At 41.4% G+C, this 121896-nt stretch overlaps 10 protein-coding genes and 1 pseudogene across 13 annotated transcripts; 7 read left to right on the forward strand and 4 right to left on the reverse strand.

Annotated features, from left to right (window-relative positions):
• Window positions 1–14572: 14572 nt before the first annotated feature.
• ttll7 (tubulin tyrosine ligase-like family, member 7) lies at window positions 14573–60562 on the reverse strand. The gene is given in 22 exon segments (XM_035523320.1): window positions 14573–16225; window positions 20384–20560; window positions 21842–22002; window positions 24613–24693; window positions 25937–26071; window positions 26826–27157; window positions 28561–28759; window positions 29700–29786; window positions 31803–31938; window positions 33360–33433; window positions 34166–34313; window positions 35571–35610; window positions 35613–35664; window positions 44053–44211; window positions 45811–45975; window positions 46309–46525; window positions 49243–49401; window positions 49575–49642; window positions 51608–51729; window positions 52929–53060; window positions 53255–53583; window positions 60395–60562. Coding segments are annotated over 21 exon segments (3057 nt in total). The 5' UTR covers window positions 53550–53583; window positions 60395–60562; the 3' UTR covers window positions 14573–16107.
• A 1399-nt stretch (window positions 60563–61961) lies between these two features.
• prkacba (protein kinase, cAMP-dependent, catalytic, beta a) lies at window positions 61962–72137 on the forward strand. 3 transcript variants are annotated; one of them, XM_027017388.2, is made up of 11 exons: window positions 61962–62457; window positions 66204–66212; window positions 67223–67284; window positions 67414–67542; window positions 68925–69023; window positions 69185–69267; window positions 69423–69549; window positions 69676–69771; window positions 69853–69975; window positions 70185–70349; window positions 70503–72137. In XM_027017388.2, the coding sequence occupies exons 1-11, from the start codon at window positions 62412–62414 to the stop codon at window positions 70626–70628; spliced, it is 1065 nt and encodes a 354-aa protein (XP_026873189.2). In that variant the 5' UTR covers window positions 61962–62411; the 3' UTR covers window positions 70629–72137. The 3 variants fall into 3 exon arrangements, with proteins under 3 accessions (XP_026873189.2, XP_026873190.2, XP_026873188.2); XM_027017389.2 differs by lacking the exon at window positions 66204–66212; XM_027017387.2 differs by lacking the exons at window positions 61962–62457; window positions 66204–66212 and adding an exon at window positions 64475–65158.
• A 493-nt stretch (window positions 72138–72630) lies between these two features.
• samd13 (sterile alpha motif domain containing 13) lies at window positions 72631–77381 on the forward strand. The gene is made up of 5 exons (XM_027017337.2): window positions 72631–72715; window positions 73576–73708; window positions 74494–74536; window positions 75113–75224; window positions 75473–77381. The coding sequence occupies exons 3-5, from the start codon at window positions 74499–74501 to the stop codon at window positions 75614–75616; spliced, it is 294 nt and encodes a 97-aa protein (XP_026873138.1). The 5' UTR covers window positions 72631–72715; window positions 73576–73708; window positions 74494–74498; the 3' UTR covers window positions 75617–77381.
• uox (urate oxidase) lies at window positions 76184–79674 on the reverse strand. Its single transcript, XM_027017338.2, has 8 exons — window positions 79605–79674; window positions 79262–79474; window positions 78710–78826; window positions 78535–78613; window positions 78211–78397; window positions 78001–78124; window positions 77813–77896; window positions 76184–77489 (listed from the first exon to the last, which is right to left on the reverse strand). The coding sequence occupies exons 1-8, from the start codon at window positions 79620–79622 to the stop codon at window positions 77415–77417; spliced, it is 897 nt and encodes a 298-aa protein (XP_026873139.1). The 5' UTR covers window positions 79623–79674; the 3' UTR covers window positions 76184–77414.
• A 759-nt stretch (window positions 79675–80433) lies between these two features.
• dnase2b (deoxyribonuclease II beta) lies at window positions 80434–83578 on the forward strand. Of its 2 annotated transcripts, none has more exons than XM_027017408.2 (6): window positions 80434–80667; window positions 80782–80950; window positions 81170–81248; window positions 81651–81812; window positions 82039–82236; window positions 82617–83578. In XM_027017408.2, the coding sequence occupies exons 1-6, from the start codon at window positions 80558–80560 to the stop codon at window positions 82949–82951; spliced, it is 1053 nt and encodes a 350-aa protein (XP_026873209.1). In that variant the 5' UTR covers window positions 80434–80557; the 3' UTR covers window positions 82952–83578. The 2 variants fall into 2 exon arrangements, with proteins under 2 accessions (XP_026873209.1, XP_026873210.1); XM_027017409.2 differs by having other exon boundaries at window positions 82090–82236.
• Window positions 83579–83957: 379 nt separating this feature from the next.
• Window positions 83958–88256, forward strand: rpf1 (ribosome production factor 1 homolog). Its single transcript, XM_027017410.2, has 9 exons — window positions 83958–84263; window positions 84630–84686; window positions 84845–84925; window positions 85012–85107; window positions 86367–86520; window positions 86641–86723; window positions 87254–87435; window positions 87702–87828; window positions 87959–88256. Exons 1-9 carry the CDS (start codon window positions 84036–84038, stop codon window positions 87998–88000), a joined length of 1050 nt encoding a protein of 349 aa, XP_026873211.2. The 5' UTR covers window positions 83958–84035; the 3' UTR covers window positions 88001–88256.
• Window positions 88257–88698: 442 nt separating this feature from the next.
• On the forward strand, window positions 88699–92198 carry spata1 (spermatogenesis associated 1). The gene is made up of 11 exons (XM_035523079.1): window positions 88699–88737; window positions 88832–88950; window positions 89125–89242; window positions 89575–89628; window positions 89770–90076; window positions 90350–90490; window positions 90813–91016; window positions 91101–91226; window positions 91321–91499; window positions 91631–91729; window positions 91834–92198. The coding sequence occupies exons 1-11, from the start codon at window positions 88699–88701 to the stop codon at window positions 91969–91971; spliced, it is 1524 nt and encodes a 507-aa protein (XP_035378972.1). The 3' UTR covers window positions 91972–92198.
• A 100-nt stretch (window positions 92199–92298) lies between these two features.
• On the reverse strand, window positions 92299–95384 carry ctbs (chitobiase, di-N-acetyl-). Its single transcript, XM_027017343.2, has 7 exons — window positions 95172–95384; window positions 94694–94832; window positions 94382–94590; window positions 94110–94281; window positions 93890–93987; window positions 92799–92960; window positions 92299–92703 (listed from the first exon to the last, which is right to left on the reverse strand). Exons 1-7 carry the CDS (start codon window positions 95289–95291, stop codon window positions 92488–92490), a joined length of 1116 nt encoding a protein of 371 aa, XP_026873144.2. The 5' UTR covers window positions 95292–95384; the 3' UTR covers window positions 92299–92487.
• On the forward strand, window positions 95345–97845 carry LOC113581918 (vitellogenin-like). Its single transcript, XM_035523080.1, has 8 exons — window positions 95345–95397; window positions 96141–96258; window positions 96352–96452; window positions 96549–96684; window positions 96854–96989; window positions 97077–97179; window positions 97276–97370; window positions 97643–97845. Exons 1-8 carry the CDS (start codon window positions 95345–95347, stop codon window positions 97843–97845), a joined length of 945 nt encoding a protein of 314 aa, XP_035378973.1.
• Window positions 97846–100310: 2465 nt separating this feature from the next.
• On the forward strand, window positions 100311–107164 carry LOC113586104 (vitellogenin-like). The gene is made up of 27 exons (XM_035523227.1): window positions 100311–100350; window positions 100467–100487; window positions 100591–100742; window positions 100859–101110; window positions 101199–101360; window positions 101464–101612; window positions 101706–101856; window positions 101992–102149; window positions 102227–102392; window positions 102485–102610; window positions 102840–103058; window positions 103140–103357; window positions 103448–103545; window positions 103654–103778; window positions 103872–103972; window positions 104069–104204; window positions 104326–104512; window positions 104600–104696; window positions 104786–104971; window positions 105101–105357; window positions 105446–105756; window positions 105985–106029; window positions 106140–106193; window positions 106304–106507; window positions 106605–106756; window positions 106852–106990; window positions 107075–107164. Exons 1-27 carry the CDS (start codon window positions 100311–100313, stop codon window positions 107147–107149), a joined length of 3981 nt encoding a protein of 1326 aa, XP_035379120.1. The 3' UTR covers window positions 107150–107164.
• A 4382-nt stretch (window positions 107165–111546) lies between these two features.
• On the reverse strand, window positions 111547–120384 carry LOC118240816 (annotated as a pseudogene).
• Window positions 120385–121896: the final 1512 nt, after the last annotated feature.

Raw genomic sequence — 121896 nt, forward strand, 5'->3', positions numbered from 1 at the left:
TTTCAATGACGGATCCATGTGTGTCCACAAAAAAAAAGGCTTGTAGCCATTTCCGTTTATTTTATGCAGTTGCTCATAGTTTCCAAATTCATGTCATAACTGAGGAGAATGTGAATTAATTTGATTATGCCAGAACAAAAATATATAATCACCATTAAGATAGATTAAGGCTTGAAAAATAGCATCCAGTCAGGGTAATTCAGGAAAGCCTTCAGTGTAGGGTGTCAGTGGATGCTGTTTTCTCTAGAGGAAGCAGCATTATCAACAGTGAAAAGCTCTGTCAGCGTGTGTGTGTGTGAGTGTGTGTGTGTGTGTGTGTGTGTGTGTGTGTGTGTGTGTGTGTGTGTGTGTGTGTGTGTTTGAAATAAATGAATGTGTGTCTCAGCACTTTACGTTACATTCTTGATATAAAGACTGACCGACTAAACAGTAAAGCAGCTTAGATTGTGACTAAAAGTCAGATCATTACATTGCTAAGACTATTGTACCCAAAACAGTTAATTAAGCCTTTCAGCAATTAAAGTAAAATAAGTCTATACTGTGTTTAAATGATGTCTAGTGACTAATATGAAATTATATTTGTATTATATTAACTATATTAACACATTTTTAAAAACTTCCAGTAAATCTTTCAGGATCATTACACTTGGCCAGATTCCATTCAATTAAAAGTTTTTAAGTGGGCCATGACAGCAGCATTAAGGAGTCTAGACTGTAGTGGGACAGTTGACTGTCTATGGAATAAACACAGGATCAATTAATAATGCTATTTTCAGAGATCACCTGGCACATTCCAAATGTGCCATATAGCTGAACATGGTGCAAATTCTTCAGTCTCCAAACACATCCGCTGCACTTGTGTGCTTGCTTTTATAAGCAGCCCACAAGCTGTTTTCATGTGCAGGCGTGCTGGAGCCTCGGCGTGCAGCGGCATGTGAAAGCCACGAACGGCGTGGCCGGAGAGGCAAGAAGAGTTTGAGCAGACAAACCCGTGCTCGCCAGCATGAACAAACACCAGCGCCTTCTCATGCAAGTAGGCTGCATACAAACAGCTGATTTTCTCCGGCACGCGTTCAGGCTCTCCTGAGCGCTAACAGCACTACACAAGGCGTCCCTGCCCGGACGCTGTCTTGGCAGTCTTAATTTAAAGCAAGAGTAGAGGACTGTGGTGCGTTTTATGACATGAGGTAGATGATATTCAAAGCAGCAGCCGTGTTAACACCGTGCGCATAGGCTGTTGGCTGCACTTTTGGAATGTGCTCAGCCAAATGCTTAGTGTTCTCTGTACCACCGCCACTTTGTCTTTGGTTGCGACATGAAAAAAATAAGCATGTGGATTTGATCTGTAAATGAAATCTACATTCCACACAAACACATCTCGTAAGAAAATTAAAAGTCCCCCCCCACCAAAAAAAAGAAACAAAAGTTTTCGTATTTAATTTCTATAATAGAAAAGGAATTAGAAGGAACTCCGATAGAATGAATACTTTTTTCTTTCCTTCTCTATCAATGTCTGTCTCTCTTTCTCCATTCTTATTTTGTCTTCACTGGAGTGATTAACATTCAGGCCACAGGGTGTGTGTGATTTTCACATCTGCATGAGCTCAAATTGTGCGTTTCGCCTTGCCAAAGACACTCAGCGCTGAAACCCATCCGATGGCCATACGTAGTACTGTGAACATGAAAAATATTTGTAAAAAATACTGCTTGTGCAGAATCATTTGCTGACTTTTAAAATGCTTGATGGTTAACATGTCTCCCTTTTTTGGTGCCAGAAATGGTTAGACTATGTTCAGAAAAAGCTAGTTGTATGAGCTATGGCATCCCTGTCATGCTAAACCACATTAAATGGTGTAATTACAGTCATGCAATAAGCTGCGCTGTGCGTATGGATCTGTCTGATCAAGGCTTTGACTGAGTGTAATTCACATTTTGTGCTTGCACATAAAGCATAAAGGAAAATGTTAATGCATGCTTACCCCATTCAGTGCAAGTGTGCGTGCAAGTTTGTATGTGTGCATGTGTGTATCAGTTTGCATGCATGCGCGTATATGAAAGAGAGTAAAAGGGGAGAAAGAGAGAGAGAGAGAGAGAGCAGGAGTGGGAGATGAAGAGGGCTCCCTAAGTGCTCCGGCTTTTGGAGGACATGAAGTGCCGAGGCAGCAGGGAGAGGGAAGATCGGGAGGAAGGGAGTGAGAGAAAGAACGAGCAGGACGGGGAGGGGATAAAATATATACATTATTAACTATGGCTTCATCACATGTTCCCAGTTTCTTAGGGACTTATTATTCTGGGCTGCTTTAATGAATAACAAGAGGCAGATGAGTGGGTGATTTATGGAGCGAGAGCAGAGACCACCACCATCTGGTCCGCCCCAGTACTACATCATAGCGCACACCCAGCCCTCTGCCCAAAAATACACCCCAGCCCTCTGCTCGGGGATAAAAAAGCCAGTCCGAGCTGGCGGGTTGGGGCGTTGGCCGGTGCTGGGGCCCATGGTCTTGGCTTGCACCGCGTGTCTCGATCGCCCGTCCTTTCCACTGACGGTATGTGTCAATTGTGCGGCTTGGTCCCCCGAACTCCCTTCGGAGCGGCTGCCTCAGAAAGAGCCGGGCGGGTACGGGCGAAGAGCAGCGTTAGCACTTCCGAGGCCCACGTACCTCCCAGTGCTCCTCCTGCTCTTCTCGCCCTGTCTTTCTGTTTGCTGATAGGGACTGCCCTAGTTTTTTCTTTCTTTTTTTTTTAACATGATTGGAATGGGTTTCTCATTCAAATTCGGTGGCACTGTGTTAAATCTCTCTTCTTTCTCTCTATTTTTTCCACCATTCTTTTTTTGGGGAGTGGTGGTGGTGGTGGTGGGAGGGGGTGTTGAGGCGGGGGGGGGGCGAGTTTTCCGAAAACCGGCTGTCCGCCTTGACCCGTCACATCTGCACATTCCATTCTAGGCAAAGTCAGTCATTTCTTTGAGTGAATGCTGCAGTAGCATCGCTGTCCGCGTCTTTCACGGCCAGCCAGGACCCATCGTCTTTGAGTGGAGTCGATGCAATATCGGAGGTTGTCAAGTCCATTTGCAGAGCTGAATGAGTTGTGCTTGCGCTCTCTGTTCCCTGTCTTTCATTTTGTGGAGGAGACCAATAGGTAGTGAATGGGGAGCCAAAGGGGAGGCTTGCAACACAATGCTGGTTTTAGCCATTCTCTGCTATTCTCTTTATCACACTCAATAAGGTCCTGCAATGTCTTGCTCGGGCTGTCCGTGGCGAATAAATACGGGATTTCTCACTGTTAAGGGCCAGGCCTGTAGAAAAGCCTAATGCTGAATTAATTGAACTGATAATGCTGCTCCAACGAATGAAGACCGATGTTTGCTCCTGTAACGAGTTTGTGGGCAGTCGTAAATTGCTGCGCTGTTCGGCCACAATGCGAAGATTAATTTGAGAATTTGTTCCACCATCAATATTTTTCAATAGCTGTCCCAGGAAGTGAGGCCTACAAAATGGCTACACTCATGCCTAAGGCAGTTTATGCTTATTAATGTGTATGCGATGCATTCCAAAAATTTGGACATTTTCTAACACCTGCCTAGCAGCAAAATATGTTTTTCCTTTGCTTTCAAGGAATTGGGGGAACAGGATGAGATTTTCACACAAAGAACACACTGTAAGATTCTCATTAATATTTTTTTGGAAACACTAGCTCCCTATTGATGTTTTCTGTCATTTTGGGTCAGCTCGTGCTTTGTAACACAAAACCCATTTGCAGTTGTTTTTCAGGCTCTTTGATATTTCCCAAGGATCCTGCCAACTGCTCGCCAAATGTCTCGTGCGCCGTTGCATGTCCAGTCTCTGGATGACAGCTTAACTATTTCTTCAGCTCCGTAGGGTCTCGGGGGAACGCAAACGACCGTGTAAGCCGCGAGATTCGGGGGCGAACAAGCCGAACAAAAAAAAAAGTTAGCTAGCGAGCCTGGCGAATGTTTATCAACACTGTCTTAGGTCATGCCTCGCGATAATCTCGTACGAAGAAGTCCTGGCGTTTCGCATCTGATTGAGAGGGCAAGGTGGTACTTGCGGGAAAAGCAGCTGTTTCGCTCTTTTGTTAAAAGGAAGCCGCCGAAAGGGGGGGGGGGGGGGGGGGGGTTAGGGGGCAGCTCACACCTGTAACATGTCATTTAGAGTCTGTCATCACAAATCAGACTCATTAATCATGTTTAGAAAACCATTAATCTCACTCCTGAGTGCGAGAGCAACTGCTGGAAGAGCCTCGAGAAAGCGTGCCGTCTCTTTGAGAAGGCAGTATGGCTTTACAGGCGAATTCTGTTTTTAATTACAGCCCTTAATGATTTTCATTGTTTAAGTCAGTATTTCTGAATTATTATTATTATCATTATTATTAACAACAGCCCAATAATAATAATTTTATTATTGTTATTACTCCACAGCACTTAGAGTGGTTATTATTACATTAAAAGTTAAGTGAATATAAAATTGAACATTTAAGCACTCTTCTTAAAGGTCACATTACGGCTACACACATTAAAATAACTAGTGTTAAATTAACACCTAAAGACCGTCATAACTGCACAGTGTACCATGGAGAGCAGTTTAACACTGTAGGTGTTATATTAACCCAAGCTGTTATAAAGCTGCAAGCAAAGTGAGGACCTCACTGTTGCTTGGAGGAATTTCTGTATTTTGTCACATGCCATCATGGTTTCACCCCCTTTTTTTCCAGAGCATTAATCCTAGATAAAATCTCTTCCCCAAAGGATTATTATTTAGTGGGCTTGACCCTAGTGATCTACAACAAATGGTTATCAGCATTTCAGACCTGCTCAGAATGACAAAGTCAAAGTATGTCACTCTCCCATTGCAGATGCTGGTGGCTAAATGCACTGCAATGAAATGGGTCAGACGCATTTAAGTCTGTGTTTGTATACTTGACTATCTGACTCTGTGATCTTCAGCTGGCTTTATTACCCCTGGCAACTAATGAAGTTAGTTATTCCAGTCCTTTACTTTATCGTCTCTTCCCTTCGCGAATGAGGAGGCTGGCTAAAAGGGCCAAGTAATATTGCTCAGGCTGGGTAAATATTTGCCTTCATAATTCAAACCTTATCTCTACATGACTCCCGTAACAGAGTAATCACTGCTCTGCGGTTCATGAGGGAAACAGAAGGGTCCTGTCTTTGTAGTAATAAAACCATGTTTTTGGTGGTTCTCTAAAGTCACTGTTTGTCCTGCAGTATCGAATGAACAATGAAATCCCCCTAAAAGCCAGCCATTTAAGTGTTGTAAACATTTTCTGTTTTCTAAAAAACACTACAACAAATGGTACATCTCAACCCTTTGGTGGCCTTATTTAACTTCTAAGTTCAAGTCCTGAGTTCAAATTACCACCTTGTGAACCAGAGCTCCTTAAGCTCTTGAAGATGTTGGTGGCCTGCTGTTGAGGGAACTTAAACGGAATAACAAATATCCCGGTATGGATCCCTCCACACATCGGACCATGGTGACCCTTCTCAGGACCCTCGGAGGCAAGCAGGAAGTCGGCGCGAGGGGAGCTGGCCCTCAGCACTCAGGTGACCAGGAAACGCCTGGCCAGTGTTTGTGACCATCTGTCCACCACGGTGGGGCTGAGGAACAGCAGAGCAGCCGCACCACATAATGAGCACTGTGTTCAGCTCATTTGGTTTGAGCTTTTTTGGCAGCCGAGGCCCCCAATTCCTCTGGAAAAGCTGTCAAATGGGATATATCAATCAAAAAAGGGGAGAAATGCGGCGAGCAAGCCATTACAAGCCGTCCTTGTTGCTACAGCCTTGGTAAATGTTACGCTGAACAGCATGTTTGCTTTCAAGTGTCAGCAAAGGACAATTCTGGGGGACTGTTTCTTTCTTTTCTTTTTTTTTTTTTTTTAACAATAATTACTTAGCAACGTCAAAAGCGAGGAATGGTTTGCGCTCATGATCCCAACACAATGCTTTTTTAATGTTGTAAGTAAAAGATTAGAAAACAGTCGTGGAATGATGCTAACAGGAAAAATGTCAGCTGCTTTTGTCCTTGAAGAGCGTAGCAAGGTGTACGATGAATTACCTAATGAGCTGACCTTGCCTTCCAGAGACATTTGAAGGTGTTTTTTTTTGTCACCTGAAAGTGGATTGGTATGGGAGGATTTCATGGGCTAGTTAAAGAATATTATAATGACAAGTATTTGCTTGCACTGAACATAAACATCAGCTATAACCGTCTGTGCTTAAGAAGAGGCTGCAGTCAACAGAAATCTTGCTGTCCTCAACATCACGTCAGTTTAAACCACTCGATAAGCCTAGTGAAAATAATCCATGCACAGACAAGCCAGCCCTTGGGGGTTAATGAGAAATGCAGGCGTGGGTGGGTCGGAGAGGAGGCAGGGCTAGCCGCACAGCTAGGAAGTTCTCCTCGCCTCTCCCAAGCCAAGACCCGAGATGCTGCCCTCGTTCTCCTATCCCTGTGTGCTCTTGGCCTCACTGCATCTCCCTGTGTCTGCTGTGTGAGGTGTAGCAGTCCGTGACCTGTCCGCGTCCTCAGCGCTCTCACTGCGGGACACCTCAGGGGTGGACGCAGCTGACCGCATCTCCAAACACCCTGTCTGCGCGAAGGGGAGGGGCTTTGTTTTACCGGACTCACAGGAGGCCGAGCACAAGTCAACTAAGGTCAAGGGAATATGAGTCAGTTCTGTATAGAGCCCCACGTAGCAGAACATCTGGACGAAGAAAAAATTACATCAAGGCATTTGTTTACATTTAAACAGAATATGTAGGCTATACGTACCATTTGACACAATTCTTCAGTGAAATAATATTTTGTAAACACATTCTGTGAAATATTTAATATTAACAGTGCAAAAGAATTCACTTTGGGCTTAGATTACAGATGATATCACTGCTCCTTCTGCCCCCAGGAGAGTATTAAGTCTGATGGCCTTTTGAGACGGGGATGGCAGATGTGGGCAGCTGTGCTCTTGAAATGGTATCTGCAAAAGGGGGGGAAAGGGTCTTCCTGGTGTTGTAATCAGGATTTTAAAATCCCCTGTCCTTGCCTTAATCAGACACTGGGCTATTTTTATCAACCCCAGGGGCTCTTGGGCCGTTTCTCTTTGATTGCAAAGGAAGGTGTGCTTACCTCTCAAACTAGCTGATATTCTCCCTAACCTGCTCTGTAAGCTGAACTAACCTTTGCTTTGCAAAACTGCTCTTCCTGATGGCACATTACAGATGTAATAATTATTATATGTGTAGTTCATTGATTTTCTGAATTGTACAACGTACAGTATGCACGTTCTGTACCTGGAGTTTGAACTCATCCTCCTGAACTGCTTTGTCCTGTAAAGCAAAGAAACAAAACATGGAAAAACATTTGTATAAATCCTAAACTCCTGCCAAAAAGCTTTCGATCGTTTTGGGTTATTTTGAAAGTGCTCGTTTTACCACGTCTCTCCGGTGTCAGCTTAATTGATATGGCAGACTCCGTGACTGTAGAGATGGAGACAGAGGGCCATAAAAGATGGCTGTCTGGGTGCTTAGATGCAGACAGACTTTCTTTCATGTGAGCAGGCAAGAGGCCACCTGACTGTCTCAGTGTGTCGCGGTCCAGCCTCATTCTTCCACAGAGACTAGTGAATGCTTGACCGTCTGTTCGTCTCCCAAGCCCTTACACACACACACACACACACACACACACACACACACACACACACACACACACACTCTTTCTCCCTCTCTCTCTCTATCTATCTATCCATCTATTCCAACCCCCCCCCCCCCCACCCACACATACAGTGTCATATTACTATCTTTGTGGGGTATTTCCACTGGCTGAATGTATTGCAGTAGCTAAAATAACAATGTGCCTAAACCTAAACCTAAAGGCTAATGGCTAATTCAGTTTCTCATAGCCAAGACGATGTTTCCTGTCTGGGTGGGGGGTGGCTGGCATTTGTCCTCATGGGTACTAGACAGATGTCGCCACACTGTCAAAATTTCCCTACTTATCTATGATCATGGGGATATTTGGTCCAGTCAATACATATGCTCTTTTTCTGTCTGTCTCACACACACACACAAACACACAGGAACTCTTATCTCTGAATTCTTTTTTCCTGCTTAAGCATAACACTCCTCAGGGACTATGCCTCAACACTAGAGTCTGAACCAGAATTAGGTATATGTGTCCTCTGCTGGGATTTACTCTGAGGAAGGATGAGATCAATTAAACATCAGCAGATGCATTTAAAAATGATTTTCTAAACTCATACAAATGCTCCACCATTACAGTTGTCCACTGAGAAGTAGATTTGCATGAGAGATGAGTGATCCATTGTTTATGTCATAGTATGACTTTATGAAGTGCACGGCCTGTCATGACAACTGATGTGCATAGATTAAATCATTCTTATTCTTTGTAGTAGTGGTTTTTCTTTTTTGCAGTCTCTGTTTTTCGGAGTCATTTTCACCATGGTCTCTCCAATGACTCTTCACTAAGGGCAGGAACGCATCTGAGAGATAACAGCAACATCATAGAAATGAGAAAAGATAGCTTATGGGAAAAAGGATTTTAAAAAGATAGCTTTCATTGATAAACTGCCATACACGATCTGAAAAAAAAGGACATTTTCTTTATTACATCAGACAAAAAGCATCCCCGAGACCATCGTAAATGTGCTATGTTGATAGTTAAATCACTGTGTATTCAGAAAAAATGATTTATTCTCTGAACATATCTAATTTATATGTCAGATGTCAGAATTAAGTAGCATACTCTGTTCAGTATCTCTGATTAGCTTAACATATATGTCTGAAAACAATAGATACATGACATGCTGTCCAAAGATGCAAAACCAAAAGTCAGAAGGCTCCCTCTGAGAGACCTACACAATATAACCAAAAATAGTATAAAAGTCATAAAGCTGCACAATGCCATGGGATCGCATATCTCTTATTGCTAATGACAGTGTGGCGAGAAATATGGGCTCTGAGACTGCTAAGTGAACGTTAGCAAAAGTTGCGGGGGAAAGAGTAATGTCCCCCTGTGGAAACATGAAAACATGTTTAGATGTTCTCTCTGGCAGGCTTCAAGCTTCTCAGCATAATTCCATCACCATCAAGCAATTCTGCAGAGCTCTGAATACAGCCACAGTCTTACAGAACCACCGCAATTGTCAAGGGACGTGGTTTCCCTGTTTTATGTCTGGGTCCATTTTTGAACACGGAGGGGCAAAATGAAAATTAGCCTGCATGGCCTATCAAACAATCAGGCAGTGGCCCAGTTAAGGCAATTGTAACAGCCAAGTTATTTTACTGAAAGTGAATTGCTTTGAATGTTTGAACATTCAAGAAAAGAGTATGCAGAAGTAAATAAATTTTTTAAAAGTTTCTGAATTAACATTATTTGCATCTATTCCTTGTGTCTGACTGAAACCATGAATTGTATTAATATTAAAAAAAAAAATCCTAAGGCACATTCCTGTGTAATATTTTAGTGCAGCTTTTGCCAACTGTGTGGCTCAAATAAAGTTAAGCAGAGAACAGATTGTGAGGGCATGTGGAGTGAGTCGGTTTGCATCTGCCTCAGGTACTTCTGCCCAAAATCATTGCTTTTCAATCCTGTTGCCTCTGACTCATCAAATGGTAAAAGATAACAGACAGCTATATTTATCAAACTGATTTCATGCTATATTACTGCACTATCCTTGTCATCAGAAAATTCTGGATCGTTTGACCCTACCACAACAGTAATAATTCCCTCTTTGGGGGAGAATGTGTGTCTGTGTGTGTGTCTGCCAAACAACATTGCATTAGTAGAGCTAAGAGGCAGCAGTGATCAGAACTGTTTGAACCCACATAAGCACTTATATTCTAAAAACAGGGTGGGCTTGAATGTTGAACTAAATATATAACCCAAAACCTAAAAACATATAGTTGGTTATAAGGTTTTTATGATTAAATGGTTTGGATGAACAGCAAAAATGTGTTTTTTATGTATTACGATGTACATACGTTAGGTAATAGCAGAATACTGAAAAAAGTCAAAACATCCTTTGTTGTGACTCTGCTGGTAAAAGGACCTTAGTTTTCCTGTGGAATGAAGTTAGTCACACCTGTAAAACTAATTCATATTACCAGACTCTCAAATCTCAGGTTGGCAGTGTTGGCCCAGAGCCCAAAAAAGGTTCACACCTTCTGCTTCTGGAATACTCTGAGCACAACTTAACCTATATTTCTGACTTCCAGTAGCGGCTGGCCAGAGTAACTGATTGGCGGGCAAACAAAAGACAAGCATGGCAATGACCGCTATTAAAGTTTCCCCCTAGATTAATGGACAGAATAAATATCATATTACAGGTTGCCTATCGATTACAGACTGTCCATTGGTTACACATTGTCAATTGATTATAAACCGCCTGTTCTGAGCTGGTATGATCTCCCTTCCTTGTTTGGGGACCATCAAAGATAATCTATCCCACTTACTGTATTTTGCTGAAATCGCAAAAGAAAATCACGATCACGCAAGCCCATTGTAAGGTAATCTTTTTTAGGGGTTGAAAAACGGACATATTTTATTAGCTAACTGTACAAGAAGATGTGGACATTCTCTGTGAGAGCAGACACAGCTTGGAGATGATTCAAGGCTACTGGCTCAAAGTTAATTTGGCTTAGTACACATCTGACCTTCCAGCAGAGTGAACATGTCAAACAAGAAAGAAAGTAGCTGTGAAGGAGTGAGGTGCAGCCACAGAGCAAAGGTGTAAACAGTGGCTATATACTGTTTATTTATGATTCAACATGACCTTACATTGCCCTTCTTACAATTCCATTCAGTGCCTTTGGAGATCCAAAGAGCAGGCTGACAGCACCTGTCGAGTGCCGTTAGTTGTACAAAACAATACTAGGCGTAGTGCTGTGAATCACCAGTCAGCTCATGGAAACGCTTGTACACGGCTTGGACTAATGCTTGGAAAAGCTAGTGAGAAACGCCAGGACTTGATTTCCATTAATCAAACCAGTGCAATACCAGTGTCTTATATGTAAAAAGAAATGTCTTTGAAAACTTATTTCTCCATAGTTCTCGTCGAACAGCCTGACAGGAAACTTTCTAGAGCAAGTGCTGCTCTGCGTTAAACGTTAATTAGAATCATAATAACTATCAAAATAATTAAACCTCAATTAATTACACACAAGAGCAGACAGCTACACGAGTGGGCTAAGCTAATTAGCCGGTTTCATAGCACACATGTTCCAGTCCTTAAAAGAGGAAATGTGAGACAGTCAGGCAGGGCTTTTATTTAAATACACATCATTTATCTTCTTTTAAGTCATAAATATTGCAATCAGGTAAATGGAAAGAACTGTTAACACCACAGCTAAAGGACACTGCTATGTTGATTTTTAACAGGCCAACAACATCCAGTGGGTTTGGCAGGATTGTTTTGCCTCTTTAATAATTGAATACTCCAGCTCACAATCTGTCCCTGGTCTCTGGAGGTCATCTGATCAGTGTGAGTTGGAGGGAGTCCTCACAATGTGGCTATATGTGAGCTTTAGATCAATAGTCAACTTGCAGGTGAGTCAGATGGATGTATACAGATAGATAGAAAACAGTTCTGAAACTCTTGCAATATCTTGACAGCTCAGGGATGGGGAGGGGTGGAGCCTGGATGTGGACTAGTTTGTCGATGTATCAATCCATTTCCATTTAGAGAAGCATCCCTCCAGTGACGGTGAAGCTAAAGGTATCCATGTGAAATGAGACACAAAAAAAACCCACCTAGCACTTCTAATTAAGCAGGTTCAGTGACGGTAAGCATTGAGTACACTGGCATGTCAGAGAGAGAGAGAGAGAGAGAGAGAGAGAGAGAGAGAGAGAGAGAGAGAGAGAGAGAGAGAGAGAGAGAGAGAGAGAGAGAGAGAGAGAGAGAGAGAGAGAGAGAGAGAGAGAGAGAGAGAGAGAGAGAGGAGAGATGGAGTATGTCTGGTGTCTGGGCGAGAAGACAGCTGTTGGGTAGTCCCAGAGCTCAGCAGTAGTCTAATGGGTAGAGCAGTGCTGTCTCATGTCTCTGGGCCTGGCTGGAGGGGATGTATTGATAATCTCCACGAGGATGTCTCAATCCCCACAAGAGCTCCCAGACCAGTCCCACAGGAGCCAAGGGGCTTTCTACTCTGGTGCTGTCGTGCAGCTGAGAGGGAGAAGGGCCTTCCCACCCTTTGATGGGCCTGCACTGTGGCGAGAGAAGGCAAGAGTGATATAGCTCTGCGGGTCAAAGCACTGGCTTCGTCAGAAGTGCTAATTTGGCCCCAAGAAGGAGCTCGTGAATATGTGATTCTTCCTGTTACAGGGCAGGCAGGCGATCTCAGTCTTTAAACTATGGCTTTTATTGAAAGCGTTGTGCATGATGGTAGCTATTCCATGAGCCATTTCATCTTGCGGCACCCAGAGCAGGGTCTTTAGATATCAGTGGCAAAGTAGTTTGGGCTCGGCGCATGAGTGACCCCGCTGCCCGAACAAAGACTTGTGGGTTCGTCACCAGCTAAACCCAGTGCAGGGCCATCCAATTGCGATCATGAATGTTACAGTGCTGGGAAAACCTGCCACGTGTGCATTTATAATACCTTCATAGATCTTATCCAGACAGAACCTGTAGAGGACTGGATTCAGATAAATGACATTAAAAGTCATTGCTTCTTATACCCCGAGAATGCAAGCTTTCTGTGCCGAGCACCTTTGTCTTTCAGAGTAGGTAAACAAAGTTAGGGGTGCAGGGTGTTACAATTTTTTCTTGATTTTGCTTAGCGTAAGAGTGATGAGGACAGCATGAAAGAATAGAAGTCAGATTGAGCCAAGGTCTTTAAGTATTACAAAAGTGAACAGAGCACATAACATTTAGTAAAAAAAAATTTTTTTGGGACGGTACATTAAAGTAGCACACTGTTGGAAAAGCAGAGGCTGGTTAAACCATTAACACCCAGAGCAATGTGAGCTCTGAAGTAAAGCTGCCTTTTCTTTTTTTCCACATTTGAAGTCAATTTGATCAGAAAATACAAACTACAGACATGTTGTTTGCATGTTTTATGATCCTCACATCTATTTTGTTCTAACCAGATTCATCACATCCTGTCACACATCTGACAAGAATCTGGTAGATTATGTGAAAGGTCATGACAGACATATGTAGTAGCTCAAATCTCTCACAGTATCAGACCAGTATTGTTTGGCAAGTTGTTTATCAAATTTGATTGATTTTTTTTTCTTCTGAACAAGTCTTCTTCAAAGGAAATAGCAGAAAAGACTTAGAAAGAAACAATGTAACTTCTTACGATTTTTTACTATACAACCTAATATCTTCATAAACGTGATAACCTAGCCACAACCACACTTAACACCTGCACAAGCGCAAATCTGAGAAACATTTATTTATTTATTTTAGTGCTAAACCTCATTTTTATTAGTTATAAGGAAGTTGGTCAACCGGAGGACAGCGTTAACTGCTCATGTAGGCTACCTGCCAGTTGCAGAGGAAAGATGTTAAAAGCAGCTGCCTCCGATAATGACATGTGAAACATATTATTTTCTAACAGAAGCACACCATGCACTTACACACATACATAGTATATCATCTTTCATGGCAATAATGCAAAGTCACTGAACACACTGCATAGAGAGGCTTGGGAATATGTCTGCAAAAAACAACTAAGCATGACTTTTGAAAGGCCTTTGTGAGTTTGCATTAAATAAGGAATAAACTAAGGAGCCTTGTTCAAATTAGGGCACTGATGGCTTTATTTTGACAGTCATGATTAAAGCTCCTTGATTTATTTCCTTTCGAAACGGAGGATTAAGACAAATAGGTTCTTTGATAGCCACCAGCCCTTCGGCTTCTTACAGAGTGAGTCAAAACGTTATCACCGGGAGGCAGAATCTGATGCCCATGGCGCCTGTGCTGACCGAAACTGGGTCAGCTGCAGGCACCTCTGTGGATGCCCCTCAGTGACCGCACTCTAGCACAGGTGAAAGCAAGCCGGTGCAGACTAGCTGACCATGCCGCGCGACAAAGATTTAATGCGCTGGAGCAAGGGTTAGGCCTCAAGTTTGTGTCTTGGCCAGCCTGCAAAAGGTGCTACCGTCGGGGAGGAATTTCAAGGTCGTGCTCTGCACCTCTGCTCATGATAGCCAGCAGGACAAAAGGGAGAGAGAAAGAGGAGAGGGGAGTCAGAGAGAAGGAGAGCTGGCTGGCAGCCTGAAATGGAAGGAGCAAGTGTAAATAAGGATAGGATCACCTCTATTCCCCTGGCCTCAGGTTGGGACAAGACACGACAAGGTTACCGAGGTTACGCTTGCGAGCGTCGCATGAGACAGGGTAGAAGGACACGGAGTGTCACTTGTGTGCGGGGTGAGGGGCGTGCGCGCGTGCCTGCACGCCAGCTGCAGTCTCTAGACTCCTCACGTTAAAGCAACCTTCAGGAAGCAGGAAGGCCCAAGAGCGCAGGCCCAAAGTCGCGTGACTCGGTTCAGTGGCCAGAAAATAGACAGACGCAGCTCAGTGATCAGTACAGATCAATACAGACTCACCAGTCATTTATTGCTATTAAACTTAAAAATCATTACCCAGGATGAAAATCCAGGCCAAAAAATAAAAGAAAGGAAAAAAGAAGAAATAGGAAACAAATTGGCATTGTCAGATGACACTACGGGGTTGGGAGGAAAAAAATCCTAGCATAGAATTATCGCCATATTCATTAGAAAAGAACTGCTGCATGACAGAGAACACTGTTTCTGAGCCAAAAACCACCCGGAAGATTAGCATTTACAAGGACACATTCTATCTGGACATAAACTATCAGGAGCTTCCTCAAATTACAGTTCTAACATTACCTACCTACTGTCATACAGAGCATTCAAATTAATAAGCAACCTCATTTAAAGAGCCATTAACACATTGTGCTTAGTGTTGGCACACCACAGTCTGCACTGGCACTTGCTTACAGGCTGTAGAAACACAGGGTAGAACTTCTAAAACACTAATGTGGCAGTTCAGTTTTTCTAATCAGACACAAAGCAAAGCTCTGCAGTTAGTACTTTTAGGACTTATTTCCATGCCCTTGAGAGTCTTTAATGCATAAAAACTAACACAAATAATACTAACACAAGTCATAATGTGTTTTAAAATGTTAAATTAGTAGTGTGTGTAAACTTAAACACATTTAAATAAAATAAATAGTATAAATAAATTCAAGTATTTCTGCAGTCATTTCCTCTTTGTCGGCAGACAGTGCACAAGGTTAAAGGACTATCTAGGCATGCACAAACAAATGCTGTTGACTGCTGACTTTCTGCAGGGATGCATATCAAACACAACATTCACTGTGGTTGGGTTTGGCTCATTATTATGGCTAAAAAGCCAACTTGCAGAACAACAAGGGATGCTGAAATGTCTCTTCAGAGTGACCAGGAAACAAGGCTTGCATGGAACTGGAGGCCTTTCAGGAAGAGCACTATAATAAAACGTTTTCACCTCCTCCTGCTTCTTCAGCGTGTCCGCTTCCTGGACAACACTGCACAAAGCTAAAATAAAGTGAAACAAAGATGAAAGGATGCATAATGCAAAACCTAATAAAATTAATTTTAGGCCAAAAAGGCATGAAACATTTGCAAATATCATAAGCAGTGTAAAATGAAAAACTAGCATTTTAAATTGTCTCTCTAAGAAAGGGCAAACACACTAATCCCATTCCATCTACATTTCACTGATGCATTCACTGTTATTGATTAAATTAATCTGCAGTCCCGGACATAAATCCATAACGCTGGCTCATATTTTACAGTATCAATAAGAGAAATAACTGTAGAGCAAACAGCCATTTTACAGCATATCCAAAGGGTACAAACTGAGCTTGGGGGAGATTCATCGTCTGCATCTGATGCACCAACAAGTCCCAAGCTAACAGGAAGGGACGGTAAATCCGTTTTCATATGTCCCTTGAGGAGGAGAGGATGGGGGCGTGGCGGGGGAGGGTCGAGGGCGGCGGTATCTGGTCCCTTTCTGTGTCTCCCCACGTGCAGCGAAGGGGGCTGGCGGCGATCAGAAGTGGCCCATGCGGGTGGCGAAGAGGCTGCGCGAGCGTGTGGAGGCGACGCCACGGCCAAAGCCTGAGGAAGGCCACTTGATGACGAACTGGGAGGTCACTGGCAGCAGATACCTGCACATACGGGGATGGGAAGAGGGAACAGTGGAGTTGGACAGGAGACGTGGAGGCCAGGATCAAAGCCACAAAGGTCGCCTAAGGAGATCAGGCCATATTAACCCGGCCTTGCAATCTGACACACAAAACAAAGCCACTCTCCACTGCTCCCACCCCACCACCTCACCCTGGCCGTGTACTGTCCAGCATTAGTTAAGACACCCTCCCCACCCCATCAAGCTCATTCCATACCCTCTGCTCCCACCTGATCCCTTCTTGTAAATGTTGTCTGTTCTTAACGATGAGTGACGCTTCACATTTTAACGCGGGCAGCTAAACACAGGTTTGACAGATGGCTGAAGGAAGCTGTTTATCGTAGACACTGCTTAAATCTAGCTGATAGGAGCAGGATGTCCGAGAATGGATATGGGCTAAGATAATTAAGGCTTGGAATAAGACAAGGAGGTTAACCATTTGAGACGCGAAATGACCCACATAAGATAACTGTAGAGTATCCTGTCCACAACATAGTTCAATAATGAGCACATTTACACAGTTCATTAATTATCTGCAGGTAACGGTTAACACAATACCTTACCCTAAACAAATGACCCATTCTTAGTAGCGCTCCTCAACCATATATATGTGTGTGTGTGTGTGTGTGTGTGTGTGTGTGTATATATATATATATATATATATATATATACACACACACACACACACACACACACACACACACACACACACACACACACACACACACACATATATCTGTCCTTTTAAACTAAGCAACTGTAAAATAACCCTTGGATTTGTAGGCGTAACATGCAGCTTGTGACAGTCTTCCCTGTACAATATCCCCAGGACAAATTAGCCATGCTGCTTCTTCTAAGTATACTAAAAAAGATCTGCTCTAAGGGCTGCTGCTGCCATGGCGCCATACCCAGGAGACTTGTGAAAAGTCAAATTAACTTCATTTAGTTCTAGAAGAATGTCCTTGAAACTGCTCAAGTGTACCGGTAGTGCTTGTCAAGCAGATTTTAGAATGTAGATTAACTACCCACTGTACCGTCCACCCATTCAACAGCGTACTGTAATGAAAGGATTTTTTTGTTTTATGTTACATGCTCTCATAGACCTAAAATGCTAGAGAACAGAGTAAATGGCCACACATGAACTACATTCAACTCTGAACATTTGCACGTAAGCATAATTTTAGGTTGTCTTTAAGCTTATCCGTTCCTGATCTTTCATCGTGTTCCTTTGATTAAAGCTTTGGGAATCGGCTTCCATTTCTTGGTAGTTTTACTGGCAAGTCTTAGACAGAGTCATGCTTAGGGATCAGTGCTGGAGGGGTTTCACCTCATCACCATATTCCTTGCTGTATTCTGTTGAGCTTGGTCAACAAAAGCAAATGACATAGGAATATGAAATTCAAATATGATCATATATGGACAAGGGAAGCTATCCTTCTAAATAATTCACTGAGGAAGTTATGTCCATACGAGGGAGCCTGTAGAGGGACTCCATCACTCAGAGTCCAATCAGGCTGCAGGCAATGTTTAATTGGACCTCTGTAACGCTTCCACCAGGTCTTTAGCTTTTGATCATTCAGAAGTTCTTAGAAAAACCTGCCAGCGCAAACCCTCCCGAGAGCCAGCAGCTGTCTAACTGTGGTTCCTTTCGAGAATGTGTGGGCCTTACTAATTATACACAATCACTTGGAGATCTGCACACATCTCCAGTCAGTTTGAATGTTCAAAGCATACGTTCAATAACCCAAATGCCATGCTGCGCTGTAAAACATCTTGTGAAAATTGGACTCGCCCCTCCTTGATTCAGCAGAGCTGCTCCTGCACAAAGAGGCAAAAGGTTCCGTCATCCATATAAAAAGTTTATTTCATCGCCCTGAAAGTTTATGTCATCACTTCGTGGGGTTAATGTTCTCAGACCATAAAAAAAAGACATAATCTAAAGCTTTAAGAGCATCCTTTAGTTTCAGTTAGTCATGAAATAAAGGAGTGAGGAGACTTTTTCATCTCCTCTGTGACTTTAGCTGGCTGAGATCAGGTTTTACAGGCTGGGTGCTTTACGAAAGGCTCTTGACATGGCAGAGAAAGGTGCTCGAGAGAGTGTCACTGGTACCCTGATGGCTCTCGACCCCGTGCCTCTCCACTGGCCGAGAGTGGCGGGTGGAGGTGGATGGAGAGGACAGGCAGCGTATGGGTGCAGGTAGGGGGGCCAGACACATGCCAGAGAGGAGGATGAGTCGCTGTCGGGGTGGGGGTGGGGGGGTGGGGATGTGGGGGGGGGGGTCACCAGCAATATGGTGCCTCACTCCTACTCAGACATCATTTTCCTAACGAGCCAAAGCATACGCTGGCTGCCTGAAAAGTCTAATCTGTCATCCCCCTGCTCCGTTCTGCCACCGAGCCAGCAATGAGGCATGTCCCGGGAAAGATATGGAAGTGAGTGTCATGCACCATGCCGTGAAACTGTTGCGATTCACCGTGACGAATGAGTGGGTGCTTGTTGCCGTGGTAAGCGGAAGGGGGGATGGAGAATGACTGGCTGGCGTCCTTGGAAACTGCATTCTTGCAGCCGGAGACCTCCCCAGGACCGCATGTTCGGAGATGGCGAGCGAAAGGAGCAAGCAGGTGCACGAGGGCGGGTGGCTGCAGTCTGGACAGACTGGAGACATGGATCACTAGATTCATCCAGAATCGAGAGGAGAGAGACCTGCTTCAAGGAGCGAGAGGGTAGAAGAAGAGGGGGTCGAGCCACGAGACGAGACTGGTCCGGCAGCCAAGGGAGAGCTTCGCCAGGGTCCGCAAGTCAAGACAGAGAGACAGGGTCACAGTTTAATGGAGGAGGAGAGATCTACTACCTTCGGGACCTGCCCACACAAAGCTTTAACAAACCAGTTAGGTGTTTATAAAAGGGTGTGCAATTGCCGCATCAGGGACAGGGCTGAACAATACATCGTTTGTGAGTGGTTATCACAGTGTTTGCTTTTTCAATACCAATATAGCAGAATGCTACAATATACAGACAAATGTTGGTAAAAATCTGTGACCAATCAGAGGTGTTTCAGATACTGTGAATGTTTTGATGAATTACTGCATTCAGATGATCCAGTAAATTTAAATAACTGTGCTCAAATTAATGCAGCCAATCTATGATCATGTCACACCAAGGATTCACCACTGTGTTTTAATATATCACATGGCATCTCACATTTGCAATATGTAGCAATATATTTGCAGCACAGTTTTGCTGTTCACATGTGGTGTCTAACCCAAAAGTGGAAATATATGGGGTCTCAGGCCAGATCCTGAACCTGACATACTAAGATGAGATATGATTACAAATACAAATATAATCTCAAAAGTCAAGTTTTTAAAATATTCAAAACATTTGTGTGGTATTTGAAAGTGTGGATAATACTGATAATTGTCACTTACTTTCTGTACACTGAATGGCTACTAAATTCTGTATAGTATGGGCAGGCCCCCTCTGTGTAGACCTGAGAACAGTGTACCAAAAGTACTGGCTGGAATGCCCCAGAGTGCTTAAGAAATAAAAGTATTTAAAAATACCTATTTCATGTAAACACTCAAAATACATTAAGTAATCCAGATTGTATCTAGATTACACCACAACTCTGCATCAGCCACAGGGCTTTTAGACAGATGTTGCTGAAATCCCATGCAAGTGCTTCATTCAGCTAGAAAGAAACAAATGAAATGGTGCTAAATTGTCTCCGTTGCATGATGGCCTACAAATTCCTGCTACAATGAAACAACAATGTGCCATGTCTATGCTGCAAGCAAAGTCCTGTGCTCATACATGGGGACATAATCTTCTGTATGTTCTGCAGCTATGAATCATGGGAAGCAGGCTCTGCACAAGATCCCAGTATCATTTTGCTCTGGCTCACCTCTTTTATAATTGAATTAAGGTGGGCCTCGGGGGGCATACTAACCTACGCAATAATCTGAGGGTCATTCTATCCTGTTGGCGGCCTCCCCCGCCCCTTTGAAAAGTCAAATACGGCCCTAGCTGGTGACCTCCCACTGAACTAAGGGGAATTACCTACATAGGGGACGCCCGTAGGTTCGAAGAGATAGAGCAGAGGACTGTGTGGGGGCAGACAGGGGTGCACAGGAGGCTTACCTGGTGTCATCCCAGTCGGGGCTGAGGCCAGCCAGCGAGCCGCGCGAGTCGGCCACGTACTTATATACGACGAGCAGGCAGTCACGGCACAGCTGCACCAGACGCTGGCAGCACTGCAGCTCGTGAGCCGTCACCACCTCGCCGCTCTTGCAGAAGATGTTCTCCCAGGACGACCTGCTGAGGACGCACACACGCACACGCACGCACACACACACAGAATAAGACCTCTGCAGAAAAATAAAAAGAAAAGAAAGAAAGAAAGAAAGAAAGAAAGAAAGAAAGAAAGAAAGAAAGAAAGAACTAAAAAAGATGTTTCCGGAACAGGAGTCCAGCTGGCTCCCTGGGTGTCCTATCTTGCCGGGCACCCTGGAGGCCGGGTGTCAAAAAATTCAAAGGGGCCTGGTCCTGAACACGGGCTGCCTGAATGGGAAAACACTGAGTGAAAATAAAGTCGTTTCTTTTCAAAGTCTCTGGACGACAGCAGAGATTGCGTTTGATTGTGGAGATGAAGGCGTATAATGGCCGAGGATCTGAGCGTACATTACAGGCGAGGAGGCCTTCACAATGCCCCCCTGCTGGGCTCTCCTCCGAGCGCGAGCTGCCCACGAATCTCCTTCACATGCCGGGCCCTGATTAAATGGCAGCAGCATGGGGCGCTTAGCGCCATCGCTAATCCCCCTGGGCCGCGTACACTCTCATCAAGTTGAAAGAAACCTGGGCTGTAACACTTCACTGTGTCTGTCAATTATGCGTATGCGTGTGTGGCAAAAAACCCCTGCAGACGCCCTGCACGGCTGCCTAGACAAGGAATGAATAGAGGGACGGAGGTGGTCGCAGCTTCATCAGCTGCGATAAGAGGTGTTTTCGGCAGGTACTTCTGGGAGATGTAGTAATTACAAACGTGTGGGATTTTGTGTATGCCTCGTTGATGTAAAAGGTCACCAAAGGATTGTATAAACTACCGCATTAACCACCAGACAAGCTGAACAGCAATACACAATAAAACAACAGAAATGCTTAACATTCGCCAGTAAACTTTCAGGGATATTCTACCTCGATACCTTGGGATTTGTTAACTAGCCTTTTCTTTTTTTTGAGTTCTTTACAATGGAATGTGTGCATGTACCTCTTTTCCAACCACACTGTCCTGTTCTGCTTGCTAGCTGTCTCCCTTCATCTCCCCTCTCCTTAGATACCTCTGAGCGAGCTGTGCTAAAACATATACCGTACAATGTCGCATCTTTGTAAGGTACCAGTTCCTCCCAGAGTGCTGCCTGGTATGGAAGTTCCTTTACTCAGTGTGCTGCCTCATATGGAGGGCTCCTTATGCAGAGCCTGGCACATATGGAGGGCCCCTTACGCAGAGCCTGGCTCATATGGAGAGCACCTTACCGAAGGTGCTGCCTTATATGGAGGTCCCTTTACTCAGTGAGCTTCCTTGTGTGGAAGGCCCCTTACCCAGAGCTACAGAAACAGTTCCACAGGCCTTGGCCATGACTCCACAGCAGGCGGTTGAAGACGCGGGCAAAAAGGCGGGACAATCGCAGGCTGTCGACGTCGGCCTCTCGCCAGATCCTCTGAAGCGCCGAGCGAACGTTGGTGCGGACAATGTCTAGGACCTGACGAGATGAGAGCAGAGATTAAACAGGCCCCTCACATCCACAGCAGGCATATACATTAGTGACTGAAGCTCAAAACTTTTTCTCTTTTGGTAGTCACTGTCATGAAGTCTCACAGCATGCAGGGCTTAAACGTGCACCTAATGAAGCTAACCAGACACTTGGTAATAGGCAGAGAGAAAGACGATAGAAGGGCAGTAATTGTCGTGAACGTCAGTCTCGGGCGGAATCAAGCCATAGGTTCCCCGCAGGTTGAAGGACCCTCTCCAGCTTGTGAGCTCTTGGCTGATTGGGGATTTTCTGCCATGTGACGCTCAAGGATGTACCAGTTTTAACGCCCCTATGTGGGATGGCACAGAACTCTCCTCAAAATAATCCCTCAAGCCTCAGATGATGATCATGATGTGGTATATTACAATCCCTGAAGTAAGATCAGCTTCATTAAGCCACTCTGATCCCACAGTATATATTTCACTGAGCATTTAGTGTGCTGTTGCCAAGTTTTAGCTAAGGTACAGCTGGCAGCACTGTTCCACTGTTGCTAACTCATTCCAACTGTTATATTTAGTACCAGCTTGCTAAAACAACCTTCTTTGCAAATGGCAATTATGTTTTTGGCTTTCTCAATCTTGTGCCCTGTTGTATTTGTGGGCTTGGTGTGATAATCAGAACCCAAAAAGCTCAAAAGAATGGCTTTTTTTTTCACGTGCAGTATTTTAATGTGGCACAACCAAACATGTGAAACGCATTTTGAGCTTTCCACAAGTTCTACCACAAACCATGTCGGCAACAACTCACGATTAAAGCTGCGTTTTCAAGCTGTCTGCACAATGAGAGAGAAACCAGGCACATAACGGAGGATCACTGGACCTTAGTCACAAATCCCAGATTACCAACCTCTTTGAGGGCCTACTGAATGACACAGTTAGGCAGGATGAGAACTGCCTAGACTTGGATTAATTAACCAGCTCGTTTCACTTTGCAATGTGCCGAACAACTCAAATAGATGCTAACAGTGCAGTTCTCCTGCTGTGCTTTCACTTGCGTAACACCAAGGAAATTCCCATTTATCTAAGAACTGCTACTTCATTATATGCTGCTGGGTGTTATGGCAAAGGAAATGAAGTTGTTTCACTTTTGGACACGACAGGAGAATAGTGCACGTCCTGCCCATCTGGCAGCCAATTGTGAGAAGCCAGGACGGTGCTGCAATGATCCGACAGCGAAAAGGGTGAGGGCAGCTGTTACTTAGCAACACAGAGGTGCAGGATTCTTACACCAATAATGCACTCCAGTCCTGATGAAAACATAAAGAGAACTCTGGGTAAGCTCCCTGCTCCTGTATTTAAAACATTTTGCACAGTCTGTTTGAAGTTGTTATTAATTTTGTATAAAGCATGAAAACAAAAATGAATAAGTCATCTTCTTTAGGATTTGTCATACCTCCTTAAACCTCAGGAGACAGCTGTGTCACATTTATAAGTGACAGAAATAATATACTGATCATAGTAATCCAAATTAACATCACAATCAAGCAATGTAGTCTAAAAGAATGAATACTAAACAGTAACAAACAACAAGGCACCAAATATTAGTCACCAAAATGCAACCTTTGCAAAAGTTATTTAAGCATTAACACATATTTAACATAAGGTGTTTTATGCAATCAGGGCTGTGAGAAGAAATAAAGCAAATATATTTTGTCACAGCAAAATAACAGCTGTGTTAAAACAATAGAAATCATTTTAAAATGGTTCCAAATCCCAAGTGTTAAGTGTGTACAATTTCCCCTGCCCGCAAAATACTGCCATTATCTTACACAAATCCACACTTATTGGCTTATGTGCACAATTCAAATAGCCTTAAAAACACTCTCAACTCTGACATTTTTCAGTTGTGATGTAAGACTGCTGATATGACAGCTCTAAATCAATTTTCCAAATTTCTACCTCATTATAAACTAGAACTACAAAATAGTGCCCATATGCGACTAAATTTCAAGTTTTGTTTTGTTTTTTTTTACAAAGAGTTTGGAAATGGGGGGCATTCATATTCCAGAATGCTGAATGGAGAGAAAAGGGTACAGTCACATGACTCTACTGTAGCCTGCTCTGGGAATGATGATACTTTCCTCTTATCCTCTCTGTGTAAGTTCCTCTGTCAATCTCTGACTCCATTTCTAGATGAATTCAGTCTACTTTATGTACCTTAAAACTGACCCTGTGTCTTAATTAGTATTGACTATTCTATATCTGTTCGTTAATTAGTATTGACTATTCTAAATCAGTCGGTACCTATCTAAAGCAGAAGCCACCACATTTTTAGACTTAGATTACATGACCAATGTTCCCCTACTCAACTTACAAGTACTGCATGAAAATTATCTGATAAAAATGAACAGTTGTTTGAAAAGAATCGGCCTAGATAAAAAATAAAAAAAAACAGAGAAACATCAGCATCAAGAACAGCACCCCAAAAACTCTATCCTTAAATTAGTATAGTCTTAGTATAGTTTGAAATGTTAATAATTAATTAACTTAAATGATTCTTGCTCTGAAGTAAAACTATTGCTACAGTGAACCCTATGTAAGAGCTCGAACGATACCTCACCTTTCTTTGTTTTGTGGCATCTAACTTCACAAGCCAGTAAGAAGCCACTTTTGGTTTGTGGTATTTCCAGTTGTTCAAAATCTGTAGGAGAGAAAAGGACCATTATGCTCTTTTTGTGCTGAATGACTAAATGATTGAACTCTTTTTTTTCCTATTAGCTATATTTTAGTACCTGTTTTTTTCCCTCAAGTTTCTGAGCAGAAACCTGCAGAATTCCTTCTCTTTTTTACATGATCTCAACTGCCCTTTACTTCAGTACTTGCCTATGAAATAAAATCAATGTGTCTGTGCCACACATCATAAACAAAGACGAACGCCGATGCCGGCAGACTGTTAAAAGCCTTAACAAACAGCATGTACAAAAAAAGCTGTAATATGCCCCCTCCTCCAAAACTCCTCAAAAGCATCTAGCATTCCTTAATAAACCGTACAATAGCACCGCTGGCTTCTCCTCCCTCTTTCAAACTGAAGGGAAAAGTTCCCAGGCTTCAACGATACCTCTATTCATTTATAACTAGTTCGATTTATATGTTGCTCAAGATTACTATCAATGAAAAGTTCTGAGCAGGCAGTCTTTCTCCCAGCATTTGATCTCCCATTGGCACATTTTGTACCTGCATTACTGAACTAATATTCCCTTTACACTCTCTCCAAATGAATCTCGGACTCGCTTCCTGCATAGTAGAAACGAACCATGGACAAAGAAGGATGGCGGCAAAGCACTCAGGCATTGATATGGTTGCAATCATTAAATTCATCTTCTCAGATAAATCATTAATAATTCATTTAGCACTACAGCTGTTCCATACAAATCAGGAGGCCATAAACTATGCTGATGCACACAGATATCTAAATTAGTGCACTGCTTGAGTTTGCTCCACTTAGAACAGATTTCTGTAAATGGAACTCATGGACTTTCTGTCCATAATGACTGGGAACCTTTTTGATTTATGTTTACATCTGAAAAGTTTTTTTTAACCTCTCTTCATGCATGATGCACTCTAATTACAAAACTTGATTTCCTTTGTTAGGCTCCACCCTTTTGAACTGCAAGCACACGAGCATGATATTGGAAAGGCTCTCAAACAGGTGCTGCTGGCCAGCTGCGTTTCCGTGGTGACAGCTAATGGCTCTCATTATGTATACAGGTGGACGGCTAATGACGGCATGTCCGACGAGAGGCGGTGTTAGCGGAACAGGCACCGGTGCCCACAAATGAGCTAAGGGAGTGAGGGAAGCAGGCAGAGAGCCAGCCAGAGGCGACTGGTGGTGGGGAGTAGTGGGGAGGGAAGAGGGTGGGGTGTGGGGCGTCACCGTAACTTACCTCGTCCAGGACGGCCTCTGCCTCCTCATCGCTCTTACCGGGGAAGCGGATGCGCATCTCCCCCAGCGCCACCAGCGTCTGCCGCATTAGCTCCTCCTCCTGCTCCTTAGTCCTTGTGTTCAGCAGGGACTCTCCCTGTAGCACGCAGGCGCACACACACACAAACACACACACACACACAAGGGGCAGCAGCTCAGTGAAGATGAATCGGCGTGTGCCACCTTTCTCCCCCCTCCATCATCAGCTTCGGCCCGTTCCCCGCGCTGGCCCGCAGGCCGGGCCGGCTGCAGAGTTGTGGGAGGTGAGGGCAGGGCTTTCTTCTGCAGCAGCCCAGACCTCGGCGCAGGTGAGTGGAGCTCCGGAGCAGCTCTGACTGCAGGATGGCGTAACCCCACTGCGCGCAGAGGGCTTAAACAGAGGAGCGCTAAGAGGGTTCTAGTCAGATTTACATAAAGAGGAGAGAGTGGTCCTGGATGAATGCGAGAGTGAGAGAACGAGTTAAAAAAGCTGGGAAAGAGTTGGTGCCATGGGACACGCCGAGAGCTGTGTATTTATGCGCATCTGTATGTGTGTGCCACTTGCTATGCTGCCTAGGCAGTCAGCTACTTTGTGTGCGTGGGTGTGGCTGAGTGTGTCCGCATGCACTTGCGCAAATGCTCTTGTGTGTATTTGTGTGTGTGCGCGCGCGCGCTTATGAGTTCTAGGTGTGTGTTTGTGCCCTTGCGTTTGTGTGTTATTGCTCATGTATATGAGTACTGGATGTATGTGTAAGAGTATGGATGTGTGTGCATAGTGTGTGTGTGTCTGTTTGTGTGTGTGAGTATGACATTTGGGTGTGTGCACATTGTGTGTGTGTGTGTGTGTGTGTGTGTGTGTGTGTTTTACTTGCCATGTTGGAGTGGATGGTGCCCAGGCTGCTGCTGTGAGGCACTCTGTGGGCGGAGCCACTGCGGCTGAGCGAGTGTGAGCGCAGGGACGAGCGGGGCCGAAGTGGCGCCGGTGCCATGCCCGATTTACGGGCCTCACCTGGGGACATGGCCCCGCCCCCCTGCGGTGAACTCTTCGCTGCCGGCCCCCGGTTCTCATTGGAGGGGGGCTGGGTGGTCAGGGAGGAGATGGAGCGCGGGCAGGACACGGAGCGGCGGATGAGGCCCGACAGAGCCAGCGAGGATGGTGAGCTTGCTTTCGTCGGCGTCGAGCAAGGCTTCCAGTGCACGCGACCTGCGAGGGGAAGAGGAGGGCAGAGGATAGCAACGACCCCGCAGAAAGACGTGAAGCCGCACTTAAAGCATTTGAGCTAAATAACCGAGCTCGGAAAGGGGTGGACGCGGACATCAAAAACCAAGTGCTGTATGGAAAATCCTCTTCTCTGACGACCAACAAAGCATCGGCTGAAGCTTAATTAATCACTGAAGCATGTGGTCTTCCTGGCCAGGCCTGCCGCCGGCCCTGCACCTCAGGATTAGCCCGGCGGCAGCTCTTGCCCACACGCATGACCCCGCACTCTGGAGCGCTGAACGACCTCCAGCTTGTCTGCCAGCCAGCTTCGCTGTTCCACCCGCAAGTCTTGGGGGACGGAAGTTGCCAAGTTGTGCGCATTATAGGGGCTTAGCTAAGGCCACCCCCAGATGGGCGTTGGGCGGACGAGGGAGGGGTCAAAGTCACTCCAGCTCGGCTCACACTGCCGACTCATTCACCCCTCAAACATTGGCCAAATCACTGCTTTGTCCTTCATTCTGAAGCTAATGGAAAAACTGGAGGGTCGAGCACTTGTTCAAGCAAAAAGAATCTATACGCAATCCGCTCCGACTGTTGTGACACTTTAATACGTTCTGACACATGGTGTGATAGCAAGACCTGGTGAAAGAGCGAGAAAAAGAGCGAGAGACAGAGACAGAAAGGGAGAGATGCTAAAGCTATACTTTATGTTTCTTTTGGACCCCCGAGAATGCAGAAGTTTTAAACCTTTCTGCCTGAAAAAAAGCTAATTTCAGGGGTTTGTTTGCCCAGTTTTCAAGGTAAGCCAAAAGCCCTTCCCCGAAGATCTCCCCTAACCGTACTTCAACCAAGCTGAGACCCCAGTGTCCTTATAGACTAGTGGACTGAAACACATCAAAAAAGCTCATTAAAGCTACTGTGTATGGGAGCCGAGAGAGCTCTCAAGCTATCACCCGCTACTGCTAGCCAGTCAAATTAAGAGCCACTGCACGGCGCCATCAGATGTTGTGACCCTAATTAAAAAAGATGGATTTTGCCTGTTTCATGTATTAATTAGGTAAACAAATGCATTACACTAGATTTACATCTGTAATTTAGGTGTAGCTGCCCAGCTGACGCCACCAAATTGCACAATTGCACCTACAGTCGGTCTGGCTGGCAAAGGGCCTGATGTGTGTGTGTGTGTCTGCGGCAATGGCAGAAGTTTGTTTAAGTAATTAAGGACCTCTCGTGGTCATCTGGAAAGCATCAAGGGAAAGATGGCCAGTGGAGGGCTGTGCTCTAAACAGAGAAGGTAGGAATGGCCCTGCCCTAAGCAGCCTCCACTGAGCGGGTGAGGGGGTGGGGGAATCCTCTCAGAAACATCCGCTCCACAGAGCCGGCGAGGGAAGCTCAGGAAGACCTACTGGAGCGCTCTGAGGGCTTCCGCTTGCTCTCCTCTGTCTGGAGGGAGGCCACGTTCCCACGGAGCTCGCTGGCACTGCCCTCCTCCTCCTCCCCGGCATCCGAGCCCGACGAGCTGCTGCCGTCGCAGCTGCCCGAGGTGTCGCCGTAGTCGCGGTGCCTCCTGGGCGCCGGGCCGCTCTCGGGCATGGAGGACAGGGCCTGCAGACAGACAGGCAGACAGACAGGCAGACAGACAGGCAGACAGATAGGCAGAGACGTCCGAGGGGGGGGAAAGGTGAGATGGTGTTAGACCGTGTCAGCAACCAGGCTGATACAGCCTTCAACCTGATTCCAATTAGCGTTTGTCATCGGCGGTAGCAAGGGTGACAGGGGTGACAGGGGTGGGGGGTGGGGGGTGGATATTGTGACACAACCCTTGGTGTGTGCATTGCTGACAAGCACAGTGTTGACTCTGTATGATTAATGTCACAACAGGGACATGTTAATTCAGCTTAAGCAGCTCTGCCCGGATGCCACCTTTCACTGCCATGCAGAGGAAAGTGGAAATGTATCCTTTCCTTCCAAAAGAATGGCAGGGGAAACAGGGAACTGAGCTGAACGGCTGGCCCATGTTTGGGAAAGGGCCTACTGTTAGCATTAATAAAGCCTTCGGTTATTCAGCAGGTAATTTGGCTTGCCCTTTCTCTCACAAAATTAGGACTTAGAAAGCAATCACAAACATAGGTTTAAACAAATCAATTAGAGAGAGAGAGCGAGGCGAGACAAAGGCGGGCCCCCTCGCCTTACTGCTCTGCTCTTCGTGGCATCTCGGAGAGGTGCTGCTTAAGACCCAGTCCCGCAGTATTTAAATTGCTTCATTTCTGCCCTGTCTGATTTTTCCAGATGGCCCATAATGCACCCCTGGGATCCTGTCTATCCATCAGAGTGCTCTGCGCCATGTGCCGAGAGGTCGACAAGGGGGGAAAAGAAAAAAACACTCGGTGTAGCCGAAAGTGGCAGGCGCAAATTAATTTCAACTGAAGCCAGTCGTGTAAGAAAGAATGGATGGTCTTGCGGGCTTGGTGTGGTTGAGAAGGCAGCCTTCCCCCGGCCTGTAAGGCATCAAGGGGCCGCGGAGGATGCCGGGATCCCGGCTTACCTTCGTCCCTCTCTGCCTCGACGTCTTTCCCATCAGCTTCTCGTCGTCCAGCTCACACTGCTCCAGCAGATCCAAGATGTCCTCTTCCTGAGAATGGACAACACAGACAGTAAGTCATATTCTGACTGTGCAATCATGTTCGCTTTGTTTTCTTTTCTCCGACTTCCTCCTCAAGCCAGAACAACACAGAAACAAGCAGCCAAGGGATTCGCCCATCGCATGTGCGCGCATTATTGTTTTTTTTTTAAATCTGTGGCTAAGAAAGAGAAAGAGCAGACAAAGGGAGAGCTGTAAGAGGATTACATCAGCGAGGCGGACGCGCACAAGCGCGGTGCCCGAGGTGAGGGAGGCATGTGCGCAGTCACTTTGGCCGCGCTATCTTGTGAAGCTTACGCAACACTGGCAGCCAGGCTCCTAACTCGCTCCTAACGGGCCCCGCCGGCAGGGAGCGTGCCGAGGAAGTCGCGCCCGTAAACACGCCACCAGCTAGGCGAGGTCAAAAGCCAGGAACGACAGTAGAAATGATGTTCAAAACACTCGCAAGGCTGTGCGAGGAGCTGAAGTGAACTGGGGAGTGCGTGGCTCCTAATGAGCGGATGCACAGGCCCAGGGGTGGGTGGTGATGAACAGGAGGTGCCCGGGTAAAGCTGCTGCCGATGGGAGCCGATTAGGATGACTGGAATCAGTACGGAGTCTCCGGAGGTGGACAGCCCCCAACTTTAACGGGTCCTTAACCCTGCTCTGTCAATACAAGGCAGGGGGTCAGCGTGACATATGCTGGTTATTGACCGTCACTCTGAAAGGAACTTAACATCCCATGCGATGAAATATCACGACTAACTGCAGGCCAGCTGTGAGGGATCGTGCTTAATTTGAAGCGTGTGCGCTTAAGTTGAGTTGTCTCGATAAACTAATTAATGAAGCCAATAACAAGAAAAAGCTCTCCTATTTTAGCTCTTTGTTTCTATCTCATAATAGGCTGACTGAATACAGCCCCGATTCTGCTTCTTTAGTGTCTTAGCAGACAGTAAAAGCTCTCTGGTGAAGACTTTTGTCTCCGGCCGTCTCAGCAACCCCATCATGATTAATGCTGCTCGCTGTTCCACAAGCAACACTTTCACAGCATTAACACCCAATAAGCTCTCCATTGATCTGTTCTTCGAGCTCAAACGGATAGAAGTGTATTAAATTCCATTTTTTTTTGTATGCTCCCTGCCTCCGAGCATTGTTCCTAAAATTCAGATTAAAAGGAGCTGCTCAGGCGTCCGGCCAGGAAGAAAATGTGTTGCCGCGAGCCGCCGCGCGGGAGCTAGTGCTAGTGGTTATTTTTCACCGTGTCGAATGACGCTGGGATCTCGTGGCTTAGGCAGCCAGGCCTAGGCAGTCTTTTCATAGCCGCCGCTCTGTCGAAAGCCAAAGCCGGGCTGATGCGGTGACGGCCCGCGGCAACGGCACATGGCAACAGCGTGCGGCTGGTGTTCCTGAAACGTGCCCGTTCAGACCCGAACTGCGCACGGCTTCGCCCGCTGCGGAACGATGACGCATCCCCAACAGGAAGCCCTGCAGCAGAAGTAATCCTGGACTGCTTGGACTACTACCCTGACCGCTGAATCAGATTCTGTCAAACCGTGGCCCATGGACTTCTTAAAGGAGCCCTCTGACAATGCGTCGCATTTACATACATGGGCTGACATATTCAGCCTTGAAAATCCGCTTCAAACATCCAGAGGCTTTTGAGTGGAGGCCGGGCACAATGATGAACTCGAGGCGAATGAAGAATGACAGCGGAGGCCGGGGAAGGGGGGGGGTGGGTGGCAAAAATGAAGGCACGCTCCAGAAACAAAAGGAGGGATGTGCAGGATTTATGATGCCTTTAAAACATTAGGTTTTGTAACGATGCTAATATTAGTGCGTGGCAGAAATGCCTTTCCTCGAGCGCTGAAGAGAGACTCTGAACAGATAAACAGAGAGCAGGGAGGAAGAAAGAGAGAGAACTAGACCGAGACAAAACAAGAGCTAGAGAGAGAAGTAAGAGAGACAGAATGAGAAAGAGCTTCAGGTTTGTTGCTTAGCATGAAAGCCAGCGGAGACTCAGGTACGTGCCTTCATTCGTTTCAGAGGATTATTCATTTCCTTTTGAAGTGAGGCTGCTCGCCCAGCCAGGAACGTCTGAAAGGCGACCGAGAGAAGGCCCTCGTACTTCTCCAGCAGGAGCTTGTCATCTGGGGGGTAAATACGTCTGTAAGGGAGAAAGAGAGAAAGGGAGAGAAAGAGAGAGCAAGAAGAAACACATGAAGGTGAGAAAGACGGCGCAAGTGTGAATATTTATCTACATGGCTGCCTGGCACATCTGCTTTTCGGATCCCCTAAACAAATTTCGATCCCAAATTTTTACGCCAGCCCCGGTATTAAAGTAATGCGCTTTTGTTGATATGTCTATTAGCGTGCGATGCAGCCCGACTAACACACTTGCACAGATGTTGGAGGCATTTTGATGTTGAAGACTAAACCAGCAGATTTAATGTTTATGTTTGGATGAGGGTGACTAGCCGAGTGTAAACCTTAAACTTTATCTACGTAATGTATCTTTAAATGACTTCTGCCCAGACTTGTAACGAAAACAATGGTGGGACATTAATCTAAATAAACAAAAAGTGGTGGCAGGACCTGATATGTTTACACATTTTTGCCTGGTTCCAAACCTGTTCATAGGCTGTGTTGATGGCTCCACTATTAGGTATGTATTGCTGTCATCTGAACACGCTCTTTAGTTAGGAGCTCAACCAGCCAAGGAATAATCAAGGGCTCAAGTAATGTAAATGTTAAGATCCGGGAATAAATCCCTGAAATCCATTAAGAGCTACATATGTGCATTATGGCCATACTTGTGTGGCAGTAAAAACCTATTACCAGCGTGTGCCTTTGACACTTCACGCCTTGTCTTGCACATATGCCATATGTTTACATCTCGTCCCGACCCACATATTTCCCGCACTTCTTTTTTTCATGCCTCAGCAGCTTTTTTGACATGTTTTTATTAGGACAGAGCAATTACATCAGCTGGAAAATGACCTATTTAAGAAGCATCTTCCTTTGCCCAATCTCTCCTCTGAGCCTTTTAAGTGGAGGCATTATTCCGCAATGATTCGTCACAATTAGTCATTGGGTGGCGCACTGCCGGGCTACACCAAATGTCTTTGAGTCCCCCCGCCCCGTAAATGAGATGCCCTGGTCAGATCCCAGCGCGGAGGTTCCCAGTGCCGAGGCATCGTTGGGGCTTCGTTAGGCAGCGGTGAGCGCGTAGGAGGACGAAGGTGGGGCGGGTGGCCCGGGAAAAAGCCAGGCCACACCTCCCTCACGCTACGCTGCGCGAGAGAGCGCACGCTAGTAGACGGTGAGGTGAAGGATGCGGGGCACGACCGCAGAAGTGCAGCATACGCTCGCCTGCCGGGTAAGCGCTTAAAACTCTGCACCGCTCCTCCCTGGCCCGGCCAGCGAGCGTAGACCGACAGGCCCTGACCGCTGTCTTTCCTCAGTTTTACATGCAGCCCCTGCACCTGGCGTCTTCCCTCCACAGCCGCTTCCCTCCCGGGAGTGCCCTGCTCCGCACCTGACCCTGTAAACGTCCCCCGGGGGGAGACACGCCGAGCCCCTTCATACCTGTAGTTCCCCAGGTGCCGCTTTTCATGCTCCTCCCTGGAGATCTGCTTTCGAACCTCGGCCAGCCTCTCCTTCTGAAACACAGAATTATGGCGAGGTAAGGGGGTGGGCAGGAAATAGCTTCTTCTGCTTGTGCCCCTGCGCGCGGCATGCCTGGTGTCGAGGCCCACTACCACTAACAGCGAGAGCGAACAACTCGCTACCCCATTAGAGGCACCTTAATGAAGTCGGAGAGTTGGAGAGCGGACAAAGAGCTGCATGCAAAAAATGGCCTCTCCCTTACACTTGTTAATATGGGCAGCCAATTCATAATTCATATGGATTTAACTCCCACTTTCCCATTTTAATACATCAAAAACTGTAATTGTGAAAAGGTCACCTGGTCAATTTGCAGTGCAGCAGCAGGGTGCCTCCAATTATAGCCACTGATCTCTGCTAAACACTAGAACACGCTCGCTCACTCAACCCCCGATCCCACGCTCTCGCCCGCTTATGTGCTTCTCGCCCTGCCCTTTGAAAATACCACCTACCTATAGCAATTTTCTATTCATTCATCACTTGATACAATAAAGCTTGACCAAAAGACCAATCAAGAGACGTGCCGGAGCGCCTTCTAGCCGACCAGCCACTTAAAAGTTTGAAATGCGTCGCCCCCGCAATTTCCGAACATGAATAATTAAATATCGCGCTGTCGCCCTCAGGTGCCAAGCAAGCAATACACATATGCTTGGGAGGAACTTAAGGGGAGAAAGTTTCTAGGGGGTGGGAGGGCATTGGGGGGAGGGTGAAGGAGAACAGACACACACCAGCTCCTCTTTCCTCCGCTCCAGCGTGAGGCGCTGTTTCTCCCACTCGGAGGAGCCGGCTGAGAGCTTCTTTACAGAGCCGTGGCCGTAGAGGCGGCGTTGTGCCTCCGCCTTCTGCTGAGCCAGGTTCCGCCGCTTGTCGCTCGCTCTGTCGAAGGGGGAAAAAACAACGAAAACTGTGTCAAGAAAGTTAATAAGGCAGGCCGGCAACGTTTCACGGTGTTTCACAGCAGGGTCATCATATGGCTTTGCTGGCAAGCACCCTGCAGGATCCCCCCCCCAGGCCTTTAAATCCACTGCTGTGCAGAGGCCACCTAGGGTCACTGGGCGTCCTGAATTCCAGGGGACTGGTCTAATTTTTCCCCCGCCGCACGGCCTTTATACTTTCGAGTTCCCTTTATATCCGTGACACTGAAAGAACGAGCCTGTCTGGCTGCCGTATTACGGCTTTGAGGACGCTCTAGCTTCACGCGACGGGGGGAAACAGAAACCGATAGGTCGCTCAGTCGCCGAGGGTGTGCTGCATGTTCAACGGTGCCTGGAGACCTGGGGGCCCGAGCGGAAGAACGGGAAAGGCTGGGAGGAACTAGACGTGACAGCAGATGTTTCCGGGCAGACCAGGAGGCCGTGCACTGCGGTGAGCTCCCCTGCTCCTCTGTCCCGGTGTAGTGGGACTGCTGTTCCACTGGGCTATATTTAGCCAGGAAAGGGACTCGAGCAGAGAGAGGGGAGTCCGAGCGTGGAGGTCAGGGCTGAGATAATCAATCAGCCCCAGCTGTGTGTACCGCCTGGGGACCGTGGGCCACGCACGCTACAAATCCACACGTATGCAGTGAGCATGCAGGCATCCTTACTGTATGTAATACGCAATGAATTAATGTATATAATGAAACCTGAAGGCATGTTCGCAGCTACAAGCATGCAAAAACATACACTCCACACATCACACACACACAGGCGCACACACACACACACACAGACACACAATGCACACGAGTGAGCCGAAGAACACAAAAGCACACATGAAAGTGCACCCACGTGGTGGGCTCTGCACAAAAACCAGCACCAAATGTCAAACTCTGCGGGAGTGAGCGGGTCTCAATGCAGGGAGCATTACTGCCCCTGCCCATAATAAACAAGCATAAACAAGTGCCTTCGTCTGAGCATGTCCAGACTATTCTCTCTTGCACGATACCACCTGAAATAACGAGGGAGCTCCCGCACATCAAAGAGCTGCGAGTTTTTGGCGTCGAAACCCCGTGGATCGATGAAGCCTACAACATTCAGAAGCTTTGAAGATGGAGAGGTTGAGCCTGCACTTTTTGCTGAACTTCCTCTTGCTTCTTGGCTAATGGCACTGTGGAGAGGCAAGGTTCAGTGCAACTGTGAAGAGATAAAGGCCTACCTGATGTTCAACAGTTTCAGGGCATTGAGCAACACCCCTTTTTCACGTCGTAATCGATCTTCTGATCGGTGCCGAAACTTGGTGCTCGATTAATCTGAAAGAGAAGTGAGGTGTGTTTTTAAAAAATTATTTTATTCTCCTCACTTTCCAAATTAACACCCAGAGTGGCTTCTGAAGAACAAGATTTTCTTAGTTTAACATAAAGGTGGAAGCTACACTTGAAGGGAAAGGGGAGTCAGCGTGACCTTTGACCTTGTATACACACACATCCTGTCAGGTTGCAGGCATCTGTCACTTGATCAGCGCTAGCATCCCATCATTCAACGCACATCGTCTGCACTCCTCCCCACCCCCTGTCACTTACACCCGTTTCTTTGTGCTCAGCTAAAGCGCTTTCGCCAGCTTGCAGTCAGCATCCTCCTTCATGCCCCGCTGTCTGAGTGTTGCTTAGAACTAGGCTAAGTGTCATCTCCGCTGCACACTTATACTGGAAAAGGATCCAGTATATCTGGAGAGCGTATCATGCTTTGCCCTAATGAGGGGAACCGGTGAAGTCCATAACCTCCCCCACAACCCCCTCTGCTCCACCCACCCTAACCTCCAAAATCTCATAATAATGGCCCCCTTTCTTCTTAGAAGGTAAACAGTTGTCAGGGCACTGAATTCAAGTATCAAGTGTTATTTGTAACATGCCAAAATCAATTCTGTGCCCTGTCTCTCCAGATGGCCCAAGTGCTGCTCGGTGTAACAAAAGGACCGAAGGAACACACTGATTGAATTGCTGGCCACGGAAGAGGGAAAAAAACAGAAGGAGAAGCGAGGTCGGATAACAGTAGACGTGCCACCTCTAGAAGAACCGCGCCTCTCGGCAAAGGAGCTAAGACGCCTCCATCTGATGCATTCTTCTAGAACCTTCTTTTGCAACAAGGCGCCGACCTAGTTTTCATCCGCCAGCTGTATTTTCTTGTTGGCCTGACTGTGTCAGTACAGTAAAACCATTCAGCCTCAAGTCTCCTCATTCAATTCACAGCAACCTGAAAGGAATCCTGAGAGCACAAATTGTTTTTTATTTTTGCTTCCATCCTCCTCTGCTTAGATAAAGAGGTTTAGGGCACTTAGCAACCTGGGTCGAGTGGTTAAGAACACTCGGGGAGCCATGCCACCATGTGGGCCCCGCGTGCCATACAGATGCTGAATGCGTGGGGTGGAGGTGGGGTGGGGGGAGTGTTTTTATTGGGGTGGGGTGGGGGGGTTGATGCACAGCTGGAAAAAAAGAGCAGTCCAACTGCACCCCCAGTTCTGGCCGTGCGCATGCAGACGAAGCCTCAGCGGACCCTGAGTGAATCTAGCCCTCGCTGGATGCTAATCCGTCTCACAAAGGTGCTTAGTGGTGTGTGCCCAGCTTAGAAGCGAGCTGGAAGATAATATTTACATCACAACTGAGTGCCGGGGGCAAGCAACGGCGGGTGAAATCAATGAATTTACTGTACCAGCCGTAACCCTAGCAGCGGACGCTCTCGTTCGCTCGCTCACTCTCTCTCTCTCTCTCCGGGTGCGTTGTGCTATGCAGTGTTACCCCTCGGCGAGATGTGGCCCCCGCAGATGGACCACCTAACAAAGCAACAAAGGAGGCTCATCAGGTTCGGCGACCCGGGAGTTCCGCAGATTTAGCATGTCAGGCATTTAATGGCTCCTTTCTTAACCTCCGTTTCCCGCTCTTCGCTCGGGATATGCCAACCGGGCGGGTTAGGCAGCGGTGGGAGAGGAGGAGCCATCGGCGTGGCTCGGGCCGCACTGCGGACGGCACTGCAGGTGCTCAGAGCGCTCGGCTGAACTCACTCTGCTTCACAGGCCTCAGCGGGTGAGGGCGTCGGGGGCACGGGGCGGGCCGGGCTAGGCCGGGCCAGGCGCAGCCAGAGGGGGCCACGCAGGTCTGGGGTTAATGAACTCCTGGAGCCAGGAAAACTGCAATACACTCGTCCTCAAGCTAGGGCCTTGGACAGGAACTCCATAAAAATGTCTCTTTTAATAAACAATGTGTGTGTGACAGAAATCAGGAGGCGAAAATGTTTCAGCGTAGTAAAATGTTTTCCCCACTGCTGTATTTCTAAGACGTCCAATTAACGGTGTGGTTAAGGAGGGAGCTGTGTTGACTCATTCCACCTCCCCACCTGAGTATCTCTGGCGTTGATGCAAAAATAACCTGTCTGTGTTCCCAGAGCTAGTGGGGAGAGAGGAAGCCTCAATGATTCAATTTTTCTGCTCGATTAGTCCCACATGTATCAGCAATTTGGTTTGAGTTTACTTTGATGTACTAGTAGGTTAACGATCTTGATTATTGCCCTTCAAGCTAAAAGCACAGTGCCAGAGCTGAATTTTACAAGGTGATTTGAATATTCAAAGGAGTCGAGGAGCCAAATCTAAACATAATTTTTGCGTGTTCTGAACGCAGAGGCAACAAATTTAGGCGGGAAAAACGAAGGTCATGAGAGAACTGACTGAAATTTTTGTCATAAAAAAAAAATAAATCAGACTGGCATTTAAAAACTACAGTACAATAAATCTTTCAGTAACATAAGCTGGCTGTATCATGGCCACAGCAGAGTAAACAAACACCGCATTCTCAGATTCTTAGGGACCCAGGCACTCGGGGGTCCTGAAATGCCGGCCGCCAAACGCTTCGGCTACTCGCAATGCAAATCAGCGAGCGGAGAGAGGGCCGCTCCAGCCGGGTGCCCCGTGGAAGCCGTGCGGCTCTGCTTTCACCGCGTTATCAATCACTTTTTTGTTCCTTTGTCGCTTTTCGAGGGGGCTAATTCCAGCGCTGAAACTCTATAGCTGCCGCCGTGCCCGTTAAGGGTCAGAGAGCTAGCCAGGTCTGTAGCTCTTGAGGTCAAGCTGGCTCAGAAGGTTTCTACACACTCACACACACGTCCAGAGTCAAGGCCAAGCACACACACGCACACACAAACACAGCCTCCTGGGATGCTCATAGGTCTCCACTATATGATAAATGGCCAAATGACTGTTGTGGTTCCTCCACTGTATCACCCACCCTTAAGATGTCTATTTTCTAGGGAGCTACAGTAAAAAATGTAATTTAGTTTTTGTGCGGGCACAGATAAAGACAGACAGATGAATGGATCACTGTAATCATTTTTTAATACATTTTCCAATAGCCCCACATGGGAAAGCTAAATACTGCCATCTAGAGTTACCCAACCCATCAAAATAGAGCAGAGTGAGTTGTATAGATTAATCACAACCAGAGAAATCAAATAGAGGCGCTTAAACGTGCGAAGGGGAACTAAAACGTGCAGGAAAGTAAATTGGATAATATGGCGCACACTGCATTATTCATGATTACACAGTGATAAATTCCAAGTTTAAAAAAAAAAAGTTTTGGGAAAAAAAAAGCCAATTTGAAAATTCTGTTTCATGTATGAATTCTCAGTGCTCAAAAGGCATGTATAACCAAATTCATGGAACCTTCAAAAAAAGTATGAAAATTATAGTGGGAGGGACATGGTCTACAAAATTTTTCTTATGGTACTTCGACATTGGTGCCACCTTCTCATGATCTTGTAAATAACAAAAGGTTTTTACATACATGTTCCAAATAAATGCCACTTTATATGTGATAAAATGAAGTTGTTTAAAAACCAAGCAAACTAACAGCAAAATTAAGAAAGGCTCTTTTGTGTACGAGCTAATGAGCTTTGTATTTGTGAGCCACATGAAGAGCCGATGGGGCTCTGTCTGCGATTGCCCTCTTAATTCAGATCGCTTACACTCACTCGTCCTGCACTGGAAGAAAGAGGTGAGCTCTGGCTTGCGTCGCCTGTGAAGGAAATGACGACCGAACTCATCTTGAAGCAATCGAGGTTGGAACGGTGGGCGGGTAAAGGGAGGAGAAGAAGAGAGGGAGAGAGGGTGAGGAGAAGAGAGATAGAGAGGTACTCCAGTCACTGGGTAGTCAACACCCCAACAAATGTTTCCTTCTCACGGCTGTTTCAGCGGTTGCCAATCAACCCCCCCCCCCATCATATACGCACACCACCACCCCACACACATATACACTTACTCAACTGCCCATCTCTCAAAAGGTGGTGATTAGGCCACAACTCCTAGTAAGCAACCCCTAATGACAGCGTCTCTTCTGCTGGGCACCACACTGGCAGCACATGGCGCCCTACGCGTACTTGGCGGGAACACAGCCTCTGCCGGTGGCAGCCCGACATAGGCAGGGGCCGGCCGCCCCGCTGCCTGGTTCTTTGTTCTCCCTCAGAAGTCGCACGTTGGCCAGGGGGCGGGAGGGCCGTGCACTGGCCTCTATCAGGGCTGCATTTCTGAGTGTGTTCCTGCAGACAGGGCTGGGCGGAGACGCGGCACAGCAACACTCTCCTGTTGCTCTCCGAGATCAGCTCTCCCAGCAGCCCTGCACTACAGCTCTAATTACTCCACTGGCTGAAGAAAGACTGCTTTCTTATGTTTTGTTTTGTTTTGGTTTTTTTTTCATTCAAGCAGCTGGATTTGTGTATGTTCCCCTACGTGTGTGTGTGTGTGTGTGTGTGTGTGTGTGTGTGTGTGTGTCTGTGTGTGTGTGTGTGTAGAATCCACAAACAAGAAGTAAGCCAGGTTTTAATGAGGCCGAACCCAGTGAGAGGTCTGATGCCCCTGTGTAGCGAGCCTGTGAGAGCCACCAAGCGAAATTCATAACCATAATAAATACCTTCCCGGTCAGAGTCCATGTTCACGGACCCAGGGCCACTCACTCAGTGGGCTGCTAGTCGGAGCACACGCTTTATCTAGGTCCCGCCCCTCCTCTTTCTCGCAGTCTATCTCTTCCTGTCTCTGTATCTCCGTGTGTGCCCTGAATATCTCCCTCTCCTCTTGCCCTTGCATTTCTCGTCATGCCAGCTTAACGGCTCTAGTGTGACCAGCTTCGGCAAAAGCTGGAAAGAATGCAGGAAGAAACAGAGAGGGAGCAATAGAGGAAGAAAGAGAGAGAGAGAGAGAGAGAGAGAGGAAGAGAGTGAGGGAGAGGGTGAGAGAGGAAGAGAGAGAGGGAGAGAGAGAGAGGAAGAGAGTGAGGGAGAGGGTGAGAGAGGAAGAGAGAGAGAGAGAGAGAGAGGAAGAGAGTGAGGGAGAGGGTGAGAGAGGAAGAGAGAGAGAGAGAGAGAGAGGAAGAGAGTGAGGGAGAGGGTGAGAGAGGAAGAGAGAGAGGGAGAGGGTGAGAGAGGAAGAGAGACGGAGAGGGTGAGAGAGGTAGAGAGCAGGAGTGAGAGTGGGAGAGAGAAAGCGTGAGAGGGAGAGGGGGAGAGACTGAAAAGTAAGAAAGAGAGAGAGAGAGAGAGAGAGAGAGAGAGTGAGAGGGCCCAGGGTGCAATGATATCAGTGTTGCACCACAGCATTTGACTAATGGGTGTTTGTGTCCCTCCGGACTCCTCCTGACCTATGGAGGGGGCCATCCTTCCTAGCAACCTGGACCACGGAATCAGCAGCTCTGATATTAGCATACCAACAGCGCACAGCCACAAAGCGCCAAACAACGGCGGCTGACCGCATCGAGCGCAGATCGGTGGCGATGTGTGGGCAAACGAGTGAAAGTGAGGTGGCTCGAGTTACGGCGGTCTGTGTGCCCCCCCGCCCGTGTAAATGGCCCAAATGTTTTGAATGTCAAAGGGAGGTAGCAAGCAGTGTTGAAAACCTGGGGAATTAAGATAAGGATCGCAACAAAAACCGCCTTTCGCTCAGCACGCCACAATGGTGTCTGTCTGACGAGCCCAAGCCTTGGAGTGCGCACTGCTGTTCTGCTCTCCCTAGACATGTGAAGAAGAAAGGAGCACTGAGAATGATTTTAGCAGGTGTGTGCTTGAACATGCTGGTGCAAATATTACAGCATATTTTAAATAGCACTCACTAGCCTGATTTAGTTTTTTTCCCTTTTTTGCCTCAGTTCATTTGATGTTTTGTAGTAGTTAATTGTGTGGCAGAGTACACTATACAGCCACCAGATAATGTTGTGTCTGATGTGTGTGTGTGTGTGTGTGTGTGTTTGTGTGGGGGTTTTTTTTGCCTTAGAACAGTAGCATTTACTATGGAGAAGTGCAGCTGATTATATTGTCAAAATATAAATAAATAAACAAACAGAAAAAGAATTACAATATAATTACAGAATGTGAGGTGCAAAACAGCCTTCTTTAAATTACACCAGTGAAAGAAGGAGAAAGAAAATTAAACAAGATATCATCTACCTTTCACGCACGTGTACATCTGAAATTGATTTGGGGCAAAGTTTTATTCCCTTGTTAGGATGAGGGACGCTGAGCGTTGCTCCATAGATTGAGGCTGGGCAGAAAAGGCTTGGCTAACAGCATTAGACGCTGAGGTCTGCGGCTCATCACAGAGACAGGCTAACCTACGTTGACACAAATATGGCAACCCAAAACTCTAGAATGTAAGTCATTTAGGCTTTATGTTTTTAGAGACAATTGCAATGTTAAAATTTCATAAAAATAGCTGTAGAAATAAATGTTAAAATAGCATGTAGAAATATATATATTTTTTAGAATAAATTATTTACTTTTAATGTTTAACTAATGCTTCTTTATACATTATTTTGGATAATTTTCTTTTTGCCAAGATTCTGTCTACATGTTAATGATATTTTACCTCAATAATTCTAATCATTATTATTATTTATATTATTATTGTTTGAATTCTTGAATTCCAGCTACTTCTCAAGTCAGGTCAAAAAATTAAAGTTATTTATTTATTTATTTTGAGTATTCATTTCATTTCATTTATTTATGTATTTGTATATTTATTCATTTATTTATTTACTTGTATTTGTGTATGCATATATAAATATATGCATGTATGTATAAAAAACTAAACAAATAAAACCTAGAAATAAATGTGAAAGTTTCAATGGCTAAAGATTCTGCTTTAAATTATCTAAATACACATATAAATGTAAATATAAAATTAAGTTTAAATATAAAAATACTGAACATAAAAAAATGTCGTTTTCTCAAAGTTGCATTCAGTCTATGCTGTCTCTACTGAAACTAAGTTTGGAAATGTCTCTTGACTAATCACTCGAAATCGGAAATAAATGTTCGTTGCCGTAAATGTAGCGTGAAAGAGAAACAGCTTTTTTTCCCCCTCTGTGCGGAACTTGCAGGGATGTTAATTGATGGGAGTTTGTGGTGAGCTGCTAGTAGCACCGAGGGATCATTAGCGCTGAAGTGTAACAACTGCATCTACCACTGTTTGCATTCTTTCCCAATTCACTGAGGCTCTAGGACATGCACAGAGGCGGCCCAGGAGTCGCCAGAGATCACCGCTGTCATTCAGCAGTGCGCACGTCTGAACCCAGGTACTGCCGTGACGACTGCGCCTCAAGGAAACAAAAAAACCTGACGGGAAAAGTCCCTATCCATTTAAACTTTCAAGCGTTTTGAAAGAAAAAGATTTACTCTGAGGGTTTACGCAACAGCAAAAACAAATAATTATCTCAGGCTTTTCACATCCTAGAGTCAACTAGCAGGGGGGGTGTGTCAGTGATGGTGGAAGGAGTGAAAAAGCCAAGCACTTTGGGTTAAAGGATTTAGGTCATGCTTTAACTGGCTGACATCACAGTGGGAGAGACTGAAAACCTGACATGGAACATTCTGGAACAAGTACGCCATAATTTATACCCAGGACCCCCACCCCCCCCAGCCATCCACACAAAAAGAAAGTGTTTCAGTAACAGTGGGCCCCAGCCATCACTGAACCTGAAGCCCTGACCCACATTATCCTGTCAGTCTCTGAGAACGTGAGCGAGTGAGAAGCAGACTGGATCTTAGTGTAACTGAAATCAGCCACATGTTTACATGATCAGTCAAACCCGAGAACGATGTGGTATCCACTTGACTATCGCAACTGCCATACAAGTAATGAGGTTTTTCCAACATGAAAGACACCAGACGGCTTTTTTATCGCTCCCTTCAAATCATCGATGTCCACATACCTGACACACATGCTACACCCTTATTGCCTAAATCTCCACAATTCCAAGAATTACACACTCTCAACGGGTGGCCCACAAAGGCGTTTCCTATTAAGCCACTACTACCAGTAAAAGCCCAGGAGAACAGTAGCTGGCCAAGTCAAACATTAATGTTTTGTAAGTGTGCACTTTAAGGCCAGAGCAAATGTCAGCTCGGAGTCGGTTCCCTGTTCTCTCTATTCAGTTTGACAATAGCTATAAAATTACTGTTATTTTAGTAACTCCAATATGACCACAAACAAAGGTCAGAACCAAAAAAGAGATCCCTTTTCAAGAATATTGACTTTCTTTAATAAATGAGTAATAAAATCTATTTTTTCCAGATTTAGTCAGGTAACTCTCCTGGGAGCTGAAATCACCGCAGTAGAGCAAAGAGGAATGAAGAGGAGGAGGAGGATGAGGAGGGTGTGGGCACAGCCATACCTCCAGCAGCCATGGCTTCAGCTTGCGGTCCAGGATGATGTCAAAGCCCAGGACCTCGAAGCAGACGCTGTCGCTCCCTGGTGGCTGTCCCGGGCGGCACATGCGGTAGGCATGCAGGACGTGAGGCTCAGCCACGATCAGCGTCTTCACCACCAGCTCCTGCCGCGAGCACAAACAACCACAATCTCCAATTCAGCGCCAGCAGCTGACCTTCCAATGCGACTCGCCACCGAAATTTGCTCAGCCATCCACCATGGCCCGACCCAGCATCTCTGGAAGGGTAAGTCCTCCATGTCCTGCACATAGAGCACTTTCAGTGCAGGGCCGGGGGGCGGGGGAGGCTCAGCTACGGGGCCACTGATTAATAGAGCGGCATTAGCTCCCGTGTTGCCTAATGGGACGTGGTCTGCTTAATGTGTCAGGAAGGCGAGGCGGAGGGGCGAGGCAGGGGCCAGAGAGCTGGCCCCGGGGCGCCGGACGCTCTTATCACAGCCCAGGCAGGCTGGGGCGCCGCTGGAGGCCACAGAGCGGTGATCCTAACAGCTTAGCGTGCTCCACACTGGCAGGTACTGAGAGGCAGTCCAGGACGCAAGCCATGTACATAGAGTAGTTATTTGAGAGCCTGTGTGTGTGTGTGTGTGTGTGTGTCTGCGCTTGTCCCCCATGGAAATAAATGGGTGCGTTTATACAGGCCGGGGTCAAGCTTCAGATTAACAAGTCTTTAACAGTGAGGAATGCAGCCTGACCTGCTTTAACATTTCATCTTGAGCAGAACATATAAGCAGCAGTTTATCACATCCTCAGCCTCAAGCAGGATGAAAGCAGGCAGAGCGAGCATGAGCCACGGGGGAAATGATGTAACGAGTCTGATGTTTACAGACGGGAGGAGAAGTAAATAAACTGAGATCACCGAGCTCAGCCACCGTCAGGCCGGCCAGCAACCGGACCAAAACATTGTAGAGGAGGAAGGGAAGAGAGGAGAGGGGAGGGGTAGAGGTGACGACACGAAACGGGATCCTTCCGAGCAGGAGACGGGATGGAAGATGGGGAGGGGCAGGGGTCGGAGCGGAAAGCAGCCGTGGGGTGGGGGTTGGGGGACTGGGGGGGTCGTCGGGTGAGTGAAAGGGGATGTCGCCGTGGCGACTGTGGTGGAAAGCAGGCAAGCGCCGCCCGTTCTCTGTAATGGAGAGGAGTGTCAGAGAGGTGGAGGACGGTGAAATGACAGAGACAGGCCGAGGCCTCCTCTTAACGCGAAGAATGGCGCGCGGAGACGTTATGGCGAGGAAGGCGAACGTCTGCTGAGGGATGAGCTGGTAAAATGCACGAGCGCGGGACAAAAATAGAGACGGTGACAGATGGGGGGAGCAGGGGGTTTGGGAAGAATGACAGCTCAAACTGTAGCCTGAACTGAAAACACAGACCAGGAAAGTTGCCTTCTGGTAAAGAGAAGTAAAGCATAGCTAAGGCATCAGGCTAAAGGTGTCAAGAACACATGGGCACTTTATTTGACACAGTGAAACACAGATGGACACGTCTTGGTAATAGATTAGTTAGATACCCATAATGCATAAATGTATTCTAAGACATAGGCAGCACAGCCAAAACTGACTAAGCATGTGAAACATATGCATGGATAGCTAGACAATTTGAAACATTCAAATGCACTGTAAGCCACCCTTTTCTGTGAACTATTATATATGTTACATGGTGAAGAAATTCCCTCTCGTATTTCAGTTTGTTTAAATGCAGGAGACTTACAGAAACATCTCCCCAGAATTTGGCGACGTCGTAGTCATTACTACGTAGGAACTCGGTGAACCAGCTTATGGATCGCTTGCTGCCTTTGTCCACTGTCTCATCCCGCTCGAAGTTCTCATTGTGTTTGTTCACGGAGTAATTGGTCAGGTGCATGTACAGCTGATTCTAACAGAATGATGAGAAAGAGCGCCATCTTAAGCAGAAGCCATCTACATCAATCACAAATCCAAACCATTAACCATCTGCGATGTATAATAAAAACAAAGTGATTCTGTATATTAACAGCGAACGAGGCTTCAACACTTTAATTGCATGTCTGTAATCACACTTAATAACACTCTGGTAATTTAGCCAGATGATCGCTGTCAGAGGCTTTTTTTGATCATCCGCGAATCTTTACAAAACCAGCGTGTAAATCAGTCTGAGACACGTAACAGGCTTGCAGTAGCTATGATGATGGGAGTACAGGCTGCTTGATTTCCTCTCAGTGTTCCTCACCAGGTTGGCCTCGCTGGGGGTGTGGTACTTCTCCGTGCCCATCCGCACCAAGCCGTCGTTGTAGAGGAAGACCCTCAGGGGATCACAGGAGGTGACGAGGATGTAAATCCGCAGGTCGAACTTGTAGCCCTCCATGAGGAAGGGCTTGTCCAAATACTCCTGCACGATGAAGTGGTCTTGCGCTGGGAGCTTCTCGCAATTCCGAATCAACGATATTCTGGGGTGAGGGGGATTCAAAAGGGTAACCAACAAGAAAAGTGCTACATACATATTTAAGAAGCTGTTACAGTGTTGGTATTGAATATGAATGTCTGGGCTACAACAGAAAGCCTGGGGTTTATTAAGTTGACGGCCTCTGTTGCTGGTCTACAGACCATGACTAGGCCCAGGTTAATAAGACCAGACGTTTTGGTCCATTTCAATCCCTGCAAGCATTTATTTGCTTTGGGGTGCTTGTCGCCGGCACTCAGACGTTATGGTACACAGACGACGGTGTCATTCGCCAATGGACGAGTACATGGAGAGGTGAACTGGTGGGTGTTTGCAAACAGAGAGCCTTAGAAAAACCTCTCCAGACAGTAAAATATACTGCCATCAGCCAAAGTTAGCTTAATTGGTTATGTGCTTTTCCTACTCTGGTTTACATGAGCCTGAAATGTTTAGCGAGGCTATAACTTTCGGGTTCGCAGGCACTGTGGCACTCACCAGACGGGAAGAAAGCATTGTGAGTTACAGTTCATTTGTTCTGGGACCTATTAGAGCCAGCCACGTCACCCCTGCTGTGCTGCGCCTTCGACTGATACATCAAAAGTGGTCATGCTCGTCTTTTGTTAACGTAATTAAAAGCAAATGCCTTAAATTAGACAATATGGAAGCGATTAATAAACTAATTGAAGTAAACACAATACCACAGTTCTCTTTGTGCAGGGAAAGAAATGTTAGACCCAATTCTGCCTGCTCTGAGAAAACAAAATCTGTATATTAGTGCCCATTAAACTGGCCAAATCAGGGGAAAAAAAGAATCACATGGTTTCCATTATATATAGAGTACCGAGTATTGTTTTATACCAAGAAAATTTTGTTTTCAGCGTTTTCTCACATGCCCTGAGAAAAAAAATACTTATTACATTTAAAAATAAATTCAAAATGAATAAATATAGCAAATATAGCAATAACATTCAAAGAACCAGTAGAAATTATGCTTTGCTAAAATGCTGCACATCATGTTCAAAAGTTGAAATAAATAAATGATTACATTTTGAAAGACCCTTGTATTGTATTGTTTTAAGACTGTAAATAGCCACCTAAAACGTTTGCCATCGGTGTTAGTTTTCATTTGGGCAAACTGATTAGTTTGATGCCTCTCAATGACGCATTCTACGACATACGTAGCACAACCATAACAGTGCTGATTTGAAAGCGTTGATATATAAACAACAATAGCTCAACAGTCAGTGCCAGAAACCCTGAGCAGCACCTCCATGCTACTGACCGCTTATCCCGACCACAATGACGCATTGCTCTTGACTGTATATTTGGCATTCTGCAGCCTGTCTCCACTCCCCTGAGCTGCACTACATCCGGACGGGGCTGGAGTTGTTTGCGGCTGTGGCAGCGAATCATATGACATGATTGATGAGCTCTGATGGCGGGTAATCAAAACCCACTTTGGCCGACTGGTTAATTTGGCACCAGTGGGGATCTCTCCTTCAAGCCTCCGACTCTCGCTCTCTTTCTCTCCCTCTCTTTCTCTCAACATGCCTAAGCTCAGACACAAACAATAAGTTCATTTAGTTTCCCGACTGGAAAATAAATTACAGAGGAAGATATAACTTCATTTCCCACGTCATGCTGCGCGTTTTCAAATTTAATCTCCCGCCTCTGAATGGACGAATTAAACTCATCTTCTTTCACTTTCATAATGTGTGCCGATAATTCAACATTTGATGACTTTTAGTTTTAATAAATACAGGCTTACTGTAGTATAAGACCATAAGTAATGCTCATATACCTGAAGGACAAAAAATAAAAATTTTTTTAAAAAGACGTCTGCTCATCCTTTGCTACATAATGCATGTCACTACCCCATCTGTTGGTGTCCAGGAGAAATACAAGTCAAAATCAGAAACAATAACTCGAAAGGCTTTGCACGTGTTAAATGTGAATATCTTTAATCACAGTAATAATTATCTAATAAAGTAATTAAAATGAATGCGTGAAAAGAACGCTACCTACTCTAAAACTGGACATGAACAAGGCATCACTTCTCTCCTGTATGAGCTGGGCTGACAGCAAGGTGGGCTCACCTCCAAATACTCGTTAAAGAAGCCCAAATGGGAGATAATGAGGCAAAAGCTTTCTTAAAATGTTATCGTTAGCTATTATTTAGGCAAATAATGGCACTTTTAATCTATTCTGACTTTAAAATGCTGAAATCTGAACAATTATGTGAATAAGGTGAAACAGGCAACACCTTTCCTGTTTGCACTTTTGTTGATGTAATGGCTGTGTGACAGTAAGGTCCAAGTCCAAACATAAGTCTAAGAGCCCTCTGTGCAAAATAAGTAACGCAGAGAGAGTGAGAGAAAGACAGGGACAGACAGAAGTAGTGGGGCCAGACAGAGAGCACAAACTCCATTTGTAAGCTATTTATAGTCACCCCAGGACTCACGGATACTGGAGCAGGTGACTCCGTAATCACTAGCTGGGACCTTCAGTGTGGGCTGGGCTGCCGGCTAGCACGCCCTTGCAGTCAATTTATGGAAGATGGAGCAAAATTAAAACGAGCCTCGGCATACAAACGACTCTCGCCTCTCTTTTAAACACCTCTATTTAGCCAAAGCTCACATGCTCTTTCCATCGCAGCTTATGTCAGAGCCCGGAGGTGAACGTGGGGGTGGGGGTGTGGAGGGGCCGCGGGCCCTGGGGACCTACCCGTGACCCATGGCTCCGTTGGCGGGCTTCACAATGAATGTCTTCTGTTTGCGCTTGCGCCTCAGCTCCTTGGCGTAGTTCTGGAATTGAGTGTACTCGGCAGGGAAGATCCAGGTTTTGGGGATGAAGCTGTATTCATGAGGTTGGTTTTTAATCATCCTGTCCGGGGAAGAAAGAAGAAAAAGAACAGGGAAAAGAGTACGTCCCTCCACAGCTTTGCCTAGAAGAGTGCCTGGAGACCAGCGTCTGATGATGAATAAGCTGCTAATGTGTATTGTGATATTCATGCACAAGGTATAGTTGCGCTCATGTTTAAGCGAAGAGCATCTTACTTTGCCATGTTCCTTGCCAGACAGTCTTTTCGACAGATCTCCCCCATTCCGGGGAAATGGTTAATTCTCTGAGGGAAGAAAGACATGAGGGAAAATAATAATAGTTAGAGGGCATTTCAAAATTCACCTCTGAGCAGAAAAAAATGAACACATTAAAGCCAAAAACCTGAAGTGAGACTACTATGTTCTGACATTTATGCCCAATTACAGACTCCAAACAAAAGGAGACTGAGAAACCTTTCTTAACCCTTATTTAGTTTACCACATTATTTTTAATTTAAAACACACAAAAAAGACGATCAATCTCAACTCCAAGGACCAAAGTAATTGGTTCTGCATCAGAGCCCTTGCAATTGTAGGTAGTGACAGATGAATGAATTGCTTGAATGCAGCAAGGGCCAGAAGAGAAGGTATTAAAAAAAAGTGGGTTTTTCTGTATTCTTTCAGCAAATGAGGCTGAACAGGGCTGTTAATTAGGCCTGTATGAACTACAGCTTGACAGCAAACTTTCAGAGCAAATCACAGGAAAGCAACGGAGGGCGGGAAAGCCGAGAACGTGCAGTTGAGGGAGTGTGAAAGGAATCTGATTTTCCGGATGAGACAGCCGTAACGAAGACGGGCCAGTCTGGAAACGCTCGGCAGAAAGAGCTCGGAGCGCAGCACAGCACGGGGGGTGGGTGGGAGGGGGGACGTTACAAGCGTGAAAATCAAGCCCACCTGTTTGGAGTATTTTCCTTTCCCACTCTGTAATCTCATGATATGTGAAGCTGAAAAGAGAAGTGGCTCACCGAGGGGACAGCTGCTGGCTGAAGCAGATGGATTGTGCTGCCTTACAGTGACCACACCAGAGCTGAAGTGACATGGAAGTATTAACGCAAAAGCTGCTGAAAGCTCAGCCATCCCAGTTCCTGTCTCGTACCTTCACAAACAGGTCCTGGACTAATCACAAAGCAGCACTTCAAGCCACTCCAATTGTGAATATTTAGGCCACATACTAACAGGGCAGAGGAGAGTCGCGAAAGATATTGCCAGTGAGTATGTATATAAGTTTTGTACATTTTCTTTACAGCTACACCGTCAGACAGCAGTCAACCCAATCTGGATTACTGCTCCTCGTCATGACACTGCAGCCAGATTGTTTCCTATGTGTATTCCTTGCCAGGCCTGTGCCATAGAGAAAGGGGCTGGGAAATGTTAACATGCAAGCTATTCATATCATAAATCACTGGGACAGTAATACTTTTTTGTAGCTTTGGAGCATGCTTGATGTACAGTTACCCCATTTTAAGACATCAAAGGCTGACCTTTTTTTCATGAAATATGTCTGATATGGTTTTTGTTAACCGGGGGAGGGAGACAATGATTTTCTCATATACTTGGCATTGTTATTTGTTAGATCTAGCCGCCTCAACCTATCGGTCGTACTGAAATTAGGTTCTTTTGCCCACACAGAGCACACACAGTGAAAGACAAAGCCTTTCAGGGGCTGTGCTTGCTTTCTCATACCCCCCGTAGCATCCATCGAATTTCAGACGTGAACAGAAGGAGGTGATTCACTGCGGCCCGCTATTGACCCATCCGCAGCTGTACCCCGTCTTACACATGCTGCGTGGTTAAGAGTGACTGACAGCTGGGCAGGCCGGGCTGACGGGTCTGCTGCTGCAGGAGGGCTGGCAGAGTCGTAGAGCCTCCCCCCACCCCGCTGCCCCCCAAGCCCACTCTCCCCTCTTCTCCTCTCTCCGCCAAATGTGGACACATGCATGGGGTTCACACAGAGTAGTCAAGGAGCTGCAGGAAACTCAAGCCATGAATCATCTAGCCCTCATGGAGTCATGCTCACACATACAGACAGACACACACACACACAAACAGATGCACACACAGATACTCTGCTTTTGTTTTAATCTCAAGTAACAGTACACTTTAGAAGCCTATGTGCTACAGGTGATTGTATCATGACCTTCAAGGTATCACTGACTTCCTTTCCCTGGCCCTGATTCGCTGGAGCCAGCATTTCCAGCCAGCTGCTCTACCTGGTAGTTCCTGAGCTCAGCGATTTTCTCATGCTGCACAGCAGAGTCGCTCCAGATGAGGTTGGCTGTCTCGTCCTCGTCTCTGGTTTTATGGAAAGCCAACTCCCCAATCACTATACGAACTACACACAAAAAAAGCAAAGAAAAAAAGCTATATATACATTACCATACATTATATTAGCCATGCTTCTAGTGGGAATTGCATATTTCTGGCTGCCTTTAGAGTAAAGCTTACTCAAAGATTTCCATATGTAAAGGCTAAAAACTTCTCCAGTCATTCTATCATGAAGTCGGATGACCTTCTATTATATGGGTAAGGACTGTGACTGTTCAGGTCTGCTGGAGCATTAGATCTTATGGATGAATTGTTTCAAAACCATATTTACTACCAGTTCACCAGATGGCAAGTACCCTACAGAAATGTCTTTTTTCAAGGAGACAAATGAGTGGCTTATAATGCATTCAAATCCCAATGGTAGCTGTAAGTCTAAGATAGGTGGCGTCTGAATTTGGGACTATAATCCAATGGACTATTCATTACTAAGCCCACTAATAAAGCTTTATATCCCCTTATGAAACAGGGTTTAAGTTACTCCTCCAGCCTCAAAAACCTTACAGATGCAATGTATAATATTATGTAGCCATATTTTTGCTTGAAAAAAACCCTTACTTTAGCCTCAATTTTTCATGGCACTTCAAGTGGTATTTCAAACCAATGACTGTCTCAATTATCACAAGGAAGTTAGCGTTTTAAAACTTGTTTTGGTTGTAATATGATATCTTCCTCTGCAATATAAACCTCATTCAGTTGAAAAACCTCATTGTGTCATTGCCACTTAGACTAGAGCACTTTTAAAGTCAATTAGTGCTACGTCAAGGGACATGACAGGGCCAAGGAGAGTAGATCTTTGTTTGTTTCTGTGCCCGGTGTTGTTTGAACAGCCTAAGCCAAAGCAAGTCCTGTGATAAGAGCACTAACATGACATTGCTAATAACTTCCAACACTCCCACCGAAAGCATTGCGTCTGCTAAATTTTCCAGTAACATAATTACGCTCAGTTGTGACTACACAAAATCACTGTATGCCTGCAAAAATCAACAATAAATACCATTTTTCTGATTTTTAGCAAAAGAGAAAGATATACACTAGAAACGGGTTTCTACTAAACAAAATGATGGTAAACTATAAAATAAAAATCCTTATTATGATAATTTAACATTCTCTTTCATTAGTGGTAGCACTGCTATTTTCTCAAACTTAACACACTGGAAAACTGTAATGTTGTGAGATTGGTCTGCTTTTCTTTTTCTTTTTTTTTACCTATCTCATATTTTGTTCCTGCCACATTGGCAGTGATTATGCCTTTCTTCTTCTTAGTGCGGACCTTCCTCTTCACTCCATTCTGATTGGACAGTGCTGGCCGCACGTTCACGGGGGTCGTCCCTTGATCCTCTGTGGGAAATCCGGTCAGTGTTAAGGTTGGGTTGTAAAACAAGCCTGAGGAGAGGTGACTTCACAAACCACATGCCTGTTACTACAATTGCTAGCATTACCTGCAGCTAACGTGCGTGCAGGTAAAGCTCCTGCGTGGCTGGCTGGTGAGCGGCACGGCTCTACTCGGGTCAGGAGGATGGAGCCACACTCACCTCCATCGTCGGCGAGCGACGGCATGTCACGGGCGGACAGGTCAAAGGCCGCAGAGCTCTCCTCCGCCAGGCCTCTCGGGCACTCCAGCACAGCTTGGCACGGATCTACTTTGTCTCCCCTGTCTGCACGGAGGTGCGCCCCAAGGGCCACAGGCTGAAGAGGCCCCGAGCCTCCGGCCTCGTTGGGACTCTCTCTCTCACTCTCCGCCGGGTGCTGGGGAAGGGAAGGGATGGGGGAGAAGGACAGGAAAGGGGGCCGGGCTTTTTCCTCCCAGGCAGCGTAACCACAGTACATTTATAAGGACGGGACAGATGGACGGAGAAGGTGTCTGTCGAGAAAAAATAATGGGGGGGGGGGGGGGGGTGCATCAGAAAGAAAGTGTCACTTATGTTAGAGAAGCGTAGGAAAATTGCAGTGAAAGGGGGTGAGCGCAAGGGCCACAGTCGTGTTTGATGTGCTGCTTCAAGCCGTTCTGAGACATATCAGTCAAGATGGACATGCGTGGTTTCGCCCCGGCCGATCAGCCTTAGACGCTGATGGGCGTTGGTTGGAGCCCAGCACTTGAGTGAAGATTCAGTGGCTGGTAAGTGCAGATGACAACTTTCTGTCTTCTGTCTGTCAGATGAAACATTAATGCAGCTGTCTAATGAAGAGCTTTGGTTTTGCTTTTTTTTAAGCTCCAAGGCTCACTTGTAAAGACTGCAGTCTGTGATAAATCATGAGGTCCTTGAAAGCATATTGTGGGTTTGTTTGTCTTAGTGTCTTTTATCCTACCTTCTGGACCTGATTTAAAATTTAATTTGAAGTATGAGTGTTCCAGACCTTTTCTTTCTGAAACCAAGTACTGGTTGTGTAAAATGGATTGATCAACCCTGACCTCTAGTGGTTCATTTTTTAAATGCTTTTCACCATGTACCCACATACACAAAAGAACCCTACACTACCTATACAACACAAGACTATGTCAATAAAAAATGAAGGCATGTGACTGAAATCCCCCCAAAAATCCACTAAAGAGTTTATTTAAAGCTGTTTTCAAAGTGTGCTTAAGTTGAACAATCCATTCAGTTCACCTTGTACACTTTAACCCTTCTGCTACCTCTCCCTTTCGTTAATACAACAAAGGAGGTCACGCACTCTTACTCTTTTCTTCAGAGCAAATGCAGGACCAGGTTGAGAATCGTGGGCTATAATTACACGGTGAATGCTCCTCACTGAACAGGAAGAAACCAAAGCGGAGGCTGCAGAAGGACCGGCGGGCTGCTGGCTGGGGCTGGCCGTCCCCGAGGTGGCGCGCTGATGAACAGGCCTAACACGCTGCCATCAACAGCCTAATCCATTCACTCTGCCATCCCATTAAATCCATGCATCCATGCTATCTCTTTAGTGCTCCCTTCCCCCATCTCCACCCACCCCCCACTCTCACTCTGCCAATTCAGCAAAAAAAAAAAAAAGCTTTCAAATGTGGCTATGCCATTTCCCCAGAGGACCAGAGGCCGCCTGACAGATATTCAATACTGTACTCTATAATGATCCAGCCATGCTCAATCGATTATCAAGAAATATGTGGTGTGGCATGTCCCCCACATATCCGCACAGTGTCAGTTTAAATAGGGCCACATGAAGAGAGACCTGCTACTCGGCTGGTCATATGTTCATCGTGTTCTTCCTTCTTTTACATTCCTCTGAATTGACTTCGGCACTTCTGCTATCATTTTTGCAGCAATGTTATCGAAAGGCGATAACTGAGCAGGATAAGACACACAAAACCTCAATACAGCTTAGCCTGAGACACCAGTTCTGTTTTCAAAGAACTATTCAAGGTAACATGATGAAGTATATTTAATAGGCCAAATCATTTTTTAAAACATCTTTATATATGGAGTCATTATTTTTTCACTTTTTCACTTCTGCACTCTTTTGCTATTGAATGCAAATGCTGTCGCGTGTTTGCACTCAGTGCAGATTTAGCATTTCAAAGCCTGGCTGAGTCAGCTATAAGTGAGCAAGTAAGTAACCTTTGATCCACATCAAAAGAACTAATCACTTAAAGATCAACAAATATTTGCAGATATGTGTGAAATATGTCTCTTTCAAATGCAAGTGGACCAGAGAAGTACTTTAAGTGCACTCGTGTGAACTGTACTACAAATTCAGTGGCTTTCTGCACACTGGTGAAGTTAATGTTCACAGGCACATCTGGACCGCAGGCAACGTTTTTATTGTGATTTATCTCTTCACTTTTTCTCTTTAATGCTGCACCTGATTTATCCATGTAGCTACGCTTTTATCCTTGTCTACATAAAACATCTTGAATGACCTATGTGCATGTGCATCAAACAAATAAACGTGCCTTGTCTAATCTCGCTTTCTGTTTAAAGTGGGCATCCAACCTGATTTTACAAAACATGAACGCACATGAAACCATATAAAAATGTTGATCACCTTTTTAACCTAGCGCACAGAAAAACATCTGTAAGCTGAAGCTACCAAATGTTGTCACAAAGTCACAGATTTACAGGACTGTAATGATAATTATTTTAGAGATTTTTTTCTCATACTGGAAGCCACTTAATAACCTTTACCATAAGAGAAATAACAGTTCCAAATAGTAAAAAATAGGATCCTAGTCAATCATGTTGTTACCTTAATTGTCAATCAGTAAAAAATAAAACCTCCCACAAAGACTCCTGATTGGGGTCGCGTCTATTGCAAAAAAGAAAGACGTCATACTTGGATACAGCTGTAGAAACTGCTGCAAATTACATTCACAGTATAGCTCTACCGCTGGAGTTTCACCAAGCTCCTGAACTGAGAGATGTTTTCTATTTTGCCAGGTTGTGGATCAGTATAAATGCAACATATAGAATCCAGTGAGTGATACACAAAGAACCCAGTGTAGGAGGAAGCCCTAGCGCACAGGCACTGACTCACTTAGGCAGTACCACATGAGATCAGGCCTCACAGCAGAGACAAAGCTTCACTGTCAGTGAGCTCATAACGTCACTCAGCATAGTAACCAAGATGACAAAAAAATATTCTCTGGTTGGGGGGGGTCATGATTGGAGTGGTGATTTAGAAACAGCTTTCAAAAAACACAGCTTTAATCTGTTTCACCTGTGAAAGGTTTTCTTACTTAAAAGTGGTAATATTGTATTATATGATAATTAGCTGTAGTGTTTATAAATTGTTAATAAGCAAAAGTATTTTTAAATAAGTTCATATTTAAAACTGGAATGACACAGTTGCTCTATGTGTTTCCATGTATCTCAGTATTGCACAAAGAAAACACAGGAACACAAATTAAAGACACATGCCTTAATCAATTTCACAGTCCTTTCACCAGTCTTAGTCACTGAAGAGGTTCACCCTCTGTTCAGCCACACCTCTCTCCACAACCTCTCCCAAAGACGTGCCCTTAGCACTTAGCTGAGTGCTTAGTGCTTCATTTTAAGTTGCTCATTACAGAGCCCAGGAGATTCAGAGCTTATTTCCCCTGTAGAGCAGTTATTTTAGCAATAGCTATCAGAATATGAAAACAGCTTAGCTATATGTTCCGAAAATAAAATGCTTACAGTAGCTTTAACCATATAATACTGGCAGAGGGTTAAGGTGGGAAATCGTGGAATATACCAGATTAAGCAAAGACCACATACTATTAGATTTAAGAATTCAGCAACTTGAACTCTTATTGTATCATTTGGCCTGCACAATTAACATTACCATTACACAATATCACACTGTGGTTTCTGCAATCCATAGTCACAATGCCACCATTAGAATGAGCTTTGTTAGTGAAATAGTCAATGCACAATATTTCAACCTTTCTAGTCAAAACAGCATATTTCACATCAAGTAAGTGTTCTAGTTCGATTTACTATGTGCCATGTGTGCTCTGACAGATTTCAAAAGTCTCTGTTGAATTCTCTGTCTCTGTTGAATTCACTTGACTAAATCACAACTTGGAACAATACAAATGATTACTGAGCAAGAGTGTAACACACAGGTGTGCCCAGTTTAAGGTCTCCCTTTATTAGAAAACATTTAAAGGTGACAGTGAATCATTTAATATAAACTTTTGAACCAAAACATACTATTTCTGGAAAAATTACTAATATTTGGTTTTGTGATCATAACCCACAACCAACAATTATGTAAGTGGTATCTAATTATTAATCTAAATTAACTAAAAATAAAAATAAAATAAAACTGTGCCTTGTTCAGGCAAGATGAAAGATTTTGCAATATCATCATATCAAAACTTAAAATAGGCTAGCATATGTTATTATAACATAAAAGATTACTTACCTATTATCTTTCAGGTTATTGCAATCTGACATACTATAGACTTGATGAATAAGCCGCAGCACGTGATAGCGAACACTGCATTTAAAGCACAGGGTTTTGTGGTTCCTGCGTGTCCACAAAACCTCTTTGTCACCACCTAAGCCCTGATATGAAGTGGTACCAACTGTAATTGTAGTTAGACTAAATGTACTTCAGTCTAGCCTATACTTACCTAGCAAATCTATATTTACAGCATTTAGCTGACACATTAATCCAAAGCAATTTTACAATTATGACTGAGTATAAATTGAGCAATTGAGGGGCCCAACAGCAGCAATGTTGGCAATGGTTGAACCAGCAACCTTCCAGCAACAAGTCAAGTACCTTAACCACTGAGCTACCACTGCAATAAACAATATGTGCTAGTTTGTTAAACAACATAAACAATACCCTACAATAAGTACTAATTTAGTCAGTCAATATGGGAGCAGGGTTAGTTGTCCTTTAAATATTCTGCAATGGATTTAGCTACACACACACACACACACACACACACACACACACACACACACACACACACACACACACACACACACACACCACACAACATACATATATATATATATATATATATATATATATACACACATACAGTGAGAGAGAGAAAGAGAGAGAGAGAGAGAGAGAGAGAGAGAGAGATTAAAATTGTATATAAAGCCTATATATACTGCATGACTAGGTAACTAGGTGTGTGTGTGTGTGTGTGTGTGTGTGTGTGTGTATGTATATATATATATATATATATATATATATATATATATATATATAGAGAGAGAGAGAGAGAGAGATGAGAGAGAGAGAGAGATGAGAGAGAGAGAGAGAGCAAGATTCAGATTTGGACTGAAAAATAACAATGTTGGCTCACTGGCTAAATGGTTTATACCATTTAGCCAGTGAGCCAACAATGTTATTTTTCAGTCCAAAAGCAGGTTTCTAACTTAATGTTTAAAGAAATATCTAGCCATTCCTATTTTAACTACTTAATCTAAAAGCTTTTTTAAGCTTTTAAGCTGTCATAAACTATCTCTGCTTTAAGTGGAATAAGATATTTCTGCATTATTGGTTTATGAAATCTGGTTTATGGCTTTTGGCTTATTGGCTTATGAAAATTGCCATTCCACCTCAGTAGTCAAATTGAATGTGCATACTTTACATATTTCACCAAAAATCTCTAGTATTGTTTCAAAAAAGAAATTGAATAAATCAGTGAGACCACTCTGGTTTCTTAGCAACGAGCCACAGCAGAGTCCTGCTGTCAAAAAAAGTATCCGTTTCAGTACATTATTTAGTGAGTATGGTGTTAAGTGATAGTTTTACAAATTCATTCATTCATCGTCTAAACCCACTTAATGGTTTGGAGCCTGACAGCACAGGGTGCAGGGTAAAATACAAGTAACAGTGAAGGACCTGTTACATTTTCTTTCTCTTTCAAATCCAACCATTAAGTGCGACAGTTGACAACTTTCATGTTTAAATTACTAATTATCACCCCCCCCCCCCCCAAAAAAAAGAAGGGAATTTGACTCTGCTGTTTACAAATCTTTTTAATCTGCAAACGAAATAAATTTCCAAAAAGACTCATGACGTAAATGATTCAAACCCCTCCCTCACTTGGTTGCCCTAAATTCCTTAAATCATTGTTAAGAGAAGATTAAATTATTAGAGTATTACTACATGTAAATAACGTTTCATGTATCTTATAGCGCATATCTTAGGTCTCACCAGCTCGTGCCACGGGCCGCCACGTTAAAATGAATCACTATTTATTTTAATTTTATAACATAAGTCCGCACTCATACAAATCCGCTTCGTGCCTTTATTAAGCAGTCATATTAACTGTATCACGTCGGGATAATTCACCTTTTAGATTTTAGATTATTAAAATCTGAAAGAGGAAAATTGAGGGTGGGGGTTATATTCTCTTTCAGATTTTACCCAACACTTTAGCGTATCGTACGTGGCCTGTGGTGGACACTCAGAATGGTAATCTTTCTTTCTCAGAGATCAGCCCCACTACCACCAACCGGCCTAACGTGTTTCCTCACGCAGCTCCCGATGGCCAGTCCGTCACTGCAGTAGTCGTGAAGGGCCTCAGTAATAAACCAGGCCGCAAGCGTACGGGCCACGGACCACACCGTAAACGGCTTCCTCTGTAGCCGCTATATAACACTGGCGTAATTCAATACGGGCATTCATAATATAATCAAGTCCAAGAAGTTGGAGACCAGGTTTAGCCAGGCCTATTTAATAACAATGCGATGTGTGTAGCTTGTGTCATATGCACTCTGTAACGATTAGTTCACCGACACCATCCTACATCACGTAACGCTAAACCTGTCCCAGATTCAGACCTCGGGTCTGCAAAGTAGACATAATATAGACATACACGTATATGCAATACAATATATATGCAAGTTTATCTTTTTTTGGGGGGAGGGGGGACGATGTCATTTAGCTAAAGACGCTGCCTGTGTTTGCTAGCCAGCTCCTGGGTTACTATTCTCGTCCAGCGTCTTGTCTCACCAGAGATACCAAGTCTCCACCGCTCTGATTTATTACTCGATCCATCCCACAATGCAGTGTGAGAGGCCGGTAGCCGATTCATGCGAAACACTACAGGTTAACCTGCATCTTTTTGTTATGTTTACACAGCAAAGTTTATACATACAGTGTGCAAGTGCTATTATCCAGTTATTAATGCGTGTCCAGTGATGTCAGCTAGTTCAAGTTAGCTTGCTAGCTAGCAAGTGCAGGAATGAAAATCAAATTGATAACGTCGGGGGGGATGTTACCTGAACACTTGCTCCAGTCACTCTGCGGTGTTCTTTGTATTTCTTTTTTTTTCTGTGACTCAGTAAAAATACCTTTTTGTTCAGAATTGGGTTTGTATTTACTCAACCATCAGCTGATAATTATATATCTAGCTGTACAGTGCTGTAAATGAACCTGTCCAATGTCGTGCAGGCAACAGCAGTATAGTGAGGGGTTAAAGCATCGAATGGACTAGCCCATTACCCAGATTGGGGGGGGGGGGATCTATTTTTTAATACACGTAAGTCAAGCATACTCAGGCAAATGTTCTCCATAAAACAGTTGACAGTTTTTGTTCGGATGTTGTACTCTTTTCACAATGTCATATGCATAGTGTCTCTATCTGTCTTTCTCTCTTTTTTATTACATTACAGTAAAATAATTACCTACTACCCATGGTCACTTCTAGGAGAAAGTATTAGCCTTAGACAAACGAACGTTACTATGCCATCCTCTAGTACAGTAGCATTAGAAATTGAATCTCTATAGTTTCCTTTATGCAAACGTAATTAATGCCCGTGGCAGGTCGTTTTGTTTTGTTTTTAATGTGCGCATTTATTTTTTTTGTTTTTATTTTTTGTTTGTAATTTGTTTGGTTTTGGGGGGTTGCATCAATGACTGAATGAATTAATGAATGACACTTCAGACACCTTTTAAAGTTGATTCATTGTATGATAATGATAGGCCTAGGACACACGAATAGTAAGGACCCCTACAATTAAGATTCAGGTCCGTCACAAATGTGCTTGCGATGTTCCCAAAACCACATTCTCAGAGGAATAATAGCAGTTCTTCTGATAGATGGTAGAGTTTCTCACTCCCCCACCGCTATGTGACAAGTAACCAAACACGGGTATGATTATGTATCATAAATATTTATAGAAAGTTGCATGGCTGGGCCTGGTGTCTGTTGCGGCACTTTGATTAGTTTGACCACTGGTTTAAACAGATACTGACAGCTTCTTTACCCATCCAGATGACTGTGGCAATAACAGTATCTATTTAATTCTATTTGTATTGCTGTACTTATACGAGCAACCCGAGGGAAACTGAGGGAAAAAAAAAACTTCCTAAAAAGGTATGGAAAGAAAGAACACCACGCTTGTTTTGTTTCCCTCTAGGTGGCGTCAAATAGTGGAAGTATCATCACAAATCACAGATCACATAAATAGACAAAAGCAGGAATAAAAAAGGGAACGATTTCATTGTAACTAGTAATTAATATTAAGTTGAGGCGATGTACATTTTGTCTCTATATCTTAAAAGCCATTAATACGACAGTATAGTTCATCAAGGTTTAGACTACATTTTACCAGATGAACAAGTTCGCCTATTCGTTTTTGTTTTGCTGAGAAAAGACTTGATCAGAACAGAAGTGTCCTGTATAGGCTTAAATGATGTTTTCGCGTAGATGCCGTTGGAAGATCAGTTTCAAAACGGAGTATTGCTTTAAATCTGTATTTCATTTTTTATCCACTAATAGGCGCTATGTTTAAAAAAGGACGCGTCCCATCTTCGATTACGACATATCCGGGTTGCTCATTGGGATTTGTTTGTTTTTATTTTAGCTAGCAAGTGAGTTTTTAGTCAGCAACGATCAGTGACATTCCATTTAGAGTTATGATAACGAACTGACATCCTCAGAAAGTGACACATATGTCATCTAGCAAAAGGACTGATAATGTTTATGACTCTATGAGACAATACGAAGTGTTTACTGTACATAATTAAAAGCTATATAATCGATTCGCTGACGGTGTTGGATACTATTGACAGCTTGCTATCTTACTTGCTAATAGATGCGCGATTGATGCAAGCTATAAACCAAGCAAAAAAAAAAAAAAACAGTTAGCTAGCCAGCCAGCTTTCTGCCTGGACTGGAGACAAGGATTATCGCTTGCTAGCTAGCTAGCTAGCTAACCAAGGACATCTTCTAAATTGCAGTCAGGTTATCATTAATACTCTCAAAACTGATTTTATATCTTTGTCTTCCTCATAATGGGAAACGCTGCTGCCGCAAAGAAAGGCAACGAATTAGAGAGCGGTGAGTACAAAATACTATTTAACCAGCTAACCTAGCTCGGTTTATTAGCTAGCTAAATGTGTAATGTAATGCTGTATTGCGTGGCTTGAGAACATCAGCAGTTAACGTTAGCCAGCCTGGTGTAGTTAACCTAGAGAGCTAACACTACACTCATTCATTTGGGGGTAACGAGTCTGTCGAAATACGTCTTTCTAAACAAGCTAGTTAGGTAAACTTAACTAAGATAGCTGCAGTAGCTAGTTTAGCCGTCTTCACGTTACCTCCTCGGAAATATAACAGTTTACATTGCAGTGGTTTTGTTAACTGGCTAGCTAACTAGCTGGCTAACTTTGCTAGCTGTGCAAACTGTTCAACCACACTCAGCTATTGATGGCTAATCATAATTTATTATATTATCACAACAGATTTAAGTAAAACATTTGCACTTCTTTTCAGCACGTACGTTAGGACGCAAGCTGGGTAAAGCAAAAGAAAATGTGCAGCTTATTACAAATGCAGGAAATTATTTAATCATACCAGCTATGATTGTATGTACTAATACATTTCCTTCATATTGAAAAAAACGTTTGATCACAATCAGATTTCAAACAATTAATAAAATATAAGCCCAATGTTTTGAACCAAATGTCTAACAGTGGCTCGTTGTGATTGACAGACATTTTTATTTTGATGATTAGCACTGTACTAAGTAAATTATCAGTAAAGTCCTTCGGCTGTGGTGGAAATCTATCTAACGGATCTCTTAAATTGCACAAGTGTGTTTGTAATTGCCTAATTGTTTACAAACAGTTTTCTAAATTTTGTCTGAACAGGTAATGTTCAATGGAGACATGGAAGCTAAGGATACTAGCACATGTGTTTTGTTTCCCAAGAATTAAAAACATATTTTCAAGCAACAATTCTGCACCATTTTGAGATCACTGTGTCAGGTCATGTTTATTAACAAAATGTGCTACCTACTAAAATGGACAGTCAATGAATGCTTAAACCTAACAGGACTTTTAATTCAAATTAATTCAATTTATGGGTTGATTTCACATGCATTGTATAGAACAGGATGAGTCAGTCAATGTTTTTTGGAACATACAACACATGTTTTCATATAAAAAATATTGCTGGTCTTTCAAGTGTTAATCTCATCAAAAACTCTCATTCATACACACATGCGCACACATTATGTATGCTCTGCATGCTGAATTTCTTCATTGCAACAGCCATGATTTGATTCAGAAAACCATCAAATAAATATAACTATCAAGACATATGCATATAAATGCATATTTTTCCATTGCTTACTTCATATAATATTCTTCATTCAGTTAAACAATTACTATTTTTTTAGTTGTGAATTTCATAAGTTAACAATTCTTACCCTAGAACGGCATATAAAACGGTCAACAGGTGCTTTTCTGATGTAGACAAACATTCTTTCAGTGGATTTTTATCATAATTCGTCTCTAGTCAACTCAACAGGTCTTCATCACAAAGTAAATGAATAAGGACGGCCAACCTTTCAGTAACTTAGCTGGATAGCTAGATGAAGTGGATTTATCTATGGCATTACATTTCCATAGACATAATTGGCAAAGGCTTGATAGCCTAACTGAAATATATTGATGAGAACAAATTACAACATATGCTTTTATTAAGGACCATATTTGTAGATATCTTATTGGATTGGATTAGGAACATGGAATTCCCATTTAAAAAAAACTGCAGCTTTACATTAGCAGTTTTGTTATATCGTCGTCGTTTTATCATTCTTATTAATGTTTGTCTAAATCTGTGTTGCCATTATGAAATTATTGTCAGTTAAGGGACACCTCTGAATTCTGCCTATTACAAATGTACATTACATGGTTTACATCTACGTTTGTAGCTTTCTAATCTCTGGCTCTAAAATAACTTTTTGTTTGGTGACTCTTGTGGGTCTGTCATGGTACTGATGAAAAACCCTGCTTTTTTCAGGTGATTTGACATGATAATTGAAACCCAGTAAAGGCATTTAGCAGTCAGGGACACTATATGCTCTTGTAAATGTATTGTTATTTTAAATTTTTTATTTTTATTTTTTCAAAATTTTGGTTAATTGATTTTTCTGACTTTCTGGCTACACAATGATTTCCCAGCATTTGAAGATTTGGTGGAAAAAGAACTGCATGCGTCAGGCTGTCAAGTAAATCTCTACCTCAAGTCCTCCAGCCCATTCTATGGTCACTTGACATTTTCGAGTTGTTAAGTTAGTAGAGTGGCTAGTTGAGTTATAAATAATTAGAATACCATACTAAATGTTAGATACTTAATAAAAGCAAAAAATGTCTGGCGATAGCTCGGCAGCTATGAAGCTGTTTATCTTTAACAGGAAGTGTAACTGCGTGTGGTAAGTCAAAGCAGTAGTGCGCTAAGACAAGGCAAGCATCACAAACAGGAAGTCTTTGTCATCCATCAGGGCCTCTAAAAGTGAACTATATTGTGCTTACCAGTTTGTTGGAGGGTGGTTTAGTGCTAAAAAGACGACTGCCAATGGCCCAGGCAAGGAATCCAAGCTTTGGGCAAAATGTGAGCACCAACTCTGCCCTGCAAAGGCTGGACAATTTGGCCAGTCGCTTTTTTAACAAGTATCGCAAAGGAAACCAGGAAAAATCACAAGAAAGTGATGGCCCGCATGTTTCTGAGTACACCATCATTTGGGATGGAGCAAGTAAGTGAGCTGAAAGAGCAAATTTCATATATGAGACTTTAGTGATGATACTGTTTTTGGCACATTTGGTGAAAGAGTGTGACTGCCATCATACATCTAAAGTCAGATCTTGCCATCAGTATGTTTTAGCATATAGGATGTTTTTCATAACTGAAATCAGATTCTCATGCTTTGAATTTAAATTGTATAAATTTGAGTCAAGGTAAAGTGAGCTCAAAAAGCTACCCCCATACTGTTCAGTGGACAACTGAAATGGTGAAAAACATGAAGTGTAAAGTTACGCTTTGTGTTAATCTTTACTTCATGCCTGAGATCATCTTTGCATTACATGTAGCTCAACCTGTTGCATGCAATGGGTTTAATTGCATGCACTTTAAATAGAAATAATTGTTTTCAAAAAAGGTGTAATTTCTGTGTCTTAGGCAAGTCTGTAATCCTGTTGGGTCTTTTTGTCTCTACTTATCTTTCTGTTTGTCTCATATGCATCTCACTATATAAATATATGAATAAAGGTATGAGTGTGCGTTTGTAATTATGTGCACATATATACATGCATACACAAATTCAGGGAGTGTTAGTTGAGAGATGTATTTTTAAATAATTTGGTAGTTGTCGCATTGTTTCTGCGGTTAAGCCAGCACAGTGGTCTAAGCACAAGCAGGAAGACAATTGCGTTTCCTTCTCGTGCAGTCACCGGCCATTACGTTTATCAGTAAGGGAGTTTCAGAATTGATAGTAGGTGAGCAGTGAAGTAGTCCAAGAATTGTCTTCTCTTGGCTGGGTTTTCATTGTGTCCTTCGCAGTGTCTGAAAACTAGACAAATGTCCATAAAGCATTGTCTGCAACGGTATTGTGCCATCATCATGGAAAAAACTACACTTTCTAACATAATCATTCAGTATACATTTTTGTAGATGAAGAGTATTTACAATGTCTAATCCCCTTTTAAATTTTGACATTCTTCTTGTAAAATGCAACCTTTTCTTTCCTCTGTTTTTCCCTCTGCTTTTCATCCTGTGCCCAAATGTACTGGCAAAACTTTTAGAAGCTTTTGGTATGCTCATGTTTCTCAAGCTGCCCAGTGTCTCAGAGAATGTGAGACTACAGTTATAATCATAGCTCATTAACATAAAACATTTATAAAATATATGTACAGTATTGTGCAAAGGACTTAGGCTACCCAAGAAATTATATGCTACTGAATGTAGGAACATTCTAAACACTAATAAAATAAAACATGGAAAAAATCCAACTTGAATGACTTTTTCATTGATATTTATGATGAATCTGGCAGTGTCAGTGACATGAAGTCAGCAGAGCAGTGTTAATTGTATTGCATTCTGAACCTTCAAGCCTAGCTCTTGCTGTCTTTCCTACTTCTGTGTTGGATTTCTCATTGTTGTGTTGTCGACATCACTGTAAATCTGCAAGTCAAGAAGCCATTTGCTCTCTTGTGCAGACAGTAAAAATGATCAACACATTATTGCTGATGCTTTCTTTTTTATGAGCATCTGCAGCAACCTGGCTACTTGCTACTAGATAGCAAACTTTCAATAAATCTCCATCCAGATTCTTGGGTGCTGCATCCAAGATATAGGCATGTGTCTTGCAGTAGGTCCCACTTTTGTCCAACTCATTATATCCTTTCTCAGTTTTTCACATATTTTTATCTTGCATATATGCGAATCTTAAAAGATTTCAGTTACATAGCTTTACAGGGTTAAACCCCAGTGAAGTTTCACTTTGTCACAATCTCTTTGACCATGGGCAGGCATGTTTGATGTCTAGAACAAGTCTGCTTGTGTTGTGGTTTGTGTCTACCTTTGGTTTGCATGTAGACTTTTATATTTAAAAAGTTGCATACCATGTTAGATTGCCTCAGCTGTACTTGTCTATATGTACAGGATTTCTGTTTTCTGTTTTGCTAATAGACATTAAGTACCTCTGCATAATTTTGTCCCTTTTTTAGTGAGATGTGCCAAAATCTTTGGGATGATGCATGCTGGATAGGTTTACTGCAAAGCAGTGCCATCTTTATTAATTTTAATAATATTTTTTCCTCAGTGAAAGAATTTTTAGACAAAGCCAAAGATGAATTCTTGAGGAAATGGGAGTGTCCACTCCAGGTAAGAAGGTTACTTCATTTCAGCATATTCATTTATTTATTTAGTTGTATTTGCAGAATATGTTTTAAAATCTACTTAGCCCACATCCATCTACAAACTCCTGACTGCTCTTCTCTTTGACATCTACAGAGCACAACATGTCTTGATGACTTTGAAAGGCTGAAAACTCTGGGTACAGGTTCTTTTGGGAGAGTTATGTTAGTGAAACATAGAGAAACAGAGCAGTACTATGCTATGAAGATTTTGGACAAGCAAAAAGTGAGTATGCATAAGGAAGCTTTGAATAAAAAGTTAAAAATAAGAAGACAGCGATCTGAGGTTCAGTCAGTTATTAATAATTTTCATGCATTAGAGATGGGCAGCCAATCCAAGCTCCTCGGTTGCACCTCTACAAACAACTCAATTTATACTTTTCCAACGGCTCTGGTCAGTATTCTTAAAAGACATAGAGTGCTATACAAGACAACAGCACACATAGGACAAATAGGGGACACACTTGTTCACAACTTACTGTTCAACCTCCTGTGCGAGGTTGTCTTAGAGGTGTCTGAAATATCCTAAAAGGTTTTGACCCCACAATTTGATTCCACACAGCTTGAAGCCAGCTATGTTTGGAGGCTTAGGTCTGCATAATATTGGGTTTAATCATTGTTTTCTATATGTATAAATCTCTGACTTCATAGCACTTCAGATTGATGACAGTTGTTCAGGAGATGATTCAGTGTATCATGAAGTCTCCATTTTAATCAAGATTAGATTAATTTTAATTTGATTTTGTTGGTATTATTTCAAATCCAGATGCTGATGAATGCTGAAGAGCTAATGCTAGTCATAACTAGTATCCTTTTCCCCATTGCTAGGCAGGTCTGCTCATCTCTTGCCACACATGGCTCTGTCATTGAGCAGCCCTGTAGAGGAAGCATATTGGGCATCTGGATTTAGTGGATGTAGTAAATATTTATGAACATTTTTAATTGAGTGCACATTTCCAAATGTATGCAGTTTGTTCAGATTGCTGTATCACAATGCATTAACCCCTATTCTCTATTTGAGTAATCAACTGAAGTGTCAGTGTCAACATATAAAGAAACTTGGAAAATGTTTGTGTTCAGTAAATCAATTCAGGAAATCAGTAGATAACGTCCGATATGCCCTAGTGTGTAATTCTTGATTTCATCCTTGAATTGCAGAATCATTAGAGCCGTTAGAATTTAATTCAGTGGAAGTTGAATACTAAAGTTTGGCAGTTTTTTGGAACTTATCTATGGGGCTAAACCTTGTGAAACTATTGCCATGACAAATTTATCGGAATTATCTTCTTATAGAAGTGGGCACGCATACATAGAGCTTCTTTGTTAAGAAATGATATTTTTTTATTAAAATAATACTTTAGTATAAATATATTCAGATTGTATTATTTTTATGTCTTAATGACCTGTGCTATTTATAGTAGCTGATAGATACTAGGTATGCTAAAAGCTGGGCATCAGTGGGTGTCAGGTGCTTAGAGATCAGCTTTGTGATGTGGTGAAAATAAATTTTCATTGGCCAAATTCATTGCCATTAATTGATATAACCTTAAATTGTGATAAGTTGCTACTGTGTTTAATTTTGCCTTGTTTTCCTTTTGCCTATTTTAGGTGGTAAAGCTGAAACAAATAGAACACACATTAAATGAGAAAAGAATATTGCAAGCAGTGTCTTTCCCTTTCCTTGTTCGTTTGGTATATGCTTTCAAGGTATGTTGAAGGTTAAGTGTTGGACAGAATCTGTGTCATTGTAGGGTGTATGTGAGCAAAAAGCAGTGGTACTTACAATGACCTTATTGCCTCCATCATTCTGAAAGCAAATTGTTATGCCATTTCCTCTGTCATATACATGCCATATTCTGGCTTTTCAGGACAACTCAAACCTCTATATGGTTATGGAGTATGTCCCTGGTGGAGAGATGTTCTCACATCTAAGACGAATTGGAAGATTTAGGTAAATATCTCAAATTTCAAATTGGAAACTCTACCTTTTGTTGATTTGTCATCCCCCATAGCAGTGATGTCTAAACAATGTTGTGATTTTTGTCTTCACTAGTATTTGTTAACATACTAATATTACATCCTCTGAAACCTACTCTATACCCAAAGCGAGCCACATGCAAGGTTCTTTGCGGCACAGATCGTACTCACGTTTGAGTACCTCCACTCTCTAGACCTAATCTACAGAGACCTGAAGCCTGAGAATCTTCTCATTGATCAACATGGGTATATTCAGGTGCATAAATTATATCCATCTGTATTTTCATCCTATTTTAGGTTAATTCTTTCCTGCTTTAAGTCTAAAGATTTTCATAATGTACAGAATTATAAGTGAATACCCATGTACACATTTTTTATACAGGTCACAGATTTTGGCTTTGCTAAAAGAGTAAAAGGCAGAACTTGGACATTGTGCGGCACACCAGAATACCTGGCTCCAGAGATCATTCTTAGCAAGGTTGAGCTAATAACCCAGTCAACTGGACCATATTTGTATATTCTTAATTCTTTATTAAGTTATTATGTATGTGTTTTCTAGGGCTACAATAAAGCTGTGGATTGGTGGGCTCTCGGTGTTTTGATCTATGAAATGGCAGCAGGCTACCCACCTTTCTTTGCTGACCAGCCCATCCAGATTTATGAGAAAATTGTATCTGGCAAGGTGAAGCGTTAGAAGGCTTTGTGAAATTGTTTAATAGCTGACAAATATTTAATTTTTGCCTTTTTAAACTTCTCCAGTTTTGTGGGGGGTTTTTTATTTGTGAAAATAACTTTCTTACAGGAAAAAAATGTTATTGCTTCACTTTTGTGGTACAAATTAGACAAAATTACATTTCTGCTCCAAAAATAATTTCCATCTTTCATCTGCAGGTGAGATTTCCCTCTCATTTCAGTTCAGACCTAAAGGACCTGCTGAGGAATCTGCTTCAGGTTGACCTCACAAAGCGCTTTGGCAATCTAAAAAATGGGGTCAATGACATTAAAAATCATAAGTGGTTTGCTACAACAGATTGGATTGCCATTTATGAGAAGAAGGTATGTCCTGTTGAATATTAACAGGGTCTGAGTTTACTACAATTACATTTACAATTTTCTTTCTCAATAATTTCTTATATTGCAAAACATAATTCTAACAGTCAATCCAAAATGTTAATTTTTCTTTTCGGGTCGGTCACTGTTAATTTTCAGGTGGAGGCACCCATCATACCAAAGTGCAGAGGGCCAAGTGACACAAGCAACTTTGATGATTATGATGAGGAGGAAATCCGGATCTCAGAAACGGAAAAGTGTGCAAAGGAATTCTTAGAGTTTTAGTGAGAGGGTACTCAAAGGGCTCTAGCATAATTGGGATATTCTTTGGGGGTTTTTTTGTTTGTTTTTTTGCACTCCTTCAAAGGTGAGAGTGAAGCTGTGACCATCATGTGTGTTTAAATTGTCTCACATTTCCTCATCCCATGAGGCTGGGAGAAATTCATGAGTGCCATGATCTGTGTAGTTATACACAGGCAGGCAGTGCAGTTTCTCTTTAGGGATGCCACACAAAGCACCCTTAGTTTTTTGTGTTCTGTTTTGAAATATGTCATAAATTTTCAAGATTATTGTATTCTTCCTGTTATTCTAAAATATTATTATGATTATGATTATTATTATTATTATTTGATATTTATGAAAAGGGAAGAGGCCAGTTACTCTGATTTGTGGTGAAGCAGATGTATTAATTTTAGTCTGTGAAAATGCACTTTTAAGGATTGGTGCTGCTTGTTCTTGCCAGCAACATATTTTGTCTGTTACCTGTTAATTCAGTTTTTTTTATTTTTTAAGATTCATGTTGTACCACAGATGTCTCACCCCTGAATGTATGTGTATGTCTCTGTGTCTGCATATACATGGCACGCACACAGACGTTGGAGGAAGTGTGCATGTGTGTGAATGGATGTATGTAGAGGGGGGAAAAAAACTGTTGTAAGAGGTGATTTTATTATTATTTTTTATCTGCTAAGTACACAATACTAGGCAAGGCGCACACATGGCAAATCCCAACTATTAGGTCAGTACATTTCAGTAATGTTACATAATATATGTTACTGCAAGCAAGGTTCTAGAAGATTATTGATTATTTCTGATAAAAGATTAATACACCAGCATGAATATGACAGGCTTTTACTCTCTGAAGGCATGTCACCTGGTTTCAGTGCAACTGCAACTTGTTTAAATTATTCTGGAATAAATTGTCCATGGGTTTTATACACTTTGATTTAGGGTTTTTTCTTTCTTTCTCTTCTTTTTCTTTGTAATTTACATTCCCATCTATATTGTTTATTTCATCAATTCAACCAAAATGCAGTTGTAACTAGTGTGTACAGCCAAACAGTAGTTATAAAGTGGCGGTTACATTCAGCACAAAACCATTTGCTGACTGGATGGTCAGCTCTTTGGTGATGTTAATTATTCCATGTTTCAATTTCTTTATGAATCTATCGATCCTTTCAAAAGATGGCTTATAAATGTAATGTTCTATTTGTCAAGTTGGCCTAACAAAGAAGGCAGTGTATTTTTAATTTATTGGAATGTTTAGTACTTGACACTCCCAAAAACAATATTTAAAGGTAATAATTTAGTATTTCACTTGTCAGTGTGGGCTGTAGTATGCAATGTCTATGTATTTAGTTTTTGTATGATAATTTGCACAATGTCATTTAGAAAGCTGCCCCTTCCCCACATTATTACATGTATTTTTAAGGGATGTGTACACCTCTTCGCTGTAGCATATTTTATGTATCAAATGATATGTCACTGTTATGAATAAACGAAAATGCTTTGTAATTGAAAGTTACATTTTTTAAATACCTCTTGCTCTGTCTGGACTGGGGCATTTGTTGGTGGTTTAGTTTTTTCCTAAACAATTTTTTTTAATGCGTATCCTTATAAAATATTTCTCATGGGGAACACCACGGTTAGCCTAATTTTATAGGCTTACAGAACAACTGGACATGGACATGCAGGATGTCATTTTCTCGAAAACTGCATAGACCTAGCATGGCGCTCACAGAGCATGAGTCTCGGGTCTGCATTCTATATAGTGCCAAGAAATCGAAAACTGCATAGTCTAGTGTGTGCTAGTTAGTTACAGCTCACTAAAATGAGAAGATGTGTCATTAACTAGTGGTTTTCCATAAAACGATTAAGCCTAGTTCTTACCAAATTGAGCTGCCGTTTTAAGGAAACTACCAGACCCACAATTCAATATGTACGCGCAACCAATCCTACACGTGCGATTGGTTGACCATACCATCTACGTAATAGGCTTTTGCCGGAAGGAAAGTAGGATTGTGTCAAATTTAGCTGAGCTACGAGAGACATCATATCCTATTGATATAGTCGTGATACTCTAAATCGAAAAGGTATGTGTTTTCTATAGCAGCATTTGTTATTGTTTTATGATTTAATGTACTTTTAAGTAGAGGGGTAGCTAGGTAACGTGAATAACCATTTAAGTTTAATTAGCTATTTAGCTAATATAGCTTCCGTTGTTACTGTAGCTAATCATCCAGCAATAAAGCAAATATAGCTAGCTAGCTCGCTAGCTCTCTAACATCGTTTTTCGTGTATTTCTCAGCCAGGTAGCCAGCTGGTTCACAGTTATAACGTTTTTACAAATGGCTTCCATAGCGTTTTGCATGGCTTATTGTATGTTATTTTTTCAGTTAATGCAAACCCATAAAAAGTTGGTTTGCTTGTCACGTGGGTGTTCATTGCAAAACTAATCACATAGCTAGGTTATCTTGCGAAGTAATTCCATTTTGACATTTGCTAGCTAGCTAGCTAGCAAGATACCTAGACACCAGTCAGCATCGTATTGCAGAAAGAGTTATGGTACTTTTTAAGACTTATCCATGCCGTGTTTTGATTTTGCACGCGATCCCAATATGTTACTTACGTGCTTGTTCTGGCAAAGTAAAATAGTGCTGCTTGCATTATGTAGCTATATTTCGGTCCCACGATATTTCCGGTTTATCCATTCAATCAGCCACTTTCAGGACGTGTAAATACACTAAAGGCTTACATTTGTTGTTATAGTCTGTCTGCTTGTTTAGCGTCCCCCCTGTGGTACACTTACTACGACGCCAAAAATGTCACCTTGATGTCCATATCAACGACGTTTCTACCGATCCCAGTGATGTAGGGCTATAATACACTGCACAGATCTTTTCTATACCATAAATCAGTACTCTATATTACGGAACTGTTTCTTTGACTTTAGGGTTAAACTCACTCTTCGACACTCCTGCCAACTAAGGAAACCTAGAAAACAATGCCACTGATGGGGGAGAGCCTACCATGAGGTTTGAGCTGAGAACATCAAATGAGGCACTGCGTTCATCATTGACAACTAGGTAGACGGTCATGTTACTTCTTGATCACTTTCTTTTAACTAATGCACATGCACACACGCAAACACGGATCTTAGAAAAGGATCTGAGCTCGCCTGACCCAGTTTAACATGCAGCCTAAAGCCTGAAACCATGAAGCCAATGAAAGAATTTAATTATTTTAATGCAGAATTGTTTAGTGTTTTAGTGAGCATTCAACTATAGCATGTGAGAGAAACTATAGCTTTGTATTTCCACTCCCAGCTTTTTTCAACAACTGTACTTCTGTTCAAATGTGTTGCTAAGCAATCAGATGGTGTCAATATGTCAATTGAGAATATGTATATAATTGACTTGAGATATTTAGATTACATTGTATATCAGTTGCAGTTAACATTCTTTCCTGCAATAGGTTTTGCAATGTCCTTTTCATTCTTAAATCTGCATTGTGTAAGAAGTGTTTTGGCCTTTGCAGTAGTTGCTAAGATACCCTGTTTTGTAAGATTGGAGATCTGTACTAGTAGTTAAAATTAGCTCTGAGAAGTCCACGTATAGAGACCAGCATTGCCTTAAATGGCTGACCAATTCACACAGCATAGATGCTACTGTTTATAAAGAAAACTTTGTTACATTTAGCATGTCATTGCATGGTTTACAGATGCGTTGAGCATATTAAGTCAGGCCTAATTTTGCTAATTAGTTGGTGAGTGCAGAGTGCAGCACATGTCATAGACCTTGTTCCTGGGACAAAGGGATGCTGTCAATGTTGAATCCAGGCAACTTGGTAATAGGCTGTTTGTGTTTTCTAGCTGTCATGGAAACCAAGGCAAATGGCTCAATGGACACAAAAAGGTATGTAATAAGTTGGGACTCTCCTTCCAGCTATCTAGCCTGACAAGAATCTGCTTTCTTTAATGTGTTTTTTTTTTTGGGGGGGGGGGGGGGGGGGTTCCTTGTTTCTGCTTGAAGTGTGAACTTGTATGTCAGACAATTCGGGTTAAAGGTTAAAAGACCGTTAGATGGCAGGACTGTTACTGTACAAGTGTATGATCGTGTTTAAAAGAATGGGCTATTTTGTATTAACTTAATTCCAAGGTGAGCACAAACAATGGGACAAATGAAGGATATTAAAAGATAAATGACAAGTATCATTCAGTTCATTTGATGCCCCCCTAAACTGTTGTGATCTTCTCTCCATAAATAACTGAAGTTACCTATTCACCACAAAAGTAAATCATTCAGGGTTTGTTCTGGCATGTTTGCATTTTAAAGTTATTTTTTATCATGGTTTCAGTAAGGTCAGTAAGCTGCCAGATTTCTTACATGTGGTGATTATTTTTTGTTGTTTACACAGTAATTATTAAAGAAAATGGCTTGTGAAGTCTCATCACTTTAACATAGGCTATTGGTGTTCCATCTGTTCACCAGTTCGGTGGAGAATGGGCAGCTTCCAGATCCTGCTCACTGGGCTGTAGCAGATGTAGTCAATTATTTTAAAGCTACTGGATTTGAAGAGCAAGCCAATGCCTTCCAGGATCAGGTATAGTAGCAATAATTATTGTCTACATTGTTTTTGCTTGGATTTGTCTTTTAAATTTTTAAGATCGGATTTTGTAATGGTTGATTCATTCTTGCATCACTTTTATGAAAAGTGGGGTGGATGATCTTATGGGCAGCATTAGTGATGGGGTGGGCAGGGATTAGGTCACTGTCCTGTTTTAGTATTTACTGCATTATTAACTGCATTCTGTATCCCATGACCTCAACCAAAGACGTTTCCATCTGCAGGAAATCGATGGCAAATCTCTTTTGCTAATGACTCGTAATGACGTTCTGACTGGACTTTCGATAAAACTGGGCCCTGCACTGAAGATCTACGAATACCATGTGAAGCCACTTCAGACCCAGCACTTGAAAAGCAATGCTTCATAGCACTTGGGACGGGCCAGCCCCTTGGAAGACAATCATGCCATGGAACAGCAGGGTAACTGCAGACTGGAAAAGACCACGTTCTCACATGCATTTTATGCATCCTTGTGGGCAAAGAAACAAGAAACTAATGTGAATTTGTCTTTCGCAGTCTGAAATAGCTGAACAGGTACATGTTTGTCACAATGATTTTATGTTTACCGAATTTGAATGGTGTTATAATTGAAATTTCTTTTAAAAAATATTGACTCCTTTTGTGAACTTGTACATATGTCAGAATTCATTATTCAATATTGTTTGCAATTTTTAAAGATTTTAATTGTAATAATGATTGTGTGAATGTGTCTGGCAGTAAGATTATAAACACTATTGTTTAAGATGTAGCTAGGTAAGGCGTACTTTTTCAGAGAATTTAACTGGGAGCTACATTATTGGGCTGTACATATAAGGAAAAATAGAGGAAGGGGGTTTTAATTTATTTGTTTTGTTAGTGCTTGATTCTTTTTCTCCTTAAAGATACTTAAGTCATGAATAGTTCCAGTTAGGTTACAGCGCATATGATTGTGTATGGCTCCGAAAACTAACCACCCTACAGTTGTGTGTTGTTTTATTAAAGTCTTATTTAAACATCTTATACTAAGGAGTCTCATAAAACAGTATAACAGAGACTGGTAACTAAATAAATTCAGGTTCCTTTTTGCATTTGTTTGGAAGATGATGAGCTTGATTGATTCAAATCCAGTCACTAAATGGTTTTATGTCTGTTTCACCATAAGGTTCATAAAGTGATGATTAATTTTGAAGATATGGTTCCTGAATTTGTTTGCTGACTTGGTGAAATACCTGTCTTGATGTTGAACTGAAAATACCAGTTATGTGTCAGTTCATGACCAGTGGTGCTTATGCAGCTGAGGGGACATTGTGTTCACTTAGACAGTCTTTTGCACAGTGTCCATTCAAAATCTGTCTTGCAATAGAGGACTGAGTTGTATGTGAGAAATTTGCAATAAATTGCTTGAATCAAAAAAGGCACTGATTCAACTGTAAATCTTAGTCAACTATTCATAAAAGTGATTATAACAGCTCACAAGCCTAATATTTAATCATGACAAAGACTTTTTAAGATATGTGAGAGAATGACCAAATGATGCCTTTTATGTAACTGCTGTAGAGCTCCCTTGCACCTAATATGCGGTGCCCTAAAACATTAGACATTTAACTTTCATTTTACCTATGCTGTAAATCAGTTGTGTAGGTATCTGCATGAATGCCTACATATTGCCTCATGCCGCATTATATAAAAAATGAAAGTAAAATTTCCATTTCGATCACTATATGTTAAATTCCATTTCATTTTTATATGTACATTTTAGAAGTACCTAATTTTGGGTCCCTAACTAACATACCTTTAAAGTGGCAAGCTATCCAAAGAAAATATTGGTTCTGTTTCTTTTAACACCAAGGCATCTAAATCTGTTTTGTAAAACATATAATTCATACCCAGTCCTCACAACACTGTCTAGTGATGTAAATATACTTACTCTAATTTTGTTTATTATTGCAACTATTTATTATATGGGAAAAATATTTGTCGCAGTCACTGCATTCAACTACAACTTGATAAAGGTTTGAGAGTGTCATTTTAAATATTTATTTATTTTTATTGACTTATTTTGGGGAAAACGGTGGTGTGTATACTGTATGGGGTAAATAAGTCTTTGTTCCTTTTTTTTAATTTTTATTTTTTATTAAACTTGTGTGAATGCCATTTTCTGTGGATTCCTCATGTCTCTGGTTGGTTTCACAGTTTAGCCCGTGACTTCCTTCGCACAGTCCCTGTGATGTTGCCCGCAGGGCTATCCAGAGGTAGAAGAACCTGTAAGAGACAAACAGAAATTAAGTTTTAACACTTCTCAGCACTCTTGGGGACAAGTTTTATTTCCACATTTTTTGCTTATAGCACTGTGTCTAAAACAAAACCATATTGTTCAGTTACTGTGGTCTCCAAGGAGCAGATATTTCATATACCGATTTATACTTTATACTTTCATTGTATTTTTAATTGTACTTAATTGTACAGTAGGTTGCAGAATTGGTTATCCTTGTTGATTTTTAGATTTTGCATAAACTATCTAAAACATCCTACCAGCTAAGAAAACTTTGCTTCTCTGCTTTGTAGGAATGTTTTAGTAAACTAACCTCATCCATGTTGGAGATCCCCATTTTTGTCATGTCAATTGTAAAGTAATGCTGGTTTGGCATGACTATTTCAATCTCCTCGATCTGTTAAATAAGATGCATGGCGTAACGGTTTAAATGACTTTGTGCATATTTAAAGTGTTAAAATATCTGATTTGTATTATTGATATTACATAAATCCAACTTGCCTCTGGTAACCTGTCAAGAACAAGAACTTGTGTATCATACAGAGTCTTCTGAACAGAAGGTGAATATTCCCCACGGTCATAAGGCCCAGCAAACTTCTCAATGATGGTATCTTTCACCATGTTCCTGCAGAGACAGTACAAAGTGTAACAATCTAACACCTATATTATTAATCCTGTACAAATGTTCCTTATTTCTTTATTTTTGGTTACCATGTAGTGTCAAACGGCACACCCCAGTGCTTATTGTAGCGCCATTTAGCATACACAGAGGTACAGAAGAACCTGTCTCTGACCTCCTGTAGGGTGGTGAAGCGATCTTTGAGGAAGCCCTCAAAACCTGACTGTGTAGTCTTCAGAACCTTCATGTCTCTGATCCCACTGTGAATCACTGGGTTCCCTGGAGGTTTGCACAGCAACTATAAGTGGGTGAGCCTTTTAATTTTCTATTAAATGTAGATATTTTTGGCACCATAAACCTAATTGTATGGTCATTAAGTGAGTAGGGTGTGTTGAATTAGTGGGTGTTTCACTCACCATTTAGATACTGTTCTACCTCGCAGAAGTGCCAAAATTCTGGAGAGAATATAAAGGCATGAGCATGCATAGTGCCATTCTGCAAAACAGATGTTGACAATGAATCATAAGCTCAAAACTCATCACCGCTGGCAAGAGACATCAGTATTGGAAATTGTTCCTAAGACAGTGATACCTTTTCCAGCCTTTTCCAAGGAGCTTCCTCAATGTTGACCTTTGCTCGTGCAACATGCTTAAAAGCTGTCAAGAAGTGGTTGCAGATGTCCAGGCCAAAGCCCTCAATAGTTTTAACCTATCAAAAATGAAGCTGTGGATAACTCCATCCATTGTGTAACTTCAGTCCCAGATAGTTTGTTATAACAACATAGATTCACCCCACCCCTAAAAAATACTATATTAGTTTTAGTACAACATATTAGGTATCTATTCTTTATGAGAATAGAGCTTGTGTAAAAAAAAAAACCTTCATCACTTTCCTGCACAATCCTATGCCAATATTTAGTTTAGACTTTTTTTTTTGCATGTAACTTATCCAGGGTCAGTAAAACCTTCTATACAACATCGGATGTCTGTCATTTTTCTTTTAAATCCAGTGATCTTAAACACATAATAAAATCAGTGCTGAAATAAGTATTACAGCTTTGGCTTAACTGCATGAATTAATTACTAATGAATTAGTTACTTAATCACTAATTAGTTTTCCTGAGTCTCAAAATGTTACACCTACTCCCTTTAGCTTGGCCAGTGCATGGACTGTGTTCTTGATCGTGTCTGTAGGGATTATGTCTGAATTGTCTCCGGTCAGGTAGTCTTTGAGAGAATTCAGCGTCAGCTGGACGTCTGCTTTCAGCTCAGTTATGTAGTGGTAAGTCCCCTCCCTCCGGATATACATAACCTTCACTAGGTTCTTCCCGTAACCTGTCCTTACAAACTCCACATTCTGTGAAAATATTTTAAAGTCAAAGCATTGATTTACAAATATTAAATTAAAATTTAAATATTGTAGTATCTCAACAAAGATGCTTGCGGTGTAAGTTTGAATAACAGTCTATAAGCAAAAATATTTATACCTGATTTGAGGTAGCCATATTTTTTCAAACGGGTGCTCAGAGTGTGTGTTCCTTTACCCTTCAGAACTTCACCACTAGTAGAGCTAGGTGGGGGTCAGAGGATTATATTAAGGGGGTGTTGTCTTCTGTGTATTTTGCATTTCGCAATGGGTCCAACAGGTCATGTCAGTGTCCGGGACTGTACTGGTTTAAAATGTATGCATTCACCACGACAATAAGATCTGCATGCCGCTTATGTGGGGGAAAGGATAACAGCCTGGGTACAGCACAGTGTAGTGTTGTAATAGCGCCCATGAATCCATGTACTATTTCACTGTCCTTTATTGTACTACCCTGAAAGATTTAAGATCAAACACCTTTAATTTTTCATCAGCTCTCTTAACTTATGAACATTCATTAGCATTAACATTAATTTTAATAGCAATCTGAAATGCCCTAGTTTTTCAGTAAATGGAAGCTAATATTTATGGTAATAGTGGTGTTAGATTTATTTTTAACATCTAAACTTTCAACCTTTCATGTGAAGCAAGTTCAGAGGTGCCTAGCTCTGTTCTTTCAGATATACAGCCCTACAGGGCTCAGCTCCAGCTTTAATCCAACATGCACGGTCCAGTTAACTGAAGCTTCAGCCAAGTGTGTTTGCACTAAACTCTTAAGGGTGGTAGACCTCTGGGACAAGACATGAGCTCCTTTGCTCTATTTTACAAGATACCAGCAGAAACCGTTGCAGTGGTGTAGAGTATTTTTCTTTAAGTAATATGTGCCATGATGAGTGTCATGAGACAAAATACCCAACTTCCTCTTTCATACACACACAGCTGCATGTATGTTCTTTCACTATCAGTAGTCATGAGGAAGCTAGCCTTAACAACAAAGGAGCTAGCCTTAACAACTGCCTAATTCTTTTTGTTCTGTCAATAAGCATATGATCCATTTTGTATGACAGAGGGAAAATGTTCTCAGTCTGGAGTTTCTGCTTGATTCTCATCCAAGTATTCATCTTTGGTTCCCTGTGTGAGGCAGATCTGTCCTGCCTGGATGAAGAAGGGCAGCCTGTTGACTGGTAGATGGAGTTTCCACTTGTTTTCTTGCAGTTTGAAGAAGTTTTGAGTAAATGTTTGATTTGAGTAGAGACTCTTAGAAATGTTCATATTTTCTTTGCCCTCTGCAATGTAAGGTTCATCGTGTACAAGTTGCCCAAGTATACGAAGGGTGTTGTGGGAAGTGGAGTTGACTACATGTATTTGGATCCTTCTTTACTGAGCTGGCAGCTAAGTACACATGTGGTGAATACCAGTAAAGGGGCAATAGGCAGCACCCTGAGCCAGCTGTACCATAGATATGAGGTATGAGCTTTAATGTCAAAGCTAGTGGTTTCCAGCTATGCTTTTTTCACTAATTGATTGTTATGCCACTTCTCCTGTGATTAAGTGGTTAAGAAGAGTTCCCATACCTAGGGTCAAGATGGATAGCAGAAATGACATAAGTAGGATTTTTCTGAAGGATTACTTATTTAAAAGCTTATAGTTCAAATTCAGTGACAAACAATTTTGATTATTTAACAGTTGAACAGCTCTGCGTACATGATCTACAATGATGCTCCACCGGTGCTGAAGTACTTGAATAATTATGGACACACAAAAGGTACTTTTAAACTTCAAAGTAGGTTTTTTGATGTTTCAGAGAGGGGAGGTCTAGCGCAAAGAGCATAGCTGATAAGTGCTGTTGACTAAGCATTGATTTCATGCTTTCAGATTTTTCCTGAAGCAGATAATGCTTATGTACACCATTTATGGACAGCACATTTTTTTGCTGGAAAGTGGGCTCCTATCAATACAACCCTGGGCTTTGATTTAGGAATTTTGTTTTGCTACCATCTTGATTTTGTCAGTGTAAATGACAAAGTTCCGGGTCAGTCAAAAACATTCTGCTGCCATGTAAGACATGAAATGAAATGACCAAGTTCTTGAAAAAACCCATGTTGTTTTCACACTGAATGATGATATTCAATGAGTGACTGCTCTGTGCTGCCCACGTGTTCTCTAGGGGTGCTGCTTTTTGATGAGTCTCAGGGATTCTGGTTAATGCACAGTGTTCCTCACTTTCCACCATTCCCTGAAATGGGCTATGGCTTCCCCTCCACTGGCAAACTCTTTGGCCAGATGTTTCACTGCACTACTTACAGCTACAGAGAGTTCCAAAAAATATGTAAGCAACCTATGCCAACATAAACATTAAAAACAACAACAACAAAAAAACAAACAAAATACATAACACTGGCACATTTTTTTCATACCCTGTAATTCAGTAGACAATACAGTACATATAAGACATCTTTAGCTTTACCAATCACATGACTCTTTTTAAAAAAAATGTATTGGAAAGCCTCTGATGCTTGAAACCTTTCTCTAAATACTTGTTCTTGCTTCACCAGCACAGCAACTGGCATATATGAATCCCCATGTATACAATTGCTCAATTTCAGCGGCGTATTACACAGACATGGCAGCCATGGCACAGCTCTGTGCTGGCGAGATGCCAGTTGTGTCGCCCAGTAGGAAACTGGAGAAGCTGAAGTCAGTCCAAGGGGAGACCTTCCTCAGTTTTGCCAAATCTCACAGCTATGTTGATGGTAAGAGCATTTTGGAGCTCTTTTTAGCTATAAGGTAACACACTGCACAGGTTTGCTTTGCTTTTTTGGATAGATAGTGTTCATTGGATACTATCACACAGCCATTTGATGACTTTTAAAAATGTCAAAGTACAATTCTGTCCTTGACTACCTGTTGACATTGCTTATGTAACACATGAGATGCTTTTAGAACGTGCAGAATACCATGTTTTACACAGATCATGCACATGCATTGTTTATAATTTTGCAACTAGAGGGTTTTCCTTGGTACTACATGCCATTAGATATATAGTGGATAACACATACACATAGCTTTTCCGCAATCGATGTCCATGTTTGTCCAACAATCCACCAATAGTCTTCTGATATTGACCTTCCAGACATTTATGCTGGCTGGGTAGCACAGACACTGAGGACAGATGTTCTTGTGGAAACCTGGCAACGAGAGCCACACCATCTCCCCTCCAACTGCTCACTGCCCTACCACGTAATGAACATCAGGAGTATCAGCCTACCAGGACCCGTCATCTTCAATTCCTATGAGGACCACTCCAAGTGGTGTGTGTCCCTGGAATACAAAGCCCAGTGGGCATGTGTGGGCGACCTGAATCGGGAGATCGGACAAGCGTGGAGAGGTGGTGGCCTTGTGTGTTCTCCAAACCCGGGTGTCTACAGAGCCTTCCGTCAGGCAGTGGCCTGGTATAAAAGCTGTTAGAAGCAAGAGATCTTCTGTTATCTTTGGAAGTATGGAAGTATGGAAATGTGGAAGCAAATCAATGGACAGTGTTATGCACTTTTAGATGGAACAAGTCTTTCCCTTATTTTTAGTTGAATAGGAAAGTCACTTTAACATCATTTGGAATGGTACTGATTTTTATTTTTTATTTTTTTTTTAGTATTTCTGTTACCCTTTTTCATATATCGAGAGTCTACATTTATTTGAACAGATATAAATTAAAGAGCAATTCTCATACATCCTCTTATATACATCATCTCAGTTACAGGTAAATATCAATGATAAAATGGGAATGCTTGTAACTGCATAAATTAGGGGTAGAGTTGTGTGCAATAAAAAGGTAAAAAATCTTAGGAATGAGTTATGAGCATATACACATCGCATCATGTATAATATCCAGTGTAAGACTCTAAATCAAGAGGGCCACGCAACTGCAAGCTAAATGCCATGCTTGTGCTAGGGGTGTTAGATAATAGTAAACTCTACACTGATGTATGTCACCAGGACCTAACTTTGACATCCCTCAGGGCTAACCTGTCAGCATTCATTGTTTACTTGTAGTTTAAATGGTCGACTGTAAATAAATTACTTACTTTTTTTTCTCCAGAATTGGGCTAAAAGGCTGTTTTTGGTTCAGAACCAGTCTCTCCGTAGCCTAGTTTTTGAGAATTTAGCTCACTTTTACTCTGAAGTTTTAAATTAATTTTCATCTGTTTAGGCAAATGGTCTGTTTAGCCATGTTTAGCTGAATGAAATCTAATGGATCGCTGAGTTTTTGTGTAGCTTTACTGCTTGTAGCCTACTGTAATGAGTACCTTTATGGAAAATAGAATCAAATTTACGAAAGAGAATGTTTGTAACAGTTAAAGACAACAGTAGAAACACAATTCCTCAAGAACAACCGCACGCAAGTGTGCGGCTATAGTCCACCTTAGCACTAGGGGGCGATACGAGAAACTCATACAAGCCAAAACCGATCCGGAAACTCCTGACTAAGATGGTAACACGGAAACATTTTTCAGACACACGTGAATTCAGATGAACTGTTAATAACAGCAATAAAATGGATTTCATTGGGGTACCAGTCTCAGAAGATACGACCAATACAAAGAATAAAGTAAAAAAGACAATGAAACGGCAAAAACCTTTCCAGGAACCGGTTGATAATGGTTCCGTAGAAGAGTCGGAGTCTGCAGGGTCCTCGTTCCCTCCTACATTCAGCTTGTCGACAATAAAAAATAAACAACGCAGACACCTAATGTTCATGAAGCTCAAGCAAGAGAAACGGAAGGTAACATAATTCTAAATAAAAACAGCTATGCCATAAGGTTTTCTCGGATATCTACTTGCCAGCTTGCTAGTTAGCGTTAGCTAGCTAGCTAGCCAGATAACTGCTATCCTAGGCTACCTAACTATCTTAACTAAAGCTGAGGGCAATTACAAAATTAAGGTAGCTTTATTTAATGTGTCGTCAAATTCACCTTAAATAAAATATGTTGTTGTCAGACTGAAACCAATTATGATATCAACGATAATTTGCTAGTCCTGTTATGTCATCAGTATTTTGTAAATTCTTCTTTAATTACACCAGTAATGTGGTATCTTCATTTGAATGCAACGAGTTAACTGCATTATAACTTTTTTTCTTTCATACAAGCAAAAATTGGAATTGCGGAAGAAAAGAAAAAAGGAGAGAGATGCACTTGGAGACAAGGTATCTGGAAAGCATGTTAATGTTGCCATCTGTCTCCTTTTATTGCAGCTGATTTCCAGTTTTGGGAATTGTCTTTTTAAAACTACTGACACAACGCTGACTTTTCCAAACTATTAATTGTTATTTCCACTTAGTTTTTGTTTATGATTTTTCTGAAGGCACCACCAAAAGATGTTCCAAAGACGATTGAGAATCAGAGAGTATATGATGAGACAACAGTAGACCCAGAGGATGAGGAAGTATGAATATTTCCATGGATACCTGTGAATAGATATTGCTTTTGGATTTTATATTAATAATGCAAACATGCTTGCTTTGAATTCAGGTAGCTTTTGATGAAGGGACAGATGAGTTCTCAGCTTACTTCAACAAACTGACAAACCCGAAAGTTCTTATTACGACATCAGACAGACCAAGAGGGGTAAGATCAGTCTTTTTACTTCAGCATAACTGGATTAAATTTAAGGCTAGTTTAAGGCTAATTATAATCTAGGTCTGGATGAAGTTTGATGAATTGAGAATTGTGTGCTGGCACAAGGCCATTGTGGATCCTAGGAAGTACATATAAATTTCCATTTATTTTGATAGGTCTGTTCTTTCAAAGTGATTTACAGCTCTCTGAGTCATACAGCAGCATAGCCTAAAGTTTGGACATTTACAGAACTGAGATATAAAAGTGAAAAACAAAACTCACTTACAAAATCCAGATTACTTTTGAATAGAAGTGATTTTGGTATAAAGTCACCCAAGTGTGACTTTGGGTTATATCACACCAAAGAATTGCCATTCTATATGACTAAATTGTATATGCATAATTTGGATTTACAAGGGTAAATTGTAAATCAGAAAATTAACACATTAAGATCCAAAAGATATTCACACAATCCATACTTTTAATGTACTGTTTGAAAAAGTACTTTATATTCACAAGCTTGTTTGTTTACAAATCACAGTTTGGAAGTACAGATTGTTTTTGTTTAAATACCAAAACAATTTGCACTAGATTTATTTGAACTATTTAAACATAAACCTTAATACTGGTCTGGTACTTTATTTAAAAGTAATAAGGAGGTCATATCCTGTTGAAAAGGTGGTAAGTAAGGGTTGGATTTGGGGTTCAATGTATATACGAAAGCGTTTTTTCTCATCTACACACAAAGACCTAACCTCCGAAACCAATAAGGGTGTGGAAAAAATAAAGCACAGAAGATACAAAATCGATATCTGTTTGAAACAGTCAACTTCAGAATATTCAGTCTCTTTGGAGCATCTCTCATGTGCTGTAAGGTTCTACATCAGGCAGTCTAGGGTATTTATCTGTTTATAGCTGATTTATGCTGATATAAGATTGCAGTTGTGCACAAGGACATATTACTCTGCAGTCATTTGTTTTAAAATATTTGTATTTAGAACCAAACAAATCTGTAGTATATAAGTAGTACTGTAGAATTAATCATTTTTAACACAGTATAATAGAAATAGCATCAGGAATCTTAAATAAGTGTGTAGATTTACATCTCTACACACCAGTACCTACAAACCATACAGCATCAGTAATGTATGGAAATATAAGGTGGCGTGAGTGTGAACTCAGAAATGTATTTTATAATAAGTGTGTTATTGTGTCTTTGGGAAGCTGACCATATATGGGTGTTTTCTTGTGTCTTTCTGTGATTTTAGAGAACTGTGCGGTTTTGTGAGCAGTTAGCGACAGTAATACCAAATGCACATGTGTACTACAGAAGAGGCCTTGCCCTGAAGAGGATCATTCCTCAATGTGTATCACGAAACTTCACATACCTTATGGTCATTAATGAGGATCGAAAAGTGCCAAGTATCCTTCAGCTGGGAGTATAATAGAACTCAGTGGTATTCACTGAACATGTATCTGCCTGCTTAGCTTCATAGTTCTTTTTTAATATATGGTGATGTTCCTTAACTCATCTTGTAAAAGATGGCATGGTTCTCTGTCACCTTCCTGATGGACCCACTGCACACTTCAAAGTGAGCAGTGTTCGACTTCGCAAAGAGATGAAGGTTTGTAATTGTTCACGGTTTATTTTTTTCCTAGTGGTATGCTTTTACTTACTGATTGACTGACTCACATTGTTAAAACGTATTCATGGAGGGTCTTGGTGCAAGTGTACGCTAGCTTGCTAGGAATCTAGCTAAGTTAGCAGTAGACATGAAGTGGTAAGCAGTGAAAGCTGCAATAAACACCTTGTTGCATGTGCAGAGTGATTATTGTAATTTGAGAAGCTTTATGTTCGTGACATTATTGGTTGGCTACCTTCCCATTTCTGAACTGCTTATGAACAAGGAATCAAAGGAACTTAAGGTTAGCTGTAGCTATAACTAACAATTAACAGTTTTCCCTTTTGATATTTTTCTCACAAAATTGCCCTCAAATTCAGTGTTTTCTTCTTAGATTTCCAAACCTTTTAGATCCAGTACAGTTGTGAGAAATATGCCCATCAGTGGATATTGGTGCAGTTGAGGCATAGCTAGTTGTCTTGTTTATTTACCATTTTATTATATTGTGTAATATCTCATGTTTTGGACTGCAGAGAAGAGGAAAGGACCCAACAGAACATCACCCTGAAGTCATTCTGAACAACTTCAGCACCAGGCTGGGCCACTCCATCGGCCGCATGTTTGCTGCGTTATTTCCTCATGATCCACACTTCGTTGGTCGACAGGTCGCCACTTTCCACAACCAGCGTGACTTCATTTTTTTCCGGTTCCACAGGTATGGTTAGGTATTGGTAATATTCAAAATATCATTGTGGAAATTACTGTGAAGGAATATACCACCATTTTTAATACAGAAATGTACAGCAAATTCCTACCTAATGTTGAGCAAATCCTTACATAAATTGGTTTAAATTAAAAGACAACTATCGTTGTTTCTTTGAAAGTTGTTAACTGCTGCTGTCAGAAGAGTGGACAACACCTCTTATCCTTTTTTTTTATACAGTTAACACATCTATGATTCCCTTTTCATGTCTTTCACAGATACATCTTCAAGAATGAGAAGAGAGTAGGAATTCAAGAACTAGGACCCCGTTTCACCCTTAAGCTCCGCTCTCTGCAGAAAGGAACATTTGATTCCAAATTTGGGGAGTATGAATGGGTTCATAAGGTGAGGATTAAAACCTACTTGGGTTTAACTGGTTTGCAAATGATTTCATCTGTTTTGCAGTGATTAAGAATCACGGAGTATATAGATGACCCTGGCCTTTTGTTAATCAAATCTGCCTTTTTTCTTCAAGCGCCATGAAATGGACTCCAGCAGAAGAAAATTTCATCTTTGAAGACTTATGAGGGATAATACAGCAGAGATGTGATAAATCAGTATTTGAAAAATATTTGAAGTGAAACACATTGACTTTTGTTATTGTAAATTGTGCATCTCTGTTTATACATGTCTGGTGACCAGTCCATTATGAAATTTACTGATGAGATGAAACAGAAATGGGGATCTCAGAGTCTGCTAGCAAAATCTATCACAAGAAATAGCTGGAAGGCAAACTGTAAAGTAAATGTATATTAAAATAAGTACTGTATCTACATTGTTTCTTATTTTGATTAAGTCCAAATGAAACATGGCATTTAGAATTTAATTGTACAACTGTGTTACATTGGAGGCTTTTGCAAGTGATTTATTTCTCCTCTTCAACATAAAATCGCGCTTCCGTTTCAGTGCAGGCAAGATTTACATTTTTGTAAACTGAAGCCTGCCAATTTTAGCCCGATGGAAATGACTCGGAGACGCAACTAGTATAGGACTTCACATATGTTAGTTGGTTTATGAACGAACTTACGTCACGTAAACATCTTTGGGGCGAAAAATATCAAGACCATTAAAATGAATGTTTTGAATACGCAACATTGTGACTTAGCAGTTGGTCCACTCCCACATGGTTTGTAGTGCTTAGCGGGATTTTCGCTCAGCAGTTGCTTTCCTTCTATCCGAAAAAACCCTTTTTGCTTAAATAGCCTACTGAAGATAATGAGCTGTTACGGGGGAACGAGATCAGTAAATTCAAAGGTATGTGGCTTATTTTTCATAACGTTTATGGAAGAACATTGTATTGAGCAGTGATCTCTTCATTCGTGTTCTCTCCGGCCCTTTCTCGGACTAGCGCGACGACCAGTGCGTAGAGCTCCATGTGTTTTTTGTCCCAGACGAACAGTGGAATTCAAAGCTGAATAAAGTGTCAGTTGAAGCCATAGACAGTTTCATATCGGCAGGCTTCATAAGGTGAGCGGGCAATAAATGCATATAATAGTTTCACACAAAGTTTAGCCCATAGGAGACTTATATTTTACATTGCACAGTGACATTACATGATGCTGGTGTTGGGATGCAACATGTAAAGCCTACTCTCAGCTACCAAGTTATATTAAAACAGATCACTTTTGCTCCGTATTTCAGGGTGTATCCAGACATTAACCTGAAAGCTATGAGAGATGAGCTTGGAGCATTACTTGCGCCTGATAAGGCCACTGATAGATACTGTTTTTTGAAATGCGTTGGCAGAAGTTTGGCATTGGTAAGTAGCTTTGCTTGCTGTGATACAAATTCCAAAAGGCACCTGGACAAATGAGTCAGTCTCTTCCAGCAGTTTGCAAGCATCTACTAGCCTCTTAAGCTCCAGATTTAGTTTATTAATGCTAATGCATGCTATTTGGTAACTACTGTGTAGCCATGTATTTAATAACTACATTTAAATTAATATAAAATATACATAGTTACAACAGTGAGGAATGAGAGTGAGAGGTCCTTAGAATGGCATGATATGGATCAATGAACACTTCATTTTTAACAACCAACACAGGAAAATTATCAGATTTTTATTTATTTTTAATTTTTTTTTTACATTAGGTTAAAGCAAAACAAGAGAAAGACTTGAAAGTCAAATCTTTTGCGCCACCCTATGTAAGAATTTCGCCTTAATTAGTATCTTTGCAAATTTAGTATTTGCAAAATACTTTGCAAAATTAGTATCTTTGCAAATTTTAACATACTATGGCCAATTGTGAAATAATATTATTTCTCATTGCAATTCCTGTAATTCAGTCCCCTTACCCAGAGCTCTATCTGCTGCCTGTGAAAGAAAATGCCAGTCACCTTTGCTCCAGGTCCCTAAACCCACACACGGTCTTTTACAACACAGAGTCTCAGAGAGGCTACCCTCCTTTTGCACCTGGCCAGACAAAAGAGCCCACTAAATTTCCACTAATCAAACAAGGGCCACAGCAGTGTATCCTAGACCAGAGTCTGGAGGAGAGGGAGGAAGACTCTCCAGGATGTGAAGATTCCTTTTGGCCTACGGCTCATAATATGTACAGTAGTGTCCAAGAGGAACTTGTGGTGAAGCAGCATGGTGAGAAACCCAGGAAAAGGCTCCCTTCCAGTAGAAGATAACTGTGTATGTTCATTATTCCAGATGACCTTCCTTTAGGTTCTTCTAGACCTTAGATATATTTTATTTTGGAAGGAAATGATACTGAAAAGGATATGAACAGGATATATTATTCTAGAAATTTGTTTCAGCTTTACATTAATATATACATTTCTGAAGTGGAAATATAGATGTTTAATATTGTGCAAAAATTAAGCAGAAGCAAAAATGAACATTTATTTTGTTTTCATATAGAAATAGTTCCTATTAATCAGAATCCAACTAAAATGGAAAAAATGGACAAAAAGACTTGTTACAAAAACATCACCCGAGATTCAGGAGTACCAGAATCACTGGAGGATTCAGACAATGGAGTTGTCCTCTCTCAGGGGAGGTAATGCTTTAAAAGGGAGGCTTGCCATGAAAATCTGCTATGTTAGTTCTAGGCGTACATATCCTGATTTTTATTGAAATCTTACCATTTTCTACAATTTAGGAAATCCAAACAGTCTCAAACACTAAAGTCAACCATAAAGAAACCAATTAACCAGGTACGATATTTTCATAATTTTCATAACCCAATGTACTAATCCAATATCAATTTTGTAAAACATTTCTAAAGAGAGATCTTTCTGAATAGTCCCTGATAAAATGGAAAGCCTTGTGCTTATTAATGTCTGGTCCTTGTAAGGACAGTGACCTTTAGTGTCAGGCTAAATTTCAGTGGTCAGCAGGGGTCCTTTCCTGTCTACTGTGCAAAGAACATTTATGAAAGGCTTTATTGCAGAAGGTTCCCCATTTGTCTTTACACTGCAGTTCCCTGTGGGCAGTCTAGTATCTCCTGCTAAAGATGACTCAGCTCCAAGTGCCCCTTCCCTGGCACTGCATATAGCAAAAAACACACCTACACAACCAACTAACAGTAAGACACTACCGCTGCTTCATCTCAAATTCAAGAGCATGAATAGATTACAGGTGGTTAGAGAAGTGTAATCTTTCTTCCTAGGGGATGAGCTGTTGAAGGAAATTAGGCTTGTTAAAGAGGAAAGAAAACAACTAGCAAGGACAAGGCAAGAGCTTCTTAGGAAGGGCAAAGATCTTCTAGCTCTGAATAGACACCGTAGGAACCAAGGTATGCAAGTAAATACTTCTCACATTTGTTAATGACATACTTAAAGTATGAAAGTTAAAAGGGCATCATCCTGTCCAAACTGCATGCCACCTAGCACGGGACAGGTGGAAGAGAAAGTATTTCGATACCAAAAAGGCTGCTGCACCTTTGGAAGACACCCTGAGAAGTCTTTGTCAAGAACTTGAGATGTTTTATGACAAACTGTTTCAACAACTGCAAGCCCGAGAAGGAAGAAACAGGCAAAGACGAGCAGGGAAACCATCAAGCACAAAGGTCAGTTCTTCACCTTGCTGATGACTCACTGACAGAAAAAACTGTGTTGCCTTCCAAGAGAGGGAGACAAACAGCTACTTTATGCCTAGTAAAATGCAACCCATGATGAGCAATATGATTATTATTCACAGAATGAACTCATAATTCAGATTATGACTGAGAGCTGTGAAATTGATAATCTGAAGATAAACTTGGATGATACCAAAATGAAACTTGCCACAGAAATGAAGGTATGCAATAGTTATTTCATAATATATTTATCATCACTGTAATTCATTATCACCATTGTAATTTCCCTCTGGTATGTACATATTTCATTCATTGTTCTTTAAAGCTGAGGAAGCAGGCTGCCACAGAAATGCAAACCCTGAAAGCAGAGTTACTGCAGAAGAAGTCCCAATGCTCATCCACTGGGCCTCTTACAGCCTCCACAGGCCTTGGTTTACACCTTAGCACAAGCAACCCTGTGTAATCCCGGCACTCGAAGCAATGATTTCCTTAAGTTAAAATGGTTTGTATATAAATAATAAGGTAATCTGGAAAAATTAATTTTTTTTAAGAGAAACAAATGAAAAATGAACATTGTACCCTACAGGCTCAGTTGCCCGCAAAACATCTATAATCCTATGGACTCCTTACATGTTATTTGTAACTAATATTTTTAATGACAAGGTCAATGACTGAGCAACTTAATTAATGAATTAAGTCTATGCCTACTGTTTAATGTTCAGTGTATTGTGTGATGGGGAGATTCCTTTTAAACCCTCACAACAGAAATAAGCCTTTTTAAAATCAGTAATTGGTTTTAAATTTCAAAACTGCATTTAATTAAGCCAGAAGGCACTGTGTTCTTGCAGAAATGTCAATTATTATTACTGATGCAATAAAAAAGCAGTTAAATCTACCAATTACAATAAATCTCAAATCTTCACTCCTTTTAGACCCAAGACAGAGTTTTATATAGGGTAGCAGACATAGCTATAGACTCCTAGGAGACTGCTAAAGACACCGCTTTTCGGTTTGGTGTGAGGGCATTCCACATGTCAGCACTTTGCTGCTTGGCAACAGGGTCATCACTGTAGTCAAGGAGATTTCCATTCCACATGCCAATCCCCCTCAAACTCTGCTGTCCCACATAAGCAGCCTTCAGGGAGATGCTCTCTGGGTCATCATACCACAACTGATGGACCTTGCCCTTGTTGTCCTGTAAGGTTTAATAAAGAAACAGTGTGTACATTCTGAAGGTCTCACTGATTTCAGAGTGACTTTAATAATGTTTAAAATATTGCTGCAGCAGACCTTGTAATTGTAATAGGGAGCGAGCTGGATCTCATCCCAAAGCCTCCCAGACATGGAAGAGTTTATCTGTTTCATCAGAGTGCTGTAGGGGATTTGTCTTCCAGATGCATCACTGCAAGGAGCCCCTCTAAAAGGCACTTTAGGGATTGTGCAGATCCCCTCCTATGACACAGCAATAGTAGCAATTGTAATTTAAAATCTTGATTCAATAATTTTGGTGTTGCAACATAACTGCTGAAATGTTCATTTATCATTCGGACTGGTGAACTAGAGTTAACATAGAATCTGAAACCATGTGATAAACATTACTGGTCAGCTACTTTCCTTTACATAATGTGAATATTAGGGCACTGCCATTTTATATAAGGGTTGCAATATTCTGGTCATGGAGGGCTGTATTTCAGCAGAGTTTGGTTGTTTCCCTACACAGCACACCAAAATAAACTCACTTAATTACCATGTTCAGCAGTACCTAAATGTGCTTGGACCCTGCCCCCTCCGGTATCAACCCCTGGTTTAAAAAATGAACAGGATCAGAAATGTTCTGTTCTATGTGCTTAAATAAGATGTGTGGTTGTTTATCAGTTGCTTCAGTCAAGTTACTAAAAGCCTGGGAGAAAACCTGCCCAAAGGCCAATCAGAACCAGCCTGGCACAATACAGATAGTTCAAAATGAATGCAAATGACTTATGTACAAAATAATTTGTTTATGAGATGAAGCACATGCTGTCATGTGGGTTTTATGGCTTGCTTTTTTAACAGTTGAGGCACTTAAAATGTAAATAAATAAAGTATAAAAGAAAAAACTACAACTGAGCCCTTGCAATTAAAAAACATCAGGAATTTACCCTTTTTTGTAATCAGTTATTTCAGTATTTGATTTTGTACAACATTTACATTAAAATGACCTTAAAATGCTACATATGCATTATTTTGACTTAATCTTACTTCATTGAAGTGGGCATTTAAAAATAAAACTTGCAATGCTTTATAGTTTTTGTTTTGTAGAAAGAAGAAAAACAGTAAGTGGACAGGTATACTTTCTGTTGCAAGGGCTCAATTAAAGGAATGTTGTTTTGTTTTTTTTATACCTGTGAAAAGTTTAGGCACAGGTAGTCATAACCATACCATGGAACTCCCATCACAAGTTTCTTTGGGTCTACTTTCATTGCAATGTATTGATCATATGCTGCAAGACAAAGGAACCTCTTTATGTTATGCCTTTTTACATGTTCTGAACCAAAAAAAGTCAAATTAATTCTATTATTAAAATCAGAACATTTTCTTCAGAAACACAATTCCATTACTTACCTGCTAGCGTTTGATTGAAGGGTGCATTTGCCATTGCGATGCAGTCCTCCCAGATCTGACTTTGTTCATCATAAGACATTACAAAGAGAAGGTCGCAAGAATCTGCAATTGCAGTGTAGTCATAGCAACGCTTATCAATACACTTAGGTGACCAAGCCACATCAAAGGACACCTAGATTTAACATCAGTAAGACAAAAGGTTAACAACTGAAATGATAGTCAGTATTCAGGGTACATGACAGGGCTTTTTTGTATTCTATTCAGCATTCTACCTGAGAGCCTGGAATTTCTTTATGGAACATGTCTGTTGTCTCTTTGACAAGCGCTGTTAAAGCATAGTATTCAGGGGAAGACTCTTCTACAGCCTGTTCAATGTCAATGTTTATACCATCCATAAACTGGATCTTTGCTAAATTAAGCTTCTCCTTGATCCAAGCTGTCCTTTTGGCATCTTCCACCATATCTGGGAGGGGCACATCACCTGTGAAGGAATGCCCAAACCTTTTGATTTCTGAAAGGACAGGTCACATGCTGTAGTTTACAGATTATGTGTTTTAAATGGTGTTTATAAAAAATACCCCTACCTTTCAAAACAAGACGTGCTCCATTGGAATGGGCATAACACATAAGCTCTGCGTCATACTTTCCAAAGGCAGCAATTGTCGTCACTTTGGACCAGTCATACAATTTCCATGACTTTCCACCCACATCAAAGACAAAAACCTGCAGGGGGTTGAGGTTACCTTATGTGAAAACTGGGAGACAGACCTTTGACATTCCTTAATTTGCATTTGCATAACCTAAGAACATTTAGTAACTTATATTTGATGATTTAGCATCTTATACATGACTGTTCAACTACAGCACCGTTCCACTGGTTCAATTCGTTATACGTTCATGTAATTACATTGTCGACATTTTCTTCCCTTATTGCAGAACTGACGCAACATACCATAGATAGGTAAATGCGTTTGATGTGCGAAGGAATCATGCAAAAACATTCTCTAAATAATTAACACGAAACTATCGAATATTGGTTTCAATCGAATGCCCTATACTTACCTCAAACTCTCGCTTATGCTGAATTGGTTGACATAGCTCCTCTCGCACGCATGGGCAAATTGCTGATGAATCTTTCACTGACAGGCTCAAAACAACGATGAAATATATATACAGCCACATTTTTGTTAAGAAAGGGAAATAACAAAAGCTAACTTTTTAATCATTTCAACATCATGAGACAACCGTTCTACTTCCTCAGTATGGCGTGCGAGAAGGACACTTTACGGTATGTCAATTGTCTTTCCGTTTAGAAATGTCAAATGATAATTTTGATCCAACAAGGAATAACGCTTACTATAAATACACACAAATAAAATGACTAATAACAGCCCAAACTCGAAATTCAAGAACGTTTTATAATATATGATTTTTATAATTGTTATGTAAATATTTGTGAAATTAAGGGTTATTAACATCGAAATAGCTGGTAAAATTTTTACCTGTTTTTAATTTAAAAAAACATTTGTTGTGTATTGTTTTAAGAATCTTAAAAATGGGAATATCGAATATTACATTTGCTGTACATTAGTTACACTGTTATACAGTAAAACTACGCTGACGCAAAGTAAATATGTAAAAATGATAAAAGCCTCATTTTAAAAAAGTTTTGAATTTCGGGGTTTTCCCCAGTCAAATCAAAATTCTAATGTGTAAAATTAAATATGATTAAGAAGCTAACTTTTGTTATTTCCATTTCAAAAACAATATGGCTGTGTATATTTCTGCTAATCATTTTGAGCCTGTCAGTGACAGAATCATAAGCAATTTATTCATGTTAGCGAGAGCAGCTATCGAAACAAATCTAGGATAAATTATAGAAAAGTATGGATCAGGCTGTGGTTATAAGAAAAATCCAAAATTTGAACATTATACAGGGCACACAAAGAGCTATTTTACTGAAATTGTACATTTTACTTAAAAAATGTAAATGGTTTTATTACTGAACAATACATTTTTGTTGGCTCCTTTTCTGGTTGATGCTGCTGGTAGTGCTTTCATCATCAGTGATGGTGCCCACATCTTGCCTAGAGCCATTGTGGCAAAAGCACGTGCCTACCTGGCTGGAGCTGCATCTGATGTTCTTGAGGTAGAAGGTGCCCTGTTTGAGGATATCAGTGAACTCATGTAAATCAGGCAGTTTGTTTCTACAACTGGGATTGCCATTTGTTATTTGAACCAGGTTGGTGTGAGAACTGAGGGACTCCAGCAAGTGCTAATGAAAATTCAAGCTGGTGACGAGAATGTTGATTCGATGACCAAGATAAAGCGAATCATGAAGGCAAGAAGCTACCATTAACACTGAATTCACTTTACTTTAATGGTTTCATCTTGATCTAATTTATCAAATATTTATACTTCCTCTTTTATTCCTTACAAACTGAAGGACTGGAAGAGTTTGTTGCCAACAAATCTGCCATTGGCCTACATGAACATGAAACTGTTTGGACAGGAAATCGCTTTTGCCAAAATTGACAAAGCCTTAATTGAAAGTGTCATTGAACAAGCAGCACAGGTATTTAATTAAGAAACTTCTTTGTTACAAATGTTTTTGATTGCCTTTATTAATAATATAATTTTAAATAAATATAAATAATTACATGTAAAATCTAATCTTATATCATTCAATATGTGGAGGTTGCTACAGGACCACGTGCACATGAAATTGTGAAGGATATAGTGTAATGCAGACTGGGATTGATCGCCAGTATTCCAAGTCTCTGCTGCCAGCTGAGCTGTGTCGCATCCTTCCCACTGCTGTTGGTCTGCCGATGGAGCTCAGACATTACGCTGCTGCTGTTGCTGTCGTATCTATCAACGGTAGGTTTTCACCTCATTGTAACGTGCCAGCTTTAAAAATGTGAATTTTAGATATGTTTGACCAAGTTATTACCTTGATCCTTTTAGTCCATACAACCATCACACCTCCTCTCCATGAACAATCAGAGCCCATCACTCTTGATCAGTTGATGATGACTAATCTTCAGTTGCATGCTGAAGCCAGACCAAGGTAAAACATTTAATAAAAAGGCCAAAACAGATATTACGAACCTAAAGATGTTGCATATTATGAGCCTTGATTATTCACTGCATTCTGCTCAAACAGGTTTGGGACTATGGCTATGGCCAGGAACATTGAGGACCTCCCAGTGCAGAGGGTGGTGTCTCTGGCACCTCCAGTGCCCTCTGATGTTCAGCCCAGTTGGATCCCTGCTTCAATTCAAAAGACAATCTGTGATGTTGTCCCCTACATTCACATGCAGGCATGCCTAGATATTTCCTCTCGCAATGCAGGGTTTATTGACAACGATCTTATTTACTATATTGTTGGACAGCACACAGCCTGTATTTCAGTGGCAAGAGGTAATTTTTGAGGCCAGACTATGAATAATAGTTCTTCTAATGTATTACCTATAGTAATATGGGAAATATACTCTCACATACACTTTAGTTGATGGTCCTGCCCTTCAAAGGAATCAGTCTTGTTGAAGGTGAAAGCTCAGAAGAAACTGCCTTCCTGCTGAAGCTGAGGGGCATACTGAAGGCAGGAATGAAGAACATTGAGTTCAGTTCAATGAGCTCCTCTTCCTCAATCAGCAACAATTTCAGCAGTTCCAGGGGATCCAGAAGTTCCAGTAGTTCATCCAGTATTCGCACATCTGATGTAAGTCTTTAGTGTGTGGCTATTGTTAAATAGTGCTCAGACACGAGAGGCATGGCTATAAACAAAAACAATTACATTGCATTCCACTGCAGCAGTGGGCTGAACCACGTGACTAGTGGAAACAGGAGCAGTCCATCACAGTGCCAAAGTTGAGACCGGCCTGCATCAGTCAAAACTTGCTGCCTGTTTGATGCTGAAGTGGGATAGACTCCCAGAACTCCTAAACATTTTCACCATCTACAGCAAGAGGTACAATCAACAAGATCAAAACAACAAATGTTTTGCACAATGACACTTAAATGCTGAAAAGCATACTATTTCAACTAAGACTCCATACAGGCTTATTAAAACTGGACAGGGCACTCTCAGTACACTGTGTGTGTTTATGAAATTCCAAGATATCTAATATTAGTTCTCTACCTACAGTCTGAATAGCTGTCATTAACAATGTGATGTGGCAGTGTTTATATTAGTTGCGATTTGAAATCTAATTACAAAGTTAATGTTCAAATTAAAGTATTTATTTATAGCTACAAATTAAATAACTATAATATGGTTTGAATAACGGTTAAGATCTTTTTAAGTGTTACTGTTTTATTCAATGGTATGACTCAGCAGGTCGCCGCTACAAAAGTACAGACAAATAAAACCATGTATTAAAATAAAAAAGGAAACACTGCAGACTTTACAGAGAGAAGCAGTAGGTCCCGGAGTGAGTATTAAAACTAGTTATGAAATGGACTGGAGCTGATAGAAAGCAGAAGACTGTTGTAAAGTCATGGCGCTAGAACCAAATAAATACATAAGCATAGTCCCCTTAGACTTAGTTATTAAGGAATAATATTCAAAAGCAAATTATGTGAAAAACTGAGAAATTTAGAAGTAGAGTGAATAAAAATGAGGTCTGAAATAAGATACGGCATCAATCCATGTTGTAATTTACATAAAACAATTAAAAGATTGTCTCTTTCTGTTACCAGTAAAAGGCCAAGCAACGTTTTTAAAAAATCCATACTTGAATTGGACATGAATTTTGAATTGACAAACACTAAAGTCAAAGTCCACAGAACAGAGCAGTGATGAGTTCAGTGTCACATTATCCCAGGCCATGCAATAAGCCCAGTTATCTCTTCAAAATGCATTTAATAACTTGGGAGTTTTTAATACTTGATTTAGAGTGAAAAATGTAATAATACATACTGGTTTCAATTGCATGTAATTAAATATGTAAGTTTCTTCATCATTTTAAAAATAATATTGAGATCGCAAAACTGTAAAGTAACAAATATGAAGTTGTGCATTGACCAATTGTGTTAAATGAAATCTGTTTAGTATTGATTACAACTTTTAACAATGTTGTCATTGTCTCATCCAGCTTCATGACATGACCACCTGGAATGCTTTTCTAGGAGTAAAATTTCGCACATATAGTTAGCACATCTTATAAATGTTTGTTTGGACAGTCGTTACCAGGGTAACACCTGACAACAACAACAAAAAAAGGAGTAAAGCAACTCACCCAAAAAAGCAATTTTTGACTTTTAAACTCAGCAAATAGATGTTTATTTATTTATTCATTTATTCTTTCATCGTGTGAGAGATATTTAATACTTTATTCATGAGATCACTAAAATATATTTTAAAAATATTGATTAAAGTTATATATATTTGCTGATATTATTAACAGCAATGTAGACAGGTGAAATATTCTCACCTGCTTTGCATAGTATATCCTTAACATATAAAATAATAGTAAAGATTTTGGGCATACTAACACACTTTTTTAAGTTTCTTTATCATTTTAAAAATAATGATGAGATCGGAAAACTGTAAAGTAACAAATATGAAGTTCTGCACTGACCAATTGTGTTAAATGAAATCTGTTTAATATTGATTACAACTTTTAACAATGTTGTCATTGTCTCTTCCAGGCTCTTGATATAATCACCTGGAAGGCTTTTCTAAGAGTAAAATGTTGCACATATTCTTAGAACTTCTTATAAATGTTTGTTTGGACATTCGTTACCAGAGTAATGCATGACAACTCACCCAAAAAAAAAGCATATCTTTTCCAAAGACATGGATCAAATGAAATGCATTTATTTATTTGTTTACTTATTTTAGTGTCTCATTTATTTTTTTACAACTTGTGAGAGATATTTAATACTTTATTCATGAGATCACTAAAATATATTTTTAAAATATTGATTAAAGTTATATGAAACAACAAAATAAACCTTTAATATTTACTTTACATGTGGTCATTGCTCTTAACATGTCCTGAGGCCAGGGGAACCTGACCTTAAAATGATTGATTTGTTTAAGACAAATTTTGTGGAAGTTAAACAAGAATGAATCTTTGCCATCACAATTTGGATTTATGAGTTAATAATTAATTTTAAACTTACTGTTTAGTCATCACAACTACTAGTATAAAAAGGTACTCTCTTTTAGGCTTCATCACTGGATAACCAGCCATGAGAGCTGTTGTTCTTGCCTTGACTCTGGCCCTTGTGGGTAAGTTATTATCAGATAATGGTTTAATTTCCTCAAAAACATGGAATGAATTGAATTAATGCTTTGAACATTTTTATAAAATGGCTATTTACCTGTTCTTTTCTTACTTCATTTAGCAAGTCAGCAGATTAACCTCGGTAAGTTATTTTTAAGAAGAGCTAATTATACCCTAGACACACTCATAAATGTTGAATTCATTATGTATTTAAGGTATTTCAAAGTTATAACGTGTTTCAAAAGTTCCAGAGTTTGCTCCCGGTAAGACCTTTGTGTACAAGTATGACGGTCGGGTCTTGGGCGGTCTGCCTCAGGAGGGTCTGGCCAAGGCTGGTGTAAAAATCAGCAGCAAAGTTCTCATCAGTTCTACGTCTCAGAATACCTTCCTCCTGAAGGTAAAATGATTTGTCATTGCATGAAATATGAACTGTTGCTATGTAATCAAGACACATATGGCTAATTTGTGCGTTTAAGAAACTCTAACCAAGGTTTGTGATCATTTTGCACTCAGCTCTTGGAACCCCAACTCTTTGAGTACGCTGGTGTCTGGCCCCAGGATTCTTTCATTCCTGCCACTAAACTTACCTCAGCATTGAAGACTCAGCTTGTGACTCCCATCAAATTCGAATACTCTAATGGTGTGGTTGGTAAAGTATTTGCCCCTGCTAGAGTTTCCTCTACTGTTCTGAACCTGCACAGAGGCATCCTCAACATCTTTCAGCTCAACCTGAAGCAGACCCAGAATGTCTATGAGCTGCATGAGGTAAGAGAATAAATGTATTTTAATATCAGTTGATGGTTCTGTCATATTCTGATTTATCACCTTGGCTCAAAACATTTCATTTTCTAAGGATGGAACTCAGGGTGTCTGCAAAACCCATTATATGATCAGGGAACAATTCAAACCCCATCAAATTGCTGTGACAAAGTCCAAAGATTTGACCGATTGCCATGAAAGGGTCATCAAGGACATCGGTTTGGCTTATACTGAGAAGTGTGTTGAATGCCAACAGGTGAGCTCAAACTTTATCAATGAGTTCAAAAGTCGCATTTAAAAGTGTGATTTAGCACATGTAAAATGTACACCTTCTAGAAGTCATTCTGTTCTCACCACAGAGACTTAAGAGTCTAACTGGAACTGCAACCTACAAGTACATCATGAAGCCCATTGATGATCATGCTCTGGTCTCTGAGGCTACAGTTGAAGAGGTCCATGAATTCTCAGCATTCAATACATTCAATGGAGCAGCCCAAATGAGAGCCAAGTATGATCTATCTGTTCATGTTTCATATCCTGTCACAACCTTCAGGAAATTTCATGGTATGAAAAAAATCTGAAAGGTTATTTCTCACAACAGCCAAACTTTGAGGTTGCTGGAGGTGCAGAACAAGCCCACTGCTCCTAGCAATGATCAGTACTCAGCCCGTGGATCCCTACGTTATGAGTTTGGCTCTGAGATTCTTCAAACCCCCATTCAGCTTCTGAAGATCAGCAATGCACAGGCCCAGGTATCATTGTTCATGTACATTAACCTACATGTATAAGATGTTTTCATATATTCATCTGAAAGAAACAACTTGTTCTCTTACAAGTGTCATTGTTTTTCTATCAAACGTTGAGGCATTTCCTTTTCTCTATTTCAGATTGTGGAGGTATTGCAGCATCTGGTTGAACACAATGTAGCTAAGGTCCATGAGGATGCTCCTCTGAAGTATGTTCAGCTTGTGCAGCTCATGCGTTTTGCAACCTTGGAGAATATTGAAGCCATTTGGGCTCAGTACAAGGCCAAACCTGCTCGCAGGTAAAATTCTTAGGAATACTTTAATGAAATAAAAGTGCAGCGTGATTTGGCCTTTTCTAAAATCCTTCTTCTGGTAGACGATGGATTCTGGATGCGCTGGCTTTTATGGGTACACCAGTGGCTTTGAAGTTCATCAATGAGAAGTTCCAAGATGATGAGCTTACCAAGCCAGAACTCATCCAAGCCCTTCCGGTCACTTTGCACATGGTCACTGCTAATCCCGACACTATCCGTATGACTGCTGTGAGTAGCTATTTTTAGCGTTATAGTAAATGTAGTTCAGCAGACACTTAGAGATCTTATAAAACCTTATAACCTTCCACTCTGTTTAATAGCGCCAGGCATTGAACCCAAAACTCAAGTCAATTCCATTGCTGCGTGAGATGGTCATGCTGGGCTATGGTTCCATGATAGCCAGATACTGTGCTGGAGTTCCTTCCTGTCCTGCTGATCTTATGAAGGTAAAACCTCTGATCTTTCCATTATGTCTATAAATCATCATATCTAGATTCAACTACTTTTCTTAATAGGCATATATATCAAATATAACTATGTCTAATTTATAAAGTTGCTCAGAGATTAAGAGAAGAAAGATTTATACTGTTAAGTATGATGAATTTCAGTGCTCCTTAATTGTAATGAATGTGGACTCAAAGCTAATACATTTCATCTCTCAAATGTTTTCCTCAGCCTATCCATGACATTGTTGCTGGGGCTATTTCCAGAGCTGATATTCGTGAAATCACCCTGGCACTGAAGGTTCTTGGCAATGCAGGCCACCCTTCTAGCCTTAAACCCATCATGAAACTCCTCCCTGGATTTGGAACCGCAGCTGCAAATGTTCCCATGAGAGTCCAAGTTGATGCCGTCTTGGCCCTTAGGAGAATTGCCAAGAGAGAACCAAACATGGTATCCATCACATGATGATAGAACACAAAATGCATTTTAGCTCATTTTGATCATGGAACTAAATCTTTTGCTCTTTTATAGGTTCAGTCAGTGGCACTGCAACTCTTTATGGATAAAACTCTTCATCCTGAACTGCGCATGGTTGCCTGCATTTTGCTCTTTGAGACCAAGCCTTCAGTGGCTCTTATGTCCACTCTTGCTGGTGCTTTGGAGAAGGAGCCCAGCATGCAAGTGACCAGCTTTACATACTCTCACATCAAGTCTCTGACCAGAAGCATGGCCCCCGATTTCATCAATGTGTAAGAATGTCTTACTTTTCAAAAATATTACTTAGTTATACTGTTGAGCTGCAAACCGCAACCCAGAAGTGACTACTTTGAATCTTACAGGGCTGCAGCAGCTAATGTTGCCATCAGAATCTTGAATCCCAAACTCAATAGACTGAGCTTCCGTTTCAGCAGAGCCTTCCGCTATGACCTTTATTTGTGTAAGTGTTAAAGAGCTTTGCTATTTTACTAAAAGAAATTGTACATCTCACTCAAAAAAATGTAAATGGTTTTATTACTGAACAATACATTTTTTGTTGCATTCAAAGCTCCTTTTCTGGTTGGTGCTGCTGGTAGTGCTTTCATCATCAATGATGGTGCCCACATCTTGCCTAGAGCCATTGTGGCAAAAGCACGTGCCTACCTGGCTGGAGCTGCATCTGATGTTCTTGAGGTAGGAGGTGCCCTGTTTGAGGATGTCAGTGAACTCATGTAAATCAGGCAGTTTGTTTCTACAACTGGGATTGCCATTTGTTATTTGAACCAGGTTGGTGTGAGAACTGAGGGACTCCAGCAAGTGCTAATGAAAATTCAAGCTGGTGACGAGAATGTTGATTGGATGACCAAGATAAAGCGAATCATGAAGGCAAGAAGCTACCATTAACACTGAATTCACCTTATTTTAATAGTTTCATCTTGATCTAATTTATCAAATATTTATACTTCCTCTTTTATTCCTTACAAACTGAAGAACTGGAAGAGCTTGTTGCCAACAAATCTGCCATTGGCCTCCATGTACATGAAACTGTTTGGACAGGAAATCGCTTTTGCCAAAATTGACAAAGCCTTAATTGAAAGTGTCATTGAACAAGCAGCACAGGTATTTAATTAAGAAACTTCTTTGTTACAAAAGTTTTTGATTGCCTTTATTAATGAAATATAAAGAAATGAATAAATTATTACATGTAAAATCTAATCTTATAATCATTCACTATTTGGAGGTTGCTACAGGGCCACGTGCACAAGAAATTGTGAAGGATATTGTTAGTGCAATGCAGACTGGGATTGATCGCCAATATTCCAAGTCTCTGCTGCCAGCTGAGGTGCGTCGCATCCTCCCCACTGCTGTTGGTCTGCCGATGGAGCTCAGTCATTACGCTGCTGCTGTTGCTGTTGCATCTATCAATAGTAGGTTTTCACCTCAATGTAACATCCCAGCTTTAAAAATGTGAATTTTAGAAATGTTTGACCAAGTTATTACCTTGATCCTTTTAGTTCATACAACCATCACACCTCCTCTACATGAAGAGACCATCACTCTTGATCAGTTATTGAAGACTAATCTTCAGTTGCGTGCTGAAACCAGACCAAGGTAGACTACCACAGACACCTTTCAAATGACTGAATCAGAAAACAAGCCAGTGAAACTGCATAAACATGTTCCTGTTGTTTGTCTTTCAGTGTTGCAATGCAGACATTTACTCTAATTGGAGTGAACACTGCCGTCATTCAGGCTGCTGCAATGGCCAAAGGAAAGCTCCATATAACTGTGCCAGGAAAACTGATTGTAAGAGCTGACCTTCCGAAACGCAATTTTAAGGTGGAGGTTTTGCCTGTTGCAGTTCCTGATCATGTTGCAACCATTAGGTAATTGAAAGATGCCTTTATTTCTAAGAAAATGTAAAACATTTAATAAAAAGGCCAAAACTGATATTACGAACCTAAAGATGTTGCATATCGTGAGCCTTGATTTTTCGCTGCATTCTGCGCCAACAGGTTTGAGACTGTGGCTGTGGCCAGGAACATTGAGGACCTCCCAGCACAGAGGGTGGTATCTCTGGCACCTCCAGTGCCCTCTGATGCTCCGCCCAGTTGGATCCCTGCTTTAATTCAAATGTCGATGTGTGATGTTGTCCCCTACATTCGCATGAAGGCATGCCTAGACATTTCCTCTCGCAATGCAGGGTTTATTGACAGCGATCTTATTTACTATATTGTTGGACAGCACACAGCTCGTATTTCAGTGGCAAGAGGTAATTATTGAGGCCAAACTATGAATAATAGTTGTTCTAATGTATTACCAATATGAATATGGGAAATATACTCTCACATACACTTTAGTTGATGGTCCTGCCCTTCAAAGACTGGAGCTTGAGGTACAACTTGGTCCTGAGGCAGCTGAAAAGCTCAGTAAAGGAATCAGTCTTGTTGAAGCTGAATACTCAGAAGAAACTGCCATCCTGTTGAAGCTGAGGGACATACTCAAGGCTGGAATGAAGACCATCCAGTCCAATTCAATGAGACCCTCTTCCTCAATCAGCAGCAATTCCAGCAGTTCCAGTAGTTCTAGTAATTCCAGCAGTTCCAGCAGTTCCAGCAGTTCCAGCAGTTCCAGCAGTTCCAGTAGTTCATCCAGTGCTCAGACATCTGATGTAAGTCTTTAGTGTATGGCTATTGTTAAGTAGTACTCATGATTACCCATTACATTATATGACAAGAATAAATCTGTTAGCAGTTATGGGTGGTGTGCAACTCACTGTTTTTAGGATGTATATAGTTTTAAACACCAAAACGTATTGACCTGTGTTGCCTTCCAGTGCTTTTTTATTTTTGCACCTCCTCAAACACAATCTCATGAGTCATTCATTGTTTCTTCCTAGGCTACTTCTATAAATGAACCCTTCCAGAAATTCCATAAGGATAAGGTAGATCCAAAAAAAATCTCTTCAGCTTTATTTTAATTTTGTGTGTTTATATGCATTATCTTTTCCTGCATTAAAAATAAAAAATAATGAGGTTTCTACTTTTATTGCAGTACTTGGCCTTACAGGGAGTGTCAGGTACCAGCAGCTCTAGCTTTGAGAGACAGGTACAGCAAATATTTAGTTGTGAATTTAAATATGATAAGCACAATACATTTTTTTTGCTTAACATCCAGAGGACTATTGGAAGAAGTAAAGTGCCTCTTTACATTTTTAGGCTAAATTCCTTGGAGATGCTCTTCCACCTGCCATTGCCATCATTGCTCGTGCTGTTAGAACTGACCGTGTACTGGGATATCAGCTTGCTGCTTACGTGGACAAGTCCACTTCAAGAGTACAGATTGTGCTTTCCTCCATTGTAAAAAATTACCAATGGAAGATCTGTGCTGATGGTGTTCTGCCAAGCAAGCATAAAATTGCTGTAAGCCTGGCTCTCTGTAGCAGCTTTCTAAGAGAACACACAGAATATTAAAAATGTAAATATATGACTTGCATTGAGCATATCTCTTTCTTATTAGGCCAAGCTTGCATGGGGTAAAGATTGTCAGGAATATTCTGCATGTGCCAAAGTTGAGACCGGTCTGCAGCAGTCAAAACTTGCTGCCCGTTTGAAGCTGAAGTGGGATAGACTCCCAGAAGTCCTAAACATTTTGACCATCTACACCAAGAGGTACACTCAACAAGATCAAAACAACAAATGTTTTGCACTCTGCCAAACTGATTCATACTTATTGCTTGATTTACTCTTTGATTTTCTTACATCAGGGCATCAGATTACATTTTAATGGTAGCTCCTTTGGTCGGAATTTCTGCTGAGAAAGCCAATAACAAGGGCAAAGAGATTGCCTTAACTGTGGTTCTATCAGATCAGGACTCCCTGAACATTATTCTCAAGTGTCCAAAGGTGAGAAACATTTTTGTCATGGCTTTGCACAACTCAATATTTTAATACTTTAACATTTTTAATGTTGTTCATCCTTAATTGTAGATGACGCTGTCAAGGAAAGATGTGCCTCTTCTTATTTCCTTGCCCATTGGAAATGATCGAAGTGTTGCAGTATAAGGAATTTACATATTTGTGCGATTATTGAAAAATGTTCAAGTCCTGAAAGTGACTCTTCAGAATGTAACAAAGTAAATAATTATGTAAAATAAATATGCAGCATCCAAAAAGAAAACAATATCTCTTGTGTATTGTCTATGTAGTTTTTGTCACAATTTTGCTTTAAAAATATTGTGCTGATCAGGACTCTTGGCCTGACAGTACAGCCTTCAATATGTGGCTTTCTAATAATAAAATAATCTCTAGCAATTCCTAAATTGTATCCACACAAAACCCTATAAAACTACAATTACATACCCCATTGTTGTTCCCTAAAAAAGGAACAAACAACTACCACACCAACAACAGCAACAGCAACAAAACCCCACACACTGCATACTCACAGACTCTACAACAGTATATATAATCACAACGTGAGATTAAACACCTCCATTAAAGCTTTCATTTTCATAGAATCATTCTAATAAAAAATTGTAAAATAATAAGAAGTGTTTTAAAAAATGTAACCACGAAAAGTAACTCCGGCTAGATATTGCACTTATACCACAATCCTCATTTGGATGAATTGTTTTAACAAAACTATATTACATTAACCATTGCCCAATACTTCACATACCTAGAAACAATTAATACAACACTTGATAAAAAGGGACCCTAATGCTAAGATCTCAATCTGATAAAACTAAACACAAGCTAAGAGAATATTCCTACGTGGAAAAAGAAAAAAAACCCCCACTGGCTATACACTTTGATGCGCAAACACTGTATCAGGCATCCATCCTGGAAATTCACCAGTTTATGGGTTAATACTTGTACACAAGGTATATTTGCTATGAAGGCATGTGGCCTGCCACAGCCCCCTAGTCACCAAGCACACGCACAGTTAAAGTGTATAAACAAAGTGTATAACAAATATCTCCATCTTTCCTCCACATTCCCTTGGAGGACTTTCAAGCGAATTTGCAGTACTTTACATTCTGCCTTGCTCATGCCAGGCAGAATGGAGACAGCACTTGTGAATGCCGCTCTTAAAGGAACACCACACCTCATTATGCCAACATCTGCCACCACACCCTATCCATCACCTGGCTACATGTAGTATCCAATATCGTGATGTTTCTTTCAGTTATGCTAGCTGATGTGTATGTTGATCCAACATGAAGGTCTTCTGAATTTATTTGTTTCTCCTGCAGCTAGCATCTAATTGATAATAACCAAATAGTAATACAGAAGTAAAAAAAAAAAATACATTCATGAGTAAAGCAAACCTCTGTAATTACTGATTTCCTACGTGGATTTTTCCTTCATTTCCACCACAAGCTCTACCATACTGAAATGTAATCAGTTAGTAATGAGTGATAATAATTGTTATAGTAAATAGTTAGTTAGTTATGGTAGTTTGACATATTTAACAATGTCACAGTTAGTCCCTCCCAGCTTCTATGTTCCATGTTTTCCCTGTAGTGTGTATTTTAGTTCCATGCCGTAGTTTCGTTTTCTCTGGCCCTCGTTTGATTGCTCACGTCTGTCCCTCGTTTCTACCATGTAAAGTTCATGTATTTAAACCCTGTCTGATACGCTGTGTTTTTGCTGTTCATTGCGTTTATGTGTTTGGATGGCTTAGAAAGCCTGTCTGTTTTTCAAAGCCTGCGTTTGTTAGCCCGTGTGTTATTTCCTACTTTTTGTTGTAGCCTGCTTCCTCTGTTTGCCTTCATATACTTGTGTTTTTGGTTCATCATGTATCCCCGTTATCTCCATATTGGTTCTATGACCCTGGACTACTCCAAAAACTACAACTCTGGATTTGCCCCTAATAAATCTCGCTCTTCTCCGTACATCCGTCCGCCTCCGTACCGCTCATCATTACTTACATGTTTAGTACTTAATAATGCCTGCAATAGAATCATATTGATCATATCATCAACATGTAATAGTTTGTTATGCCAAACTACCATAACTATTTACTATATAACAATTTTTATTACTCATAACTAATTGATTACATTTCAGTATGGTAGAGATTGTAGTGGAAATGAATGCTACATTGTAATGGTCAGTAATTTGTGTACTGTCCCCTTACCACGCTAGATCTAGCCTGCAGTTACTGGCAAGTCTCGGTAGAGGAGGAGTCTAGGCTTAAGACGGCTTTTATCTAGCACTGTGGTCTATTCCACTTTCGGGTTCTCCCATTCAGCCTCTGTAGCGCTCCTGCAACGTTCCAGAGGCTAATGAACAAGGTTGGACTTGTATACAAGTGCTGCGCAGTTTACTTGGATGACGTCATTGTTGCCTCACCGGCATTCGAATAACACCTGACCGACCTGTGAGAAGTGCTGTCCAGACTTGAATTAGCGGGTCTCTCTTTAAAACTGATGACGTGTCAGTTCTGCCTAAAAGAGCTCACTTTCCTTGCATACCATGTTACCCCATCAGGAATTCTACCAGACCTAGACAAAGTGAAAGCTGACTTTAAAACTCCAAACATGGTGAGACATGTGAGGCAATTCCTGGGTCTTACAAGTTACTATTGTCGCTTCATTAAAGACTACACATGTCGTGCTGAGCCTCTGAGTTGATCTGGGACGAAAAATGTGAAGCTGTGATGGACTTCTTGAAAGGCTGTCAGCACCTGTTTTAATGTTCCCTGATTTTGGCCGCCCCTTCTTCATTCACATGGACGCTTCTGATGCAGGCCTTGGCACAGCTCTAATGCAGAAAGACAGGAATGGTTTGGATGTGGCACTTGCATACGCTAGCCATGCTCTACGCAAGACTGAGAAACCATACTCTACCCCTGAAAAGGAATGTTTGGCTGTCATCTGGGCACTGGTTGATGTCATGGCCCAACCCATCAGGTAGACTTGCTAGGTGGTCACTACGACTCCAGGACTTTGACTTAAATGTAATCTACAAGCCTGGGACAAAGAACAAAGTGTCTGATGCTCTGTCTCATAATCCATTGCCTGGTGATGGGGCAGTAATGGACATTCTACCCGATTTTGTGATTATTGGCAGTCTGGATCTCCGTGCCCTGCCTCCTGTCATTTCTACAGATCGTGAGCATCTGCGACAACTACAGCTGGCTGACCCTGTAACTGGCAAGCTACTAAGAGACCTTGAGAACCCACCTGAAAGTCAGTGCATAGGGGTCAATACCACAAAATACTCTGTCCAGGATGGTCTGCTCTACTATACTGACCCAAAAGCATCTTGTGCGATCCACCCCATGAAACAACTAAAGTTGTTTGCCCCCTTGTCTTTGAGAAATGCTCTGCTGAAGTACTATCATGATCACCCAACGGCCGGTCACTTAGGAGTCACTAAAACATTAGCCCAGTTGTGGCTCAGATTTTTCTGGCCAAAATTACCTATGGATGTCAAGCAATACGTTTCTTCCTGCACAGTGTGTCAGCTCATAAAACCTAGTCAGAAGAAGCCCCTTGGCCTTATGATTCCCATACGGCCAAAAAAAACCATGGCAGTACTCTGGAGTGGATTTTGTGGGCCTACTACCTCGCACATCTAGTGGGAATGCATATATTATTGTGTTTGTTGATTACTTTTCAAAGTGGGTGGAAGTGTCTGCCATGAGAGAAGCTACTGCTCAGGTCGCTGCCAACAAATTCCTGAGCGAAGTGTTTGCGCGTCATGGCGCCCCTACCTACTTTATTTCTGACAGGGGATCTCCATTCGTGAGTGGCTTCTTTGAACATGTCATGTCTGCACTTGGGACCGAGCACAGGCTGACTACTGCATACCACCCACAAACTAATGCTACAGAGTGTGTCAACTGCACTTTGAAGACTGCAATCAGCTCGTATGTGGGTGACAAGCACACTTCTTGGGACAGGTTCATAACCCAGATCTGCTTTGCGCTGCACACTGCACCAGATGAAAGCACAGGATAAGCCCTTCAGTGATGTTGTACGGTCGTGAACTTGACACTCCACTCGACCTGATCACACAACCTTCGTCTATTGGTCCAGACGAGCCTGCCGTTCCCTACCCAAAGACTTTAAGACGTCAATCCAGGAGGCACATGAACACGCTCGGGCAACACTTGACAGCAGTCATATTAGGCGGAAACATTATTAAGACCAAAGACATCGTTATGTGTCCTACAATGAGGGTGACTTAGTCAAAGTAAAAACCAACCCCAAATCTGATGCACTCGCAAATTTCACAGTTAAGTTAGCCCCTATATATGCTGGCTCTACCGCATCTTACAAAGGCTATCAGATGTGAATTTCAGATTGTCAAGGGAGGATACGGGTGAGGACGCAGTTGTTTTTCATGTGGTCAATATGCAACCACTCCACACATGGGAGTTAACCACCCCACCTGGAGATAACCAATGTTCATCAGTAGTGCGTGAGCTGTCCGCGGGGACAGAGGACCTATCTGCTGGCATGAATGCAAACAATGTGGACGCTCATGATGACTGGCAAACACCTCAGACTTGTGCTGACCCTGACATTGACTTCGGAGCTCAGGATACTGACAAGGCCAACTGCGACAGGGAACACACAGGAACACACTACTCACTAAGGCCTAGTCACATACCTAGGATCACCACCAGTTGGTCGGAAACAAAATGGACTATCACTCTCAAAGACTAGGCTTCTGAGTGGGTTACTTTCATAGACTGCTGGGATTTGTTGCATGCCACTGCACTACTGTGATTGGTTATTTGGGTGCTGTTGGAGCCTTGTTCAAAGGGGAAAAAAAGTGTTTGGTTATTTGGGTCCTGTTGGGACCTTGTTAAAAAAAAGTATTCTGTACTGCTTGGTGTGTTATACTACGTGACTGTATTTTGTTTTCATCAGGGAATATGCTATACTGTCATGTATGCCTGGCATTTGCATGTTACTCTGTATGCCATCACGGTATGTGGTAATAACTTCTGTTTCTTGAGTTACGGCACATAGGAAATCAGTAATTCCAGAGATTTGCTTGACTCATGAATGTATTTTTAAATTTTTTTTTTTTAACTTCTGTATTACTATTTGGTTATCATCAATTAGATGCTAGCTGCAGGAGAAACAAATACCTTCAAAAGACCTTCATATTGGATCAGCATATTGGATACTACATGTAGCCAGGTGATGGATAGGGTGTGGTGGCAGATGTTGGCATTATTAGGTGTGGTGTCCCTTTAAGAGCGGCATACACAAGTGCTGTCTCCATTCTGACATGAACAAGGCAGAATGTATGGTATTGCAATTTGTTATGTAAGTGCCTATGATTTACCTCAGATAAAAAGTAGACATGTATACATATTAAAGGATTGTCTGTTTTCTGTGTTACTAAACACCAGTCGAAGTATATTGTCCTGTTTGTGAGCCTAAATTAGTGGTGTAAAACCATGGTGAAAAAGTTAGTCATGTAGTTCATAGCTGGCTAATTTTCCATGTGGTTAAACAAGATTTTTATGGTTGTACAATGTTGTGTCTGCTAGCCCAGTCAACTGAAAAGTGATTTCTGTTGTTGCTGGTGTGACTAGAGGTAAGTTTACAAAAATCCATCAGTAAATATATGTTAGTAATTAAAAGCAACCTTCAGAGGCAAAGCAAAAGGAAGAAAGTTCTCCTGAAAGTCCTCCAAGGGAATGCAGAGGAAAGATGGAGATATTTGTTATTGTTTATACACTTTAACTGTGCGTGTGCTTGGTGACTAGGGGGCTGTGGCAGGCCACATGCCTTCATAGCAAATATACCTTGTGTACAAGTATTAACCCATAAACTGGTGAATTTCCAGGATGGATGCCTGATACAGTGTTTGCGCATCAAAGTGTATAGCCAGTGGGTTTTTTTTTTTCTTTTTCCACGTAGGAATATTCTCTTAGCTTGTGTTTAGTTTTATCAGATTGAGATCTTAGCATTAGGGTCCCTTTTTATCAAGTGTTGTATTAATTGTTTCTAGGTATGTGAAGTATTGGGCAATGGTTAATGTAATATAGTTTTGTGAAAACAATTCATCAAAATGAGGTTTCTGGTATTAGTACAATATCTAGCCGGAGTTACTTTTCATAGTTACAGTTTTTTTAAAACACTTATTATTTTACTTTTTTAATATATTAGAATGATTCTATTAATATTTAATGGAGGTGTTTAATCTTACTTTATGATTTTATAGACTATTTTAGGGCCAGAGTCTGTGAGTATGCAGTGTGTGGGGTTTTGTTTTTGTTGTTTTCTTTGTTCCTTTTTTAGGGAACAACAATGGGGTATGTAATTGTACTTTTATAGGATTTTGTGTGGTTAAAATTTAGAAATTGCTAGACAATAGACAATAGACAATACACAAGAGATATTGTTTTCTTTTTGAATGCTGTATATTTATTTTTTACATAATTATTTACTTTGTTACATTCTGGAGAGTCAGTTTCAGGACTTGAACATTTTTCAATAATGACACAAATATCTAAATTCCTTATACTGCAACATTTCTATCATTTCCAATGGGCAAGGAAATAAGAAGAGGCACATCTTTCCTTGACAGCGTCATCTACAATTAAGGATGAACAACATTAAAAATGTTAAAGTATTAAAATATTGAGTTGTGCAAAGCCATGACAAAAATGTTTCTCACCTTTGGACACTTGAGAATAATGTTCAGGGAGTCCTGATCTGATAGAACCACAGTTAAGGCAATCTCTTTGCCCTTGTTATTGGCTTTCTCAGCAGAAATTCCGACCAAAGGAGCTACCATTAAAATGTAATCTGATGCCCTGATGTAAGAAAATCAAAGAGTAAATCAAGCAATAAGTATGAATCAGTTTGGCAGAGTGCAAAACATTTGTTGTTTTGATCTTGTTGAGTGTACCTCTTGGTGTAGATGGTCAAAATGTTTAGGACTTCTGGGAGTCTATCCCACTTCAGCTTCAAACGGGCAGCAAGTTTTGACTGCTGCAGACCGGTCTCAACTTTGGCACATGCAGAATATTCCTGACAATCTTTACCCCATGCAAGCTTGGCCTAATAAGAAAGAGATATGCTCAATGCAAGTCATATATTTACATTTTTAATATTCTGTGTGTTCTCTTAGAAAGCTGCTACAGAGAGCCAGGCTTACAGCAATTTTATGCTTGCTTGGCAGAACACCATCAGCACAGATCTTCCATTGGTAATTTTTTACAATGGAGGAAAGCACAATCTGTACTCTTGAAGTGGACTTGTCCACGTAAGCAGCAAGCTGATATCCCAGTACACGGTCAGTTCTAACAGCACGAGCAATGATGGCAATGGCAGGTGGAAGAGCATCTCCAAGGAATTTAGCCTAAAAATGTAAAGAGGCACTTTACTTCTTCCAATAGTCCTCTGGATGTTAAGCAAAAAAAATGTATTGTGCTTATCATATTTAAATTCACAACTAAATATTTGCTGTACCTGTCTCTCAAAGCTAGAGCTGCTGGTACCTGACACTCCCTGTAAGGCCAAGTACTGCAATAAAAGTAGAAACCTCATTATTTTTTATTTTTAATGCAGGAAAAGATAATGCATATAAACACACAAAATTAAAATAAAGCTGAAGAGATTTTTTTTGGATCTACCTTATCCTTATGGAATTTCTGGAAGGGTTCATTTATAGAAGTAGCCTAGGAAGAAACAATGAATGACTCATGAGATTGTGTTTGAGGAGGTGCAAAAATAAAAAAGCACTGGAAGGCAACACAGGTCAATACGTTTTGGTGTTTAAAACTATATACATCCTAAAAACAGTGAGTTGCACACCACCCATAACTGCTAACAGATTTATTCTTGTCATATAATGTAATGGGTAATCATGAGTACTACTTAACAATAGCCATACACTAAAGACTTACATCAGATGTCTGAGCACTGGATGAACTACTGGAACTGCTGGAACTGCTGGAACTGCTGGAACTGCTGGAATTGCTGCTAATTGAGGAAGAGGGTCTCAATGAATTGGTCTGGATGTTTTTCATTCCAGCTTTCAGTATGTCCCTCAGCTTCAGCAGGATGGCAGTTTCTTCTGAGTTTTCAGCTTCAACAAGACTGATTCCTTTACTGAGCTTTTCAGCTGCCTCAGGACCAAGTTGTACCTCAAGCTCCAGTCTTTGAAGGGCAGGACCATCAACTAAAGTGTATGTGAGAGTATGTTTCCCGTATTAATAATGGTAATACATTAGAACAACTATTATTCATAGTTTGGCCTCAATAATTACCTCTTGCCACTGAAATACGAGCTGTGTGCTGTCCAACAATATAGTAAATAAGATCGCTGTCAATAAACCCTGCATTGCGAGAGGAAATGTCTAGGCATGCCTTCATGCGAATGTAGGGGACAACATCACACATCGACATTTGAATTAAAGCAGGGATCCAACTGGGCGGAGCATCAGAGGGCACTGGAGGTGCCAGAGATACCACCCTCTGTGCTGGGAGGTCCTCAATGTTCCTGGCCACAGCCACAGTCTCAAACCTGTTGGCGCAGAATGCAACGAAAAATCAAGGCTCACGATATGCAACATCTTTAGGTTCGTAATATCAGTTTTGGCCTTTTTATTAAATGTTTTACATTTTCTTAGAAATAAAGGCATCTTTCAATTACCTAATGGTTGCAACATGATCAGGAACTGCAACAGGCAAAACCTCCACCTTAAAATTGCGTTTCGGAAGGTCAGCTCTTACAATCAGTTTTCCTGGCACAGTTATATGGAGCTTTCCTTTGGCCATTGCAGCAGCCTGAATGACGGCAGTGTTCACTCCAATTAGAGTAAATGTCTGCATTGCAACACTGAAAGACAAACAACAGGAACATGTTTATGCAGTTTCACTGGCTTGTTTTCTGATTCAGTCATTTGAAAGGTGTCTGTGGTAGTCTACCTTGGTCTGGTTTCAGCACGCAACTGAAGATTAGTCTTCAATAACTGATCAAGAGTGATGGTCTCTTCATGTAGAGGAGGTGTGATGGTTGTATGAACTAAAAGGATCAAGGTAATAACTTGGTCAAACATTTCTAAAATTCACATTTTTAAAGCTGGGATGTTACATTGAGGTGAAAACCTACTATTGATAGATGCAACAGCAACAGCAGCAGCGTAATGACTGAGCTCCATCGGCAGACCAACAGCAGTGGGGAGGATGCGACGCACCTCAGCTGGCAGCAGAGACTTGGAATATTGGCGATCAATCCCAGTCTGCATTGCACTAACAATATCCTTCACAATTTCTTGTGCACGTGGCCCTGTAGCAACCTCCAAATAGTGAATGATTATAAGATTAGATTTTACATGTAATAATTTATTCATTTCTTTATATTTCATTAATAAAGGCAATCAAAAACTTTTGTAACAAAGAAGTTTCTTAATTAAATACCTGTGCTGCTTGTTCAATGACACTTTCAATTAAGGCTTTGTCAATTTTGGCAAAAGCGATTTCCTGTCCAAACAGTTTCATGTACATGGAGGCCAATGGCAGATTTGTTGGCAACAAGCTCTTCCAGTTCTTCAGTTTGTAAGGAATAAAAGAGGAAGTATAAATATTTGATAAATTAGATCAAGATGAAACTATTAAAATAAAGTGAATTCAGTGTTAATGGTAGCTTCTTGCCTTCATGATTCGCTTTATCTTGGTCATCCAATCAACATTCTCGTCACCAGCTTGAATTTTCATTAGCACTTGCTGGAGTCCCTCAGTTCTCACACCAACCTGGTTCAAATAACAAATGGCAATCCCAGTTGTAGAAACAAACTGCCTGATTTACATGAGTTCACTGACATCCTCAAACAGGGCACCTCCTACCTCAAGAACATCAGATGCAGCTCCAGCCAGGTAGGCACGTGCTTTTGCCACAATGGCTCTAGGCAAGATGTGGGCACCATCATTGATGATGAAAGCACTACCAGCAGCACCAACCAGAAAAGGAGCTTTGAATGCAACAAAAAATGTATTGTTCAGTAATAAAACCATTTACATTTTTTTGAGTGAGATGTACAATTTCTTTTAGTAAAATAGCAAAGCTCTTTAACACTTACACAAATAAAGGTCATAGCGGAAGGCTCTGCTGAAACGGAAGCTCAGTCTATTGAGTTTGGGATTCAAGATTCTGATGGCAACATTAGCTGCTGCAGCCCTGTAAGATTCAAAGTAGTCACTTCTGGGTTGCGGTTTGCAGCTCAACAGTATAACTAAGTAATATTTTTGAAAAGTAAGACATTCTTACACATTGATGAAATCGGGGGCCATGCTTCTGGTCAGAGACTTGATGTGAGAGTATGTAAAGCTGGTCACTTGCATGCTGGGCTCCTTCTCCAAAGCACCAGCAAGAGTGGACATAAGAGCCACTGAAGGCTTGGTCTCAAAGAGCAAAATGCAGGCAACCATGCGCAGTTCAGGATGAAGAGTTTTATCCATAAAGAGTTGCAGTGCCACTGACTGAACCTATAAAAGAGCAAAAGATTTAGTTCCATGATCAAAATGAGCTAAAATGCATTTTGTGTTCTATCATCATGTGATGGATACCATGTTTGGTTCTCTCTTGGCAATTCTCCTAAGGGCCAAGACGGCATCAACTTGGACTCTCATGGGAACATTTGCAGCTGCGGTTCCAAATCCAGGGAGGAGTTTCATGATGGGTTTAAGGCTAGAAGGGTGGCCTGCATTGCCAAGAACCTTCAGTGCCAGGGTGATTTCACGAATATCAGCTCTGGAAATAGCCCCAGCAACAATGTCATGGATAGGCTGAGGAAAACATTTGAGAGATGAAATGTATTAGCTTTGAGTCCACATTCATTACAATTAAGGAGCACTGAAATTCATCATACTTAACAGTATAAATCTTTCTTCTCTTAATCTCTGAGCAACTTTATAAATTAGACATAGTTATATTTGATATATATGCCTATTAAGAAAAGTAGTTGAATCTAGATATGATGATTTATAGACATAATGGAAAGATCAGAGGTTTTACCTTCATAAGATCAGCAGGACAGGAAGGAACTCCAGCACAGTATCTGGCTATCATGGAACCATAGCCCAGCATGACCATCTCACGCAGCAATGGAATTGACTTGAGTTTTGGGTTCAATGCCTGGCGCTATTAAACAGAGTGGAAGGTTATAAGGTTTTATAAGATCTCTAAGTGTCTGCTGAACTACATTTACTATAACGCTAAAAATAGCTACTCACAGCAGTCATACGGATAGTGTCGGGATTAGCAGTGACCATGTGCAAAGTGACCGGAAGGGCTTGGATGAGTTCTGGCTTGGTAAGCTCATCATCTTGGAACTTCTCATTGATGAACTTCAAAGCCACTGGTGTACCCATAAAAGCCAGCGCATCCAGAATCCATCGTCTACCAGAAGAAGGATTTTAGAAAAGGCCAAATCACGCTGCACTTTTATTTCATTAAAGTATTCCTAAGAATTTTACCTGCGAGCAGGTTTGGCCTTGTACTGAGCCCAAATGGCTTCAATATTCTCCAAGGTTGCAAAACGCATGAGCTGCACAAGCTGAACATACTTCAGAGGAGCATCCTCATGGACCTTAGCTACATTGTGTTCAACCAGATGCTGCAATACCTCCACAATCTGAAATAGAGAAAAGGAAATGCCTCAACGTTTGATAGAAAAACAATGACACTTGTAAGAGAACAAGTTGTTTCTTTCAGATGAATATATGAAAACATCTTATACATGTAGGTTAATGTACATGAACAATGATACCTGGGCCTGTGCATTGCTGATCTTCAGAAGCTGAATGGGGGTTTGAAGAATCTCAGAGCCAAACTCATAACGTAGGGATCCACGGGCTGAGTACTGATCATTGCTAGGAGCAGTGGGCTTGTTCTGCACCTCCAGCAACCTCAAAGTTTGGCTGTTGTGAGAAATAACCTTTCAGATTTTTTTCATACCATGAAATTTCCTGAAGGTTGTGACAGGATATGAAACATGAACAGATAGATCATACTTGGCTCTCATTTGGGCTGCTCCATTGAATGTATTGAATGCTGAGAATTCATGGACCTCTTCAACTGTAGCCTCAGAGACCAGAGCATGATCATCAATGGGCTTCATGATGTACTTGTAGGTTGCAGTTCCAGTTAGACTCTTAAGTCTCTGTGGTGAGAACAGAATGACTTCTAGAAGGTGTACATTTTACATGTGCTAAATCACACTTTTAAATGCGACTTTTGAACTCATTGATAAAGTATGAGCTCACCTGTTGGCATTCAACACACTTCTCAGTATAAGCCAAACCGATGTCTTTGATGACCCTTTCATGGCAATCGGTCAAATCTTTGGACTTTGTCACGGCAATTTGTTGGGGTTTGAATTGTTCCCTGATCGTATAATGGGTTTTGCAGACACCCTGAGTTCCATCCTTAGAAAATGAAATGTTTTGAGCTAAGGTGATAAATCAGAATATGACAGAACCATCAACTGATATTAAAATACATTTATTCTCTTACCTCATGCAGCTCATAGACATTCTGGGTCTGCTTCAGGTTGAGCTGAAAGATGTTGAGGATGCCTCTGTGCAGGTTCAGAACAGTAGAGGAAACTCTAGCAGGGGCAAATACTTTACCAACCACACCATTAGAGTATTCGAATTTGATGGGAGTCACAAGCTGAGTCTTCAATGCTGAGGTAAGTTTAGTGGCAGGAATGAAAGAATCCTGGGGCCAGACACCAGCATACTCAAAGAGTTGGGGTTCCAAGAGCTGAGTGCAAAATGATCACAAACCTTGGTTAGAGTTTCTTAAACGCACAAATTAGCCATATGTGTCTTGATTACATAGCAACAGTTCATATTTCATGCAATGACAAATCATTTTACCTTCAGGAGGAAGGTATTCTGAGACGTAGAACTGATGAGAACTTTGCTGCTGATTTTTACACCAGCCTTGGCCAGACCCTCCTGAGGCAGACCGCCCAAGACCCGACCGTCATACTTGTACACAAAGGTCTTACCGGGAGCAAACTCTGGAACTTATGAAAGACATTACAACTTTGAAATACCCTAAATACATAATGAATTCAACATTTATGAGTGTGTCTAAGGTATAATTAGCTCTTCTTAAAAATAACTTACCGAGGTTAATCTGCTGACTTGCTAAATGAAATAAGAAAAGAACAGGTAAATAGCCATTTTACAAAAATGTTCAAGGCATTAATTCAATTCATTCCATGTTTTTGAGGAAATTAAACCATTATCTGATAATAACTTACCCACAAGGGCCAGAGTCAAGGCAAGAACAACAGCTCTCATGGCTGGTTATCCAGTGATGAAGCCTAAAAGATGGTACCTTTTTATACTAGTAGTTGTGATGACTAAACAGTGAGTTTAAAATTAATTATTAGCTCATAAATTCAAATTGTGATGGCAAAGATTCATTCTTGTTTAACTTCCACAAAATTTGTCTTAAACAAATCAGTCATTTTAAGGTCAGGTTCCCCTGGCCTCAGGACATGTTAAGAGCAATGACCACATGTAAAGTAAATTTTAAAGTTTTATTTTGTTGTTTCATATAACTTTAATCAATATTTAAAAAATATATTTTAGTGATCTCATGAATAAAGTATTAAATATCTCTTACAAGATGAAAGAATAAATGAAGCCCTAAAATAAATAAACAAATAAATAAATGCATTTCATCTGATACATATTTGGTGAGTTTAAAAATCAAAAACTGCTTTTTTGATTGAGTTGCTTTACTCCTTTTTTGTTGTTGTTGTCAGGTATTACCCTGGTAACAACTGTCCAAACAAACATTTCTAAGATGTGCTAACTATATATGTGAAATTTTACTGCTAGAAAAGCTGGTTATGTCATGAAGCTGGATGAGACAATGGCAACATTGTTAAAAGCTGTAATCAATATTAAACAGATTTCATTTAACGCATTTGGTCAATGCACAACTTATTATTTGCTACTTTACAGTTTTGGATTTCAACATTATTTTTAAAATGAGGAAGAAAATTTTAAAAGTGTGTTGGTATGCCAAAGCTTATGCAAGAAATCTGGATAACCTGTCCATGTCAAATACATGCAGTACTTCAATAAGAGCAATGGAGACTGACACATGCCACTGAATACAAAAATGCTGCAGACATTTTCCTTATGAACGCAACCACATTGCCATAGTGGCAGCAGTGTCATCGAGATCTGGTTGCATATTTACATTTACTTGTAACAGAAAGAGACCATCTCTTAATTGTTTTATGTAAATTACAACATGGATTGATGTTGTATCTTATTTCAGACCTCATTTTTATTCATTCTACCTCTAAGCATCTCAGTTTTTCATATAATTTGCTTTTGAATATTATTCCTTAACAACTAAAGTCTTAAATAAATAGGGGACTATTTATTTAATAATTTATTTAATAATTTATTTATTTGCTTCTAGTGCCATGACTTTGGAACAGTCTACTGATTTCTATCAGATCCAGTCCATTTCATAACTATTTTTGTGACGTCACGAGGAGAGGCAGGATGTGGGGACGAGGCACGATGAAACAGATGTTTTATTTGACATATAACACTAAGACATAGCATTCATTACTTACACACTACTTGGGTCAAACACTGACAAACACTAAAATCAAAGTCCAAAGAACAGAGCAGTGATGAGTTCAGGGTCAGTCTATCCCAGGTCATGCAATAAACCCAGTTATCTCTTCACAATGCATCTAATAACAGGTATTTTACAACTTGATTTAGAGTGAAAAAAGGATTCAAATTTATCAATACATTATTTTTTCATTGTATGTAATTAAA

Source organism: Electrophorus electricus, chromosome 26, assembly GCF_013358815.1.
Source record: "Electrophorus electricus isolate fEleEle1 chromosome 26, fEleEle1.pri, whole genome shotgun sequence".
Lineage (NCBI taxonomy): Eukaryota > Metazoa > Chordata > Actinopteri > Gymnotiformes > Gymnotidae > Electrophorus > Electrophorus electricus.

Coding starts and splice junctions, on each gene's coding strand:
- prkacba (XM_027017387.2), top strand. CDS start 64,981: ATGGCCCAGGCAAGGAATCCAAGCTTTGGGCAAAATGTGAGCACCAAC. Junction 69,550..69,675: donor ATCAACATGGGTATATTCAG/GTGCATAAATTA, acceptor TTTTTTATACAG/GTCACAGATTTTGGCTTTGC. Junction 70,350..70,502: donor TTGCCATTTATGAGAAGAAG/GTATGTCCTGTT, acceptor GTTAATTTTCAG/GTGGAGGCACCCATCATACC.
- samd13 (XM_027017337.2), top strand. CDS start 74,499: ATGGAAACCAAGGCAAATGGCTCAATGGACACAAAAAG. Junction 74,537..75,112: donor GGCTCAATGGACACAAAAAG/GTATGTAATAAG, acceptor TCTGTTCACCAG/TTCGGTGGAGAATGGGCAGC. Junction 75,225..75,472: donor CCAATGCCTTCCAGGATCAG/GTATAGTAGCAA, acceptor TTCCATCTGCAG/GAAATCGATGGCAAATCTCT.
- uox (XM_027017338.2), bottom strand. Junction 78,398..78,534: donor GGTAGAACAGTATCTAAATG/GTGAGTGAAACA, acceptor GCAAACCTCCAG/GGAACCCAGTGATTCACAGT. Junction 78,125..78,210: donor GTGCCGTTTGACACTACATG/GTAACCAAAAAT, acceptor CTGTCTCTGCAG/GAACATGGTGAAAGATACCA.
- dnase2b (XM_027017408.2), top strand. CDS start 80,558: ATGTTCTCAGTCTGGAGTTTCTGCTTGATTCTCATCCAAGTATTCATC. Junction 80,668..80,781: donor GAAGGGCAGCCTGTTGACTG/GTAGATGGAGTT, acceptor CTGCAATGTAAG/GTTCATCGTGTACAAGTTGC. Junction 80,951..81,169: donor AGCTGTACCATAGATATGAG/GTATGAGCTTTA, acceptor ATTATTTAACAG/TTGAACAGCTCTGCGTACAT.
- rpf1 (XM_027017410.2), top strand. CDS start 84,036: ATGGATTTCATTGGGGTACCAGTCTCAGAAGATACGACCAATACAAAG. Junction 86,521..86,640: donor TGAGGATCGAAAAGTGCCAA/GTATCCTTCAGC, acceptor ATCTTGTAAAAG/ATGGCATGGTTCTCTGTCAC. Junction 87,829..87,958: donor AGTATGAATGGGTTCATAAG/GTGAGGATTAAA, acceptor TTTTTCTTCAAG/CGCCATGAAATGGACTCCAG.
- spata1 (XM_035523079.1), top strand. CDS start 88,699: ATGAGCTGTTACGGGGGAACGAGATCAGTAAATTCAAAG. Junction 89,243..89,574: donor TTGGCAGAAGTTTGGCATTG/GTAAGTAGCTTT, acceptor TTTTTACATTAG/GTTAAAGCAAAACAAGAGAA. Junction 89,629..89,769: donor AATCTTTTGCGCCACCCTAT/GTAAGAATTTCG, acceptor CCTGTAATTCAG/TCCCCTTACCCAGAGCTCTA.
- ctbs (XM_027017343.2), bottom strand. CDS start 95,291: ATGTGGCTGTATATATATTTCATCGTTGTTTTGAGCCTGTCAGTGAAA. Junction 94,833..95,171: donor AGCATAAGCGAGAGTTTGAG/GTAAGTATAGGG, acceptor AACCCCCTGCAG/GTTTTTGTCTTTGATGTGGG. Junction 93,988..94,109: donor CTTCAATCAAACGCTAGCAG/GTAAGTAATGGA, acceptor TTTGTCTTGCAG/CATATGATCAATACATTGCA.
- LOC113581918 (XM_035523080.1), top strand. CDS start 95,345: ATGAGACAACCGTTCTACTTCCTCAGTATGGCGTGCGAGAAGGACACT. Junction 96,259..96,351: donor CTGCATCTGATGTTCTTGAG/GTAGAAGGTGCC, acceptor TATTTGAACCAG/GTTGGTGTGAGAACTGAGGG. Junction 97,371..97,642: donor GCCCTCTGATGTTCAGCCCA/GTTGGATCCCTG, acceptor TGCCCTTCAAAG/GAATCAGTCTTGTTGAAGGT.
- LOC113586104 (XM_035523227.1), top strand. CDS start 100,311: ATGAGAGCTGTTGTTCTTGCCTTGACTCTGGCCCTTGTGG. Junction 101,613..101,705: donor GCAGCCCAAATGAGAGCCAA/GTATGATCTATC, acceptor TTCTCACAACAG/CCAAACTTTGAGGTTGCTGG. Junction 102,611..102,839: donor GTCCTGCTGATCTTATGAAG/GTAAAACCTCTG, acceptor TGTTTTCCTCAG/CCTATCCATGACATTGTTGC.